The 138842-nt window shown below is 50.2% G+C and overlaps 5 protein-coding genes and 8 non-coding genes across 14 annotated transcripts in view; 7 read left to right on the top strand and 6 right to left on the bottom strand.

Moving 5' to 3' along the window:
• Positions 1-4284, bottom strand: part of ADHFE1 (alcohol dehydrogenase iron containing 1) — a 13948-nt gene extending 9664 nt beyond the window's left edge. Inside the window, exons 1-5 of the mRNA XM_054394722.1 lie at positions 4229-4284; positions 3684-3721; positions 1189-1232; positions 946-999; positions 118-272 (exon numbers count right to left, since the gene is read on the bottom strand). Of these exons, the coding sequence (XP_054250697.1) occupies positions 118-272; positions 946-999; positions 1189-1232; positions 3684-3721; positions 4229-4284 (347 nt within the window). The remainder of the gene's footprint in view (positions 1-117; positions 273-945; positions 1000-1188; positions 1233-3683; positions 3722-4228) is intronic.
• Positions 4285-5563: 1279 nt separating this feature from the next.
• Positions 5564-6643, bottom strand: RRS1 (ribosome biogenesis regulator 1 homolog). The gene has a single exon (XM_054394761.1). It carries the CDS (start codon positions 6641-6643, stop codon positions 5564-5566), a length of 1080 nt encoding a protein of 359 aa, XP_054250736.1.
• Positions 6644-64231: 57588 nt separating this feature from the next.
• Positions 64232-64744, top strand: CRH (corticotropin releasing hormone). The gene has a single exon (XM_054394759.1). The coding sequence runs from the start codon at positions 64232-64234 to the stop codon at positions 64742-64744; it is 513 nt and encodes a 170-aa protein (XP_054250734.1).
• A 1780-nt stretch (positions 64745-66524) lies between these two features.
• Positions 66525-93432, bottom strand: TRIM55 (tripartite motif containing 55). Of its 2 annotated transcripts, XM_054394673.1 has the most exons (10): positions 93244-93432; positions 91817-91989; positions 88820-88985; positions 87075-87170; positions 84327-84560; positions 82782-82804; positions 82565-82689; positions 81846-82066; positions 79132-79401; positions 66525-66997 (listed from the first exon to the last, which is right to left on the bottom strand). In XM_054394673.1, exons 1-10 carry the CDS (start codon positions 93430-93432, stop codon positions 66878-66880), a joined length of 1617 nt encoding a protein of 538 aa, XP_054250648.1. In that variant the 3' UTR covers positions 66525-66877. The 2 variants fall into 2 exon arrangements, with proteins under 2 accessions (XP_054250648.1, XP_054250649.1); XM_054394674.1 differs by lacking the exon at positions 79132-79401 and having other exon boundaries at positions 93244-93411.
• A 6341-nt stretch (positions 93433-99773) lies between these two features.
• TRNAY-GUA (transfer RNA tyrosine (anticodon GUA)) lies at positions 99774-99862 on the bottom strand. The gene is given in 2 exon segments: positions 99774-99809; positions 99826-99862. It is a non-coding gene; the product is annotated as a tRNA-Tyr (tRNA).
• Positions 99863-99985: 123 nt separating this feature from the next.
• Positions 99986-100058, top strand: TRNAR-ACG (transfer RNA arginine (anticodon ACG)). Its single transcript has one exon. It is a non-coding gene; the product is annotated as a tRNA-Arg (tRNA).
• Positions 100059-100701: 643 nt separating this feature from the next.
• Positions 100702-100774, bottom strand: TRNAR-ACG (transfer RNA arginine (anticodon ACG)). The gene has a single exon. It is a non-coding gene; the product is annotated as a tRNA-Arg (tRNA).
• Positions 100775-100903: 129 nt separating this feature from the next.
• TRNAY-GUA (transfer RNA tyrosine (anticodon GUA)) lies at positions 100904-100993 on the top strand. Its single transcript is given in 2 exon segments — positions 100904-100940; positions 100958-100993. It is a non-coding gene; the product is annotated as a tRNA-Tyr (tRNA).
• Positions 100994-103787: 2794 nt separating this feature from the next.
• On the bottom strand, positions 103788-120649 carry DNAJC5B (DnaJ heat shock protein family (Hsp40) member C5 beta). Its single transcript, XM_054394727.1, has 4 exons — positions 120543-120649; positions 113287-113500; positions 109504-109678; positions 103788-103882 (listed from the first exon to the last, which is right to left on the bottom strand). Exons 1-4 carry the CDS (start codon positions 120647-120649, stop codon positions 103788-103790), a joined length of 591 nt encoding a protein of 196 aa, XP_054250702.1.
• TRNAY-GUA (transfer RNA tyrosine (anticodon GUA)) lies at positions 115976-116063 on the top strand. The gene is given in 2 exon segments: positions 115976-116012; positions 116028-116063. It is a non-coding gene; the product is annotated as a tRNA-Tyr (tRNA).
• TRNAA-AGC (transfer RNA alanine (anticodon AGC)) lies at positions 116389-116461 on the top strand. Its single transcript has one exon. It is a non-coding gene; the product is annotated as a tRNA-Ala (tRNA).
• On the top strand, positions 117188-117275 carry TRNAY-GUA (transfer RNA tyrosine (anticodon GUA)). Its single transcript is given in 2 exon segments — positions 117188-117224; positions 117240-117275. It is a non-coding gene; the product is annotated as a tRNA-Tyr (tRNA).
• On the top strand, positions 117601-117673 carry TRNAA-AGC (transfer RNA alanine (anticodon AGC)). Its single transcript has one exon. It is a non-coding gene; the product is annotated as a tRNA-Ala (tRNA).
• Positions 120650-138842: the final 18193 nt, after the last annotated feature.

The raw sequence follows: 138842 nt of genomic DNA, 5'->3' as shown, positions 1-138842 counted from the left end.
AGGAGGAAAGCAGCACACCCAGAGAAACTAACTCTTGAGACGAGTGTAGAGGTGTTTAAGCAGCTTTGTGCCATGCTGCCAGGCACCTCTTGGAGAAGCCCCCTGCTGAAGCAGTACCTTTGGTCCGTCGGTTCCACCCGGACGTTGTCATACATCTGAAAGTTTATGCCATGCTTTGCCAGGGAATCCAACACTGCTTTTACAGGAGGGAGCTGGCAGAGGTTTTTATCTGTCATCAGGCAAACTCTTCTAGCACCGAGATTCTGCAGGTCCTACAATAGCAATGGAATTAAAGCCCATGAAAAGGCCAAAGGAAGATGGTGCCACTCGTTTGCACAGCATCTCAGTGGCCTGCCCAGGGCCACATCCAGTCTGATCTTGAATGTCTCCAGGGCCTCAACCACATCCCTGGCAAACCTCTTCCAGTATTTCATTGTGCAGAACTTCCTTCTGATGTCCAACCTGAATCTGCCCTGCACCAGTTTCAAACCATTTCCCCTCATCCTATCCCCACAGGCCCTTCTGAACAGTCCCTCCCCAGCCTTTCTGCAGGTCCCCTTCAGATCTTGAAATGCAGCTCTAGGGTCCCCTTGGAGCCTTCTCTTCTCCAGGCTGAACAGCCCAAACTCTCTCAGCCTGTCCCTATAGCAGAGGTTCTCCAGCCCTCTGATGATCTTTGCTACCTCCTCTGGACCCTCTCCATCCGGTCCATGACCTTCTTGTGTTAGGGGCCTCAGAGCTGGGCACAGCACTGCAGATGAGGTCTCCCCAGAGCAGAGCAGAGAAGCAGAATTAGCTCTCTCCATCTCTGGCCACACTGCTTTGGATGCAGCCCAGGCTGCCCTTGGCCTTCTGGGCTGCAAGAAGCAATCTGTTCTTTATCAACCAAGCAGGCTTTAGAAGATACCTTTTCACCCAGGATGGGCTCACGCTAGAGGAGCTTACCATGCCAATCTCTTTAGTAACTCCTTCTCCATAGCGGATGTTTGAGATGGCCATCTGCAAGAAAATCAAAGAAAAGCTGAAAAAAAGAATGTACTTTTCCTGGAAAAATGGAGCAAAGGCATCTAGACCCAAGCAGGCAAAGTGCAAGTGAAATATTTACTAAACTAAGTATCTGTTAAATGTCACATTTGGAAATACTCAGGATAGTACTTTAAAACAAATACAGTTTGTTATTAAACCTACCTCAAATGCATAGTCTGTACTGCCCGGGGTAGGCTGCTCAGGGACTGCAATGGAGATGAAAGAGCAAAATCAGGAAGCAGAAAGTGACTTCAGTCTGTGTCTCATTGCTAGAGCTGGCAGGTTCCTGTGCTTTGAAAATCAGCCATACATCTGCAGAGGCCACCTGGGCTCCTCTGGGTAACACTTATCCACTGCATTCCTTGGCGTTTCATAGAACACACTGCCTTGGAAGGGACCTCCAGAAGTCATCTTGGCCAAACCCCTGCAGTCAACAGGGGCATTCCCAACTAGAGCAGGTTGCTCAGAGCCTTGTCAAGCCTGACCTTGAATGTCTCTGTGCATGGGACCTCCACCATCTCCTTGGGGAATCTATTTCAGTGTTCCACCACCCTCATTGTGAAGAACTTCCTCTTAATGTCCCTTCTAAGTCTACCCTGCTCCAGTTTCAAACCACTGGCCCTTGTCCTGTCCCTCCACAGCTCTCCTGTAACCCCCTTCAGGCACTGGAAGACTGCTTTAAGGTCTCCCTGGAGCCTTCTCTTCTCCAGGCTGAGCAGCCCCAGCTCTCAGCCTGTCTGCACAGATCCCCAGTCCCCTGATAATTTTTGTGGCTCTCCTCTGGATCCTCTCCATCAGGTTCATGACCTTCTTGTGTTGAGGGCCCCTGGACACAGCAGAGCAGGAAAAGGAACATCTTTTGTGTGTGGGAGTGATTCTGACCAGTGGTTCTTTCACTCTGCCTAGCGCTGACCTTGCAGGTGAAACTGACTTGCTTGCTTCAATGTGGAGCAACTGCAACTCTTCTCTAACAACAGCTGGCTGTGTCACCGGCAGTTTTATTTAGTAGAAGAGAGAATATACCTACAAGGACAGTAGTCCAGTCACATCCTCTCTCTGCCATGTCATCTGGGCATGAATTGCCACCAAACTCTCCACTTCCTGCATATCCTGACTTTGTCACAAAGTGAAGCCAGCTCCACCAAGTGAAGCAGCCCATTCCTCTCCAAGCAAAAGCTCAGATGAGGCATTCTGCTCCTCCTGCTGGACTTGTGCCTTCTGTCTGCTCTATTAATTGAAAAGATGCAGTTTGGATTCAGACCCAATGAGGGAAGCAATGATAATGAGACCTGCAGACACTCTGGGGTGCAGTGAAGCAGTGACCCACAACAGCAACAGAGAGAGGTATTAAATCCTTTGTGCTCTCTCTATTCAACCCCGGGCCAGCTGTTATCAGTTCTTTCATCACCACCTCTTGCCAGGCTGGATGTGTTTGACCTCCCCTGGAGCCTGAGGCTGCTGTACTCTCAGTCATTAATTTGACAGGCTATGTCCAAGCCACTTACCCTCTTGCTTCCTGATGGTATAAGATGTACCCTGCTGTCATATTCTTCAGCCAAACTTCACTTTCAGGAAGAATTTTGAGTTCAGAAATTGCTGTTTCCTCAAACACTGCCAGGAAACACCACCAACATTTTTTTTGTTCCCCCTGCTAGTCACTGTTAAATCAATTCCCACTATTTCTGTGTCCACCTTTGGACACTGCAGTCATAACAAAGACAAAGAAGTTCTGGAGTGCATGCAGAGAAGGGCAACAAAGCTGGTGAGGGATTTGGAGAGCAGATCTTATGAGGAGAGGCTGAGGGAGCTGGGAATGCTTAGCCTTAAGGAGAGAAGGCTGAGAGAACTTACTGTCCTCTACAGCTACCTGAAAGGAGGCTGGAGTGAGGCCATTGTTGCCCTTTTCTCCCAAATGACAGGACAAGAAGAAATGCCCTCAAGCTGCACCAGAGGAGGGTCAGGTTGGACATTAGGAAAAAATTCTTTGCTGTAAGAGTGGTCAGGCACTGGCACAGGCTGCCCAGGGAGGTGGTGGAGTCCCCATCCCTATGGGTGTTTAAGGGACCCATGGATGTGGTGCTGAGGGATATGGTATGGTGGCAGTGGCTCAGCAGCAGTGATGGGATTCTGAGCTCTGGGCGAGTGGTTTGACTTGGTGATCCCAGAGGTCTCTTCCAACCTTGACAGCTCTGTCTATGATCTTCTAGGTGCCTTTAAAGTTTAACCATGGACCATGTGGGATGTATTAGAGGATGTACACCTGCAGACTGCCCAGCAGCACACAGCTGCTTTTTATCCATATTATTTCTCTCTTGGTTTTCTCTTCTCATGTAACAGATGCATTTTTTTCCCCTTGGAAAGCCATTGAGATGGCTCAGGTGATGGCAGCAGTAGTAGCAGCCATAGCAGATGTGGGATTATCTTGCCTCACAGCAAGGGGAGGGAGGGAGAGGATGCATTAGTTGTGATTTGTGTGGAAACTCAGAATCTTTTCAACAACCGTTATCACTGCACAGCTGCAAATCACCTCTCTGCTTACCTTGTCCTTTTGAATGGTTCCCCTTCCTGTTACCTGTACCTTCTGCCCAGGAGATGCCAAAACATGGCTCTCTGTGGTCTCTTACAGAGTCAATTTGGAGACACAAATTGAGTCTTACCTTGGGAATAAGTGTGGGAATGGCTTGGGCACCGACATCTAGTTAAAAGGGAGAGATGGAAAAAAAAAAAAAGCATGGTTAAAAGGAAAGGGGGAAAAAAAGAATAGTAAAAAAGAAGGGGCAAAAGGAAAGGAATGGTTGAAAGAAAAAAAAAAAAAAGTAATAGCTAAAAGGAAGGGGGAAAAAAGCAAAGGAATGGTTGAAAGGCAGAAAAGGGGTTAAAAGGAAAAACGAAGGCAGGAGACCGAAATGTCCTCGCCCTGGCGCCTCCCCTAAGTTCCATTCGTGGCCCCCAGTGGCCTGGCCCACCCGGGGCAGCGGTGGGCGAGCAGTCCAGTCGTGGGGACCAGGACGGCAAAGGGGTCCCGGTGCCCGGTCCGCGGGGTGCCGGTGACAGTGGCTCAGCGCGACTGGGGGGGACATCAAGAACCCCCATGACCCCCGATTTGGGTGGCCCCACCGGCCCCGGGGCTCCTGCAGGCGGGGAGCCCGGACCCTAGCACTGCTGCCCCCACCCTGGGTCGCTCCTGTCCCGTGACACTCACGATGCCAGCTGCAGCTGCCGCAGCAGGCGAGCCGCTCGCTCCCGTCCGGCCGCCATGCCCGCGACCTTCGGAATCACGGAATCGGTTTGGTTGGAAGAGAACTTTGAGCTCATCGAGTCCAACCCTTAACCCAGCACTGCCAGGGCACCACCAGACCATGTCCCTCAGCACGACATCTCCGGGGCTTTGAAACCCCTCCAGGCACAGGGATTCCACCACTGCCCTGTTCCAGGGCTTTGACAACCTTTTTGGGGAAGAAATTGTTCCTCATGTCTAACTTAAGCCTCCCCTGGTGCAACTTGAGGCTGTTTCCTCCTGTCCTGTCACTTATTTCTTGGGAGAAGAGACCAATCCCCACTTGGCTCCAACCTCCTTTCAGGGAGTTGTGGATAAAGAGTCTCCCCTCTTTCCCTTTTATTTTTTTTGAACACTGGACAATTTAATTGTCTTGACACTAGTGGAAGCTGTTTTCCTACCCATCAGAAAAAAAAAAAAGGAATTGCCCCAGGGAACAGCATCCTTCCTGAAACCAAGCCACAACTGGGGACAGCACACTGTATTTTTTTATTGCAAATGTACAGAAGGCACCAGAGAGTTCAAACAAGCAGAAGTCTCAGATAATTTCCAGTATCTGACCTCAAACTGCTGGATAAAGTGTGGAACTATTCCCATCAAATGCTAGGTTACTGTTAACGCAGGCAGAAACTGAGGTTTTCATCTCCTGTTCAACACAAACATTTTTTCTCTTGAATTCAATGGCTGGTTACCAGCTCCGACTTCTTTTTTTCATGAGCAGAAGTCTCTAGGAAATCTGTGCAGCTTCTGAAGCCCTGCAACGAATCTCAACAGTTAGTTTTCCTGTTTCTTTTGTAACTGAGCTCAAACACCACATTGCTGAGCCGCAGGAACTGACTTACGGAGCAAGAGCTCCACCGTCAGGCCCAGAGCAGAGAGCAGCAGCCATGGCCTTGGGCTGTAGCTGTGTCTGAGGAGCTTCTTCATCAAAACACAGCTCACACCTACCTGAGCAAGGGACAGCTGTGCTCAGGTGCAAATACTGCAGCCACAAAGCAATGTCACCTGTCTGTCCCTGCAACACTGGGGGGGAACAGGGGCTCCTGACCCCTCAATAACCCACCAGCTTCCCTGGGGCAATATATAGCCTCCTGGACTGCCAGCCAAGAGCTAAACGCAGAGCATTTAAGAAAGGCTGGAGCGTTTTTATTGACAAATAGGTGCAGGAATAGAGCACTGGGCGGGAGGCTGCAGTGCCAGTCCCTTCCCATGCCTCGGTGGGCATGCTCAGCCCCGCACTGCAGGTAGTCTCTCTGTCCCTCATGCCTTCTTTCTCTTGCCACCGCTGCTGCTGCCGGCCGCAGGCCGCTGCTGCTGCCGCCTGGCTCCACTCTTCTTGCCGCTGCGGCCAACCCTCTGCTGCCGGCGGCCGCGCTTGCCCTGCCGCGACTGCTTCTTGCCCTTGGCAGCGGCTGCCTCGGCCTCCTCCTGCCGCAGCTGCTTGTTGACGGCGCGGGTGATGTCCAGGACCGGCTTCTTGCTGCCCATGTCCCGCAGCAGCTCCAGCTGCCGGCTGCGCTCGGCTGCCAGGTTGCCCAGCAGGGGCTCGAAGCGACGTTTCTTGCCGCTGCTGCGGGACGGTGGCTCCGCCGACTCCTTGGGCAGCCGAGGCTGGAAGCGGCCGAGGGACGCGGTGGAAACGCGGGCGACGCGGGCAACGTGACCCAGCTCCTCCCGGCTCTGGTGGCCCGTAGGGTGGAGGGGGGCGGCGGGGACGACGGTCCCGGCCCGGTGGGCGCGGGCCAGGTTGCGCAGACGGTTGAGCTCGTTGCGTGCCACCCGCTCCCGCTTCTCCCGCCGCAGCCTGGCGAACTGGTCCTCCTCCGGGTCGGCTCCCTCTGGCACCTCCGCCAGCCAGGCGCGGGCCGGGTCGCCGCCAGCCCGCCGGTAGCCCCAGCGCCGCCGCCACTCCTTGGCCTGCTCGTCCCACACCAGCGAGGTCCGCTTGCGTTTGCGAATGCCCTTCAGCCGCGCGAACTGCTCCCAGCGCGTCGGTGGCCGCGGGCGCGGCGGCTTCTTCTCCCGCGGCAGGCGGAAAGTGGGTTCGGGCAGCTGCGCTACCAGGGGTCCCCCGGCCCCGCCGGCGCGCTCGGCCGGCAGCTCCCAGAGCTGGGCCACCAGCAGTTGCGTGTTGTCGCGGGCCAGCGCCCGTAGCAGCTCCTCCCGCCGCGGGCAGCCCCCGCGCAGCCCCGCCGTCGCGGGCGGGTTACGGTCCAGCGCCAGCAAGTTCCCCAGATCGAACTCCAGTTCCAGCTCCTTCTCTACCGTGACGCTCCGCCGCTTCTCCGCCTCCTGCTCCTCGGCGGCCGCCAGCACCTCCTCCACCCGCACGGCCGCCATGGTGGGAGGCGATGGGGGGGACAACGGGGAGGCACAGGACAGGCCGCACCGCCGCTCACACGTGGGGACAGCTCTCGTCGGCTGGCATAGGAAGTGCAGCGAAGCGCTCCCGGGTCACGGCACCGGAACTGCAGGGCCGCGCCCGGAACAACGGCACCGGCGGGCGCGGCGCAATGCATGCGGGGAGCGGGAGTCTCGCCTGCGCCGCTCCCGGCGGTGGCGATTCAACCGGGGGTGGCGGAAGTATCCTCGCTGCCACGGGCGTGTGGCAGGTGTCCCTCTCAGGCGGTCTCCTGACCTGATGGAACAGGCACGGATCCGACTGGGACCGAAATGGCCGGAGAGCGGCGTGGCCACGCTGGTAAAGCAACCCGAGAAGCTGGGCAGGCTCCTGGGTGAACAGAAAATGTGCTGCTAGCTACAGACTTGAACAGAAGAAGTTCCATGTAAACGTGAGGAGGACCTTCTTTAATTTAAGAGTGATGGAGCCCTGGAGCAGGCTGCCCTGAGAGGTGGTGGCGTTTCCATCTCTGGCGACGTTCAAAACCCACCTGGATGTGGTCCTGTGTGACCTTCTAGGGGTAGGGGGGGTTGGACTCGATGTCCAGAGGTCCCTTCAGTCCCCGACCATGCTGGGATTCTGTGCTGCCCTCTTTGTAAGAGTGTCACTGTCCACTGCTTTGGGCCATTGGAGGTCGTCACAGAACCCTTTCATTACCTATTTTGAAACGGAAAGTGAATTGCAAAACAAATAGAGATCAAATTTTGAGCTGCTTCAAATAAACCAGAAGCTTTAATAACGGCATGTGAAATAAACAAATCAAATGTTACAGTCCTGGTGGAACCCCACGTCCTAGGGTGATGGTGTGGCTGAGAAGGTGTAGCATGGCTCGGGATTTATTGTGGTTTGGGAGCACATCAATGAACTGTTGTTTAAGGAGGCTGAGGAGACACCTGCTGGCTCTCTGCAACTCCTGAGAGGAGGTTGGAGCCAGGTGGGGTCAGTCTTTTCTCCCAAGTGACAGGCCTTTGTCCAGTAGTGCCTTGCCTCTTTTGGACTGGGAAGCCCAGAACTGGACACAGTACTCCAGGTGTGGCCTCACTAGGGCAGAGTAGAGGGGCAGGAGAACCTTTCTCGACCTGCTGGTCACACTCTTCTTAATGCAGCCCAGGAGGCCATTTGCCTCCTTGGCCACAAGAGAACACTGCTGGCTCACGGGGAACTTCTTGTCACCAGGACTTGCAGGTCCTTCAGAGAGCTCCTAACCTGTGCTGGTCTGTGAAGGGGAAATGTAGATTCTCATATCTGAATGCCTGACATATCACAGCTTGTACTTTGCAAGTTTAATTGTGATAAAGTCCTGTTGCTGATATTCAAGTCGGGAGTTCTGAGCATGGCTTGTGTGCCCTGGAGCAGCAGAGCCCCAGTGCCTTAAACCCAGGCTGGATGGCGCCGGCACCTTGCCTGTTTGCCACCAGATGGCATCGCATCGGGCAGGGTTTGGTTCCCTGTCTTGAGCAGCTCCTCCCTTACCTGGAATTGCAGCTAAAGCTGACTCTAGCGTCAGATCTTTGAGGAGATGCAGCTGCATTACTTAGATTTAGGCATAACTGCATACTTTGGAAGTTCGGAGTGCACTGTTTTGGCAATCTGGTCAATAGCTTCACACTCAGCCCTCCTTCAGGCTCCTGTTTTACCTGCATGGAGCTGACACAGAGAGTCCTTTTGGTCTGTATTTGTACAAAGCCCAGAAGCCTCCGGGCACATATCTGGGGCTCAGAGAACATCACTGGCACCTCTGTTGCACTCCCAAAGCTGCTTTAAGCATGAGTGATCACTGTGCAGCACTGCAAGAGTGCATTCTAGGAAGTGATCTTGCTTTAATTGCTAAGGAGGGGAAGGAATAATCTCAGAAGGTCCAAATGACTTTCTGGCAACTGCTCTGTAGAACTGAGTGCCATTGCCCCTTGTCCTGTCACTGAACATCCCTGAGCAGAGCCTGGCTCTGTCCTCCCCACACTGCCCTGCACATCTTTATCAACAGGAATGAGGGCAGCCCTCAGACTCCTCTGCTCCCAGCTCCAAGCCCCAGCTCCCTCAGCCTCACAGAGAAATGTTCCAGTGTCTGCAGGAGCTCTGTGGCCCTGTGCTGGGCTCTTCAGGCAGTTCCCTGAGGTCCTTCTTGAGCTGAGGAGCCCAGATCTGGACGCAATATTCCAGATGTGGCCTCACCAGGGCAAAGCAGAGGGGGATCTTGGATTCTGAAAGTCCGAAAGATTAACAGCAAGCATCCTGCAGGATGTACCAGAGCTGTGTGCTGCACCGCTGGTTTTGTTTGCTGTTGGAAAAGAGTAAAGAATTATCCTGCTTCTCTTTGACAAGTCAAAGTCATAGTTTTTGTTCAGCTGGGCTGCAGGGTTCACTCTGTGTTTGCTTGGAGCTGCTCTGATGTACAGCTTCTGTGGCTCACTTAGATGTATTAACTCAGATTTGCTCTTCAAACTTTAGCCCATTACCTCTGGATGGCAGCAGATGTAGTTAGAAGATGATTCAACCAGTTGCTCAGCCTGCTCTGAGGATCATTATCCACAACACTTTTATCAGGAGAACCCAAAGTGCTGGTAATTTGGACAAATAGTAGAAAGTGCCCTTAAAACATCCACACTGTCTCCAAATCATCCCCTTCCAGCCTTGCTTGGTACACTTTGAAATCAAAATCTGATCTGTGTTGTAGCATTTCTTCCTGTAGAGAACTTTGTTCACTGAAGCTAAATGAAGTGGAACAATTTGGGCCAGATTCTGCTTCCCAATATTTTTTTTTTTTAACCCTGTAAAGTCATAGAATGGAAGGGACCTCAGAAATCATCTACTGCAGCCTCCTGCCATGGGCAGGGACACCTCTCAACTAGACTCAGCTGCTCAGTCACGGAATTGTTTTGGTTGGAGAAGAACTCTAAGATCATCAAGTCCAACCATCAACCATGGCTATCAATCCACGTCCCAAAGTGTCACATCCACACATTTCTTGAACACCTCCAAGGATGGGGACTCCACCACCTCCTTGGGCAGCCTGTTCCAATCCCTGACCACTCCTGCAGCAAAGAAATTGTTCCTAATCTCCAACCTGGCCTTGAATCACCCCCAGGGAGGAGGCATCCACAGCCTCTCTGGGCAGCCTGTTCCAGAGTCTCACCTCCCTCATACTGAAGAGCTTCTTCCTCAGCTCCACTCTAACCCTGCTCTCTCTCAGCTTCAAACCAATTCCCCTTGTCCTGTCTCTAGACACCCTCATGCAAAATCCCTCTGCAGCCTTCCTGTAGACTCCCTTCAGGCTGCTCTAAGGTCCCCCTGAAGCCTTCTCCTCTCCAGGCTGAACAACCCCAAGAAGCCAGAACGTAGATAGCTGGCAAGATAGGAGGCAGATCTGGATGACTGCAGGCGTTGTGGAAGGTGGTGGGTGGACCATAATCAGTTGGATCAGTTGCCTGGCTGTGACTGTGTGGTTTCACTGGGCTGATCTGGGGTAAACAAAGCCAAGCTGAGCTAATTTGAGGGCTTCCCAAGCGCCCGATGCCTATCTCCCTGTGCACCAGGGAATGGGGCTGGGAACAGACTGGGATGTGGTTTGCTTTTTTATCAGCTTTGCTGTGACCTGATTTTGATTTTAATTTCTTTTTTTTGAGAAAGTTTTCTTGTAGCATGGTCTTCACATCAGAAAAATCCCAGCAGTGGTGTGGATTGGGGTTGTGAGGTGTTTTGTTTTTTCAGGAGGATTGAAAGGGTGAGGACTTTGTGATGGGAAGAGCGGCGCTGTAGTAACGTGTTCCTTCTCCAAGGTCAGTCCTTCTTATCACCTGTCTAGGGGAGACCTACTTTTTTGGCATAAAATCCCTTCTACAAGTTGGAAAAAAAACCCCACTAAACACATTTCCTTCTTTTAGAATAAATCTGTCATGCACTGGGATTTGTTGTGATTTAAGTCTACGCTTTGCAACCAGAGCAACAAAAATGATTCCTCTGCTCTTGGGGTGGGTTTGTGGTTGGGAAAGTCACAGACACTTGGAGTGAGAGGAGACATGGAAGTCTTCATCCACTACACAAAGGATGTGCCACAGTCACAACTGGTTTTTCTTGACAGGGCACAAGACAAAACAAATGTCTTGTGGAGCAAGAGGTTCAAATGGAGGAAGGGGTTTAATGCTTTGAGGCTGAGGAGGGTAAATCTCTCTGCTGGAAATGATGATGCCAGCTCCTGTATTCTGAAATCATCCATTTTCTAGCAGTGGCCTTAGAAGAGGCTTCCTGGGACATGTTTTCAACAGTAAATCTTAGCCTCTGTGTGTGTAAAAATGCTGCCTGACTGTGAGGAGTGCAGGTAACAGCATTCATGTGTGCAAAAAGAGGTCTGGGTGTTGACTTTTGCTAGAGAAAGAAGGATGAGTCTTGGTCTCAAAGCAAGACAATGCACTTAGAACCAGGATTCTTCAGTGGCTTTCAACCCAAGGCTAGACATACACACACCACAACCACCTGAAATCTTCTCCCAGCCCTTGCTGGGTGGCATGGAGATGTGTGCTGAAGTGCTGCTTGCCAAAGGTGTCTTCAAAACCTTGGCACCTGACAGTCAGCAAGGAAAAAGGTCCTCAAATCCAGTTTGTAACCTTTTATCCTCTGTGTTTCCATTCATGAGCAAGGCTGCTCAGTTCAGGAAGAGGGACAGGGATATTATCCAGAGTGTCCAGTGGAGGATGTGATGATGATGAGGGGGACTGGAGCATCTGAGGAGGAAAGGCTGAGGGACTTGGGGCTGTTTAGCCTGGGGAAGAGCAGCCTGAGAGGGAATCTTACTAATGTTTGTAATTATCTGAAGGGTGGGTGTCAAGAAGAAGGGGCCAGGCTCTTGGCAGTGGTGTTCTGTGATGGCACAAGAGACAATGGCCACAAACTGGAACCCAGGAAGTTCCACCTCAACATGAGGAAAAAATTCCTTATGTGAGGGTGCTGGAGCCCTGGAGCAGGCTGCCCAGGGGGGTTGTGGAGTCTCCTTCTTTGGAGACTTTCAAGATCCATCTGGACGTGTTCCTGTGTGACCTGCCCTGGGTGATCCTGCTCTGGCAGGGGGGTTGGACTTGATCTCCTGAGGTCTTTTCCAACCCCTAATGTTCTGTGATTCCCTGAACCCTGCCTTTGGTGTGTTTTCAGACTCTGTGATGCCTGGACGCCAGCATGATGAAATGCACATCAGAGGTGGTGTGCTGAGGAGTGGGGAATGTACCTGCAGGTCCTGCCACGAAGCAACAAAAGCCTCTGTGTGTGCAACTCTGCCTCCCACAAGCTATTCTGATAATGTACCCTGTAGGTGTCCAAGTAAAAGATACTAAGTGCTGTGCTTCAGCTTTGGTGTTTCACTTCCATCAGTTGCAGTCACTTCAAGGGCTTGCTAACACATTTTCAGTTGATGGTTATCAATGAAAGGGAAAAAAAAAAGGTTTGTAGGATGGAGCCTACAAAGTGCCAGGAATATGGCACTTTGTAGGCTCCATCCAAGGTATTAGGGAGGGTTTCAACCACATGTAACCACAGGTGACTCACATAAGACAGGAGTCATCTGGAAACTTGTGTGAGCCTGTACCCAGGATGGATGTTGTGGTTCAGGGTAAATGAGGGGAATTTCTGCTAAATAGTTTTCATTTCGAGTGCCATCCAGCTGGAGGCTCTGATTCAATGTCATTACCCAGTGACAACAGGTTGGGTTAAAGCAGTTCTTGCACTGAGACAAGTCCTGGAGCCAGTGCACAGGTTTTAGACCATGCTCACAGGGCAGCTGAATCAGTGTGGCTGAGGGAGGTAGCTGCTGGGGTGGGGTGGGAGTAGAAGCTTGTGGCTGGGCATTCCAGAGGGAACAGCAGTCCCTCATCCCTTTGGAATTGGCCACAGCTTGACTCCAGCAGGAATGGCTTCCCATGGAGGAGCAATTGTGGTTCAAACCTCTTCCTGAGGAAGTGTATCTTGTGAAGGTGGCACAGCTGCTCCTGGAGCAGCAGAGATCTCCCACAGCTGCTCCAGGAGCAACCAGAGCTCCCAGCCTGCTGCACTGGGGGAAGCTGGCAGCAGTTAGAGGTTACCTTATGATGGCATACAATAAACTAAACCAGTTATGTAGGTTGCTCAGTCGTTCCCGCAAAGGCTTGGGGGGCATCTTGGGGGTGGGTTGGCTGGGAGCAGGAACAGCCTTGGCCATCACAAGGTCACCTCCCTGCAGCTGCTGAATTGGAGCCCTCAGAGCTCTTGGGTCACAGAGTTGCAGAATGGCAGGGGCTGGAAGTGACCTGCAGAGATCATCTAGTCCAAACCCTCTGCTTTTGCCCTAGATCACCTTCGAGGGGGTGAGATTCTCCAAGCTGTGCATCCTTACTCTATATGCTGAGTCCAGCACACAGCCAGTCCATACTGAGAGCAGCAAGCTGAGCACCTCAGTGACCTGAGAGAATCACCTGTAGGAGATGAGTAAGGCCTTGTGACCAGCATGAGTTTTCCTGATGTCACACTTGCATGTTGTGTCAGAAAAGTATCGAAGGTGTAGAGCAAGTGGGGAAGCAAACAGCAAACAGAGCAGGTGAAGCCTCATGAATCCTTCTCTCAGAGGTGAAAGATGCAGGGAGCTGGGGGAAGTGACTGCAGAGCTTCAGAAGTGTCTAGGGTGCTGCCCAGGAATGTCAGGGGGAGCAAGCCCACCAACAGCCAGCCCCAAAGCACTGGTGCTGCTCAGCAGCACTTTCCTGTGGAAACACAAAGCAGACCACAAAGTTCTCAACAAAGACATTTTGAAATGTCAAGAATGCTGCAATTGGCAACATCATGTCACTGGGAGAAAAGGACATCTTGACACCAGAGCAGATGGCAGGGGAGACAATTGAGTGTTATGGCATGGAGCTCTACACTGAAGTGAAGCCATGGCTTTGAACAGCTACCCCTCTAATTAGGGACTTAATTCATCTTCTAACATCACCAGGTGAAAGCAGGGTACCAGAAACTTGTCTGCCATGGATAGTTGGGACTGAGGATGAAAAATGTGCAGTGAAGTACTGGTTGCTTCTCCTTATCAATTCAGAACCAATACTGGAACTGTCTTTCAAGAAGACAACTTGAGCTGTCAGAGTTTTAAAAGAGTGCAGGAACAGAATCTTCTCTGCTCTAACTCTACAAAACCAACTAAAGGTGGAGCACTGCTGTTCATCTCTGGGTAAGATCTCCCACACTCTGGTGTCCCATTCTTACAGCCCACTGGGTTTCAGTGGATTTGCTCATGGTTCACTTTGGTGTAAATGAGATGGGAACTGGGATCCTGAAACAGGAGTGAACACTGGTTTGTGGCCTGACTCTCATTTTGGTGTGTGGCCTGCTTCTCATTTAGTCAGACACTGCTTTGCCTGTCTCAGAGTTGTGGAGCCAGTGTGAATGAAACCTGTGGAGCCAAGGAGGTGCAAGATAGATTTTGTATCAGAAAGCATCGAGTCTGAAAGTGGCTTTGCTCTTGAGGACCTGAGCAGAGATGAATTCATTTCATCTCACATGTGTACTGCTGCAGTGAGGCAGGAATTAACTGGAGGCAGTTGGAATTAGGAATTAGTGTGTCTGCTACTCAGAAGCTTAGTGTGGAAAGAAAGCAGATCCACCCAAGTCCTCCTTCTTTCCAGGTGTCTTCCCGTTATCTACCTTTGCTTTAGCAGGCACTTTGCAGAACGTGGTGAGTCTTTACAGGCTGCTGAACCCTCTCCAATCTCCTTACACTACCTGGAGTTTCATTTACACAACAATTCACTCGTGGTGAAGCATCACTGAGAAGCATTTGGCGATGGGGATCTCTAAACATTTAAAATTCAAGTGCTGGAGAGAGTCTGATCGCATTAGAGCAATCAGCCTTCTCCAGACAGGTGAACAAAAGCCTCTTAAACTCCTCATCAAAAGGCTCTCTGACCTCCATTATCAGGCTCCTAATGATTCATTGATCACAGTTCCACCGTTCAACAAAAACATCAGGAGCCTAAAGGTTTCCAGATATCCAACATGAGAGATTTTTCTTCCTGCCTCACAACTACACTTGACAGATGGCCTTTAGTCTTTCCTTCACATTAGTGAGGTGTTTAACCAAGATAATGCAGATACATTTCTCAAGTTCTCTGATGCTCATGCTCACAGAATCCTCCATTTGGTACTGCTTGGTAAACAGAGGAAAGAATTTTGCCTTGGTAAATGCCTTCATTATAAATAAGTGCCCTGCTTTCAGCTTTCCTCTTCCACTAAGATCAGGAGGTTTAAAAGCCTCTGAGTGGTTCTGTGAACGCAGGTAGTTAACCTGATGCTGTTTCACAGGGAGGGTGGTGGGTGTGTAGCTGTGCAAGAGGTTTACAGGAGGGATGTGTGGTCTGTTTACATCCACCCAGTGTGCTGACAGCTGCATTGCCCTTTCCAGAGGTCCCAGGCACTCCTCATTCACACCTTCAGGCTTGTGCAGCTCAAGGGCTGCACCGTGGCTTGCCTTCCCATCCTGAGCTCACCTGAAATTTCCTGGCTTGGGAACAGATAACAAGGGAGCTGTGACCTTGAGGACATCTGCAGCCAAGTGCTCACCCATGCTCCTGGGCAGATCTGCACAGCCTGCTGGCAGCACTGGAGCTGGCAGCTGAAGGTGACTCAAGTGTGCCTAGAAGAGCTGCAGTCACACCTCTGGATCATGGCAGTAGTCCTGTTCTCACTGCTTGTTCAGCCCTGGCAAGTGTCTCCTGCTGAAGCTGCAGGTCAGAGACCATGTGGAGGGCACAAAAGTGTTGAAAGAGCTACATCACCCCAGAGCTTGGTACCTCAGTGGTCCTCTCTGGACATCCCCACTGTTTTGTAGGGGAAGCCTGAAGTTACTCCACTGAGGTCAAGAAGTTTGAGAAATGTGGCTCTGTCTGTCTGAAGGCTGTTCTCTGCTGGGTGCAGGAGGCAAGGGAAGTTGTCCTGCTGGGATGAGCTGACACCCTGACCTGCACGCTGCAGGTGAGAACAGGGAGGGAGGGAAGAAGTAGGCAGACAGCATGGCAGAGCAGCTGGTAGAACCTGATGAGCTCAAGGTCACTTGGCTGTTAGCCCAAATACATCCAAAAATATAGAAAGCCAGCAACTGGCAGCCCAGGAAAGAAATAGCTGAGCTATGGCATTGTTCTGCAAAGCTGTGCAGATTCTGCCAGCACCCTTTGGAAGGCCACCATGAACGTGGCCACTGGTGCTGGCACTGCTGGTGGTCTAGCTCAGCTGTGTGAATTCAACTCAGAGCCATTTCACCTGAATGCCTGCCTGAAAACAGGCTCAGAAGTACATTCTTGAATGGTTCAGGAATTCCTGATAACTTCTCAACTTCTCCTGGGATGAAGAGGTGGATGATTGACAGCTTTGATCTAAGATGCCTGTTAGATCAGCAAGTACAAGGTCTGGACCGAAGCTTTTCCCAGGGCTGAGGCTCTTACAAGGTTCCATCAATTCTCAGACAGTTAAAGTTTTTCTTTCCCCCTCTATTAATAAACATAAATGTGTGGAAAATTACCCTAATCTTCTTCCAAAGAGGATGTGCCTCTAGAACCACTTCCAGTCCCTGGGACCTCAGAATTCTGCTCCCATATTTAGAGGCGATTAAAACAATCCTTGAGTTTCTGACCAGGATCCAAATATAGCCTCTTGCTTTCTTTCTGCCAGCCCCAAATGTACCTTTTTTATTTCATTCACTTTTGTTTAAATCCAACTTTGTTCCAAACTTCCCATTCTATAAATGTCTCTTTCACTATAATTATTTAAATAAGTGGGAAAGTGCCCAGTTTAGTGAACTCCATTGGTATGCGACTGCAGCCGCCTGCTGTTGTCATCCTGCTGGGGCCTCTGCTCTGCTCCTCTTCTGACTTCTCCCTGACTTCAGTAGGTTTGCAGCAGAGCTGAACCCCCCTGGGCAGGACAGATTGCTGTGGGCAGTTGTGAAGGGTATGTTGTGCTGTTTCTGCATGATTTATCCAAGTGGTGGAGGGCACAAAGAGGCCTTCCAGTACCTGAAGGGGCTACAAGAAGGCTGCAAGGGAACTGTTCCCAAAGGCCTGCAGGGACAGGACCAGGGGCAATGGTTTGAAATGAGAGCAGAGCAGATTGAGATTGGATGTGAGGAACAAGTTCTGCACCATGAGGCTGCTGGAACACTGCAACAGAGTCCATGGAGATATTCAAGGTGAGGCTGGACAAGGCTGTGAGCAATCTGCTCTAGTGGAGGATGTCCCTACTGACTGCAGGGGGTTGGACTGGATGAGCTTGAAAGGTCCCTTCCAAGCCAAGCAGTGTGTGATTCTGACAAGAACTGTCCTGACCTGTGTGAAGGGGAGGCCAGGTTGTGTCACTGTCCTCCTAGCCAGGTTCTGTTAAGTGAGGAAGGGTGACCAGCATCAAGGGGGTTGGCCAAAGCCCTTCACTTCTCCCCTGCAGACTTGAGCCTGCCCCACACTCCAAGCACAGCATGCTCTGCTCACAGCTGTGCTTGCTTCTCCTTAGAGAAGTCACCAGATGACTTGGAGATGAACTAGGAGTGAAACCCCAGAGAATTTCTTCCAAAACACAAATCAATATTCGGAGTAGTTTGGGTGTTTTGGTGGAGGGGGTAGTAACATTTGTTCAACTGTATTCCTTACACTCAGGCTATAAAAAGCAGCAAATTAAGGCTCAGCGTGAAGCCACATAACAGAAAATCAAAGAGTGACAGCAGAAATGTTTCAGTATCCACCCACCACTTGCACAAGGAATGAGGAATAGTCTTTGCCTGTTCCAGAGGGACTGTCTTGTCAGTCTGCTGGGACTTGGGTTACAACTTCTCCCTGATTTAAGTGGGTTTACAAGAGCTGACTGCAGCCTGTGCAGGGCAGATCACCCCAGGTAGTTGTTTGCTGTTTCCAGCCCTCACAGTGTGCTACTTTCAGGAGAGACTTCTGAGATGAACCTTGAAACTGAGATGCCAACCTCTTTAATTTTTATGACCTAGTCTTGTTCCCTTAGCTTAGGGATTGGACCTATCCAAAGGTCTTTGGAAGCAGTTCCATTCTTCACACATCCATCCTCCTGAAGTGTTTACTGCCAAAGCCATTTGGCTTCACTTCTTGTACCAAAACTGGAGAGCAATGTTCCTCTGCCCCAGTTACTGCCTCGTGCTGCTCTCTGCCTCTCAGGTAGGTTTCAAGTCAACATTAGAACTCTGTTCCAATTTGGAAATGGTCCCAGCAGTAGTTTTTATGTGCTTGGTGACAATCTTCCCTTGCTGCTCCTTAAGGGCCAACTTAATGGATGCTGAAGGACTCTGGAGGTCCCAGCAGCACGTTCTGCATCAGCTTAAGGTCTTGGCTGCTTTGCAGCTGCTGCAGCTGTAGCTTCCTTCTGTGACCTTCCAGCACAGGAGAAACTCATACCTTTGGAATCAAATAAATGAATAGCAACCTGAGCAACCTGCTCCAGTGGAGGATGTCCCTGCTCACTGCAGGGGGGGATGGGATAGGTGCTCTTTGAAGGTCCCTTCCAACCCCAACCATTCTGTGATTCTGTGAATAAGTGAAGCAGAGATTGTCCTCTGTAGGAGCAGCTGAGCTCACAGATGTTTTGTGGTGGTGCACCAGGCAGTGAGGATTTGAAGCTCGAGCAGTTATTGCTCTTCTGGAAACTCCCTGTGGTAGAGATTTGGTGCAGTCAGGAGCAACCTGAAGTGCTGCTTTGCTGGGGCAGTTGCCTGTTCCAGCAGGGCTGGTGTCTGCTGGTGGAACCCTGCAGTCTCTTGCCACACTCTGACTGGAAAAGCAGAGCCCAGTAGGAGCTCTTCCACATTATCATGCAAAAAAGTTAATGAAGTTCATAATTTGAATCCTCATTGTTGTAGTTTCTTTTTTTTTTTTTTTTGAGTGTGTCTACTTTATTTAGGTATATAAATACAGAGAGAGGTATATTCAGGCTATCCTGGTTTGAGAGCTCCTTCTGTCAGTGTGGGGCTTTGGAAGCAAAAGCTCTCTCTAGCAGATATTATTTTCAGCATATTCAAATAATTTAGCTATTTTTGCTTATTAATAATTTTGCATTGGATGATTTCCTCTTGTTTAGCTGGTGGGGGGAGGGATAGAAGGGGGGGGGGGAATCACCCTGGAACGTCTTTCTAGGAAAACAATTAAAAGTTGGTGAGTCAAATGCTCTGTTGCTGCACCAGGGGGACAAGTGGCAGAAGGAGAAACCTCTGATGGTAGCAGTCATTAACTGAAAAGCAACTCAAAGCCTCACAACAGATTAGCTCTTAGGTACATCTGGCTTGGTGATTGTATCTCTGCTGGGGTCTGGACCAAGAAACAAACCCTGCCTGGCCTCCTGTGATTGCTTCTGAAGCACTTTAGAACTGTGACACCCCCCTGGCTTTGCTGTTTTCATTGCTCCTGGCAGAAGGGTTGGGTAAATGCAAGGAGAGGGGATAGTAGAGCAGTTTGACAGCTCTAATGATGAATATTTAAGAGCTGCTTAAGTGTGCTCTCTTTTGTCACCCCCTTTCCTATCAATGACAGCATTGGAAGCACTTGTCTCATTTTTCAAATCAAAGCTTCCTCAAGCAAAATGCTGGGAGACTGAATAGCTTCTGTATTAATCACAGAGGGTGGGAAAAGATCCATCAAGTGCTTCAGAGGCTTTGAGAGTGCTCCAGCCTTGTAGAGCTTCCACTTCCCATTTCTCACCCTGTGAATGAGCTTTGTGATTCTCCCTCATCCAGCAAGGGTTTCAGATTTATCTTTCTTCAACACTCAAGTGATGTCTGAATGGTGATAAAAAGGCTAAATTCTAATTGGGGTTAGTCACAGATAGGAGGGAAGAGGAGGCAGATAGGTTTGGGAAGGAGGGGAGCTCCTGCTCTGCTTCCAGTGGGTCAAGTTTCATCAAAGCAGTTTTCCAGTTTAGATGGAATTCCAGCCTTGAAATGAGCTCTCCTGGTCTGAGCCAGAGCTGTGTTGGTGCCTGATATTTGTTCTGTCATTACTGAGATTTTCTGCACTTAAGGCTGACTTTGGCATGATGGTAAAGTGATCCCAATGAATCTGATCAGAGCTTTGTTCTTTGTGCTGAAGTCAAGAGCCTTCACATCAGCCACCACTAGCCAGCACTGGGATCTAAATGCTGCTCCAGCTGGAGCAGGGGAATATCTTCAGAGGTGTGCAGACCATACCTGGTGATAGCTAGGCTGGCCCTTCGCTTCCTGGCAGGCTTGAGGTGGCAGAGCACTGGGATACCTTCCCCAGCTTCCTGGAGGAGTCTGGGTTTGTCATTCCACCCTGTGAGTTTGCTTCCCAGATGTTACTGAAAGATGCCACGGTATGAAGAACATCTCATGGTATTTCCTGCTGTCACTAGAGGGGAATATAATTCCCTCTGCTCTCAGCCAGGCTAGGAATGCTAATGGTAGAGCAACGAGTCTGCAGACTGGAGATGTGTGGGATCCAAGAGAGTGATGTCTTTGTTAGGTGAGAGCAGAGGAAAACAAGACTTAGACAGAGGAGCAGAGAGGATGAGGAGGCTGAAAAGAAATGGGTTGTGAAAATGAAAAGCAGGCTCAAAACTCCTTCCTGTACCTTGACACAGCTGGCTAAAAGCATCCTTGAGCTCACAAGAGCCTCGTCCACAGCTCCCACTGCAGTGAGTAAGATCTGCATCCAGCCCCCTAAGGGTGAGCCTCTTACAAAGACACCCACAGCTGAAACTCTTGGGTTGTTGTTTTCATAAAGTGTTGTTTTCTACCCTATATTTAGGCTGCATTTTCATGCCTCTAAACTTAGCAATATTTTGGTCCAGCTACCAGCGAGAGGGAGCTACAGAAAAACAAGGCTGCAAACCTTTTAGAGAGAGCTCTGCTGTTAACTGTTTCTAACACTGAAGCCATTGATTATATTTCTAATTTTCCAGAACCCCCCTCACATTTTGCCCTCTGAACGATTGCTTTGCTTCTCTTCTGATGCACAGTCAGGTTTCATAGACCAACAATTTGTTTCTTGCTCTTTAAGGTCCAGAGGAGGCCACAGAGACGATCAGAGGGCTGCAGCACCTCCCCTGTGGGGACAGGCTATGAGAGTTGGGGCTGCTGGGGATGTGGTTGAGGCCCCATCCCTGGAGACATTCAAGATCAGACTTGATGTGGCCCTGGGCAGCCTGATCTAGTTGGAGGTGTCCCTGCTGACTGCAGGGGAGTTGTTCAGCCTGGACAAGAGAAGGCTCTGGTGGCCTTTGAGTATCGGAAGGGAGCTACCAAAAAGCTGGGGAGGGACTTTTTACAAGGGCTTGTAGTGATAGGACAAGGGACAAGGGCTTTGAGCTGGAAGTGGGGAGATTTAGACTGGAGGTTGGAAAGAAGTTCTTTAGACTGAGAATGGTGAGACACTGACAAAGGAAGCCAGGATGCAGGTAATGGAGGAAGCCAGGATGCAGGTAAGGAAGGAAGCCAGGATGCCCTTTGTTGGAAGGACAAATTATGTCCTGAAACTACCACCAGGACTGTGAGTTTCCCAGTGAGACTTCATAAAAAGGCAGGTTGCAGCCCAATCCTGACTTTGGCCTCAAAGAGAGGAGCCAGCCCTAAGTGGAGTGACAGAAGTGAGCAGAGAGCCTGTTGGGTGAACAGCAGTCAAAACAGTTAGCTTTTGTTAATTGGAATGATTAGCACCCAGGGCATATTAACTGTGCTGCTCAGCCTGGTGTAAATGAGCTCACCAAAGCACGTCCAGAGTTTAAAGTGGGTCAAAAATAAATTGAATCAGTGACCTTTTGCAGGAGTTTTCCCTGGGGCACAGCAGAATGTGTCATGTGCCCAAGTAATCTATTTTCTTTTCACAAGGTTCTCTCTTCTGCAGGGGGGGGTTCAGCGGACTCCAAACTTTGGTGGCTGAGTTCTGCTGGTCACAGCTTGCCAGGCACCCTTGAAGCACTTAGAGAACTGTACTGACATAACATAACTAATGTTCCAGCAGGCTCTGTGAGATGAGTGCAGGGACACAGGGTGGATGAGGTGGGAAGGGATCACTGGGGGCCATCTGGTTCAGTCTCAAATGGGGACACTTAGACCTGGTTGCCCAGGACTATGTCCTAGAATCATTTAGATTGGAAAAGACCTCTAAGATCATCTAATCCAACCCTAAGACTGCCAAGTCCATCAGCTGCCAGGGAAAGAGATGCTGAGTTCCTTCAGCTGGGCTGTCTGATGTCTCCAGGGAGACAAAGCCTTCTCCACTTCCTCCTTTGGTACCAGTCCCTTCCAAAGTAGGGGCTGGGCTCTGGCAGGGCTGGGGTGATGTGACCCTTCAAACTGACAGTGCCTGTGATTCCCAGACAGGAGCCTCTTCCTGAGTGCTCCTGTGGGAATAACTCACCATGGCTGTGTGCTGGAATGATGCCAGCTCCTAGATGACTTTCTTAACTCCAAGGATGGAGACTCCACCGCCTCCCTGGACAACCTGTGCCAGTGCTTGGCCACCTTCACAGTGAGAAGTTGTCTCCTGATGTTCAGAGGGAGCCTCCTGTGTTTCAGTTTGTGCTTGTTGCCCCTGGTCCTGGCACTGGACAGGTCTGGCTCCATCCTCTGACCCTCCACCTTTACATCTCTGTGCCAAAGGACTGCAGTGCTGCATTCATCACCTTCACAACCTCCCAAGCCTGGCTGTGGAGGGGGTGTGTGATGCAGGGAACAGGAAGAAATATCTCAATAGGCTTTTGATGAGTTGATGAGGCAAATGAATTATGTAATTTTTGCTCATTTTTCACTGGAATCCACAGATACTTGGGGCATGAGAACAAGAACAAAGAACTTTGATACCACAGCTCTCTGTGCCAGTTAATGTTTGTGCTTTCTATCAGGCAGCCATTTGATGAAATAAATAATTGCTGATTTCTCCCCTCTAAGCTGAGTGCTCCACACATCTGATTAGATGCTCTCATGTATTTCTTCTGTCTATGGATTCTCCTCTCTGCCTTTGGAGAGGACCCTGCAGAAAGGGTTTGTAGGGTTGAGGGCAGGTCGCTGAGCCCAGGTCTCCCACCTCTGACTGAGGGCTGTTTTGTCTAAACTCCTGTAGGTTAAAATGTAGAAATTGCTCCTCCTCATTGGTTTTGTCTGCTCCTTGAGGTACTGGGGAAGCTTTGGTGCTTCAGTGATTCAAGAGATGCAGACCAAACGGGGACCTTCCAATCTGCACATCCTCAGAGGGCACAGATGGGAGCCAAGGAACTAGAAGTTAATGCCAGGAGCTAGGACATTGCCAAGGCTGGGGAATGTCTGAGAAGACCCAGGTGAAGAATTTTACAGTGTAGGTGTGCATGCAGTGTAGCTGCCCTTGGGGATGGTGAGTCCTTGCCCTAGGGTTGTGAGCTGTAGTCTTCAATCAGCATCTGAGATTGATCTCTTCTCCCAAGGAACAAGCAGCAGGGTAAGAAGAAACAGCCTCAAGTTGCATTAGGGGAGGTTTAGGTTGGACATGAGGGACAATTTCTTCCCCAAAATAGTTGTCAAGCCCTGGAAGAAGCTGCCCAGGACAGGGGTGGAGTCCCTATCCCTGGAGGAGTTTCAAAGCTGTGTAGATGTGGTGCTGAGGGACAGGTTGTAGTGGTGCCCTGGCAGTGGTGGCTTAAGGGCTGGACTCAATCTTAAAGGTCTCTTCCAACCCAAATGATTCTTGCACAGCCACATCTCTGAAAGCAAAGGGTGGGACACAGCTCGTTCAGGTTCAGCTGGTTATTAGACAGCTCTCCTCTAATCAACCTGCTGGGCTCCTCCATGCAAAGAGAGGAAGGCACCTCCAAAGAGATTTGTCCAACTCACCTAAAACCAGCTCAGCTTCCTCTGGAGCTGCTCCTCTCTCACTGCTGCTGCCACTTAGGACACCTGGAGTGGGATTTAGCTGCAGGTTACAACTAGGTGTCTGCAGGTAGGGACTCCCTGTGGTGTGGTCTGCTGTGCCAGGGCTTGCAGATATGCTGTGGGACCTACAGCCCTTCCCCTCCAGGCTGCCAGCCTCAGCCCCAACTCACTCCTGCTGCTTCCTGACACTCAAGGTAGTGACTTAGCCCACCAAAAACTAAACAGCTAGTGTCCAGGCAGCTCTTTACATCCCCTGACCATACTGATCAGAGCTCCACTGGTGATGAGAGCTTAGATGCTTGTCTCCCATGGCAACATCTGCCACAGCTAAATGTAGGAGTCTCAGATGGAAGGGAAATTTCACTTTTGCCTCATGGTCAGGGCTCAGCTTGGTTTCTCCAGCACAGGTGTTCAGAGATGTCCCACCCCATGGCAGGGCTGGAGGAAGTCCTGCAGGAGCCATGGCATATTTGTTTTTCTGGAGCTGCACTGAAGGCTGGGACCACCAAAAGCCTGGGGTCAGAGTGGCTTAGCATGACCAGGTTTGGTTCTGGCCATGTCCTTCTATGGGCACAGGGGTGGGAGGGCATAGAATGGTCTGGGCTCCAAAGGGACCTCCAAAGGTCATCCAGTCCAACCCCCTCTGCAGGCAGCAGGGACATCCTCAACTACATCAGGTTGCCCAGAGCCCTGCCAAGCTTCACCTTGGATATCTCCAGGGGTGGGATCTCAACCACCCCCCTGGGTAACCTGTTCCAGTGTTCCACTACCTTCAGCTGTGCTGGCTCTGAGCTGTCTCACTGAGGGCCAGAGCCATGAGCTCAGGACCCTGCTGCTGTCCTGTGGCTCCTTGTAGCTCTACAGCTCATCTCCCAGCCTCCAGCTTGTGCCCCTTGCATCCTTGGAAACACTTGAGGAGCAGGTTCCAGCCTCCAAGATGCAGCTGCTGCTCCTTTTGAAGTCAGTCAGGATCAGAGCAAGTTCCTCAGGTTTGTTTCTCATGCAGTAAAGCTTCTGCAGATGCATCTGGCTGTTACTGCCATCCATGACAGGGTGACATAAGGGCACGGCAGGCTGCTGTGTCCTGTGTGTGCAAAGCAGTGCACAGCATCTGAATTCTGCTGCTGAGGTTTGGCTTGATATGCAAAAGGGGTGCAAAACACATCAGATGACTGCACAATGTCCTGCTGCACCTCCCTGCAGCCTCGGTGAGCCTCTGCAGCAGCTCTTTGGGTGAAGATGCTCCTAAAATAACTCCCTGGATCCTGCATCTTGGCCACAGCTGTACCAGGGGATGTGTAGGAGGTGTCAACAAAGCCACAGTTTGTGTAAATCTGAACACCTAATGAGTGCTGTGGGAACTTGGTTAATTGTTTGCCAGGATTTAACTGTTTTGGAATGCATTTCTCCCAGTTTGTGATGGTCTTTTGCTGTAGGCTTGTTCTCACAGCTCACAGCTGATAGGGTGAGGGGGCCCACAGGAAAGCTGGGAAGGGGCTTTTTGCAAGGGCTTGTAGTGATGGGATGAGAAGGAATGGATTGAAGCTTGAGGAGGGCAGATTCAGACTGGAGGTTAGGAAGAAGTCCTGACAGTGAGAGCGGAGAGACTCTGGAACAGGTTGCCCAGGAAGGCTGTGGATGTGTTCCCTGGAGGTGTTCAAGGCCCCGAGCAACCTGGATTTCCCTTCCCAAGTTTCCAAGTTTCCTGGTGGCTGGTATAGGCTAAAAGGTTGCTGGTGATGGTGTGCTGGGCAGTGCCAGGCAGCAGGTGTGTTCAGTCATTGCTATCCAGCTTTAATTGAGACTGAATTTTCCCCAAGGAACCCTAAATATGGTTTTGTCTGTTTGCTCTTCCTATTGCCTATGTTGAACTCATTTGCTTCCACACCTCTAGAGCAGAGGCAATCAGATCCATGCCACATCTCTTCAGTCACAGCAACCTGTCTCCAGCTCTCCATTACACTTCAAAGTGTAATTGCTCTGCCTAGGGTGGGAGGGTGTGAGAGGACTCTGTTGCTTGTTGGAGAGTCTCCACAATGAGGTTTTTTAGCCTTTTTATTTCTGGAGTTTCCAGTATTCTTCCTCTGCAGCTCAAGCACAGCCTTTGAGGCAGTGCTGGCAGCGTGGCCATTCATTGCTCTGACAGCTCCTGCACCTCCTGCTTCCTTCTCTGGATCCTCTCCGTGTGGATCCTTCTCTTCCTGTGCTAAAGACCTTCCTGCTTGTCTTGGAGTGTTGGGCTGGAATTTGATCAATAATAAAATCAGAGCCATTTGTGGCTCACCCAAGCTTTAACTCTTCAAACAACCAAGAACCTCTCCACCTCAAAACACTCCAACAAAGCCTGCCTGGTTTTCTCCTGCTCTTCAGCTGCTGTCTCTCTCCTGGCTTATGCTTAGAGCTGCAGCAAGACCAGGTGAAAAAATCAGCACTAGAGGGAATGCACAGAGAAACACAGCAATGGTCCAGGAATGGAAGCCACACTTGAGATGATTTTGTCCCATTGCTCATGTTGAGACCAGTACCTAAAATTAGAAATCCCATTAATGAAGATAAAGAAGTGGCACGTTCAGCACAACCAAATTAGAGGTGGAAGTGTTGGGCAAAGATGCTCACAATGAGGTTAATTGGCTGGCCTGCAGTGGTCTCACCAGGAGGGTCTTGTAGCAGAGTGTCACTCATTAATCATCTTTTCCTGTCACTTCACAATTAAATCATTTCTAGAGATCCTGTGCATTTCCTCTGCCCATTAACCAACTTGCAATTCCATGGAACTGCAGGAGGGAAGAGTCCTGAGCATTGCCAAGCCTGAACTGGATGATTTTTAAGGTCCCTTCCAACCCAAACCATTCTGTGAATTTATGGATTAGGAAAAACTTCTTTGCTGCAAGAGTGGTCAGAGATTGGAACAGGCTGCCCAGGGAAGTGGTGCAGTCACCATCCCTGGAGGTGTTCAGGAAATGTGTGGCCATGGTGGGGTTGGATTGATGATCTCAGAGGGCTTTTCCAACCCAAACAATTCCATGGTTCTGTGATCAATGACAGCTTGTTGCTGCTGAGTGGCTGCCCAGGCTTTGCTTGCAGCTACCAGCTTGGCATGAGAGCAGAGTGGGCAGTGAGGTGGTGGTGGGGCCAGAGGCAGTTTTTTTTTTTTTATTGGAAAGTTCAAATGTGTTTATAACAGCCCTAAAATTACATCCTGCTCATACTGATGGACCTAAGGCAGTTTGGAGTTCTGGGGTAAAGTCAGCAGCAAAACTTCTCTGGGTTTCAGCCATGAACCATTCATTGAATTAGGGTCTGGATGCTGCCAGACCTGCTGCTCTCCTCCCAGCTGTCTCTTCCCTTCCCACTTCCATCTCTGGTTGGCTCCATCTTCTCTTGCTGCAGCTTCATTGTCCCAGTTTGAGACTTGCTGTCTGTAGGTCTAACTTCACAGCACCTGCTTTTTATATCCGTCCTTGCACCCTCACTTCCCCACCTGCCCTGCTCCTGGGGTGGGATGAGCTGCACAGACCCCACACTGCTGCCTCGGGTGAGGTCCTCACTGCTTCTCAGAGAGCTTCCAGTGCCCTGTTGCTCCCCAGCTCTCTCATGAGCTGCATCAGAGATACACAGAGGTGAGGACCATGCACACAAACCTCCTTGCCCACTTGTTGGGAGGAGACCAAATGCCAACACCCCACTCTCATGAGGCAGCCTGGGTGCACTGAGCCTCCCCTTTCCCCCTCCAGCCCTGCTTGGCTTGGCAGAGACCCTGAACTAGCACAGCCAGGCTTAGGAGGCCACTTGTGACCGAAAGGAGCTGGGGAAAGATCATCCCTGACACCTCTGCATCGGCAGCGGTGACACACGGTTGGAAACTGCCGCCCGCCTGCCGCGGAGGAGCGAGAGAGCCATGAATTATGTATGAGTTCAATTAGGTGACATGGCTGAAGAGTGGTGAGGGCTGGGAAATAATTACTTATTGATTTGCCTTTTTCTTCCTCAAACTGCCTCACCGTTTGGGCGCCAGACAGCGACAGCAGCGGGGCTGGGGAGCCGCTGGCTGCCCCTCCTGCTTACAGCGGAGCTGGCACTGCAAATCAGGAGGCTCCAGCCCCAGACACCTCCAGATATTGGTGCTGGCACCACAGATGGAACCACTTTGTTTGCCCCAGCACAGGTGCTGGGACCCCATTATTTCCTGCAGGCATGTTGAGCAACAATCAATAACTCTGTCTCCTTGTGGCATTTGGAAATCTCTGGGGACTACTTATGCCACTCATTTGTTTCTCACCCTTCCTGTTAGATGCTGTTCAGAACGCCCCAGACCTTCACAAGGTGCCCACTTTTGGGGTGTTTTCTGTGCTTATTTTAAATGGGGACTCATTATTTGTGCATATTGGAATCATAGAACTGTCAAGGCTGGAAGAGACCTTTGAGATCATCAAGCCCAACCTAGAGCTCACAGCCCCACCACAGCTGCCACCAATCCACATCCCTCAGCACCACATCCACGTGTCCCTTAAACACCTCCAGGCATGGGGACTGCACCACCTCCCTGTGCAGCCTGGGCCAGTGCTTTGAGAACCCTTTCTGTGAAGATTTTTTTTCTCAGTATCCAACCTCAATAAAGCTAATAAAAATAAAACAAACCTAACAAAACAATCTTCCCAAGCTCAGAAAACAGGAGTGGTTCTTGTGCAAAGAAGGTGCCAGGACTTGAAGCTTGTTTTTAGGTCACTCAGAACTCTGCACAGCTCCACGAGCTACTGCCATTGCTTCATTGTTGTGGTTCCACCAGTAATGAGTGAGGGTGGTTACAGTTTGGATCAGTGCCTCTGTCGTGGGGTCATCAGATAAGAGACAATCTGAGACAGCAGATGATCTGAGAGTGGTGCCTGAGCCATGCTGGTGGTGGCAGAGATGTCACAACTCCTCTGTGCTGGGTTGTCACCACTGCTCTAGGCCATGGGGGCTCTCCACAACTCTTTAATTACTCTTCTGAAATGTAAAGGGAATTGCAAAAGGAATGCAGAGCAAGTGAGCTACTTCAGGTAAATCAGAAGCTGTTGGGGTTGGACTCGATGATCTTTGGAGGTCCCTTCCAGCCCCTAACATCCTGTGATAACATCACTGGGAACAAACAAATCAAAATACCTCCCAGCCCTGGTGGAAGAGCTCACCTCCTAGGCTGCTGATGTGACTAAGAACATCCAGCGTGGCTCAGGACTTCTCGTGTTGTGAAGCACAGCAGCCCTTGAATCAAACTGCAGGTTAGGACATGACATCTGTGGTGTCCTTCATCACCACAGCCTGCAGCCAGCAGCTGCCAGGTCCTCTCACAGTCATCTCCCAGCACAGGGGATGATGCAGATGTGGCTGTGCTGGGACTGGCCCATGGTGGATGAGAGCCGAGGTGACAGCACTGACGTCTCACCCCTGAACCAAAGCTGCAGGTTTGAAGGGACAGCTGAGAGCTTCTCTAGCTGGTGACTGCCATTCCAGTGGGGACCTGCAGGAAGGCTGGGCAGGGACTGTTAGGAGGGCCTGTGGGGATAGGATGAGGGGCAAGAGTTTGAAACTGCAGCAGGGCAGATTCAGGTTGGAAGTTCTGCACAGCGAGTAGTGAGACACTGGGACAGGTGCCCAGGCATGTGCTTGAGGCTCCATCCCTGCAGACATTCAAGATCAGACTTGGCATGTCCGTGGGCATCCTGCTCTAGTTGGAGATGTTCCTGCTGCCTGCAGGGGGGTTGGACAAGATGACCTCTGAGGGTCTCTTCCAACCCCATGCAATCTGTGAATCTGTTCCAGTACTCCTAGAAGCAGGCACCACAGGGCTGCTTTGTTTTGTCTCCTGGCCAGAGAAGTGTCCTGCTCATCTTCAGCAACTTGGTTGAGTGAAAGCCAGCAAGGTGGACCCTCCCCAGGGGCTTACAGCACCAGCAGTGCCATTTCTCTCGCTGCTGTCACTGTTGTGGTGCATGTGGTGAGTGACCTCCTTGTAGCCAGCACTGCCACACAGTCACCACTGACACCAACACCCTGTCCAGCCAGGCTCCAAGCACAGGATCCTCTGGAAAGGAAGCATTTGAAAACTGGTCTTGCCAGCTGTGTTCACTCCCAGCCTGCTTGCTGGAGGGCAGAGTGAGGAATAGAGCAAGCCTTGGAAGCTCTGTTCCACAGGAGCTGGGGGACTGGTGTGTAACCAGCACTGCTCTGCCACAGCACCACACTAGGTGCCATGAAGACAATTCCACCCCAGCCAGACCCACTACAACTTCATACCAGTGCTTGCTTGTGAAGCAATTGTACTGAGGTTCTGCTTCACCTCCAGCTCTCCCCCTGTCCTGTTGCAAGGCCAGGTCCCAGCTGGACCAGAGTCATAGGACTGTAGAATGCCAGGTTGGCAGGAACCTCAAAAATTGTCTGGCCCAACCTTCCTTGGCAAAAGCAGAAGCTGCAGCTGAGGTGGGTCTGGAGATGAGGTTTCTAGAAATCATGTTTGTTCCTGCCTTGCCTGGTGACTCCATAGCAGCTGTGGTCCTGCTGATGGTATCACTGTGAGACAACACCAGAGCATTTCTATTTGCTTAGCCAAAAAGAGAGGCAGAGCTGGGAAATCAGACACCAAACAGCCAAGAAGAGCACTATGGTTGAAAGCTGCAGCAGTGGAAGATGGGAAAGGACATGATTAGGTTGCCTGTAGGATCAGAGAATCATAGGTTCATAGAATGGGTTGGGTTGGAAGGGACCTTAAAGCTCATCCAGTTCCAACCCCCTGCCATGGGCAGGGACACCTCCTACCAGCACAGGTTGCTCAGGGTCTCATCCAGCCTGGCCTCGAACACCTCCAGGCAGGAGGCATCCACAGCCTCCCTGGGCAACTTGTTCCAGTGTCTCCCCAGCCTCACTGGCAAGAATTTCTTCCTCATCTCCAGTCTGAATCTGCCCTCTCCTCATGCAGAAGGTTATCACCCTGTCCCTTTTTGCCCTTCACTTCTACGTTCTCCACAGACAGCTTGAATTTAGGCATTTTCTTACATGTTCACCTGTGCAACATTAAGGTTCTCAGCAGCTCTCTTCAGCCCTGTGGGTGACCAGTAGATATTTGCAGGAGGTTCTGGCACTGGTTTTTTCTCTTCTTCTTTTTAGCAAAGCATATTTTCAGGACAAGGAACTGAAGAGCATGGTGTTAGGCAGGGTCAGGATGAGAAATGTCAAGGTTTTATCCAAAAGCATTCACAGTTTGTTCATTCAGCTCCAGCCAGTGGCTCTCCTCATGTGTTTTTTTCTTTCCTTTCCTGAGCTTCCTGGGCAAGTGCAAAGCTTAGCAGGAAATTAGGGGGGAAGTTTCCAGCAGCTGAGGGTTCTTCTGCTCAAGTGTTAGTTTGAAAATATTTCTGCTGAAGTGCTAACAGATTTTCCAGTGTCATTTCACAGGTGTGATGGCATTTCACGTGGGAGGTGAGCACACAGCACCACCAGCACTGCTCCTGCAGCCTGCCAGGGATGTTCATTTTGTCTGCTGGAACCGGGGGGGTTCATGGGCACCTCCTCAATAGCTCCATTGGCATCCTTCACAGAGCCATCCCCTGGGGCTCCTCTGTTTCAGTGCTGTCAGAGTGCTAAGAGGCGTTTTCTGCACATCAAACCAAAACTGATAAACAAGGCAAACTCCACATAAGGACACTTTCTACCACCACTTCCTACCAAGCAGTGCTTCCAGGTGCTGCTCTTAGCTGCCCACCAGCTGCCCAGTCCCCATCCATGGGTCTGGGCGCAGGAGCAGAGCCCATCAGCAGCCACAGCACTGTGAGGGCTCTGTGGAAAGGCAAATTTGTGGTGAGCTGCAGGAACAAGGCAAATGTAGCTGCTCATAAATATGTTTGGTCTGGAAGGGGAGTTCTGAGTGGCTGAGGGAAAAGTCAGAAGCAGCCTTCACCCAGGACCATCCAGCCAGGAGGAGGTTTGGCAGACTGCAGCAGGGGTTGGGTGACTTTTGGAGGAGAGCTTCCCCTGAGGTCCTTGCTTGGTTTTTGTTGCAGTGGCAAAAGCCAGTCCTTGCATCACTCTGCCCACTGCCTTTTTTTCCCCTCTGATGTTGGCACCGTGGCCTTTTTCTTCTTGGCAACCTTTTCTTATGCAGTTTAGCAGCTGGTAGTGGTGAGGTGTCAAAGGTCAGAGCAGAGAGATGAGTTTTGCCTACTTCTCTCCTCACTCCTGGTCTGTGTGGAAGCCCAGGGGGTCTGTAACTTCACCCACTGACTGGTGGTGCTTTTCCTGCACCAGTGTTCTGCTGGTTAGTTATAAATCACCACTAGTTTTATTAAGTTGATATTTGCAGGGCTTTACAGAGGTCTTCTGAGAAGCAGCTGAGGGAACTGCAGTTGTTCATCCTGGAGAAAAAGAGGCTCAGGGGAGACCTTTTCACTTCCCACAACTTCCTGAAAGGAGGAGGTTGGAGCCAGCTGGGGGTTGGTCTCTTCTCCCTAGTAACAAGTGTCAGGATAAGAGGAAATGGCCTCAAGTTGCACCAGGGGAGGTTTAGGTTGGATATGAGGGAAAATTTCTTTCCCAAAAGGATTGCCAAGCCCTGGCTCAGGCTGCCCAGGGCAGTGGTGGAGTCACCATCCCTGAAGAGGTTTCCAAGCTGTGTAGATGTGGTGCTGAGGGACATGGTCTGGTGGTGCTTTGGCAGTGCTGGGTTAAAGGTTGATGATCTGAAAGGTCTCTTCCAACCAGAATGATTCTGTGATTCTAATCTGTGGCTATAGCACATGAGAGGTCTCAGAGGCTTCTGCCCCAAGACCTAGAAGGGAGCACCATGAATGGTGAGGAATCCAAGAGACTTTGAGCTCAAGAGAGTCCTTCCTTCTGTTTGGTGGATTTTGGCTCCAGCTTGCTGAGAGGTGATGCTCTTTTGTCACACTTCTGAGCATTTCACTGCTTCCTGCCTGGAAGAAATGAGCTTAGCCCTGGTTGTTCTGCAGCCTGGGAAGTATTCTGAAGCCTCAGTTTCTTCTCTGGCAGCATCAGTTCTTGCTGGTCAGAAGCCTAATGATGTCACTGCTCCTACCCTCACACCTCAGCCATGCAGAAGGATGCAGAATCAGCCTTCTGGGTGGATTGCTCTTAGCTGAGGCTGGAGCTGGAGTGCTGGATTTCAACAGAGGCACAGCAATTCCACTTCTCTTTGATTAATTAATAAGCCACTTGCCTTCAAACGTTCATCCAAGGGAGCCCTGGAGCAACATTTGAATAAATCTGTGATTGTTTCTGTATCTCAGTTGCATAAACATTTGATGATTTCAACTCTTCTGGCAATTAGCATTAAATACACAAAACATCAGTGCCATTTTTTAAAGGAGCTGCTGTTGCCTGTCAGGGTTAAACCCTTTTGTTTTCTCTTTTTTAACCACACCTGATGGGTTTGCTGCCTTGTTTTTCAGCTTAGCTTTCTGTTTTGCTTTTCTTCTGTGTATATCCAGGAGCATCAAAAGAGGCAAGCCACAAACCATAACATTTTACTTACCTTGACTTAAACCAAAAGGGCATTATAAATATTTAGAGGGAGATCTCTTTGCCAAACACAAATGTCCTTTTTTAAAATTTATTTAAACACCCAAGTGGTGAAATGCTTCTAAATCAGTCTCAGCTGCCCCAAATCTGCTTTGCATTCCTTTGTTGTTGCTCTCTTTGCTTTCTGCAGGCTTTCCCTCCATGATTCAGTCTTTTTTTCTCCATGGTGGTCCCCAGTTAGTGTTCCACAGTGAGGTTCCCAGGAGGTGTGGGCATTCCAAGACTCAGCATCTTGGAGCTGACAGGCAGCAGCAGCCAAAGTCTGTGTACTCAGAGCAACAGGGGACTTGGGCTGAGCTCTGTAGGTGGTACTGGAGTGACAGTCTGTGAGGAGGGTGGTGGTGAAGAGCTGTTAGGTGTGATAAACGATCTGGGCAGACAGGGTTGCAAGAAGGTGCAGCTTGACATGACACACAGATGCCAGGAGGAGTCAAGATTCCTGGTGAGAAGTCACAATGAATGATCTTCAAAGCCATAAATGCAATTGCAGTTCCTAGATCCCAGAATCCCAACATGGTGGGGTTGGAAGGAGCCCCTGGAGATCATCCAGTCCAACCCCCTGCTTGCTCAGGAGCACAGTGGTCAGGGGAGGTTGGAAGCTCTCCACAGAAGGAGACTCCACAACCTCTCTGGGCAGCCTGCTCCAGGGCTCCAGCATCTTCACACCAAGGAAGTTTCTCCTCCAGTTCAGATGGAACCTGCTGGGTTCCAGTTTGTGCCCAGTGCCCTTTGTCCTGTCCCTGGACACTACTGACAAGAGTCTGGCCCCAGCCTCTTGTCCCCCAGCCTTTATCTCTTGCTGATTTTTGCTCAGGTCCCCTCTGGGGCTGCTCTTCTCCAGGCTCAACAGCCCCAGGGCTCTCAGCCTAAATGACAACCAAGGGCTCAGTACTGGCTTCCTTTACAAGCCCCAATCTCCTCTTCTGCAAGCCTTGGAAAGTCCTGGTGTCTGGGGCAGTTTGAATTCAATCAGTTCACATCTTTCACCCATGAGCAGCATCCAGCCCCTGTGAAGCTGCTGGGACATCTCCTGCCCTTTGCCTGTCCTTCCACTGCCCAGGGAGCAAACAAACCATCTCGACAAGCTCTGGATTGATTTCTTTTGTAAAGCTCTGTGTGCTGGGAGTCTGTAACTAAAACTCTGTTGTTAACTCTCAGGAGGTGTTTCTGAACATCATGATGATGTGTGAGGACTGTGGAACTGGACCTGAATAAAGAGTGAACTCAGGAGGGGGTCCTGAAGGATTTGTTGACTTCTGGACACAGAGCCACTGGCTGGACTGGCTCAGAATTTCTGTGGGTATGAGTGGGAACAAAGACTCCTTGGTATCTTAAAAGGCAGATTAGTGCTGAATGTGCCCAATGAGTCTGAGAAACTATGGGGTGGGAGAAAACCAGTAAGGACTTGCCCAGACTGCAGCTGATAGGTCAGCTTGTCACCCCCCCCAGCCCTAGATGGGCAAGGAAGGGCAAGCCAGGAGATCACTTGAAGAGGTTACAGATGTATTTAAAGGAAAGGTCACTGACTTGATTTATTTCTGGTGGGCACTGAGCACCTTCTCTTCCAGAAGGAGCTGCTGCAAAAGCCAGTGGGAGCCTTTCAGGTGCAGGTACAGCTGCACCACCCTGAAAAAGGTCAGAGCAAGCAGCAGCTCTGCTTCTCGAAGGGAGCCAAGACACCAAAAACTTTCTCTTAAGACTCATTCTGCAAATTGCTGCCTAGACTTTGAGCAGATTTGCTGTTTTCAGATGTCAAGAGAAGATTCTTCTTACAGGAGAATTCTCAGTCTTCCAGGTGTTTGAGGATATGTGGAGGCAGGAGCTGCCTGCTGATAAACCAACACTAGAAAGCACTTTAAAGGGAGCACATCACAGGATTACTGACCATGGGTTTATTTCTTTTCCACCAGTAAATGAATGTGAAACTTCTTCAAGTTTTTGTTGTATTTGAATGGAGCCAAATAAATGAATAGTTAAAAGTGCAGGGAGTCATAGGATCATGGAATGGTTTGGGTTGGAAGGGACCTCTAAAGGTCATCCAGTCCAACCCCCATGTCCAGCAGGGACATCCTCCCCTAGAGCAGGTTCTCAGAACCCTGTCCAGCCTCACCTTGAATATCTCCAGGGGTGGGGCCTCAGCTCCCTGCCTGGGCAACCTGTTCCAACATCCCACCAGCCTCATGGTGCAGAACTTGTTCCTCACATCCAATCTCAATCTGCTCTGCTCTCGTTTCAAACCATTGCTCCTCATCCTGTCCCTGCAGGCCTTTGGGAACAGTCCCTCTGCAGCCTTCTTCTAGCCCCTTTCAGGTGCTGGATGGCTGCTCTAAGGGTGTGCCAAGACCAACCTGCTCTAAGAGTGTGCCAAGACCAACCAAGTACTGGACTGGTGATTATAGATTGACTGGAAGCAGAGCAAAGCAATCTCATCTCCAGCTGCAGAAATCCATGCAGCTGTATGTGGCTCTTTGATCACCTGCTGCTTGTCTCAGTGGAGTTGATTTCATTAAAGCTGAGTTTCCTCTTTGTCACTTCATTCTTTTTCCTCTAGACTAAGACACTCTCTGAATGAATGATGCCCAGAGGTGCTATCAGAGTCCACCCAGAACTACTGTTCTGCTAGAAGACTTGTGCTGGTGAGAACTCATCCAGCTTGGAGAACTGTGGGTAACCAAAGCTTGGTCTGATGGAGAAGTGCAGATTATCTGGAGAGCTTGTTCTGAACCTGGAACAGAAGCAGGTCACACTTGGACGAGGTATCTTCAGGAAGGGCAACCTGCATCCAAGGACTTTACATCACTTAGTGGATGTTATGCCATTAGCTGCTGACCTCTTCACCCTGCCCAGGTCTTTGGCACCTTGTGTCACCACCTCAGGCTGTGCTGGGGGATTGGGTTAGGATGAAGCATTTTCCATTTCCTTGACACTTGGTGGGCACAGGTTCTGAAGGAACTTAGAGATACCCTGGGGAGATTCCTGCTGGACTCCAGAAGAAGACGTTTGCCTATGAGAACAGTTGGAGATTGGAATCATCTCCCAAGGGCAGCAGTGGAGTCCCACACGTTGGGCAGTTTGAAGACTCAGCTTGGCAGGGGGCTGAGCCAGCTCATTTCAGCTAAACCATCACCTGGAAAGGTTGGAGCAGAGGAGACTTGAGGTCCCTTCCAACCTGACATTCTGTGACTGTGATACTCTTATCCTGAAGTTCTGTAGAGGTTGGACATCTGCCTCCCATGGGGACTTGCTGGACGTCTCAGGCAGTTGTATGGGTGGAGGAAGCAGGGCTGAGAACTGCAGTAATAACTGAAGTGACTTCAAGTGAAGTAAATACTAAATATAAACTTCCAGTTTGACACAGACTCCACTGACAGCTCCATAATCTCAGCTCCTTTCATCATGCATGATTATAAGCACTCCTTGGCATGAGGCACCTATCTGTCACATTTATAGTTAGAAGCAGTGGAGGCAGCTGACATCTGACAGGGATGAGGCAGACCTGACAGGCACCCCCAGCTTGGCTTGCTGCTCCTCTCCCTTTCCTTCCTGTCTTTCAAGGGCTGAAAGACATCTCCTCCCTACAGCCCAGGCTCTGCCTGCCCTGCTCTCACTGCCACTGCAGAGAGATGTGCCTTGATGGGATGACTTCACCACCTCCCTGCTGTGCTGGTGGCAGCCAGCAGGATGTGAGGCTTTGTGATGGGCAGAGACCCCACCTCGGGCAGGGCAAGTGCACAGTCTCTTTACTCATGTTCAGGAACTTCTCTGACTGGGTCCCCTCTGAGCACAGTTGTGGTGGAACCTTCCTGACTGTGGGTTTGGAAATACAGCCTGCTGTGGCTGTGGGTATTTGGGAGCCCCAGAGTGTGATGATCCTTCCACAGGTTGCCAGATCTCTGCCATGAGGAACAAGCAGTCTAAGAGATTGTTTGCCCTATAGGAATCAGCCCTGCACAGAACAAGAGGAAGAACCAAACAGTGACTAAAGAAGTGTTTGAAACTCTGCCTCTTTTCTGTTCCTTGAAGAGAAGAGAGTTGGCCTGCCCCTTTCCTGGCAAAGCTCACCTCTTTCCTCACACTTGTTTACTGCTGGGAGCCATCACCTTGGTGGAGGTCATCGTCCATCCACACCCACTCTATGGTGATTCACTCCCTTCCCATCAGAAGAAAAGGATCAGCTCAGAAGGTGTTGGCATCCTGTTCCCTCGGCACAATTAATGGGATTATAAATGTTCCCAACTTTGCCCAGCTTGTGCATAAAACTCTCTGCAAAATAGCTTCAGCAAAGCAAGGAAATGCAGTCAGGGTCGGAAGGGACCTCTGGAGGTGATCCAGTCCAACTTTATCTAGTCCTGACCCTAAAGCAGGGCACCCACTGCAGCTTGCCCAGGAGCACAATGGCCACGGGGGGTTTGGAAGCTCTGCAGAGAAGGAGACTCCACAACCTCTCTGGGCAGCCTGCTCCAGCACCCTCACACCAAGGAAGTTTCTCCTCCTGCTCAGATGGAACCTCCTGGGTTGCAGTTTGTGCCCAGTGCCCCTTGTCCTGTCCCTGGGCACCACTGATGAGTCTGGCCCCATCCTGTTGCTTCCCACCCCTTATCTCTTGCTGAGCATTGCTGAGGTCCCCTCTGGGGCTGCTCTTCTCCAGGCTCTCAGCCCCAGGGCTCTCAGCCTTTGCTCCTCACAGAGATGCTCCAACCCCTTAGCATCTTTGTAACCCTCAACTGGATCTCTCCAGCAGTTCCCTCTCTCTTGAATAGGGGAACTCCAGATGTGGCCTAACCAGGTCAGAGTAGAAGGGAAGGAGAACCTCCCTTGACCTCTTCTTAATGTACCTCAGGAGACCTTTTGCCTTCAAGGCCACAGGGGCATGTTGCTGGCTCATGCTGAACTTGCCCACCAGCACTTCCAGGTCCTTCTCTGTGGAGCTGCTCTCCCAGCAGGTCAGCCTCCCAGACCTCTCCTGCTGCAGTGGATGAGTGAATGAACAGCTCAGAGGGGTCTTATTGCTGGGGTGTCCCTGCACTTCTGCTGAGGGCTGCTGGGAGAACAGCTGCTGCTGCCAGCAGGCAACCCAGCTCCTTCTCACTGCCTTACACCAGCATCACTCTGAAGTAGCACAATCAGTGAGATCAGCAGCAGGATAGGGCCCATCAGCATTTGGGATTGAAAAGAAGTCCATTGTCTGCAACTTTAGCAGAGGAACTTTATCTATCAGCAGCTGCTGTAGTCTACCTGCAGGTGATGGATGTTAGCTGAATAAGGATGATCGATGAGCTCATCAGTGTCAGCCTCAGAAGGAATGTGCCTTAGTTAATGACATCAGGTGACTAATAGATTCCTCTGGAAATGTCAGGGGGCCAGAGAAAGACACTCTGCTAAGTACTCACATTAGACCTGGTGAGAAAAATCACAGCAGCCTCCCTTACAAAGGACTTTTGTGCCTTATTTATAAGCCTTCTCCTGCCTCTACTACAAGCAAGTTCTGCTTCAAATTCCAGCAGTGTGAAGCTGAGAGTTGCTTTGTTTGTCTTCAGAGTTTGGCTCAAGCCTTCTAGAAACCACCAGATAAAAATCACTGTGCTGTGAGCACAGGCTGAGGGAGCTGGGGTTGTTAGCCTGGAGCAGAGAAGGCTCCAGGGGGGAAATTATTTCTGGCCCAGTACATAAGGGGGACTACAGGAAGGCTGCAGAGGGAGACAGGGCAAGGGGGAATGGTTTGAGGCTGAGGCAGAGCAGGGTTAGACTGGAGCTGAGGAAGTTGTCCTTCAGTAGGAGGGTGGTGAGACTATGCTGCCCAGGGAGGTTATGATGCTGCTGGGATGCTGGGACTGCACAGTAGAAGGTAATTTTATACTTTTTGGGGTACTTTTGCACACTAAATATCTTATGGAATGAAATCATAGAGTCACAGAATGCCAGGCTGGAAGGGACCCCCAAGGATCATCTGGTGCAACCTTCCAAAGAGAATCATGAACTGCAACCAGCAATTCAGATCCAAACAATGCATGGAGAAGAACTTGGCATTGTTAGAAGGATTTTATTTTTTTTCACATTTTTGGTGGCCAGGATGAAAAAATTAACTCTTTGGAGGGTGGATGTTGCAGAAGTGTCTCTTTCCATTTCCTGCCCCATGCATCATGCAGTGACTCATGGCATGGAGCTCTGTAGGTCACATCAGCCTCCTTTCCTCTCTCTAAGGAAAAGATGAGGTCAGAGAGCTGCCCAGTGTGATGTGTCAGAGCACATGAGAAGGTCATGGCTGAAAGGTGACAGAAACCCTTCTCAAATTCATTTCAAAGCTGAGGCCAAGCAGCAAAGTGCTAGAAAAAGCTGTCTGAAGGTGTTAATAGGTTGAACTCTGTTGTTGTTCTGTAGAACCTTCCATCCTTAAATGTCCTGATCTCTGGAGCCAACCCAAAAGGTTCTGTTCTGTCTGGTCTAACAGGATCTTTGTCTGGGGTTTGCTGTTTTTATTATTATTGTCCTTAAGAAATGAGTGAAATGGAATCTCTTTTAGTGACCTGCCTAGATTTAGGCTCAAAACCAATCTTGTGAGACACTGGGAGCCTTAGATTTCTGGGTTGGATTCCATTTCATGTGGCACTCCAGAGTTTTGCCTCTGTGATAGCATGAAAGGAAACGTAGCAGCTATGAATCTCCCTCCTAAGAGATGCTCAGAAGCCATCTTCTGGACAGACTTCTGGACAGTCCACCCCTCAAATCCATAGCTGTTGTCAGAGGGAAAGGATTATGTCTAACTTTTGTGCTTGCTAACATTTAGCAACTTCTTTGGAGTAATGAACTGTCCTTTCCTATTGAAACCTTCCCTGCTTGCTCCAAGTGCCAGGGCTTTTTTTTTTTTTTTTTTTTTTTCTTTCTGAAGTGTGAGACCAAAATTCATTTGATGTCTTTGCCTTAAATAAATAAACAAATCTTTAATTTCCTGACTCTTCTGTGAGAACAAGGGTGGTTAAAAAGGGCTGATTGCTCTTTTCTAGTGCTGCTCTTGGAGCTAGGCTCAGGGAGATGCAAGTCATCACTTCTCCTTCTCCTAAGCCCTTCTGAAATGTCACTCTTGACATATACTGTAGATACACTGCAAAGTCTGCCCAGATCCCAGAGCCAGGCTCACATCCAAACCCCTGGTCTGGCCAAATTGTTGCTTTTTCACTGCACACAATCCAGGCACGTGCCTTTGCTTCTATTCTGGTGCAGCAGTTTGGAGAGGGCTGGGTGTGAAGGAGTTCTAGCAACGTGTCCCAGAGTCCTCAATACCCCCTCAGTGGAGCCACTTGGGGGAACAGCTTAGGGGAGAAGCTGTCAGCCCACAGCCACCTCAGCCTGGCTCTGGTGTGCCCAGGCTGAACTCAGGCAGGCACAGGTTTCCCATGGGACATGTCTGGCTTCACTTAGCTCCCAGCTGCCTCCTGCTTGCTGAGGAGGAGCTGTGGTGACACGCAGCTTTGGGCCAGCTGAGCCAGAAAAGCTGCAGAAAGGGAAAGGCAGGCCCTGCAGAGTCATAGAGCAGCCAAGGCTGGGAATGAGAGTGGGGTGACCATGGGGAGCAGTCTGCTCTGCTGACTGGGCAGCACAGAGCCAGCATGGTGTGCTGGAGGAGAGCAGCTAGACATGTCCATACAGCACAAGCCTGGTGAGAAAGCAGCTGGGCCCATGCCCAGGGAGCAGCAGCCAGAGCTGTACCCCACGCTGGGGGGGAGGAAGGACCAGTGCAGGCACATCTGGGCAGGAGGCTGGGAGCTCTGGGGCTGCAGACTGAGTCACCAGCACGTTCCTGTCTGACCAGTCTGGCTCTCAGGAGCTTTTATACAGACAAGGAGGAGAGTCAGGAAAGGTTGAATCCCAAGACAAACACCTTCCCTCATCTTCAGGAGCACGTGGACCTCTGTCACCACCACTCCATCCCAAACCTTGGCTTTGCTTTGTTCCCTGCTCTCATCTGTATTCAGAAGAAAGTGGAAATTAGCTCCTTAAAATATTTATAAAGCATTTTGTGCAACCAGTCTAAGTTCTAAATTTAACTTTCCCCCTAAAGCCACAAAACATTCTTGGTAATAAATTCTCTCTCCCTAATTTTAATTTTTTTTAAATTTTTTTTTCCTATTTGGGGAGGAAAAGAAATTGTTTATTTTTAACAATTCAGTTCAGAGGAAAAAATTACAGCCTAGCCAATAGCAAGCAAATTAGCAATTCTCTCTATTATCCAAAGCAGCAGGTCTTCCATTAGCAAGGGCAGTTTGTGGCCCCTGGATTACAGGCTCAATCAGGCACTTCATTTTTCTTTAATTTCAGGGAATTAAGTAATTGCAAATCACTCAAAAGCTCCATGCTGGACATGCATTTACCTGCACTGAGTGGCTGTAGCAGCTTTAACACAACTCTCCTCCTCCTGATTTCCTTCCTGGAGCTGGGGTTGCTGATTTTGTCATTTATCCCGGATTAAGGACAGGTGGTGAAGGCTCTCTCCAGCAAAGCTGGAGCAGGCACCACCTTCACTGTGGCTCTGAGAGATGTGCTTAGGCAGGCTGACACTCAGCCAAAGGGATGGAGGCTGGCAAAGGGGAACTCTTCCCATCTGTGCCCTGTCTGCTTTGCTTTGTTAATCAGGCAGGTTCTACCTACCTGCAGCTGCTGGGGTAGTTAGCCAAGGTGGCTCAAATGAAGCTTAAATACCAGAGCTGGAGTTCATTCCCTCTCCTGAAGCTGAGCTTCATTATGCTGGAAAGCTCTGAGGAGTGCATAGCAGAGGATGCCCCTGGGCATGAAGTGAGGAGGAAACATCCATCTTCATGTTCTGTCCTCCTGAGACAGGCAGGTGAGACCTCACTGAGTTCTTTACCTCTGCTGGCCATGCCTAGGAAGTAGGAGGCTTTGTGTTTGGTTTCTTCTAGACCTCTTGCTGCATGCCAGCTTCCAACTTCACCATAGATTTGTGGAGCTGTTGATGTTGGAAGAGACCTTGGAGCTCACCAGTCCAACCACTACTGCAAAGGCAGTGGTAGCTACATAGAATCATAGAATCAAGAAGGCTGGAAGATCATCGAGTCCAACCTGTCACCCTACACCTCATGCCTATCTAAACCATGGCACCAAGTGCCACGTCCAATCCCCTCTTGAACACCTCCAGGGATGGTGACTCCACCACCTCCCTGGGCAGCACATTCCAATGGCCAACCACTCTCGCTATGAAGAACTTTCTCCTCACCTCCAGCCTAAACCTCCCCTGGCACAGCTTGAGACTGTGTCCTCTTGTTCTGTGCTGGTTGCCTGGGAGAAGAGACCAACCCCCTCCTGGCTACAACCTCCCTTCAAGTAGTTGTAGACAGCAATGAGGTCTCCCCTGAGCCTCCTCTTCTCCAGGCTAAACAGTCCCAGCTCCCTCAGCCTCTCCTCATAGGGCTTGTGCTCAAGGCCTCTCCCCAGCCTCGTTGCCCTTCTCTGGACATGCTCCAGCAATTCAACATCTTTCCTAAACTGAGGGGCCCAGAACTGGACACAGGACTCAAGGTGTGGCCTAACCAGTGCTGTGTACAGGGGTACAATGACCTCCCTGCTCCTGCTGGCCACACTATGCCCAATGCAGGCCAGGATGCCATTGGCTCTCTTGGCCACCTGGGCACACTGCTGGCTCCTGTTCAGCTGCTGTCAACCAGCACCCCCAGGTCCCTTTCTGCCTGGCTGCTCTCAGCCACTCTGACCCCAGCCTGTAGCTCTGCATGGGGTTGTTGTGGCCGAAGTGCAGCACCTGGCACTTGGATTTGTTGAATGCCATCCTGTTGGACTCTGCCCATCTGTCCAGCCTGGCAAGGTCCCTCTGCAGAGCCCTTCTACCTTCTAACAGATCAACACCTGCTCCCAGCTTGGTGTCATCTGCAAACTTACTGATGATGGACTCAGTCCCCTCATCCAGATCATCAATAAAGATATTGAACAGGATGGGGCCCAGCACTGATCCCTGGGGGACACCACTAGTGACAGGCTGCCAGCTGGATGTGGCACCATTCACCACCACTCTCTGGGCTCTGCCCTCCAGCCAGTTCCTAACCCAGTGCAGAGTGCTGCTGTCCAAGCCACAGGCTGACAGCTTGGCCAGGAGTTTGCTGTGGGGGACAGTGTCAAAGGCCTTGCTGAAGTCCAGGTAGACTACATCCACAGCCTTTCCTACGTCCACCAGGCTGTCACCTGATCATAGAAGGAGATCAGGTTGGTGAGGCAGGACCTGCCCTTCCTAAATCCATGTTGGCTGGGCCTGATTCCTTGGCCATCCTTCAGGTGCGCAGTGATTGCCCCCAAGACAATCTGCTCCATGATTTTCCCTGGCACTGAGGTCAGGCTGACAGGCCTGTAGTTCCCAGGTTCTTCTGTCCATCCCTTCTTGTGGATGGGTGTCACATTGGCCAGTTTCCAGTCTTCTGGGACCTCTCCAGTGAGCCAGGACTGGTGGAAAATGATGGACAGAGGCTTGGCCAGCTCATCTGCCAGCTCTTTCAGCACCCTACCATGTACACTTGCTCCTCAAGCTCTTGTTCTGGGTTAGTGCCATGAAGTGGAGTCCAATTCAGACCAGCTGATGCTGGGAAGCCTGGGGTCTGAGACAAGGAAAAGAGGAGCATGGATAGAGGGCACTGGAGCCCTTGGCCTCAACAGCTTCTGCAGCCTTAGAGGAATATGGAGCCCTGCAGAACTCAGAGCAGCTTTAAGACTGTCCCGAACTATGACATGGTCTAAATCAGCTCCTTGGAGGCAGAGGTGGACTGGAGGAGTTTGAAGCTGTGCTGGGGAGCTCTAGGGTATCTGAAGGTCTGTTTTATGGCATAGGTGGTGCAGGACCAGAGCTCTTCCTTGGAGATTCAAGCAGCAGTCGGCTGCACTGCTGGATTGCATCGTTCTGCCTTTGAAGATTAAAGGAATTGGAGGGCTGGGATTAAAGTATTCTTCTCCTGTGTGCAGGCACAGAGTCCACCTACTCAGAGAATTAGATGAGTCACTCAAAAATTCAGTGCACCAAGACATGATGCTTTTAACACAAAAGCTGACGGAACAATGGCAGTGAGTTTGGGAGTGATGTGAATGGGCACACTCTTGGTTCTCACCCCCTGGTGGAACACAGTCGTGGTGAGGAGGATGCCAGGTGAGAAAAAGCAAGTGTCTGCTAGAAAGCCTATGGTCAGAAGGGAGCTAGGAACTGTAGTTCCCCAGGCTGGCCCCTGCTGCTGGTCCTAATACCATCAGGTGCAGAGTAGGTACCACGATGGATGTTACCTGAGGCATCTTTAGACCATCTAGCCTCAACTCTTTGGTGTGTCACACACATGCAGGTCATTGCCACCTCTCAGCTGAGTTCAGCAAGGTGTGTGATGGAAGACCTTCTAGAAAGGCACTGAGTCCTCTCTTGGAAACCCTTGAGAACTGGGGAGCCTGGCCCCTGCCTGAGCAGCCTGTGACAGTGGGGGCCCTGTGTCATGATGGAAATGGTGACTCTGCTCTCACCTGCAGCTGGGGGGCCCAGATTTGTCTCCAGCACCCCACACCTTCTCATGCCTTCCCCTGCTGGATTAGGAAGCTCAGTGGGTCAGAGCAGTGGATCAGACGTCATTACAGCACCAGCAGTGTGGAGGATGCAGGAGAGGAGCTTTGCTGGAGCACCAAGGACTACTGCATCCCAGAATCCCAGCATTGTGGGGTTGGAGGGAACCTTTGGAGATCATCCAGTCCAACCCCTTGTTAAAGCAGGGCACCCACAGCAGCTAGCCCAGGAGCACAATGGCCAGGGAGGGTTGGAAACTCTGCAGAGAAGGAGACTCCACAACCTCTCTGGGCAGCCTGCTCCTCTACTTGGTAGAGGAGAGTCCTGCAGGGTGGTACTGCCTTGTGTCTTCCACAGGAGCTAAGCAGTGCCAGCTCTGAGCAGGGTGAGGAGACAAGGGTATAATGCATGGCTGATGCAGTCAGACTGCTGCTGGCTCTTGAAGGAGCTCAGTAAAGACCATCCTGGGGTCTGCATCCCCTCAGCAAAACATCTGACTCTGTTCAAACCCCTGTGCTCCAGATTTGGGACTTGTAAGCATCAGCAGCCTGTAATGCCTGTGGTGAGATGCAGATGTGTTGATTTGGAGGCTCTCCTACCCTCTGCTTGTTCCTCATCTGAAAGAGAAGCAATCCAGCTGTTCTGTGCTCCTTCATCCATGCTGCCTCCTCCTTGGGAGATGACACACATCACAGGTGATAGGATGTTTGCTTCCAGAGCTCAGGAGCAGACTTGTTAGTCATTGGAGAACTCAGCACAACTCAATTAAATTTCTTCCACTACCTAATTGACATTTAGTCAGCTAGGAAGCAAACAACCCCAGCAGAAAACAGTCCTTGCTTTCAGAGAAGATGTTATGGAACTTCAGAAGATCCCAACTGGCCAAATGTGAGGAAGAAATGAAGAAAATCTAATTAGACATTGCATGGCCTCTCCTCTGAAATTAAATGTAATGTATTTGTGGTTACAGCTTCCCTTGAGGGTCCTCCTACTCGTGTCAGGCCTCCAGAAGTGTTAGAACATCTGTGGTGCATGACACAGTGTCTCATCTGTGGCCACCAGCTCAGGGGTAGCTCTGCCAGCCAAAGAAGGCAGCCTGGCTGCTGAAGACCTGAGGCTCTGCACTGAGCACCTGCAATGACCTTGATCTCTGAAGGTGAGATGGACGTGCACCCAGTGCCATGGCAAGGAGGATGTGTTGGTGCTGGAATGTGTCAAAGAAGAGCAATGAAGCTGCTCCAGACCACAAGGGTTGTGAGCAGCAGCTGAGGGAACTGGGGGTGTTCAGCCTGGAGGAAAGGAGGCTGAGGGGAGGTCTTGCTCTCCTCAACTCCTTGGAAGGACATTGGAGCCAAGTTTGGGCTGGCCTTTTCTCCCAAGTGATAGGAGAAGAGGAAACTGCCTGGAGTTGTGCCAGGTGAGGTTACAAGGCTGGACATCAGGAACAGGTTCATCCCTCTCATCCTGTCACTACCAGCCCTTCTCAAAAGTCCCCTCCTGGCTTTCTTGTAGCCTCCTTCAGCTACTGGAAGGCTGCTCTGAGGTCTCTCCTTTTGACAGTTCCTTGAGGGTGTTTGTCTTAAGTGGCACAGAGGACCTTGGTCTAGCTGAAGTTTCTCTCTGGTAGTCTATGGACTGACCTTAAGTCTTTGGTAAGATCCCAGAGGTGAGTTGCAAAATGGTTACCAAGGAAATGTGTGCAGACTCCCTTGGCTGAATGCAGAAGGAGGGAGGAGGAAAAAAAAAAGCTTTCATCCAGCTTTCAGCACACCTACATCTCAGGTGGTGTCATTGCTCAAGACGGTCCAGGGAGTTTTATGCCTTTTATTTTTCAGAAGGGTTGGGTGGTTCTGGTTGAACAAGGTTGGAGAAGATTGCTCCAGGTGAAAAGACCTGGAGCAGTGCAGAGCCAGTGCAGAGCACTGGTCAGAGTGGTTGTGATTGCCTCTCCAACTGAGGAGATGTGTCCAAGGGGTTAGAAGCTGGGCTGGACATTCAGTGTTTCCTTAATGGTTTGGGTGATGGAGTAGAGAATATTCCTGTTGGACCTGCAGGTGACACCCTGGGGAGTGGCAGCATGAGTGGCAAAGGAGTTCAGTGTTCTCACAAACCTCTCTGTGCTAAAAGGCTGCAGCTCAATAAGCCAAATCCTGCCAGCAGGAAGCAAAATGCACAACCCCCAAATGAGACTCTTCAGTAGACACAGATCTTCTTGACCTGAGCCTATGAAACCTACATCAATCTCACCTTGTTTGGATGAGGAAGAAGCTACTGCCCCAGAGTGTAGGACAAGGAGAGCTTCACTCACTGCTCATAAAGCTTCACTTCAGACTTGTGCCACCACCCTGCAAGATAGGTGTAGAGTCTAGAGGAGAGTGGTGTGGGAGATTCCACCCCCCCCTGGCCATTGTGCTCCTGGGGTGTGGAGTGGGTGCTGTGGGTGCCCTGCTATGGCAGGGGGTTGGACTGGGTGATCCCCAGAGGTCCTTTCCAAGCCCTACCATTCATTCTGAGAGTGTGTGATAGGTGGTGGCTTCAGCTTCTCCCTGTGATTTTGATTCAACTCTTGTCACACAGAATCATTGAGTGGGAGGGGTTGGAAGGGACTTCTGGAGATCATTGAGTCCAACCCCCTGCCAGAGCAGGATCACCCACGGCAGGTCACACAGGAACACATCCAGACAGGTTTGGAACCTCTCCAGGGAAGGAGACTCCACAACCTCTCTGGGCAGCCTGCTCCAGGGCTCCAGCACACTCGGAGTAAAGAAGTTTCTCCTTATGTTGAAGTGGAATTTCCTAGGTTCCAGTTTGTATCCACTGCCCCTTGTCCTATCACAGGACACCACTGCCAAGAGCCTGGCTCCTTCTTCTTGACACTCTCCCTTCAGAGATGGATAACCACTGAGAAGGGTCCCTCTCAGTCTGCTCTTCTCCAGACTAAGCAGCCCCAGGGCTCTCAGCTTTACATGGAGTACTGATTTCACCAGAGCTGCTTCTGTCCACACCATGGGAAGGAGGTGGCCTGTGCCTGTGGGTGCAGAGGCTCCAGGTGTCCTGCAGCCAGTGTGTAGGGAGCAGCCTGCCCTTGCAGCAGGGCTGATTGCTTCAATACATGCAGGAACAGGGAAGCATTATGCATGTGCATTTCCCAATGGCTACTTCCAGCACTGAAGGGAGAAGAAACATTTGCATTCCTTAAAGAACTGATTGAGATTCTAAAAACAGATTGGAAACTTAATGGCAAGAAAGGCACAGCTTGAAAGTCTTTACTTTTTGGCATGAAAGCCTGGACCAGATTGACACAATCTGTGACGTAGTTTCTAATGAAGCATTTGTAATGAGACATTTAAAGCAGCTCAAGAGGCCTCTCTATCCTGTTGGGAAAGGAACACAAGGAGCACATATTTGAAATTCATTCAGCAGTGAATGCATAAGCTGAGCTTGACAGGAATTTAGAGTAGGATCCAATTGGAGATAGGTGCTTGGGGAAGAAGTTGCTTGTAGAAGAAAAGAGAAGTGAAGAACTGAAATAGTTGGAGGAAACTCTTGGGAATATTACCAAGAAGAGAGAGAGAGGTTCCTGCTTGTGGAACTGTTGAATCATGGAGTTGATTGCAAGGGGGAAGCTTTGTGCTGGAATTCCATGCAGAGGCAAATATAGGTGGGAAGGGTTGGGACCTCCTGGTTTCTGCTTCTCATTCAGCTCTTGTTTCCCCCAGAGAGGAAGGTGTCTCTGGAGCTCACCAACACCCTGTAACCACCCTGCTTAAAACCTCTGCTGCAGCTTGCCCAGGATCACAATGCCCAGGTGGGTTTGGAATCTCTCCAGAGAAGGAGACTCCACCACCTCTCTGGGCAGCCTGCTGTGGCTGGGGTGAGTGTGATCTAAACAAGATTTCCTTGCTGTTCTGATGTTTATTAATCAGGCAGCTCCAAAGCATCCCACCAGGACTGACCCTGAGCCACTAACATCTGCTAAAAGCAGAGTTTACCTTTTTTCTTTTTTTTTTTTTCTTTTTCCCCTGAAAACCACCTGTTTTACAGGATCATAGAGCTCCTCCTGAGATTGGAAGAGACCTTTGAGGTCATCAGGTCCAACAGCTTGCCCAGAGCTCACAACCCCATCAGGGCTGCTAAGCTGCTGCCACCAAACCAAGTTGCTCAGGACCACATCCAAGGGGCTTTTAAATCCCTCCAGGGATGGTGACTCTACCACCTCCCTGGGCAGCCTGTGCCAGTCTTTGAGAACCCTTTCTTGGAAGAATTTTTTCCTAATACCCTCCCTCCAGAAAGTCAGAGCAAAGTGACGGCTGTGCCCTACCGAGCTGCCCTTGCTTCTATAGCTCTCTAAAAATATTGGTGTTGCTTCCTTCCTTTGCCTTAATTAGTTAGGGATTAATTTTCTACCTAATTTGCTTGTGTAGCTCTTTGAATATGAAGTGGTTTGGAGTGCCAAATATTGCTGCTACTGCTGATTAGGTTATTAGGTAATAACCAGTTGCTGCAATAGGACTTCCCAGAGGGAGAACCAAGCGTGGCATCCTTCCATCCCCGTTCCCGGCGGTGGGCTGGCTGCGCGCTGCCAAGTGCCCGTGTGCTGCACACCTCCCCTGCCACCCCTGCCTGGAGCTGGGTGCATCTGTGCTGCACAGCCATGGGCAGGGGGCACTTCAACATCTCACCCTGAAATCAGCTTCTGGATGCAGTGGCTGCTGTGGCTCACAGTGACTTGAGCAGCAGGTGCCACCCTGCAGATGTCCCTTAGGTGCTGGAGCACAGCCAAAGAATGGCAAGGAAGGTGGTGAAGGGTCCAGAGCACGGGGCTTGTGAGGAGCAGCTGAGGGAGCTGGGCTTGTTCAGCCTGGAGAGAAGGAGGCTCAGAGGGACCTTCTGGCTCTCTACTACTCCTTGAGAGGAGGTTGGGGTGAGGTGGGCATTGACCTCTTGTCCCTGGTGACAACTGATGAGACAAGAGGCAATCACAGATCTTCTTTTAGCAAGAGATGAGGGTTAACCTTCTGGCTTTATTCTTAACTCCTGCTGCAGGGAGAGCCACAGTGAGTAGCAAAGGAGCTACAACAGCTTCTCTACAAGTAGGAGCTTCCAGGAAACTTTGAAGCAGGCAGATCTTCAGCCTGAGGATGTCATTGAAGTATCCTCCAGGCTAATGGACATCAAAATCAACAGGGCAAGAGGGAACAGCCTCAGGGAACAGCCTCTCCCCAGCCCTCCCTGGAGAGGCTTAAGTTGGAACATGAAGAACATTTCTTTGTGGAAAGAGTTGTCAAACCCTGGCCCAGGCTGCCCAGGGCAGTGGTGGAGTCCCCATCCCTGGAGGGGTTTCAAAGCTGTGTAGCTGTGGTATTGAGCTTGCTTTGGTGGTGAGCTGGCAGTGCTGGCTTAAGGGTTGGACTTGATGACCTTAAAAGTCTGTTCCAACCAAAATGATTCTGTGATTCTATAACCTGGAGAGGAGAAACCCAGAAAGACTAAAGCCTTGGTTCCTGTTGCTTGACTTTTGCCCCAGTTTCTGTGCCTGATCTTTCCTCTTGGCTGGCTGTGGGCCTTGAGAGGTGCTAATTGAAAACACCAGGCATGAGGAATTAGGTGGAAGTTGGGCTGAGTGACCCTGGGCACAAGCTGTCTCCTGTAACACGTGGACGTCAGAGCACAGGTTGACTACAGAAGCTGTCAGCTTCCTCTGCAGGCATGGGCTGAGCTCTACTGTGAACAGAAGGAAAATCTTGTCCTGGAGACACTTTTTGGATTGATTTCACTCTCAGGATCTAAGTCAGGAAGACACTTCAGCTCCAGCCTCCAAGACTAGTAGAAGGTATCCATGGCAGGGGGGTTGGAACTACATGGTAAATTTCTTCCCCCAAAGGGTTGTGAGGCACTGAAACAGTTTGCCCAGGGAAGTGGTGGAGCCACCATCCCTAGAGGGATTTAGGAGGCAGGGAAATGTTAAGGACATGGCTTAGTGGTGGACATGGCAGTGCTGGGTTAACAGTTGGGCTTCATGGTCTTAAAGGTCTTTTCCAACCTTATCAATTCTGTCTTTAGGACTATGCCTGCAGTGCCTTTCAGGCCTGAGCTGATGGCCTTCCACTGAATTGTGCCATGGAAGGAGCTGGCTTTGTGTTGTCAACTGGAATAAACCCAAGTGTTGATGTGAATTTGCTAACAACTGAAGGTAATTGGTTCTTTGGGAGGGAATGAGATGACAGCTTTTACTGTACTCCAGATATCAGCCCAATTACTGTAAATATCATCATGATGCAAAACATTAATTAGGAAGATCTGAGCTGCTTGAGATGTAGAGTCCCATCTGAATGATTAACTGCATGCAAAATATTGTGCCTGATTAGAGCCATTCTGCAGAGACAACCATCTGTGAGCTCTGAGAGCAACCTGGGAGGAGGGGAGGAGAGATCACAGCACTCAGGGGCTGGGTGGGATGACCTCCTGGGCCTTGGCTATCTCGTGAAGGGCCACAGAGCTTCCAGGACTGGAACCCTCTGTTCTGTGTACCCCATGTTCTTTACTGCAGGCATCTCCAGGAGGAGTAGTTCATGGGTAAGGAAGTCAGGCATGGAAACAGTACCTGAGATGGCAGTACCAGAGAAAGGACTCGGGCATGGAAGTCTCAGCCTAACTCTGGCTCTTATTCCTTGTACAAGGATGGAAGTGGAGGTCCACAAATTAAGGTGGGAAATAATAAGAGATGGAAAATTAAACTTCTCAGAAAAGACAATGGTGAGCACACAGTCATAGGAAGAACAGGAACTACAACATTGCCAGTGGGTGACCCCAAGTGCTCTTCCTGATGGTGGCAATCTTTGTAACACTGCATTAGGAAGCAGGGGTTGGTCTCCTCTCCCAAGGAACAGGTGATAGGACAAGAAGAAATGGCCTCAGGTTACATCAGGAGAGGCTTAGTTTGGACATGAGGAAAAAGTTCTTCACATAAAGGGTTGCCCAGACTGCCCAGGACAGTGGTGGAGTCCCCATCCCTGGAAGGGTTTCAAATCTGTGGAGATGTGGTGCTGGGGGCCGTGGTTGGGTGGTGACCTGGCAGCGCTGGGTTAAGGGTTGGACTTCATGATTTTGAAGGTCTCTTCCAACCAGATTGATTCTGTGATTCTCATCTCAGATGTTCATCTGAGGTCTGATTTTTCTCTATCCCCTCAGCCTGGTCAGCCACAAAGAGATTCTTCGATTGTTAATGAAAGAACCCACCTGGAAGTGCTGGGTCCAGGTGTTTCCCACAGGGCAAATCCACCAAGCCATGGGCAAACCCTAAGTGGTGAAGGACATTCTGCAGGAGTAACATCTGGATAAGTCCTTTAGGATGTAGCAGAAGGGCCTTAGGAAAGGAAAGGAGGACAGAACTCATCTCCAGTCTCATGGCTCATCTTTATTCCTGTGCTCTTTGGCAGAGAGGGGCCACATGAGCACAAAAAGCTGTATCTGCTGGTTTGTGTCTTAACTGAAATGTGTTGGTCTTCTCAGTTCATTAAAGCTACTGAAGAGCCATGCTGCTGCTTGTGAAACTTGGGCTGCTGGTGCCAGCTGGGCTATTTGAAGCACAAAGCAGTGCTGTGGGCTCAGGGTGCTATTGTTCCACGTTTGGACTCGAGTCCATAGCCACTGAAACACAAAAGCTTGTCAGAAGAGTGTTTTCTTTGTCCAGACCTTGGTGAAAGGCTCCAGTGACAAAGGATAATTGTTGGTAGTTTGGATTCCTTTTTCTGTGCCCTCTCTTTGTTTTGGTGGTGGTGCTGGCACCTTCCTTGCTGGTGGAGCTGCTCGCCACCAGCTCAGCCACCGCTCCAGCTGGAGCAGGGAGCCACGCTCCCATTTCTCTCATGCACCACGTGCTGTGGTATTTATGCAGCCTCCACCTTCTGTGCCAGCTTTAGGGGGAACAGATGATACCCAGAGCAGCACAAAATTAACTTGCTTTTAAAGAATTTTTGATCCAGCAGCACTTTGCACCAGGTGGCTGCAGCACTTTTGATCCAGTACTCAGAGCTTGGTGCCCAGAGCTTGCTCTGAGCGTGTCAGGAGCTTTTCTCTCTCAGCAGCTTTAGTCTTCCTAGCCTCTTTTTAGATGGATAGGCTTCCAAACCCAACATCCAATAAGCTTATGATGCTGGTCTGTGGCTTCATGGGTGACGTGTTGGGGGACAGAGAATAGCATCACCTATTGCCTGGCTCCCTAGAACACCCTAATTGCTTACCTCTATCCCCAAGCAGAAGGTGGCTGCTACAGTTGTTTGCTCCAAAGTGCTTCTAGTGCAGAGCAGTGCAACCTGATCCAAGTGATATAAGACTAGAATAACAAATTCTGTAACACCTCCCAGCATTTGGGTTTGCTACCTCAGTGATCTCTCTTTCTGTTCTTTTGATGAAATAAGCCCAGGTTTATTCACCAGCAGCTTAAAAAAAGTTCTCATTTCAAGTGCTCCATCAGCTAATTGTTGAGGAGCTCTTCAAGAAATTCCCTACCCATCAGCCAGGGTGGTGCAATCTATCAGCAACCCTTTCTTGGTGCTGAAGGAACAGTCTGTAGTGGGTTCTTTTCACAGGAGAAATGAGGTTGATGAAGGAGGCTTGATTGTTCAGATTATAATGGAGATGAACACAGGGGAAGAGGAAACAGCCTCAAGGGTGGTGCAGGTTCGCTGTTAGGAAAAATTTCTTCATAGAAAGAGTTCTCAGGGACAGGAACAGGCTGCCCAGGGAGGTGGTGGAGTCCCCATCCTTGGAGGGATTTAAAGGCTGTGGTGCTGAGGGATGTGTTTAGTGGCAGTGATGTTATTGTGAGCTCTAGGTGAGCTGTTGGACCTGGTGGTCTCGAAGGTCTTTTCTACCCTCAACAGTTCTGTGACTCTATGAAAGCACACTGGAAGCTGTCAGAGGAGAGTTCCTTTGGGGCCTTTTAAAACCAGTTGCTGGAGGGTGGTGCAGGTAACAAGTGCTCAGTACAGTTAGCTGACAGCAGAGTGGTGATTCAGTGCTCTTGTGGTCTCTGCTCAGTGCGGTTTGGGAAGGTCTATGAAGCAGATCTGCCACTGAGACCTTGCTGTGTTGGTCTTATCACAGTTGTACCTACTATTCCTTCCTAACACTGCTCAAATTGCTACTGGCAGCACCAAAATGTCCCTTTGGGGTGACTACAAACAGGGAGAAGTTCCCAGGGGACTGATTTTCCAGTTCAGGCAGACAGCAGCAGGGCAAGGAAAGCCTCAGCTGTGGCAGAAGCTGTCAGTGATGCTGTAGGGATCTCTGGTGCTGTTCTTGCTTTCTTACTCGAGGTTCTTAACCCAAGCCATAGTGAGATCCAGGGTCACTGAAAGAGTTTCTGGTAATTCATCCCCAGAGCAGGACATTTGTCACTGATGAAAGGCCTGGTGTCAGCTTTAAGCACGATTTGACTCACCCATGTCTGGTAGAGTGTGGCTCCAGTGCTCAGTTTAGGGCCAATGAGATGAGATTAGCTGAGGACTTACTTGCTTCTGAGGTAGTTCTCATTTTATCCATCAGGACTGCTGCTGGATGCTGCTGGATGCAGCTGGAGTGAACAGTTTGAAGAACTCTGGGAAGCAAGAAGGAAGAACTGAGGCAGATTGGTAGGGGTTGGAAGGGACCCCTGGAGATCATCTAGTCCCAGCTGCCAGAGCAGCTAGCCCCTAAACCTACAAACCAGGCTGGACTCTTCCTAAGAGCCCAGACTGCTAAGCTCTCTGGACATCAGAGGCTGGAACTGTTGGTGAGCTCAGGCATCTTTTACAGCTTTCCACCTGAAGCCCAGGTGGAGTGGATCTTTGCTGGGTACCAGATAGCTGAGTTCTAGCACCACCTCTTGGCTCCCACCAGCAGGTATGGGATGGTTCAGGCTAAACAGATGATTAAAGGGCAGTCAGGAGCCTTAGATAAAGATCATCCCATTCTTCCTCTCAGAGAGATGCTGGTTGCTCAGCTGGAGGCACAAAGCAACTCATCTACCAGCTCAGAAAGCACTGCTGGCATTTGTTGGTGTTTCCAGTGGAGGTCTGAGCTGTGGGTGATCATTGTTTCTATTGTGGAGGAGCCTTCCACATTCAATTGCATAATCAATTCCTTTTGCAGAGTAAGGGCAGCAGGGTGAGATGCAAATATGTATTTGCCAGGCAAAGAGGGATCTTGGGGGATTTACAGATGAGTTGTGTACCTGAAGGTCTCTTTTCCCCATCATGGTCACCTCAGGTGGCAGGATCTGTGATGGGGCTGGCTTCTTTTTGATGCAGCTGTCCCTGGCAAGGAGGGCTTCCCAATCAATCTTTGTCCAGACAGACTTGTGAAAGAAAAGTCTATATTATTCTATTAATATTCCTTGCTGTTGAACATGACACCTGTCACTGGATCACAGAGTCCCCAAGCCACAGACCACTTCTCAGCAGAGCCCAGGGGCACAGGGCTGAAGGCTCAGGCAAAGGAGTGACAGCTTCAGGACTTGTTTGTGAGGCATGGTGAGCACTGGGATCCTTGTCACTTCTCCAGCTCTCAGAAGGGTGGCACACTTGGAGATGCATCCAATTTAGGTCTAGAAGTGATGGTTCCTGAGGGAAAATGGACTCAGGATGAGTGCAGTCAGGAGATGCAGTCTGAAACTGGGTGGTGGTGTGATACTGGTGGCTGGTTGAAGTGTACAGTGTTCCTTCTTGCTGCTTTAATTTGAGGCTTGTTTTTAATAGAACTAGCAGGAGAATGCAGAAAGAATTGCACCTCCTGCAGCAGTGAGCCTGCAGGGTGCCTTCAGGAACACAGAGTTTCCTGCTGCTGTGATGGTGCAGGTCAGTCACCTCTAGCCATGCAGGAGCCACTTCCTTTTGCTGCTGCCCTTCTTCTCCAGTTCTCTTTATTGGCATCTCCTCTCCCTTCCTGCTTTGCAGCAGCCCACCAGCCTCCATCACACAGCTCTGCCAGGAGCTCTGCCAAGACAGACAGGAGAGCTTTGCAGTGCAATTGCAGGCAGTGTCAAACCCCGAGATTTCAGGATGCACAATTTCATCAGCTCTGGAGTCAAACCCAGCTCCTTTCCCCCCTCCGGATCATCAAGGGCAAGGAAGATGGTGAAGGGTCTGGAGAACAGGTCCTGTGAGGAGCAGGAGGGAGCAGCTGAGGGAGCTGGGGGTGTTTAGGCTGGAGAAGAGGAGACTGAGGGAGACCTCATTGATCTCTACACCTCACTGAATGGAGGTTGCAATGAGGTCGGAGTTGGTCTCTTCTCTCTAGTCTCAGGTGACAAAAGGAGAGGAAATGGCCTGAAATTGTGCCAGGGGAGGGTTAGGTTGGAGACTAGGAAAAATTTCTTTGCTGCAAGAGTGGTCAGGGATTGGAACAGGCTGCCCAGGGAGGCGGAGGAGTCCCCATCCTAGGAGGTGTTCCAGAAACCTTTGGCCATGGCACTTGGGGCCATGGTTTAGTGACCATGGGGGGCCTGGGTTGACGGTTGGACTGGATGATCTCAGAGGGTTTTTCCAACCCAAATAATTCTGTGATTCTATGAATAAAGGTGAGAAAAGCAGAGGACTGAGATGTGCTCCCCACATCACACCCTCCTCCTGCTAACAGAGGAACCTTCCTCACTCTCAAGCCTAGCAGTAATTCTGACTGAGCTCCAAATGCTTTCACATCACCCCTGTTACTAGAAGAGTTCCCATGTTTCTCTGAATCCTCCTGTCATGGTGGAGGCATTGCTGAGCCTCCTGCCTGGGGTGGCATCCCTTGGAGGTTCAGCTGAGCTGCCTGCCTGAGCCAAGGATTTGTAAAATCGTCCCTGAGCAGAAGATCCTCAGAGACAACCTGAGGGAGTTTATTATTCTTCACACTGCTGTCTTGCAGCAACACCCAAAGGTCAGTGGCACTCACTGTTAGCACCTTAAATGTGGCTGCTCTGAAATTACTTCTCTCCCTGCCCTCACTAAGGGAACTGAAAAAGCCTTGTAGGGATGTTCCCAGCCTTGGGATGCTCATATATGTGGCTGCCTCAAAAGAGATTTTACAGTCAAATAGTGCATAAATGGAACTTTATTTACTGGTTCCACTTCTGCTTTTTTTTTTTTTTTCAGGTTTAAAAAAAGCCTTGGCCCCTCTGGTGGCAGCTGTCTCTCCCACTTGAAAGCCTCCGAGGAGGAGCTGTGAATGTGTAGCTCCTAATGTCTTTGAGCCCACCCTGTGGCCCTTCTATAGTTGTTCACTCCTAAAATCTCATCCTTCCCCTGTCATTTGTTGAAAACTTCATCTGGAGGAGCCAGGTTACATCAGAGAAGGTTGCTGCTGAGCTCCTGGCATTTACCCAGATGGTTTTAGCCAAGCCTCAGTCTAGCTGTTGATCCAAGGGCATGGAGACCAGGGCAGAGTGAGAGAGCTGAGCTGCAGCTGCTCCAAACCCATGGGCTTGATCCTGCAAAGGAGAGCAAGCAGCCACCCACCCTCAGCCACCAGCCCTCAGCAAGACTCTTACAAGAGTCACACCCCTGCATTGCTGGAGCAGTATGGTGCAAGCTTGGGTAGTCCAAGCATCTCTGCACCCATTAGTGAGGCCACATCTGGAATACTGTGCCCAGTTCTGGGATCCCCAGTTCAAGAGAGACAGGGAACAGTGGAGGCTATAAAGATCCTGAGGGGCATGGAGTGTCTCTCCTCACAAAAATGAAGTCTCTTCATGCAGAAATCCAGTGCCCTCTGCCTTGGAGAAATGTTTGGTGATCCTGAACACCAGAGATGCTGAACCTCCATGTTCCCAGCTAATTTCATGCTGCCCTTTACTACAGTGTGCAGCAGCACTCAGGCTTCCTACTCACAGACTTGGATGCTGCTGTGCTAGACACGAGGCAGGAGTGGTACAGAGAAGAAAGTCCTTTCCCTAAGGAGCTGGCAGCCTTTGTTCATTACAATGATGATAATATATTATTATTTTTCCTCAAGAAACTGCTCATCTCCTTCATTTTCCCTTGCAATTAATCTCCTGGGGCTCCACTTTCAGCACCAGGCACTTTTTGGTAAGTGCAGCCTTGGATAAAACTCAGGGAGGCTGAATCCAGTTGGGGATTGGCCTCCTCTCCCTGGTGTCAGTTGACAAAAGGAGAGGAAATGGCCTGAAATTGTACCTGGGAAAGGTTAGGTTGGAGATGAGGAAAAACCGCTTTGCTGCAAGAGTGGTCAGGGATTGGCACAGGCTGCCCAGGGAGGTGGTGGAGTCCCCATCCTTGGAGGTGTTGAGGAAACCTGTGGCCATGGCACTTGGGGCCATGGTTTAGTGGCCATGGTGGTGTTGGGTGGATGTCTGGACTGGATGCTCTTGGAGAACTTTTCCAACCCAAACAATTCTATGATTTTTCCATCTTTTTAATGAACAACAAATGGTGCACCCAAGATGTTTGCTGCTTCAAAGATGCAGCCATCTGAATTTCTAATTGTTTAGCATTAGTCATAACTTAAGTAGGACAGAGCAGGTTCTATATATAGCCCAGTGCCCAACCATTCAAGAGAGGGGCTGTGCTTGTGCCTCCCCACATCTTCCCTCACTGGAAAGGAGTGAGGAGGCAAATTGCACCATCTCTAATCTCAAGCACTGCAGAATTGCACTGCCCCCATCCCCTTCTCCTCCAGACATGGAGGGTGTTTGAGGGTTGGGAGGCTGGTGCAGAAGATGACATTTTCAGCTCTTTATTATTTGTGGGTTGTCAGCCCTGATGGGAGAGTTGGGTGATGGTTTGAAGCCTGAAGGCTAAACTTTATTTGTTTTTCAGCAACAGCTGAGGTTGTAGCAGGATTCCAAGAGCAGGAGTTGCCCTTGGTACCACAAACATCCTCTGAGTTTGCACTGCTCACTTCCCCTCTCTGCTCAGTTTGTCATTTCTCAGTCTCATGTTGTGGATGCTCTTGCATGGGAACGTGGCAGGCCTCCTGTGTTACCCCTCACCCACTTGTGGCTGGGTGTACCCAGACACCAAGAGAACCACTGCTTGGTGCTCTCAGGGGCTGCCTGTTTGCTGGCTGTCCTTGTTGCTCCCCATGGCTGTGGATGGGCTCCTGCAGCATTATCATCAGAAGCGTGGAGGGCTCACACTTGTACCCATGCAGCCTTCTCCAGCCCTTAGTGGAGAGCAAGAATAGCAACTGACAAGTCTTGTGAGGTAAATATAAAGGTCAGCTGTTGCCTCCCTGGATGAAGGCTGTCAGGATGAGAGAGGCACAGCCCATGCAGCCTGCACACTTAGAATACTACCATCAGAATGATTTTGGTTTAAGATCATCAAGTCCAACCATTAACCCAACTCTGTGAGCTCTGTTTGTGTCTTGCAGCTTCCCTTCACTGCTCAGAAGGAGGGAGTGAGGCTGTGAGACCTCCAAAAATCTTTGCTGGGGATGTCCAAGGGGGTGTGTGCACGGTTCCTCTCCATGTGAGTAAACCCCCAGCCAGGCACACAGGGCTTTGGGCACAGGGAAGGTTCTTGCTGGGGCAGAAGGTTCATGCTTGAGATTCCTGAGCAGTGTGTGCTGGTCTCTGCTCAGCTGGGGCTCAGGCTCTGGGAGGAAAACCATCCCCACAAATCCACCCTTTGGTGAGCTGCTGGGAAGGGCTCTGTTCTCCCCAGACACGGTGGAACCAAGAGGATATTCTCAAGGAATTTTGCCTTCCTTTAGGACCCCAATCCCATTGAAGTGTGTCTTGTGGGCAGCCGTCTGGGATCAAGGGTATCAGCATTAAGTCATGGATGAAAATAGTCCTGTGGCCGAGCTGATGGACTTGGGAAATGCAAGATGCACTCCTGCCTCACACACAGATCCTGGAGGGACACTGGGTAAGTCTTCTCATCCTCTCATGGTGCTTTTCTCCACTGGAAAGACTGGAAAGCTAAGGTGCTTACTGTCTCTCACAGGACTACAGGGAAATCTGTCTGAAGTTCCAGGTGGAGCTGTGATCCAGCAGTAAGACATGGCACAGGACATCCCTGTCAGGTGAGCATGGCCTTCCCTTCCTGGGATGAGGCCACTGAAAAATTGAAAGAGAAATTAAAATCGACTGTGAGAACTTTGGGAGGCCTCTGGGGTCAGCTGGAGGGGCAGGCAGCTGAGCTCCTTATCAACCTTGTTCTTCACTTGCTCTTGTATCTCATTGAATTATTTGTATTGATTTTTATACTTCACTTGAATTGAAGCTCTCTATGATTAGTCTAGCAGCTTCAGTCTGCTGAGGAATAATAAGCAAATGTATTTTGTTCTCACAATGACTTAGTACCTCCAGACTTTCATATTGAACAACCTGAATGGTTTTGTTTTTTCTTTTGATTGCCCCAGAACATCTATGACCATCAGCTGCAGATCTCTTAGTGCCAGGAGTACCAAAGGTGAAATGGGAAGGTAATGAAGTGCCTGGTGGCTGGCAGCTCAGAGTGGGCAAGATGCTCTGAGGTCACCTGAAATGATCACAGATCTCACATTAGGGAGCTGACCACAGGGAGTGACTGATGGTGGTGGTCACATGAAGTGGCCGTGTGAGATGACATGGAAATGTTTGCTGGATGCAACCAGACCAGAAATTCCTGCCACCTTCTGACAAAAGCTGGAGTGGTAGTGAAACACCACTGTGGTGGAAAGCTGATCTGCATCTAGTGCATGTTTGCATGTGGACATCTTCAGAAATAGCTGAGGTAAGAGCCATGCCCTCAGTTTAACACTGTCCCCTCTGTGTGGCTGTTCTTGGAGCTGAGTGTTCTCTCTGCTGTGGTCAGCTGCTGAGAGGAGGATTCCTCTCACCTCACGTGAGCCATCTCAGCCTATTCCCTGGATTTTTAGGTACTTCTCCCCATGAGGGCAGCAGGCAAGCTTCCAGAAGGTGCTGCTCTGCACTGGGCTGTCTCACACTCTGCTCTCTGCTAGCTGCAGCAGAGCAGCTCTGATTGCCTTCGGGTAGGTGCCTGGGTTTGAGATCACTCAGGCTGTGGAGTAGGTGCACCCAGTCCAAGGAGCTGGGTCTTGCTAACGTGTCTCCAGACGATGTCATTTTGTGATTCACTGCCAAAGCTCCTGTTTGCCCCTGGTGTTTGCAGGGTGAGTCAAATGGGAGCATGGCTCTTGTGGAGGGGATGCTAATCTCTAACTGTATCCCTATACAGAAATCTCTAATCCAGTTGAACCCAAGCTCTGCCTGGTCTCTCTTTCACCCCTTCTTCTGTTCTCACCCCCTTCAGATTTCCCCCAGCTGAGATGTCACCTAGAAACTGGTGACTCTGGAGCAAGGACCTCTGTGTTCCTAGGCAGCCAGTTCTGCATTTGAAGTGCTGAAGGAAGTGCCTTTCTGGTTTGTGTGTCTGTGATGTTTTCTATTCCTCATTGTCAAGACACCCAAAGGTCTCTTCCAGTTTCCTGCAAGCCCTCTCACACCTAATTCAAGATTTCTGGGGAAAATGGGGTAATGTGATCAGGTTGGATCAGACAAAGCCTGTGTGAGATGTTGCAGACCCTGCTCAGAGCCAAGGGTTAGGAAAAAAGGGAGAAGCACCTGGCAGGTTGTAGAGCTCTTGTGAAAATTGCCACAGCTCTCCTAGCCCACTCCTGAGCTGTGTTTGCTGTCCCTGTAATTAAAAACTGTCTGCCTGAAGGGACCTGAATTAAATTGTAAATGGTGAAAAACATCAAATAAATGGAGCCAATTCTTGCTGGCATCAATATTGTGGGGAGCTGCAGCTCTCTGTCTTGCTCAGATCTCACCCACAACACTAAACCCATGTCTCTGGATTGGAATCCTGCCTTCTTTTTACATTACTGACCACAGCATTGAAAGAGCTGTCACAGAATGCCAGGTAGGAAGGGACCCCCAAGATCACCTGGTCGAATCTTTCTAGGTTTCATGTCTTTAAAAGGTGTATTAAGCTTAAAACCAGAGAGACTGTGGTCAAACCCACGTCAGAGTACCTGTGGAGGGCTGGAGCTTCCTAAGTGCCTCTCGTATTTTCCAACAACTGATTGAACTTAGCGCCTGGTTCTGTTGAACCTGGAGGTGCTCTCAGGGAGAGCTGTGCTGACATGCCACAAAAGCACACAAAGAGCTGCTGCTGCCAGCAGCCTCACAATGTATTCCCTTCTGTTTCCTTGTAATCAGGCATTTCAGCTCCTGAATGCCTGAGCTAGAGACAAACCTCTGCTATCACCACTTGGTTTTCTGTTCCTTTCTTTGTCATGCACAGGAGCTGCTGCTTTGGCACTTGACCAGCAGCATCCCAGGCTGCAGGTAGGTAGAACAACAATTAAAGTGAAGAGCATGCCGAAGGAGATGCTCCCAGCTGGGCTGCGGCCAACCCTCATCTATTAAGTTGTCTAAACTTAGTTGTTTTATTAAGGAAATGGATTTCAGGTTCAGCATTGATTTAGCACCAGTGGCACCTTCCATGGTCTGTGCCACTCCTCACTGTGGTGGAAACATGCAAGTGCATGACCCCAGGCCTTCCTTTCCCACCCCATCAGTCTTCCTTCTTCCCTTTGGGAAGACAGAGAGGCTCATGGAGAGTCTCTGGCACTCATCTATTGCCCAGCCCTAACCCTTGACAACAGTCTTGGCAGGATAACTCCAGGAGATTTTCTGTACAATTTTCCAGCTTACAGGGAAGGACACGATGAATGTTGCAAGTGTGACAGTGGAGAAGCAGGACTGAGAGGCAGGGGCAAGGTTGGTGAGATGCAGGACCTGAAGAGCACACATTAGATGTGGGATGGGCGTGGGGCAGAAGTTATTTCACCTTCTAGAAGAGGAGAGCTGATGGTAAGCAACCCAACTGGAGACACTGGTGGACTATGGTCTGGAGCAGGTGGGATGTAATGGAGAGAGGAGGGCACTTCAGAGAGAGGGTTGGGGCTTGGCTGAGGGGGACAGAGAGGAAAGCAGATGGCCACGGGGGTGAAGAGGTGAGGGAGGTCAGTGCTGTCAAGGAAGAAGAAGGGGAAGGAAAAAAGATGAGGGAGGAAAAGGGGGAAGGGGGAGGAAAGAGTAAAAAGAGAGGAAGGGGGGGGGGGGAGAGAAAAAAGGAGATAAAGAAAAAAAGGGGGAAAGGGAGAAAAAAAGGGGAAAGGGGAGGAACTGGAAAAAGAGGGGGAAAGAGGGAGAAAATATCGGGAAAAGAGCACTTTCTCCCTCAGGCAAAGAAGACAATGGAGGGAAGCAATGGCCAGGAGCAGGGAGTGGGAGCTTGGCAGCGACGAGTGGTGCCTAAGGAGGAAGAGGAGGAGGAGGAGCGGGCGGAGCGGTGCCCGGGCTGCGCTCCCTGTCCCGGCAGATGCTCTCGGGGCGGCGGCAGCAGCACCTCCGGTCCTCCCGAGTGCTCAGCGGGGGCTTTCCGTTCTCTATCCCGGTGACTTTCCGTCCCTTCTCCCGGTGGCAGTGGGGGGGTGTCCCGGGGCAGCCTGTGGAAGGTGTCAGCTTTGTCCTGGCATCGGGGATCGGCTGAGCGCTTTGCGGGAGAGAGGGAGAGAGAAACGCTGCCCCAGCCACCAGCTCCGCGCAAAATCCGCGCCCCGTGGAGCCTCTCCGGAGGAACCCCGAGGGTTTGGGGAGGGGATGAAGGCACCTCCCGGGCTGGTGGAGTGGAAAGTTTTCCCGGAGTGACCTCTGCTAGTACGCACCCGCCAGGAAATCTCATTCAAGTATTTTGGTCAATGGGGTGTAAGGGAAGGGGGGGAGCACCCTGGTCCCCAGCCCCCGGCCCGGCTGACGTCACTGCAGAGGCGATAAATATCTGTTGATATAATTGGCCGTGAGATTTGGGGTTGCGATAGCGAAACTCGGCCCATCGCTTCTCCGACGGGGCCCCCATGATTTATTCAGCAGCGGCTCGGGGCACGCAAGCGGGGCTGGCAGGAGCGTCAGCAACTTCTGCGTGATTCCAGGAGAGGGTCGAAGCTATAAAAATCCCGCAACTCGGCTCTCGTTAGGACCAAATCTCATCCCAAGTTCACCAGGAACCGGCTCCGAGGGAGAACGAGAGGAAAAGGATCCACCGAGCCCCACCGCCTGCCCCGTCCCGTCCTGCTGCCACCGCCCCGGGTAGGTGCGGGACCGCGCCCGGGATCTGGGATGCGGGGGGATGCTCGACACCGGCAGCCCGCGGGAGGCGGGGAAGGCTCCAGGGGAACCGAGCGCTCGTACCAGGCAGCTTTTGGAAGGTGGGAACAGGCACCGCACGCATCCCCGGGAGGGTAAAGAGATGCGGGTCCACGCGCGGACTCTCCCCTCAGCCCCGTTCCCGGGAGTCGCTACCGGTACAGCCCTGAGGGAGACGTTCCGCAGGGGGCGGCTGCCTCGACGGCGGGGGTCAGTGGAGCCGGGATGCGGAGGATGTGCGGAGGGGCGCGGAGTGGCGTTTCAGCACCGGGACAGCGGCGGCAGGGGTCCCCCCTCTCTGCATCCCTGTCCCCTCCGCCGCTGCTCGGCTGTGTAAACCCCCGTCCCCCTTCTTCTTTTCTCCCCGTCTTCCTCCGAAGGTTTGGGCCCCGACCATGAAGATCCCGCTGCTGGTCTCCACGGGAATCCTGCTGGTCGCCCTCCTGCCCTGCCAGGAGTGCAGAGCCCTCAGCAAGAGCCCGGGAGCTGCCCACGAGGCTCTGCCCCAGCCAGATTTCTTCCAGAAGCAGCAGCAGCAGCAGCAAACTCTGCCCGTCCTGCTCCGTATGGGAGAAGAGTATTTCCTGCGCTTGGGCAGCCTCAACAAGAGACCCGTTGGCTCTTTCTCCACCTCTTCCATCAGCACCAGCCACCTACAACCCGAAGCCTCTGCCAGCAACTTTTTCCGGGGGGCGGTTCCGGAGCTGCCCGAGCGCTCGCTGGGGACCCCTGAGGAGGGCGAAGCCGAGGGTGAGGCTGTGGAGAGGGAGAAGCGATCCGAGGAACCCCCTATCTCTCTGGATCTGACTTTCCACCTCCTGCGAGAAGTCTTGGAGATGGCCCGAGCCGAGCAGTTGGCGCAGCAAGCTCACAGCAACAGGAAACTGATGGAGATAATCGGGAAATGAGCCGGCCCCTCCCCGCCTTGCCAAAGAGATTCCGCAGTTAGCACAAAAATACCGACACCGTCCGACCTACATCGTGCTGCTCTGAGCTCATCTCTTTATTTTTATAGAGCTTTAAACCTAGAAGGGTGCACTCCGACCAGCCTCTCTCCCTCGACTAGCATGCACAAGCGTGTACCAAGTGCAGGACCACCATAGTCTCCTCCCTAATCCCCCCTCTACCTTTATTTATTTCTCCCTTTCCCCATCCTTCTCGTGCCATTGCTGCCTGGGGTCGTGTGAGCAGGGGAAGCAGTGGTGCCCAGAAGACAGATAACTTTTCTACCGGGGGCAGGGAGGTGGGAGTGGGAACTCTCTGTAAGCTACTTTAAATCCACTTCTTTTGGGTTTTCTTCTTCTTCTTTTTATTTTCCACGATTTTATTTTTTCTCCCCTTTCCCCCCTGTAACCCTTTTCACAATAAAACATCTTTTCAGCGCTCGGTCGATTGGGTTGTGTAAGAGAATGTTTAATATTTATATTTTTAATAAAAGCTGCAAAGTAACCATGGCTTGAGAAAGTTTCTTGCCTAGACCCCTTCTGAGGGCTCCTCCACCTCTGTCAATGCTTACTGAGGCAGGGAATGGGGGCGGCCACCCATGACTGTGGCCATCCAGAGCCCCAGGGAGCCTTAAATCACCACCCTGGGGATGTTTCCCCCCTCCCAGCCCAGGGGAGTGCTCCTGGGGATGGGAACAGAGGGTTGAGGATGAGTTGGTCAACCCCAGCTCTCTTGATTCCCACCTCAGCAGCACCCCAAGGGAGGTCCCCAGCTCCCGCAGCTGCAGTTAGGGCTGGGCAGCTCCCTCCTGCCAGAGCACAGTGACAAGGAAAATCTCTTCTGTGTTTTCTTTCTATCACTGCTCATCCTCCCCACACCCCAAAAAGTGTAGCTTCCATCCCAAAAGGGCAGGTTCCTCCCTGTACCCCAAAGTGTTCCACCCTGCTTTGGTTCCTCCTGTCCCATGCCCAAGCCACGTCCCTCCCAGGGACACTGGGGATGTGGCAATCCATGTGGAGAAACTTCCCAGGAAGAACTGGGTGTGTGGGGGGAAATCCTCCAGGGAAGAGAAGAAATCTCTCAGGCCACAGCAAATCCCAGGGAAAAGCTGCTCCAGCAGCCCCAGCTGATGTGCTCACAGTGGAGCCTCAAGGCTTGGCATGGAACTTACCTCTGCAGCCCTCCAAAACCTCTCTCGGAGCATTTTTCCAGGGGAACCAAGTCCACATGAGGGTGGATGTAACTCAGCCCTGTGGGGAAGAGTGGCCAGGACTGGGGCTGACCCTTTACAGTCTCTTAACCAGGTGCTCCAGGCTCACCAGTCCTGCTGAGGCCCAGTGCAGCCCTATAGCTTCCTGCCAAAAGGGCTTGGAGCTCTTAGACGGATCCATGTTTAGCTCTAGTACAGAGCTTGATGCCTGGTCCCCTCCACACCAGCGCTCCCAGTAACCTGAGATCTCTCTTGGACACCACTGGGTGCTGCGAGCCTGTCCCCAGTGACAGAGCCTATAGACCTTCAGTGTGACTTAGCTGCTTTTCAGACACAAAGCTGATTTCAGCAGCTGGGGAGGCACCAGGACCCTGGGGACAAGTGACTTCAGGGAGGTGCTGAGACACAACCCCAGCTTTGGGGGGCAAAGGGCATGATGGTGTCACTGATGCCACCAGCAGGGACAAGAGGGCACTGAGGAGAAACTCTCTCGTGGCAAAGGATGCTCCCAGTGAGTATGACAGCAGCACTTTAACTACCAACACAGGTGAAGCAGTTACACCTACACGGGGACGTGCCCCAAAAGTGAGAAACAAACACCAGCAGTGCTCAGCCCACAGCTGTAGTGATGCTATTTTTCCCCTTGGAAACAAGAAATTGCTGACAAACACTGACTACAATACAGCCCTTTGCCCCATGCTCCCAGCCCTCTCAGGACTGGCATCTCACAGGGCTGGGTAGGATGTGGAGGTCAGCTGAGTTCCTGGGAACGAAACCTGCTCAGATGTCCCTTTCCAGGCCAGTTCCTTTGCTGAGTGCAGCCAGGCTGCCTGCACTCACAGAACCCCTGAGGAGAAGCACACCAGAAGGCAGCCAGAGTGAGTCATCATTCATTCAGTGAGTTCAACCAGGAGAAGGAGAAGACATGACGAGCCGGCTCGTCACCTCTCTCGTTGTTCACAGGACTTTCCTCCACTTGGCCTTGGGGGCAGGGCTCAGAACCAGTCTGCAAAGGAAGGAAAGGTTGGAGGAAAACAACCAAACAAATGGAAGAGAAAAAGGCAAATTGCATTCAAATCCTTAAGACTTCCCAAACCAGAGTGAGTAAAGGCAGGGAGCAGGACAATTTGGGGAGGCAGCCAGATTTCCAACAGCAGGGAAGCCAGAGTGAGGTTTGCCACGGACACGAGCAGAGGAAAGCATGTGTCACAGCTGAGCAAAGGGCTGGGTCCTGCTCTGGACCTCAGGAATGTTGTTTTATCACTCTGGAGGTGAGAGCTGCCTGTTTAGAAGAGCTCCTGAGCCAGCTTGGCTTGTGGAGCTGGGCCTCCAGATTGATGTGGACTGGAGCCAGAAGTCATTGTCAGTGCAGTGCCACTCAAAGTGATACTTGTTCTGCTGTCATGAAATCTGCCTTGCATGGGGCTTGTTCTGGGCTTTGGTTGGCTTGGTTTGGGCTTTATTTGGTTGGGTTTGGGTTTTCTTGTGGATTTTTTGGGGTTTTGTTTGGGGGTTGATTTGGGCTTTTCTTTTTCTTTGGTGGTGCTTTTTGGTTGGTTGTTTTTTTATTTTTCCCCAATTAAATCATAGAGTGGTAGGGGTTGGAAGTGACCTCTGGAGATCAGAGTCCAACCCTGTTTGGTTTTTGTGGTATTATTTTGTTTTGGTTTGGTTTCGGTGTTTGTTGGTTTTTTTTGGAGGGGGAGGGAGGGTTGTGTGTTGGTTTTGGTTGTTGTTGTTTTTCTTTAAAGAATTCTTTTGCTTCATTTCCATTTCACTCAGCCCCAATCCAGGAAGTAAATAACACAGACAATAAAAGCTTCTGCTTACATCCCAGGCCAGATTCTGCTTTTTGTTTTTGCAGAGGTATCCCTACACTAAGAGTAAAAAAAAAAAGGGACTCTGGCCATGATGTGCTGCAGCTGCTCAGCACAGGAACTATTATTATTGCAAAGATTAGCTGAATATCAAAGAGGCCACTACAATATGCAGAAATGTTTTGCTAGTTGCAGTGTTTTCAGATCCCTGTGGCAGAGAACGAAGCCTGACTTTGTGATGGTATCACACACCCTGTTCAAGTGTATCAGAGTGAGTGATTTGATGTCTTCACCACCAATTTAACTTGCAATAGAGAGGATATTTTATTCTCCCTCTGCATTGCTAGATATGCACATAAATTATTCTACACTTTTAAAATTAAGAGCTCCAGACTGCCAGTCTTCTCTGGGCAGGGTTTCATCTCACTTTGGGAACCTCAGGATGATCTCAGGAGGATTATTTGATGTGAAGACTCTGCTCATTAGAGGGGAAGTGTCAGAGTGCTGTCCTCTGAATTCTAACAGGTCTTAATTGTTTACAACCTCAGCCTAAAATGGGAAGCTCCCAAAGCAGTGATGCTAAGAGACACGGCCAGGACCAAACACTGAAGCAGGGATGCTTGTGAGGAACTGGAACATGGGGATGGATGATTTGCCTAAGCATTTTTGTGAGTGCTTGGTGTTAGAATGTGCCACAGGAATTAGTAAGGATTAATGAGATGTTCAGTGTAAAGCTACTGGGCTTCATTCCAGCTACTGCCTCGTGAAGTGTCGTGACACCAACAAGCAAGACAGCACAGAGGGAGGAGAAAAGTAGCTCCCTAGTTCTTTATTTATCTCTGCCTAGGGGTCACAGCTCCCTTTTTCAGACCCAGGTGCTCTAAACTGGAATAGCCCTACTCCTTCTAGTTAAATGCTCACCATCTATTTCAGTGTTTGAAATGTGGACTAACCTCTGAACCACAGAACCGTTTTGGTTGGAAAAGCCCTCGAAGGCCATCGAGTCCAAGCACTGACCTAACAGCACCCTGGCCATCAAACCATGCCAAACCAAGCCACTCACTGCAAAACACAGGGCTCCGGAAGGGTTTGTATGGGATGCTGAGGAAGAATATGGCTTTTTCTTGCTAGCTTTATCATGTATTTAATGAGAGCAGGAGCATGGTGAACAATCTGGGAGGAACAGCTGCCTGCTTGAATACCAAAGGCCATTTTCAGCCCTGCTGCTGACAAGAGTCACCTCCTAGAGTTAGGCAGAAGTATTGCTAAGAATTGAGCCCATGGGGCCAGATCTCCAGCAGAAAGAGCAGGCAGCTGCTTGAGTCCTGATCATGGAAGATGTGGCGCTCAGTCTGGGAACCTGCTGGATGCAGACCCTGCAACCTGCTTCTAAAAGTCAGGTAGCAGCAGTAAATCCATGGCGAGACTTTCTGAGCTGCAAGGCTCCCTGCTCACTTGGTCTGGGTAGCTGGAGGGGTGGGGGTGGCTCATTAGTCCTCTGGGATGTTGAAAAGTTTGCCTTTTTTATTTTTGGAAGGACAGCTGGAGTGCCTGGACTAGCCCAGAGTCATTTTGAAATGGGTTGTGCAATCCTGTGCAGGCACAGGACAGCCCTCCTCACTCTCACCCTGGGCTAGCAAGAGGTTTAAAAGAGAATTTCCTGTGGTTTGATCCTTTTTCACTAAAAACCACCTTGTCATTTCTCTTCCTGTGTAAGATGAGCTTCCTTTAGCACTTCCCCTTGCTCTTCCAACCAGCCCCTCTCCACAAGCTAAGCTTTGAAGCAAAGAGCTCTCTATGGCCTTGAAGTTGAGCAGCTTGTCTCATAGGGTTTGGACCCAACATGTTAGGAGACAAAAACCACAAGGTAATGACTTTGACTGGCAAGGTGACCACACTGCCTTGTGAACCAACCCTGCTGGAACCTCGTTTCAAACAAAACAACCTTTGTCTGCCTCACCGCCAAGGCTTTATTTCACAAGGAGTTCACTCCTCCATATGCTGCTGTGATGACATCTTCCCCTGTCAGCAAAACAAGGCTGGAGCTCCAGCACCTTCCCACTGGGTTTGGCTGGGTGAAGCCTCTGCTGCCTGCACCTTGCTGGACTCAGCAGGCAGCCAGGCTGCAGTACCTCCATAGACCTTTCCAAGAGTGATCGTTTGCCATCACACCCAGGCAGGAGTGGAGCAAGCACAAACCTGACACTGGGGCCATTCCCTGGCTTTTGGGCTTCTGTTTTCACACCTAAAGTGTCTTCAGTAAAGACATTTCAGTATTTGTGCTCTGAGTCAGGCACTGACTGAGGGATAGTATCCTCCAGCCAGGCAGAAGGTGCAGGAGCAACTCTGCCCACGTTATTAAGTCCATTCTCCCCTTCCAAGGGCAGGCCACACTGTCAGAAGTAGACAGTGAGCTGGGACAAGGATCTCAGCTGTGGACTCTGGCAGAAAACAACTGTTTTTTTGAACCAGAAGGTGGTTCTCAATGGTAGAAAGGAGAGAAAGGTCTCCTTGGTGTCAATGGGATTTGGGTGTCCACCCCCTCTGTAGGTCACAGGATCCTAGAATCATAGGGGCTGGAAGGCACTTCTGGAGATCATTAAGTTCAACCCCTCTGCTATTGCAGGTATGTCATGGAATCAGAAAGGTTGGGAAAGGCCTCCAAGATCAACCATCAACCCAACACCACCATGGCCACAAAACCATGTCCTGAAGTGCCATGTCCACACCTTCTCTGAACACCCCCAGGGATGGTGACTCCACCCCCCGCCCCGGGCAGCCTGTTCCAAAGCCTTATAGTAAAGAAATTTTTCCTAATATCCAACCTAAACCTCCCCTGGTGCAGCTTGAGGCCATTTCCTCCTCTCCTATCATTCCAGATCCTTTGCAGTCTCATCCTGGATCACCTCACTCTCCCTGCTCCTGCAGCCGAAGGCTGCTGCCAGGGAGAAGGTTTGTGCTGAGCACAGCACAGCCCTTGCCACACTTCTCTCAGATGCTTCAGACTCAACACTCCATTGTGTCTGTCCAGCAGGATGAGGTAACTGCTGTCAAGCTTCTACCTGAGCTTTATCTTAGTCTTGGAGATCTCATGGGTAGGGCTTGTTTTTCACACTACCTGGAATAACAAGTTCCAACCCCTTGATTTGGGTCCTTAACAGTGACAAGGAGGAACTGAAGGGTTGACCTCAGATAACATTAATCCCATTAAGCTGATGCTGAGAGAGTGCTGAATACTTACACCTTGATTTATATTTCCCCTGTGGTGCCAAGTGACATCAGAAGATGCTTTCAATAAGCCCCAGGAATTTTCAGCAGGCCAGCTCATGAAGTGAGGAGGGAAGCACACCCTGCATGACTGATGGCTGGATTTGGTTTCCCCATCAGCAAAGTCCAGGCTGGAGTTTCCACACCAATTCTTTGGAAGTGCTGATGGCTGGGTTTGGTTTCCCCATCAGCAAAGCCCAGGCTGGAGTTTCCACACCAATTCTTTAGGGATGCTGAGCAACCCCAACTCCCACTGGGCATCTGTTCAGCCCTCCTCAGCAGCTGTTTGTTCAGGCCTCCTCTTGGCTGTGTGCTAGGAATGGGAATGTCACTGGAATGACACCAACTCTCTGGTGGTTTGGAGAGGTGAAGGAAGGTATTTTTAAACCTGGACCACTTGAACAATTTGATTCCAACAGAGCCCAACAAACAGCTGCCTCAGCACGAATGCGAGTGGTGGCATCTGGGCAGGAATAAGAAGCAGGGCTGCTTGGCAAGGAACTCCTGAATCACCTTTGCTGCCAGAGAAAAAAAATGGACCTGCACCCTCAGAGGCAGCACTAGAGCTGCCCAGTGCCTTCACTGCCTCCTCCTCACCCCACAGGAGAGCAAGAGTGAGAATCTGAGAGAAAATGTGTGGTTTGGAGAGAGCAGCAGTGAAAAGGCAAACTTCTTGCCTCTGCAGTTTCTGTAGTGTCCTGCTGGGAGCCAGCCCAGCCCTGGTCCTGCTCACTGCTGTCCCTCCCCAGCTCAGCCTCTGCTCACTGAGACACTTTCTGAAGTTCAGGGCAGCTTTGCTCAGCCAGGAGCTGCTGCTAGCAGGTAGAAGCTGATGGGGACAGCTCCTGCCAAGGCCTGGGCTGCACAAAGCCTCTGCCTGAGACTTGCTCCTCTGCACACCAAGGGCACAGCCACAGCTTGTGCCACACCTTGGGGGGCAGCAAGGCAGAGGTGGCAGCTGTGGGGAGGAGCAAGTGCCCACCAGGGCTTGCAGCCCATGGAGGGCATCTTCAGGAGAGACCTGAGGGATCCCCAGGGTCAAGCCTCTTCTGCCCTGGCTGGTGTCCCAGGAGGACTCTGTCCCTTCTGCCTTCCGTCCTGATCCCTGTGTTCCAGAATCCAGCTCCTGAATCCAGCTCCTATCTGCTGCTGAGTCCAGTCTGGGACTTGCCCAGTGCCTGCCCCCAGCAGCAGTGGTGCCAGTGGTGCCCTCACTGCCATCAGGGGCTGGGTTCCACATGGGTTTGTGTCTCTGTGTCTCTATCCCATGGCATTGTTCTTCTTTCCATCCCAGCTGGGTTGGTTTCTTTCCCACTCCATCAGCCTCTCTCCCTTTTCCCCTTTCTCCTCCATTTGGGAAGGCAGAGAGGTTCACGGAGAGCCTCTGGCACTCCTCTGCTGGCCAGACCAGCCCTGGCCCTTGACACACAGCCTCAGAAAATGGCAAGAAATTCAAGTTAACTCCCACATTTTAGCTGGCCTGTTTAATGATGACAAGCAGAGGCAGGACTGAGGGCTGCTGGCTGGTCCTGAAGCCCTCCCAGAATCTGGAGGCTGTGTTTGTCTGCTTCAAATGTCAAGAGCTGCACTGCTGGCACTCAAGGCTCGCAGGTATGGAAACCAAGGGAGCACAACAGCTTATTTTTCAATTGTTTAAATTTCAGCTCAAGCCTTTTTGTTTTGATATTTTCAGGCTGTCTAGCTTCCACCTGGCAGCTGTCACATCAACCACAACAATATTGTTTCAAACTAAGAGACTGCTTATTTTGCATGGAGCTCTTAGTTTTCCTTTCTATTATTATCATTATCATAATAACTATTATCATTACCAGGAAACAACAGAATATTCCCTCAGATAACTGCTGCCCTTGCCTGCCACAGAAATTCCTGGTAGCAGCCAATATGCATGGACAAGCCCCACCAGTCACAGCACCAGAGATGTCACCCTCTTAACAGTGGCCAGTAATGAATTTCCCAGGTCCAAGGGCAGGAGATGCCTCTCTGCCCTGGATTTTCATTAAATTGCAATTAACTTGAGGTGGCTGATGTCTAATGCAATGCCTCTTCCATAACAACCTGAGGGAGCCCAAATACTTTCCAGAGCAAAACTCCCCGGCTGCCTTGGTTGGGATCCACACATCTCCCATGGGGTATGGAGGTGCAGCCACTTGAACCAGTGGTGGACACTGGTGGGATGGTGTTAGAGAGCCTCTAACTGTTCCTTTGAGCAAAAGAAAGACAATTCTCTCCTTTATGCCACCTATCTCTGCCATGACTCAAACAAAGCAGCCCAAAATAACACACTGGTGTAGCATTCCACCCATTCCTGCACCTCACTGGCATCCCTCTTCCTTGAGCTGCAGACTGGCATAAACCTCAGGCCTGCAGCTCTCCAGGGAGGTGAAGGAAACCCAAGAGCAGAGTCCTACAAACAAGTGAATGTCAAGGCTGCAGGATTGGAACAGTCTCCCCTGGATCTATCCACTCATCCTATCTTTCTCCCAGAGGGAAGTTTTTGAGATGTCCCTCTCCTTTTTTCCTGTTTCTTCTTGACAGAACATGCAGCCCCCCCGCTCCCTTCATCTCCATTCAAACCCCAGGTAGGTGGGTACCAAAGCTTGCACCCCCAGCCCTTCTCCTGCTCACAGGTCAGGAAAACCTGGAGGGGTCATGCCACAACATCCAAACACAAGGGCTCATGCCCAGCTCACTACTGACCACCAGTGGCATTGCCACTATTGATCCATCTCCAGTGGGCACAGGACAAGCACTGCTCTCCCAGGACCTGTGGCTGCACCAAACACTTGAACTGCCTCAAGGCAGCAGGGTGACAACTAACCAAACATCTCCACACAGATGACTCAAATCTACCAGAATGTGATGGAAAGCAGCAAGAGTTCCCCCAGGATTAAGAAATCTCTTCTGATTACCCTCTATTTTCTTTCCCAAACGCTGTAACAATGAGCAGGATGAGGGATGCTTGGAGGAGGAGTGGAGGCAGGATTCAGTGTTTCAAAGAGTTTGTCACAGAATGCCAGGGGCTGGGTGAGCCTGGCTTGGGATGCAATCAAACCAGAGAAATCATTTTGTCCACTTTGTCACTGTGGAGCTCCTTTTTGCTACCAAGTGGACTGAAATAAATGAAATGTGCATAAATCAGAGGGTATCTGTGACTCACCAGACAAATCACAGAGCAGACTATTGGAGGTAAGACTTCAGGTGAAGGATTTGCCACTCATATTAATTATGAGGAAGTGATGTCTGAAAAGCAGGACTTAATGCATCGCCCTCATGACTCCTCACTGCTGCCTCTGAATCACTCCATGCTCAAAAGCAGGGCAGAAGGAGGTGTTAAAAGAGGAATAATCCAGACTTTCCTGATTTTTCTCTGCAGGTACTTGAAAAACTGAGGTGGGGGAAAAAATAATTACTAAATCTCCCCTGAAGCACAAAGTCAAGACGCAAAGTGGAAATTCACAGGCAGAACTGGCCACCAACTGAGCATCAGCCTGAGAGGCCTCAGACCTGGCCATCAAAACTGAGTCCCCAGCTCACTGTGGTGGGTTGAAACCCAAAACTACCACACTCACTAAGGCAAATTGCAGAGGAGCAAAGGCAGAAGGGTTTGGAGCACTAAGCCATAGAGTTGGTTGGGTTGGAAAAGACCTTCAAGCTGATGTGGTCTGAGTCTCTTTCATCTGGTGCTTGCCCTGTGTTGCAGCTACAGGTGAAATGCTCTGGGTTTTGCCAAGTTTAAGAGATGTTGAGGAAGAAGCTTCAAAGGGAGTTTAACTTGGGCTTACACACTGTCTGCTTCATGGGTCTCCCCCAAAAGGCTCCACTCCACAGACCACAGATGACCTATTTTTCACTCAGGCAAACCCTTTTCAACAGCACAGAAGTGAACCCACCCAGCTCTCTGCCTAAGAAAAGACACAGTGCAAGGACATCAAGACCTAGATGGTAAATATCAGGTTGGCTTTTGCTCTCCACATTCCCAGATCCTTCATGCACTAAACACAGATGGTGCAGGGAGCAGAGAGCATTGGAGCTTCCCAAGCTGAGCTTTGCTCCTGATGTTGACAAACTTCTTAGAATCATGGAATCATTTGGGCTGGAGAGACCTTTAAAATCATCAGGTCCAACTGTTCACCCACTGCTGCCAGGGCACCACCAGCCCATGTCCCTCAGCACCACATCTCCATGGCTTTGAAACCCCTCCAGGGGTGGAGACTCCACCACTGCCCTGGGCAGCCTGGGCCAGGGTTTGATAACTCTGAGCTGGTGGGAAGCGTCCCTGCCCATGGCAGAGGGCTTGAACTGGATGATCTTTAAGCTCCCTTCCAACCCACACCATTCTATGAATCTAGGAATAAATTGTTCCAAATTTGCAACCCCTTGTCCTGCTCTGGGGGCAAACTGACTGGCCAAAGGGGAGGGACAACCCTGCTTGGCATCATTCCCTCTAGATCCAGCCCTGCAGGGCTGCCTTCTCTTGAGCAAGCAGCTGGCTTGGCTTCCTGACCTGAGCAGACTGGCAAAGACCAAGTTTCCAGCTGGGAGAAGAGCAAGGACATTATTATTTGCCATGCTGCTGGGATCACTCCAGAGCAGGATGTGCTAAAATGTGGCACCACACCTTTTATAGAGCTGTGGAAAGCCAGGGGGCCAGGGGCCACCAGCAGAGAGTCACCTCTCTGGGGCTTGTTTTGGTTCTAAATGCCCTCCTTTTGTGCATGTTGTCTGCACACTGACATGACAACCAACCAGCCCCAGCCCAGCCAAGTTCTGACCTCCCTGACCTGTGGTTTCAAGCTGTCTCATGGAGAGATGTTTGAAGGCTCACCAGCAGAAATGGAAGGCAGCAGCAGCAGCAGGGCAGAGAGAGCTACAGTGCCTGAATACAGAGAGCACTGTCCCCATGGTAGTTCTGGCAGGTGGCAGAAGGTTGCCAGCAAGTAATAGAAAATTTTAAACCTAATGAAAAGAAGATTAACAGAGGCCACTCCGTGAGGATTTCTCCTCCCAAACAGCTCAGCCCTGATTATGCTTCATGCCCTCATGGAATCAAAGCATTGTACCTACCGTCAGCAAAGGGAAATTAGATCAGAAGTCTGTTTGTGGATGATTAACTGGCAGCTCCTTGCAGGCCAAATGCAGGAGCTTGAGCCCTGCAAAGCCACAGGCAGGCATCTCTGGTGGGAATGAGAGCAAGACCAGAGAAGGCCCAGGGCTTAGGTGGAATGAACTGCATAACAAGAGGCCCAGGTGGACAGATCATGGAATTGTAGAATCAATCATGGAACCCTAGCATCATGGAATTATGGAACCCTAGAATCATGGAATCATTAAGGATGGAAAAGACCTCTAAGATCATTGAGCCTAACCTTCAACGCATCACCTCCATGACCACTGCACCATGTCCCACATTTACTTATTTTTGCAAGGGATGGTAACTCCACCACCTCCCTGGGCAGCCTGTTCCAATCCCTGACCACTGTTGCAGCAAAGACATTTTTCCTAATCTCCAACCTAAACCTCCCCTGGTGCCACTTTCCTCTTGTCCTATCACTTGTTACTTGGGAGAAGAGACCATCCCATGAGGACCTCCAGAGACCAGGACTCAGACTCATCCCCCCTGAGAAGCACTGGTGGTTTGCTCATGGTGGGAATCCCACACACAGGATTATTCAGTGGATTTTTCTTCCTGATCTTTACCCCTCTAATGCCAACCATTGCTCTCTAGATGTTCCTCCCACATTTGATGGGCTGAACAAGCTTGGGGCTCTTCACACCCCCTGTCAACCCAGAGGTGCTCCAGCCTGCTGCACAGCAACTGAAATACCAGCCCATGTATCTGAGGGACTAAAGGTCTGTTTTCATTCTGGACCAGGGAGATGGAATGTTGAACCATGCAGGAGTAAGCTGAAGGTGCAAAGAAGGAATGCTTTAGGCAGCCTGTGTTGTGAACTAGCATGATGGCTTTGGATGGGAAGAAAGGGAACAAAAATCCTTTCAAACCATGTAGGAACATCAGCAGAGACATTCGTTCAACTGTTAGTGAATGGAAAAACAAAATATTTCCTACCCATGAAAGTACAAATCATGTATTGGGTCAGATTCCAAAGACGATGGAGTATGATAAGAAATGCCAAAAATGATAAGCAGAATGCTAACAACTCCTGTGAGGAAAGAAGAAGAGTGCTTCACCAGTCTGCTCCTGCCAGGAAGGTTCCCACAGCACTTTTCCAGGATATCCTTTAATTGGAGGAAGGGAGGAAAACCAGTGGTGTGAGGAACATCCCAGAGAGGGGAGTGGGAATATCACATGCAGGAAACCTCCAAAGTTGAGGGTCACATCCTCAGAGATGCTCATTGCCACAGACAGAGGCCATTTCCCTGTGACATTGACACATTTCAGCTCAGATCTGCACATCTGGCCATGGCATCACCCATCCTAGCTTGGTCACTCTGCTTGTCCTGCTCTTCAGCACCTTTCTGCTTCCCAAGCTTTCCTATCCCTTCCTTTGCCTACAGCCCAGGGACAACTCCATTCTCAGCTGCATTCCCTGCTCCTGCATCCCTCCATCACAGAACCACATAAAATCACAGAACAGTTTGGGTTGCAAGAGCCCTCTAAGATCATTGAGCCCAACCATCAACCCACCACCACCATGGCCATCAAACCATGGCCACAGGTTTCTTGAACACTTCCAGGGATGGAGACTCCACCACTTCCTTGGGTAGCCTGTTCCAATCTCTGACCACTCTTGCAGCAAAGAAATTGTTCCTGATACCCAACCTAACCCTCCCCTGGTGCAGCTTGAGGCCATTTCCTCTTGTCCTGTCATTAGTTACTTGGGAGAAGAGGTCAACACTGGCTTCACTTCAGCCTCCTCTCCAGGAGTTGTAGAGAGCAATGAGGTCTCTCCTCAGCCTCCTCTTCTCCAGACTAAACAGCCCCAGGTCCCTCAGCTGCTTCTCCTAAGACCTGTTCCCTTGAACATGTGCTACACTTCTCCATCCAAACTGCCAGTGTCACTCAGGAATCAGGAAAATATTGAGCCTCCAAATTCACACCCCAGCAGGGACTGACATTTTCCCAGTATTTTATAACCCCCTGACACTCTTTTGGCCACATCTGACCTTAATTTTACTCCTTTACTTGCTGCTGCTGAATTAGGAGCCAGGGAAGCAGACCACAGTCAGGCAAGCTCCCAGGGAATTCACCCAGGAAGGACTTTACCAGTCTTGGTGTCACAGCAAAGCAGTTCCAGCCCCCTGAACATGTTTTGTGGTCCTATTTTCACACACAGGCAGAAAAAGGAATGCTCAGACTGAGGTTATACCAACTCCAACACTCTGGTTTTAAAGAAAACATCCTCTCATGCCCAACACATCAGCCTCTCTCCTCCCATCACACTGCTGGCAGCCTGACACACGACTGGAGCAGATAATCTTCATGCTCTCCTTCAATTGAGTGCCAAGAATCCAGATCTCCCTGCAGCAGCTGACCCCAGGAAATCACACTGCTTGCTGAGAGGCAAACACAAACACACACACCAGAAGGCCCTGGGTACCAGCACAGCTCCATGTTCCCATGGGAAAGACACAAAGCACCTCCAGGTACAGCCACAGAGCCGCAGAAGGCAAAGCCAAGCCCTGGCTGCTCAGCCAGCGCTGGAGGATGGCAGGTGGTGACCAGAGGGGATGAGAACCACCTGGATGGAGCATGGGAGTCTGCCTGCTGCTAATACATGCAAACAGCTGATACACAGGGGCAGCCTCTCCAGCAGCTCCTCAGCATGGGCAGCTTGCATCCCAGCCAAGCACAAGCACCCATGGGCCATGCTCCTCTGCAGCTGGCAGCCAGCCTGGCACCTACTGCCACCACCCATAGAGGCAGAGCATTTGCTGCAGGACAGCTGCTGCAGCTCCCAGACCTCTGACTTCTGACCGTTCTTCGCCTCCAGCATGCAGAGGGAAATGCAGCCACACTTTCCCTGGCAATCACCATGCCTGCCTGGCCCTGCAGGGTGGCATTGGTGGCACTGACCTTGGAGGTGGCGGCGGTGGCCTTACTCTCCTTCCCGCTGCCTGCTGCGCTCTCCTCGCTGGCTGCTGCAGATTCTGCCTTCTTGGCACTGGTGTCCAGAGGAGCAGGAGGCCCTACCGTGCCCAGCCCACTCGCTGGGGTGGAGCTGGGGCTGCTGGGCTGCCGAGGCTGAGCTTTGTACCAGCTAGGGTAAAACAGGGGATCATGGGGCTCTGCTGGGGTGTCAGGCTCTGGGGGCCGTTGAGAACCACTCGGTGTCCCAGCCTCATCCTTCAGCAGCACAGACAAAGAGAAGAACAAGCAGAGTGCTCCAGGTTACCTTCCTGCCGCAGCCAGGCTGCTCCCCATGCCCTGCGGGGACAGCTCACCGCGAGGGACAGACTGCTCCTGCTCACAGGCTGCTTTGGGTCAGAAGGGACCTTCAGAGGTCACCCAGTCCAACCTCCCTGCAGTGAGCAGGGACATCTGCAACTAGCAGCAGGCTGCTCATGCATGGTCTGCAAGAATTATGAGCAGTGGAGATTAGGAAGAAACTCTTTACAGTGAAGGTGGTGAGACCCTGGAACAGGTGCCCTGGGAGGTTGTGGCTGTCCCCTCCCTGGAGGTGTTCAAGGCCAGGTTGGATGAGGCCTTGAGCAACCTGGACTGGTGAAGGTGTCCCTGGCCATGGCAGGGGGTGGGAACTAGGTGGTCTTCAAGGTCCCTTCCAACCCAAACCATTCTATATATCTGTGAATGAAAATGAGAAGCAAAAGCAGCTATCCTTTGAATAACACAGACATGGGGAGGAAAATGTTACCCCCAAAATATAATAGGGGGTAGAATTAGCTGGGAAGGGGATGCTGACTGAGAAAGGAGTGAGGACCTGGTTCCTTAATGCAGATAAACACCCAATTCAGTCCTAAAACCGCCAGAAATTCAGCATAAGAGCCTTGTGAAGCAGCACCAACCATGAACAAGGACTGTAGGTACCTTTGGATGGCTCTGTTGGGTTTTGGGTTCAGAACAAAACATTTGTCACTGAGTCTGCTTGAAGTGAGCAGGTAAGAGAAGAGGAATACAAAGACGCTGGAGGAGAACATTTGCCCACCAGCCTTGTGACCAGTGTTATAAGCCAAGCAGAGCTGCTCTGGAGGGAGGGGAGCAGCCAGATGAGCTTTACCTCCCTACCAGCATCAGACTCCTGGAGGTCACCCACATGGTACCTGCTCTGACCACAGCATTTCTGCTTTGTCTTTCTCACACCAGAAGGCAAAAGCTGAAACACACCACAACACCCAAGGACACGCCTGACCCCACACCTGACATCTCCTCATGGCACCTTCTAAGGTACCTTTCCCATTTTAGCCTCAGAAGTGAAGGACTTTGATGTTAGTAGGCAGAATGGCTGTAGCAAGGATGTCTGGTTCTGGCTTGCATAAAACTCTACATCAGACAGGCCACAGAGGTTTAGTTAAGTCACTGCAAATCCTCAGAAAGCAAACCTTGGTTAAATCAATGAAGCCTAGTTTGAAAGCAGCTTCATACAATTGGTGCAAGCTCATCTATGGTTTTATGAATCACAGAACCACTTTGGTTGGAAGAGAGCTCCAAGACCACCAAGTCCAACCCTTGACCCAGCACTGCCAGGTCACCACCACCCCATGTCCCTCAGTACCACATCTCCATGCCTTTGAAACCCCTCCAGGGATGGAGATTCCACCAATGCCCTGGGCAGCCTGGGTCAGGCCTTCATGACCCTTTGGGGAAGAAATTGTTCCTCATGTCCAACTTAAACCTCCCCTGGTATAACTTGAGGCCATTTCCTCTTGTCCTATCCCTGGTTCCTTGGGAGAGTAACAAGCAAGATCAAAGCAAGAATACATCTCTAGTATTTATTTCCCCTTGCTTTATGCAGGGAGCTCACTGCAATCAAAGATCCAACTCTTTCTATGCTCTCTTGCTTTCACAGTGGCCTCCTCAGACATCTTCAGAGCAGCTTCACTGGCTATGCTGCACAAGAGGAAGATCTGCTGAGTTAATTGTCAGGCCAGCTAAAGTAGCACATGAAGTATACATTTTTTTATGTAGGTCTTTTAGAATATGCAGCAATTATGGTCTCATTCTAATCACATTCCTTAAGGAAAAGTTCTGGCCTAAATACATCCCCCCTGGATCTGTTTGCTGCAGTTCCCTCTCCTGTTTGTTCTCTGACATCCCTGCATGCACCTAGATGAGACCACACCAGCAAACATCATTCAAAAAAACAAAATCAAAACCCAAAGCAACCCCAGATTAAAAGTATGATCTAAAAATTGGTGGTGGAAAGCACACTAAATCCTGAGGGAATGCCAAAATCTCCAGGGATAAATATTTTATCAGCCATTTTGTTTAGAGCAGTTAGTTCAAGTTAAGTCTCAGCAAGCAGAACATCCCTTCTAATGTGCTTAGCTCCCAAACTGAACCTCTCTTATTTCTCTCTTATGCATCCCATCTAGAGCTCAATTTACCTAACAGCAGCATCCTCTGCCTCTCAAGTGAGGAATCCATGGCCTGAGAGGAGAAGGCAGAGCTGTGTGGATGTGTGCATCTAAGGGCAACAAACCACTCTGCTCCCTGGTGCATCACCTCCTCAGCCATGCTCCTGATGCCCTCAGCCTGCACAGGGCTCTTTGCTTGCTGCTCCAGGGCACACTCAGCAGAGCTGGCAGGACACAGACCCCAGTGCCACTCACCTGACCAGCTGGGGCAGTGGGCACTGGCACTGGAGCTGCTTCAGCCTGGGGCTCTCCCACCGTACTCTGAGGTTCAGGGTCCTGCTGAGGTGGCTGTGATGCTCTCTCAGCCTCTGCTTCCTCCACTTCTTCCTCCTCCTCTTCTCCTGATGGCTCTGTGCAGACTTCATCCAAAGCTTCATTATCCACTGTCTCCTCTTCTTCCTCTTCTGCCTCCTCCCCTGAGAAGATAATCACAGAAGGACAGGTTTGAGCACCCCATGAAGATGACAGAATCCCAAACTGGTTTGGGTTGGAAAGGATTTTCAAAGCTCATCCAGTCCAGACCCCTGCAGCCAGCAGGGACATCTGCAACCAGAGCAGGTGGCCTGGGACAGTTCCAGGGATGGGACATCTCCCACCCGTCTGGGCAACCTGGGCCAGGGTGTGACCACCCTCAGTGTGAAAAATGTCCTCCTTGTCTCCAGCCTGACCATGGGTTTAGAAGGGTGCTGGGGTCACTTTTAAGGTAAGCTTAATGGTGTCACCACGTTAGGTGACTTTGTGGCCTGGAGAGATTTTTGCCTTTTTTTTTCCCCCTTATAATGGATCCAACCTGGTCTGTTTACACCTTGGGATGGAGAGAAACACCTGCTTCAAGCCTTCCTGCTCAGCATCATCACAGACACCACTCAGAGCTGCAATTCAGGAAAGCAGCTGAGGGGAAATAAAGCAAATACCTCTATCAAAATCAATTTCTCGGATTATCTTCTCTTCTCTGCTGAGGTTCACTGTGAACTGGTTCATATTTTCATACCCATCCTCTATCTTCTCCATCTGAAATCCTTTGGAGGCTTCAGTAACCCTGAACCAGAGAGATTGGTCACGGTGTTTGCAGGGCAGTGTGTGGTTTGTGACTCATTCGAGAGCTCAAGGGTCTGGAGGTTGGATACTCACTTTTGCAGCAGCGTTTTGGAGTTCTGTGGGAACAAAAAGGGAAGAATTTACTTCTGAAATGGTTGCATTTGTTCAGAGAGCTCATGCCTGGAGATTTAACTCTTCCACTGGCTGCTTCTAAACCCACCAGGAGGGATCTCCTGAGTGCCAGCCATCAGAGCTAGCACTGAGACCAAATCAGGAGGGGTAATTAGTGCACAGCTGAGGGAAGCTTTCAGTTCCCTGCAGCCTTCTAGATAAACATCTGGAGAAGATGAGAAACACCAACAAGTGCTACCAAAACGGAAATGAAACTGGGGGTTCCATCCTTTTGGGTGTGTGTGCTGAAAAGCAATTCTCCCACTGCCATCTTCAGGCACAGGAACTCTGCCTTTGACCACCCATAAGGGCCTGATGCTTCTACAGCCCTAAGATTCTATTTGTCTAGGGTGAATGTTGAGTTCTTTAAAGGCAATTTGAGGAGAATAAGTGGCTTTGGTTGCAGGGGGTTTGTGGGGTTTTTTTGGCTGGGTGTTTGGTTTGGGGTTTTTGCCTCTTGTTTGTTTGGGGAGGTTTTGTTCATTTTGCTTTGGGTTTTTTGTTTGTTTGGGTGGGGTTTTTGTTTTGGCTGGGTTGGCTTTTGTGTTGTTTGGGGGTTTTTGTTTGGACTTTTGGTTTGGTTTGGGTTTTTTGTTTGGTTGGTTTGGTTTTCTTTCTTTGTTTGTTTTTTTAGAACACCCTTCCACATTTTACAATAGATGAGCTGCAAACCTGAAGGACAGAAATTGTACATCAATGACTTTAGTGGACAGGCTGTTGCCTAATCACCTCTTCTAAGATTGTAGTAAGAAAACAGAAGGAAAAAAAAACCCCATTAAAATAATGAACAAAAATCTTTAAATAATAATACTTTTTTTAAAGTGACTTTGAACATCAATATTTATTTCTTGGGAAGCACAGAATCACAGGATGTTAGGGGTTGGAAGGGACCTCTGGAGATCATCAAGTCCAACCCCTCTACCAAGGCAGGTTCACTCAGGGCAGGTCACACAGGAACACATCCAGGTGGGCTTTGAATGTCTCCAGAGATGGAGTCTCCACCACATCCATGAGCAGCCTGTTCTAGTGCTCCACTACTCTTAAGTGAAAGAAATTCCTCTTCCTGTTTAGTTGGAACTTGTTAAGTTCAGGTTTATCCCCTGGGCTGTCACTGGGACATAGGCAAATAAACCTCATCATTCACAGAGGTCCATCTACTCTTCTCCCTAGTGCTGGGCGGTGGAATGAGGGGAGGGGGCCTGGGGTGATGCCAGGGGAGGTTTGGGGTGGATATTGGGAATGTTTTTTCTCCTGCAAGAGTGGTCGGGGATTGGAACAGGCTGCCCAGGGAGGTGGTGGAGTCCCCATGCCTGGAGGTGTTCAATAAACCTGTGGCCATGGCACCTGGGGACATGGCTTAGTGGCCATGGTAGGGTTGGTTGGATGGTCTCAGAGGGTTTCTCCAGCCCACACAATTCTATGACAAACCAACCATTCTTTTTCTCTCTCCATTTACAGCCTCCATACCTGCAAGAACACAGCCATTTCTGGCTCTTCCATGAACTGGATTCCTGACTCAACCAGCTTGGAGACAGCCTCCAGGTGATCCCCATACTTCTTCATCAGGGAGCGGACGTGTTCCAGTTTCTCCTCCTGGGTTCTGGTGATGATTTGTGTCATCTCATTTTTCCTCTCTTCCAGCACGGAGTAGAGATAATCAAATTTTTCACACAGCTGCTCTTTCTGTCGTCTGCAGCATTCCTGTGAAGCATTTGCTTTATGTTAAAGATGTTAGGTTCTTAAAAGAGTTTTTATTTTTGCAGTCACTTGGAAGCCTTCTCATCGAAGGAATCCCTCTTGCTGAACAGCACAAAGGATTCCAAATGACCCCAGAGGCTTTGCTCCTTTTCAAAGTCCAAGCTGTTGGAGCAAAAGTTTTTAAACTCTTCTCAAGCTCTGGACTTTTGAGTCACTGCAACCCCACCCCCCAACAGGTCATTGTGTAACTTGTCAGCCTGCTCAGACCCTGTGGAAGGCATTCAGGATGTCATCTGTGGCACATCAAGGTCTGCAGAAGGAGAAATCCCACCATGGAATTGTTTGGGATGGAAAGGACCTTCCAGGCCATCTTAGCAGCTGGGTTCATTTGCACAAGCAGAATGGAGCAATCACCTCAGGCCAGCTCTGGAGAAGGTTCTTTTGCTACCAGAGCACCTGGAATTATCTTGGCTGGACTTAATTTTCACATACACCCTCCTAGCCTCTCTCCTGACAGTAGGTGTCCATCACATTCCATTGCCTGTGCACTGGAGGAGGCAGAGGTGCCCCAAAGGAAAGAGTGTTTGAAGAAAGCACCCAGGCAGGAGGAATCAGGCTCTAACCTTGCCTTCAGGCACTGCCACATAATTTTGGGGGACACTTTTATTGTCCTTCCAGCCAGCCAGCATCAGATATTTCCCTGAGTGAGGAGCAGGGTTTGCTGGCTGCTTCACCAAAGTCTAACAAGAACAAACTGCACTTGCAAGGGGGGGTTTATGAGGAGCAAGTCAGGGACAGGTGAGCTACAGTGTCTGAGGGCTACCAAACAGAAGTCCTTAAGTTAAATCAAGGACTTGAGTCCTTGAGTCATCTGTGTGCCCCAGGGCAGAACCTTGTTGTGGTTCTAAGCCTTGTTTCCATGTGTGGATGTTTCTCAGCTCCAGCTTGTGGCTTTTCAGCCCCAAGACCAAACTGCTCTCCAGCCAGCCAGAGCTCTGCTGTGCTAGGAGATGCCTTTGGCTTGAAAGGCAACAAGGAAGAGCCAAGGCAAGCTCTGAGCTCAAATCTGCTGCAATCTCTGACTTTCAAGGTGCAGAGCCTGTTAAAACATCTGAGGGCTGCACTCTTTGTGCTCTGAGTTGCAAGGTTGGACTGTGAGCAGAGTGGAGGACTCAGGCAGGTGGCTCCAGGAGCCAGGGTGTTTATGGAGGTATTTTTAGCAGTGTGTGTTCTGCACACTCTAGGCGAGGTGTTTGAAGTTCTGTTTCTGGTTCAGCTACTTCAGCTTAAATGAGTAAAAGCTTTTGCTGTTGTATCATTCAGATTTCTGCAGCTGACCTACTTGAAAGGCTTGGGGCTGCCTGCAGAGTCCTGATAGCAGCCAGTTGCCTCCTGGAGATGTGAAGGCTTCCTGACTACAAAGTCCTGCCTGCCACAAGCAGGCTCCCTTTTCCACCCGGGCTCCTGGGTTTGTGTTCTGTGCACCAAACTTGGGTATTTTCTGCTCTCCCTTGCTCTGAGGAAAGAGGTGCCTGGGGCAGCTGTGCATACAGCTTGTGGAATCCATTTTTCTCCCCAGTTAGAATCTGTGCATCTTGGAGTCACTTCTTTTCCTCTGCTGCTTCTCTTTTGTGCTCCAGTTCCGAAGGGTCAATATCCTTCTAATCAGGTTGAGAGGGATGTGACTCCTTCACTGGATGCTTCATCAACCTCTGACCACAAAATCAGTTCATATGAGCTCCCCTCAGCCTGTTGCTCTGTGAGGCTCAAATTGGTCAGAGCTGATATTTGTATTGGCTTTGCTGGTGCAAACCCCTCGCCAGAAATGAGAACCACTTCTGCTGTTGTGTGACACAAAACAAATTCCAGATCTGGCAGAGTTAGGCCTTCACCAGAAAATCCAGCAAGGACCTAAACTCTTCCCTCCCAAAAGCAGCAAAACAAGAACCCTTGAAAGACAGCATGTGTGTATGAAAAGTGGAAGCACATTAGAGTCATAGAATCGTTAGAAGGAGAGTCGTAGAATCATTCAAAGGATATTAACATAAAATATGTTAAAACCCTGCTTCTGCAGAAGGCAAAGCAACCAAACACAGCTCACCTACATACAAACACTGTGGCTACCCAGTGGCTCTGCTCACAGGACCAGTCAGGCTCTAGTCCAGCATTGGTCTTTCAAAGCTCTAGAAGCCAATCTTAGATGATAAATGAGCTGGAGTTGATGGAATGTCATTGGATCTGTTTTTCACTTGATGCCCTATGCCACCAAGAATGCTGAGCAAGAGCTGGGCTAGCCTTAGAAATGTCCTTAACCACATGGCCAGCAACAGAGGCAGGGTGCTGAGCAGGATATGTCCTTTGGCTGAAGAAGCAGAGCTGCTAGGGTACAAAGCCACAGGCAGTGAAACACTGTGGGGATGCAGCTGGGTAAAGCTGAGGTCTGACACAACCATTACCAGCAGTTTAAGAGATGAGACTCCCCAGTGGCATGACTGCACCTGAAGAGGTGGCACCTACCTCAACTGTCTTGCAGGTCTCCTCCAGCTGTGTGACAATCCCTTGCACTCTGTCGTTGCTCCCCACCAGCACTGCGATGCCATCGCTCAGCTCCGACTAGGCAGGAAGGGAGAGCAAGCAGGGGGCTGTTAGACACCATCCCACTGCAGGGTGGCACATCTCACAGTGGGGAGCAGGAGATGAAGGAGCCACAGCAGGGAAGCAGTTCTTCTTCCCACCAGAGCCCAGGAAAACAGAGCTTCACCTGCCCACAAGTTACCTGCTGGTGCTTTGGCATTTCTGCCAGCAGTACTAGAGGGCACCTGTCAGGACAGGACAGGGGAGGGATGGTTTGAACTCAGAGAGGGAGATTCAGACTGGAGAGAAGGGAGAAAGATTTGACACTGAGGGTGGTGAGACCCTGGCCCAGGATGTCCAGAGAGGTGGGAGCTGCCCCATCTCTGGAACCATTCCAGGTCAGGTTGTCTGGGCTCTGAGCACTCTGCTGTAGTTCTCAGAATCACAGGAAACCACTGCTTGCCAATCTCGATGCAAAGGGAGTGATCAGAGGCATGGATTCAGTCCAAGAAACTTCTCCCTCCTCTGCTGATTGAAGAGGCTGCTGGTAACTGCTTCCCTTAAGCCACTTCTCATTTGTAGTTTCCACACAGCAGCATCCCTGTGACAAAGTTGGAGGCAGAGATTGCAAACGTGGCCTGTCTGATCACTTGCCCCACTGGGGCCCTCCAGAAAAAATGAGCTGTTTATCTCAGGAGGATAACCCAGTGAGTCAGGCTTTAAATTAATACTGTATTAAAAATAAACAAGTCTTTTCCTGGTGACAGCAAGGGCAGAGGATGTTAGGTACATCCTGTGCTGCCAGCTATCGAATATTCCTGCTCTCACTTGCAGAAGGAGGATTTGCACTTAACTTTTCTTGAAAATGGGGTGCTTAAAGTAAAAGTGCCTGGCAGGTAACTGTTTGATTTGCAATGCTCTGCTCTCTTCCCAGTTCACCTGCTGGAAAGCCCACTTGGATTTTATCTGTTCCAAAAGCAATGAAGAAAAGAGATCAGGAACCTCAAAAGGCTGATCACAGGATCACAGATTGCATGGGGTTGGAAGGGATCCTCCAAGGGCATCTTGTCCAACCTCCCTGCAGGCAGCAGGGACATCTCCAACTAGAGCAGGATGCTCAGGGCCACATCAAGTCTGAGCTTGAATGTCTCCAGGGATGGAACCTCAACCACATCCCTGAGCAACCTGTTCCAATCTCTCCCCACCCTCACTGTGCAGAACTTCCTCCTGATGTTCAATCTAACTCTGTCCTGATCCACTGCCCCTTGTCCTATCCCCACAGTCCCTTCTGAACAGTCCCTCCCCAGCCTGCCTGTAGGTCCCCTGCAGATATTGAAATGCAGCACCAAGGTCTCATCATGTGCTGATCCACAGCTCCACATCAAACTGCTGCCTAGAATGTTTCCTCACTAACCAAGACTGGGACACTGCAACACCTTCTGTGATCTCTCAGCAATTTATTTTCCTGGGTTTCTAAACAGTCCCTACAGATTTCTGTGAGCCTTGCACTCACACACAGGAATGGCAAAGGCACTCCCAGGCCCCTTTGGAAGTTCAGGGGAACACTTTCCCATGGATGGTTCTGAAATATCCATGAGATGTAAAACCATTTGCATCCATGAGATATTAAACAACAAAAAAATTATATCCATGAGATGTATATATATAAAAAAACCCCAAAAATCTACCTTCTGCTGCTGGTAAACATTTGTGAGAGGAGCAACCTGGCAGTCCTTGTGGGCACCAAAGACCTTGCACAAGGAGCAGGTGGGCATCTCACAGTTCAGGCAGTAGATATTGATCCTCTCATCTTCGTGCTCCTCACACATCAGCTGGTCACACTTCCTTTCAGGTCTGCCAAAGCAAACAGGAGGAGAACAAACTTGGTGCTTGTGAGCCTCTGAAGAGAGGACAGAAGAGACAGGGCACAGACAGGGCACAAATAGGGTACAAATGGCACAGACATGGCACAGGGCACACATGTGGCTTCCCCTCACTCTCCTAAGTTCACATGAAAGGCAGCTGGGAGCTGGCATCATTCTGGCACGTGCTGAAATTGCAGCCACAGCAGGACTTGAGGGACTCCTGCCTGGAAGTCATGGCTGCTGCCACTGTGAAGGGCTGTCCTGGGAGGAACAAGGAGGCACAGGTCGGTTCTACCCTTCTTCCTATGTAGCTCTACCAGAGCCCAGCCCTCAATTTGGAAGAGACTGGCATGAAGGGAAGAAGTGGAGAAGATTTGATTTGCCTTGAGACATCAGCCACCCCACCAGCAGCTGGGGAAGGGTCTGGAGAACAGGTCCTGTGAGGAGCAGCTGAGGGAGCTGGGGGTGTTTAGCCTGGAGAAGAGGAGGCTGAGAGGAGACCTCATTGCTCTGTACAGCATCCTGAGAGGAGGCTGCAGTGAGGTGGGGGTTGGGATCTTGTCCCTCGTATCAGGTGATAAAAGGAGAGGAAATGACCTGGAATTGTGCCAAGGGAGGGTTAGGTTGGAGATGAGAAAAAATTTCTTTGCTGTAGCAGTGGTGAGGGATTGGCACAGGCTGCCCAGGGAGGTGGTGGAGTCCCCGTCCCTGGAGGTGTTCAAGAAACCTGTGGCCATGGCACTTGGGGCCATGGTTTGGTGGCCATGGTGGGGTTGGGTTGGTGGTTGGACTGGATGCTCTTAGAGGGCTTTCCATGATGCTATGATCCCAGCTGAAGGACCTCAGCATCTCTTTCCATGGCTGCTGGTGGAGTTGGCAGTGTCAGGTGTAGGGTTGGACTAGACCATCTTAAAGGCCTTTTCCAGCCTGAATGATTCCATGATTCCATACCCTTATGGTTTCAGTGGGACAGCAGGGGGTAAAGGCATGGCAGGCCTTGCTCACACTCTCAGGGGAGCCTGAGGAACGTTAGGTGGAGGCAGATAAGCAGCTGAGGCCCACAGGGTGTCACATAGCTTAGATAATGCTGCTAGGCACTGCACTGCACCCTGCAGACAGCCTCCATTCCTAAGGACACAGATGAAGGTTAACCAAGCACTTCACTGCCTAAACAAAGGAGCCTCTGGGGCAAAAATCAAAGCAGATATCTGTTGAGATTTGCAGGGTTGCTCTCCCTTTTTATTCATCATGTGCTTGAATTGTGTGGAACTGAAGAAATAAATCCCTGCTAAATCAGTTTAAGTTAATTTTGTTGCCATTGCCCATCCAGTGCTTGGGACAAGGAGCTGCAGTTCTGTGCTTTTTAAGTTAAAGACCACTGTGAGCTGAAAAAAAAACCCAAAAAAACCCAAAAAACCCCAAGCCAAACCAAGACGGACACAAAGCCAGACGTGTCCAGCTGGTCTGGTCAAAAGCAAAGTCCATCACTGATTTGCTTTGCTGATTCATTTCCTCCTAGATTTTCCTGACTAAAATAAAATGTGGGTATCAGTGACACCTCAGGGTGGCTGACCGTCCCTTGGCACCCAGCTCAAAGGGCAGCAGAAAGGATAATTTTAAGCCAACTTCGTGCTCTCCTGAGGCTTTGGAGGTCCAAGCTGTGCCTGAAGGGTTTCAAATAGCCAGGAAGAGCCAAAGCCATCCTTGGGACATTCTCTTTGCTGTCCTCCTCGGCTGGGGGGAGGAGGGAGGTGCCCTGAGCCATGCCAGAGCTCTGATGGTTGTGTGCACCTGCTCTAGTGATGCCTCCTCACTGTCCTTGCAAAGCTCAGCTCCTGGTTGGGGTGGGATGGGGACACTGTCAGGAGCACACCAGGGTGCTGCCTTCCTTCAGGGGGACCAAACACTTCACCATACAAAATACCATGGGCTGTGCTGGTGACACCAGGCAGCTTCACTGCTTGCTCAGTGCCCTGGCACCAGGCTTAACATCCCTTCTTCCAAGTTCCCCACAGTGCTACCAAGCATCCCACCCATCCCAGGGAAAGAGAGATGGGGATGTAACATTTTCCCATGCCTGGATCCATTCCACATCCAAAGCAGGCAGGTAAAATTCAGGACTAATTCAGGACTAATCTTCCTTTTGAGGCTCAAATCACAGAATGGCTCAGGTTGGAAGGGACCTTAGAGATCTTCTCCAACCTTCCTGCCATGGGCAGGGACATCTCCCTCTAGACTGGGTTGCTTCAGGCCTCATCCAGCCTGGCTCATTCCTCTGCTCTTGTGCACAGCCACACAGCACTCCTAAGCCAGGGCTGCTCTTGTGGCAGAGCTCCTCTGAAGGGCTGCACCTACACAGAGAGGCCAACAGAGAGCTCCCAGGATGCTGAAGGGACTGGAGCATGTGCCCTATGAGGACAGGCTGAGAGCCCTGAGGCTTTTTAATCTGGAGAAGAGAAGACTGAGAGGGGATTTAATAGATATTTATAAATATCTGAGGGCTGGGGGTCAAGAGGGAGGGGACAGGCTGTGCTCAGCTGCACCCTGGGATAGGACAAGGGGTAATGGATATAAACTACAGGAGGTTTCACCTCAACATGAGGAGGAGCTTCTTCACTGGGAGACCCACAGAGCACTGGAACAGGCTGGCCAGGGAGGTTGTGGAGTCTCCTCCTCTGGAGACTTTCAAGCCCCATCTGGATGTGCTCCTGTGTGACCTGTGCTGGATTCTATGGTCCTGCTCTGGCAGGGGGGCTGGACTGGATGATTTTCAAAGGTCCCTTCCAACCCCTAATATCCTCTGATCCTGTGACAGGTTACCTTGTGGACTCCTGCTTGTAGATGTCAATGATGTTCTCCACCAGCAGGTTCCTCTGCAGCCCGTAGACGCCGTGCCGGTCAAGGACCACTTCATGCCTGCAGGAGGGACAGCGAAAGCGGCCTCCCGATGCCATGGTGGTGCCACCCCTGGTTGGCAGGTAGGGGTTGGAGGCCTGCTCTTGCCAAAGAGCACAAGGAGAGGTGAGCAAGGCCATGCAGAAACCATGAAACCCTCTTTCAAAAGCAGCCAGGCAAAACCACACTCGCAGGAAGCTGCCCAAGGAGGGGGAGGGTGCAGGGGTGGCTCCAACAAAGCATCCCCAGGGAAGCACCTGGCAGCTGCAGGGTGAGGGGCTGGGGCCTCAGCTCACACATGTGGCCATGTCCCCACAGCTAACAGGTGACACTTTAAGCTGCTGTGAGCTCAGCCTTGGCCCCCAGGGACACTCAGCTCCTGCATTAGATCACTCCTCCTCTGCTGTCTTACTGACAAAAGCAATCCCAGAATTCCAGCATGGTGGGGGTGGGAAGGGACCTCTGGAGATCATCCAGTCCAAGCACTCTGTTGAAGCAGAGGCACCCACAGCAGCTTGCCCAGGACCACAATGGCCAGGTGGGGTTGGAAGCTCTCCACAGAAGGAGACTCCACAGCCTCTCTGGGCAGCCTGCTCCAGGCCTCCAGCACCCTCACACCAAGGAAGTTTCTCCTCCTGTTCAGGTGGAACCTCCTGGGTTCCAGTTTGTGCCCAGTGCCCCTTGTCCTGTCTCTGGGCACCACTGACAAGAGTCTGGCCCCATCCTGTTGCTCCCCACCCTTTATCTCTTGCTGAGCATTGCTGAAATCCCCTTTGGGGCTGCTCTTCTCCAGGCTCTCAGGCTTTGCTCCTCAAAGAGCTGTTCCAGGCCATTCAGCATCTCTGTAGCCTCCACTGGACTCTCTCCAGCAGTTCCCTGCCTCTCTTGATCTGGGGAGCCCAGAGCTGGACCCAGATATAGTCTCACTAGGGCAGAGTAGAAGGACCTTCCCTGACCTGCTGGCCACTCATCTTAATGCACCCCAGGACACCTTTTGCCCTGTTGGTCACAAGGACACACTGCTGCCTCGTGCTGAACTTGTCCACCAGCACTCCCAGGTCATCGAATCATAGAATTGTTAGGGTTGGAAGGGACCTCAAGGATCATCCAGTTCCAGCCCCCCTGCCATGGGCAGGGACACCTCACACTAGGTCAGGTCCTTCTCCTCCTGGAGCTGCTTGCCAGGAGGTCAATCCCTCACCTGTACTGGCACAGGGGTTGTTCCTCCCCAGCAGTAGGACCCTCCTCTTGCCCTCGCTGAACAATCCACCCAAACCTGTTCCAAACCTCTTCTCCCTCCCTGCCAGGCAGAGCTGCCTGGGCAGCAGAAGTCCCTGTGGGGTGGAACCTACCTGGAAAATGTCGCTGGCACACTTGCGACAGAGGTTGTGCTGGCAGGGCAGGATGACCACAGGCTTGGTGAACATCTCCAGGCAGATGGGGCAGATCAGCTGCTTCTCCAGGTTATCCATGGTCTGCTGCTCTTTGGAGAGGGACTTGTAGCTCAGGGAGGTGCTCATCCCTAGCTTTTCCTGGGGCATATGCTCAGGAGCACGGCCTCCTGGAGGGGCTTCCAGGTCAGTTCCCCTTGCAGTAAGCCCAGGGCTGTGGCACTGTCTGGGTGGCTCTGGCCAGAGGACATAGTTTAAAGCAGAGCCCGAGGGAGCTGAGGCTGTTTTTAGCAGCCTGGCGTCAGGAGCTGCCATCCTGCCATGCCCATATAAGTGTGTGAGAGGAGGACAGGCTGGGACAGGTGATGGCTGCTGGGGCACAGGGGGGGTGGCCAGCGGGGCCCTGGCTCTCCTCACTCACACATGGTGGCCTTCAGCCCTCGGGGCAGGAGGGCAAGCGATACGCAGGCGCAGGCTGCTGCCTCCTTATCTCAGCAGGGTGCTGGAGAGCCCGGGGCTGTCCCAGCCTGCCTGGCCACATGCTGCAGCCCGGGGAATGCTCTCCTTGGAGCAGGCAGCCGTGAGAAGCAGGATCCCATTCTGTCCCTGTGTGCCTGCAGGCTCCAGGGGCTTGCTTGCTGAGGAGTGACACACACTGCTGGAGAGGAGAGCAGGAGTGAGGGCTGTGCTGCATGGAGCTCAGACTCTCCGTGGGGTTAACATCCACCACCTGCAAAACCACTTCAAAGTTACCTCCTGTACCTGTGCTGGAAGTTTCTTCTGATATGATCTGGTTTTAGGAGGCTTCACTTGAACTTAAGGAGAAACTTCTTCACTTTAAGGGTGCTGGAGCCCTGGAGCAGCCTGCCCAGAGAGGTTGTGGAGCCTCCTTCTCTGGAAACTTTCAAAACCCACCTGGGTGCTGCACTATGCAACCTGATCTAAGCAGTGGGGTTGGACTCAATGGTCTCCAACCCCTACTACTGATTCCATGATTCCATTCTATGACTCTGTGACTATTCAAGACATTAACTCTGCAGCAGCTTAAACACAGCCAGCCCACCATAAGCTGAATCTCCTGATGAGGAAGAGTCAGGAGAAATACAGGAGGCAAGGCTTTCACTCGTGCTGCTAGAGAGCTGGTGCTCACTCTAGGTGCTCTCTCTCCTGCTTGGACTCAGATCTATCTCACTGGGAGCACTGCAGCATTCATAGCTGTTTATTAGACACTGAGAGCCCTCTCGGCTTGCCATTTGGTCCCAGAGTTATTTTTACAATGACAATTTCCCAGACAATTTGTGACATGTGCTGCCTGCTCTCCAGCAGAGCCATCTGTGCTCCTGCCTGCCAGTAGCTCAGCACACAACTGCATGAGCCCTGGGCACCTCAGCCCCCAGCCCAGGCCACGGCCTCTCCATGCACTGTACCAAAGCACTGCTCTGCTGTACATGCACTCAGGGTGTTGGCTTCTCCCTTCCTGGGGAACTGCACAACTCCCTCTGCTGTGTCTCACCTTTATTCTGCCTCACGACTGCAGGGGGCTTGCCTCTGAGCCGCTGCAGAGCGAGTCCCCTGCCTGCCACACCGTGGAATTCCATCACACCCATTAGTGACTGCCTGAATTGCAAAGCCTTGCAGACACTTTAAAGCACTTGGGTGAAATCCTGCAGCTGGAATTTCCCCCACAGACAGACACTTTCTCAGTACTCATATCAAAACAAACAGAGGTTTTCCCCAAGTCATCCAGCCAAGGGAATTTTCACAGCTTCACAGATGGCATGGGGTTGGAAGGGACCCTCAAAGGGCATTTTGTCCAACCCCCTGCAGCCAGCAGGGACACATTCCAGCTAGATCAGGCTGCCCAGGGCCACATCAAGTCTGGTCTTGAATGTCTCCAGGGATGGAGCCTCAACCACGTCCCTGTGCTGGTTTAGTTAAACCCATCTGAGATCCCAGCTTTGCTTGGCCTGCCTACTGCAGATCAGCCCAGAGCTGAGCAGAGGAAGCTGCTCCAGCAGCTGAGCTGTGGACAGCTGGGGCTTTGGCAGGGGAGCCTGCAGCAAAGGAGATATTTCTCTTCTTCCCCTCCCTGGCCGGTCAGGGGTGACTTTTGTGTCTGGAGGAATTTGAATGCCTCATTCCAGCCCTCCTAACTCTGAGTCAGCTGCTCCTTAGCAGCTCCAGCTGCTTTAATAAGGGGCTCTGGATTGGATGAGGAAAGGCATCCAAGGCAGGCACTTCCACCTCACTGAGAGACAGAGATATTCTTGGATGAAGCACACTGAGGGGCTGGAGCAGGTCCAGAGGAGGGCCACAAAGCTGGTGAAGGGCCTACAGAACAGGGCTGGTGAGGAGCACCTTCCCTGCCACCCCCTGCATTCTCTACAGTCTCAGAAGCAGTGAGGTGCTGGTGCTAGGGAGCAACAAACACGAGATCAGTGCTTCAGCATCTCCCTGAGGTTCCCAAGCCCTCATTCCCTCCACAGATGACTGCTAGAAAGAGATCTGCATTCCATGGGCAAGGAGCAGAAGTATGTCCAGAGCTCTACACAGAGGAAGTGCTGCACATGGGGAAGAAATAGCACCACACCTACCTAAAAATAGGTCCTCTCCAGGCTGAGGGACAGCTCTGCAGATAACAGGCTTGGGCTTGCTTTTCCACACCTCCAAATATGCCCTACAGTGAGAGTGAGCACCTCAGTGTCCTTCTTGGAGTGAGGGGCCCCAAACTGGACCCAGGATTATGAGGTATGGCCTCACCTGAGATGCAGCTCTGACCCTTTCCCCTCTACCTTTCACTCAGAGCATCCCAAGGGACTCAAACCATCACTCTGTGTCTCCCTGGCCAGCAGAGAGGGAGGAAGGGTGACACCTCCTCATGTTCCTGCATTTTATGGAGTAACACAGGGGTCTGGTGAGGGCTCAGCAGCAGAGGAGCCAGGGCAGCACACGGGTGGCACAGTCAAGAGCTTCCCAAGCACACCACAACTTAAGGAAAAGGTGGCAGCAGAGTTTTACCAGCAGGAATTTTGCCTGGGGGCAGGTTTGATTTCTTAGCAGGCTGCAGTACTTGTCTCTTAACCCCAGTTAAGAGCCCATCTCTGTCATCAGGAGAGCAGAGTGATGTCCAACAGAGCAGGGACCTATGTCTCACTGCACAAGCCCAGCTCAGGCTTCCCAGCTGGTGTCACCTCATCACTTTGCAGAGGTACAGTCCCCTCCCAGTGTCAGGTTTCTCCCAGCTTTGGTCTGCCCAACATAAGCCACTCCTGATGCTATTTCAGAATGTCCCCTCCATAGCTCAGCTGGCAGAGCAGAGGAGCACAGGTGGCTTTTTTTTCCCTTCAGGACAATGCTGAGGTCTGTGGTGCAAAGAAGAGATTTGGCTTAAGGTTATACTCATGACTTTACACCACATCAGAGACCTGCTGAGACTCCAGCCCAGCTCCCCAGGCTGGTCTGGATTATGTTTTCATCCATCCCCATCTTGAGGCTGATTCTTCCTGGATAGAATTCAGTGCTGGAAGGTAAAAGGTTGAACATGATGGTGTTACAGCTAAACAAAAAGTCTGTGGGGGCAGGAGGGTTTTCACCCAGTGAGGCATTACCTGAACTGGTCAAGTTCCTGCTTTGCACAGGACTGTGACCAAGGTGGCACCTCTGTCCTCTTTAGTCAGGCTCCTCTGCTTTCCTTTCCTGTGCTCTCTGTCCTGTAGATGCTCTTCAGGCATGCAGCAAAATCAGCATGACAATCCCTTTCTGAGTGCCAGTGCCTCTTTTCTTCCCAGAGCCAGTTTGCCTTCTGGCCAGCTTCCAGCCCAGTTCTGCCCCCAGCTCCCTCAGGAGAGCTTCCCATGGGCATGAAGAACCATGCCTGAGAGAGCTGCAGGTGTTGGCAAGGGCAACAACAGCTGGAAACACCTTCAAGCAGGGCAGGAGTTGAATGAGCACACTTTAAGCTACGATATGGGATGTCATCTGCTGTGAGGACAGCTGAGAGAGTTGGGATTGTTCAGCACGGAGAAGGGAGGGCTCTGGGGTGACAAATGATTCTTCATGCTCAGCACAACTCATCAACCTCCTCCTCTGCCTTGCAGCACCACAGCAACCTGCTTTCCATCCTTCCTCTCCTTTATCCTCTTCCATGAAGGGACTGGACTCACCCTCTCCTGAAAAGACAAGTCCCAGTCAACCAAAGAGCATCTCTGCTCGAGCAGGCAGAAACCCCCCCCTTTGCTCCTCACCCCAGCTCTAGCTTGAAGCAAGACATCTCCTCCAGACCAAGGCTGACCAGGCACACACACTGCTGCATACCCACCTGTAGCAGGCAGGGCAAAGAAGAAGAATTAAAAGAAGAAACAGCAAAAGAAAATGGTGCCACAAGTATTGAGCCAGAACATTCCCCATGCCAGCCCTGTGGCTCAGCAGTTCAGCCAAGGCATTGTTAGGTGCCCAGGTAATGCTGAAGGCATGAAATCATTTTGATTTCTGCCAAGAGGAAAGGCCAGCCTGGCTCCTGCAGAGGGAAGGAACAGGAGAGTTCCATACTCAAGTGGTGGAACTGCCTGGAAGGGAAGAACTTGAGGTTTTAGGAGGAAAGGAGACACAGGAGGGGTTTTGTTTCCCATGAGGAGACACTTCTTGGTCAGCAGCCTCCCAGGGGTGAGGTGTGGAGGAAGATAAGCTCCCTGCTCCTCAAGGTGTCAGGAGAGCCTGGGGCACAATGCCTGGCTGGGAGGGAATGGCCCTGCTGATCTCATCTTCAAAGCCAGCAACTGGAGCCTGCTTTGTGCTCCTTTCTCCACCCACCTCTTCTGGAAGTTTATCTCACTTGGCAGCTGTGAGAAAATGTTTTTATTTGCTTTTTGTCTTAACCTGCCTTGAATTAAGGATGATTTCAGTGTAATTGGATACTAATGACTCCGTCCTCGCCAAAGGATGTGGTAAATCTCCACGCAGAGCTTGGGGCATCTCACAAGCACTCCAGGTTGCCAGATTGTTCACCACAAGCACTACTTCCTTCAGCTGCTTGAACATCCTGGACAGGGAATAGCTAGGAGGGGAGAAGTGTCTTCTGGAGATGTGCCACCCCCCCCCCAGTTTTCCCATTTCCAGCTCTTATTTCTGTTCACTCCCTCCACAAGCTCTGGCTCCAGCTTCCTCCAGGCATGAGTGTGGTTCAGTCTCTTCTCCCAAGGAACAAGCAAGAGGACAGGAGGAAACAACCTCAAGCTGGTACCACAGGAGGTTTAGACTGGACACGAGGAACAATTTCTTCTCCAACAGGGTTGTCAAGCCCAGGCCCAGGCTGCCCAGGGCAGTGGTGGAGTCCCCATCCCTGAAGAGATTTAAGGCCATGGAGATTTGGTGCTGAAGAACATGGCTTAGTGGTGACCTGGGAGTGCTTGCTAATGCTGGACTTGATGATCTCAAAGGTCTCTTCCAAACAAAATAATTCTGATTGCATGATCAGGGAGAACATCCCTGGGATCTCTGAGGGAGTACATGGAAGCCCTCCATCCTGCCTGGCCAGGCATGTGGTGGATAATCTCCCTGGCTGCCAGCTGGAGGAATGGGTGCAAGTCCAAACTGCCCAGCTAGAAAAAGGCTCTGCCTACAGCCCTGCAGACTCCCTTCTGCAATTATTTTCTTCCTACTGGTATGTGCCCACCAGCCATTTGGCCACGCTCACCCCTTTCATTCATTTTGTGGTTTGTCAAGAGGAATTTGAGGGGAAAACCCCAAAACCCTTCTGCAAAAGAGAAGCCATTTGCAAGTCTCTGCTTATGAAGGAGCTGCTCCTCTTTGTGCCTACCTCTCTGCACTAGCCTGGGGCAACCAGGAGGAATTTGGCCTCCTCTTCACTGCCCACCTTACAAGCACTTACAAAAAATAAAGAGAAGAAGGAAAATGAAGAGGATGGAAAAAAACGCAGATGACAAGTGTGGAGGCAGAGGATGGCCCCACCTCTCCCACGCTGGAAACCTTCTCCACTTCTCACACCTTGCTCGCACTCCATGTCCTGTGCTTTGCTGTCTCAGGATCTCATTCCTCCGTTGGGTTGCAGTCAGAGAAGTGTCTGAGTGGCTCTGGCCAGCAAGATAGGACAATCTGTCTCCACCTCCGCCTCACCAGTGCTGAGTTCAGGGGCTCAGTCCCTTCCCTAGAGTCCAGCTGGCCACAACATTGCTGATATAAGGCTGCAGATGGCCTTCTTGGCCACCTGGAGATGAGAAACAGAAGGAAGTAAGGGCTTGTAGGTGAGTGACTACTAATCATTTGCTCCTAACTGAAGCACCGAGAGAGCTCCACTAGCCAGCTGTGCCGTGGTGAACAACAGATAGTGCCTTTAGACGAGCTTGACCTAAAAGAGAGGCCAGAAGGGAGGTGCAGCAGGGAAGCAGCGGCCAGGGAAGCACCACCAACGCCTCGTCCATCGCGGAGAAGCCGAAAAACCTCAAATTGCACCAAGAGAGCAAAAGTTGTATGTCTCCTTCGAGCCGGAATCGAACCAGCGACCTAAGGATGTCGGCGACAGAACCTCTACAGTCCTCCGCTCTACCAGCTGAGCTATCGAAGGGACGTGGCCAACGCCGCCCAGCGGCCGCCCAAGGCGTGGCGCCCTGCCCCTATCTACGCGGCAGGCGCGTCCCACGCGAGGGCCGCGGTGAGCGGGCGGTGGCCCCAGAGAGCACCGCGTGCTGGGCCAGTGGCGCAATGGATAACGCGTCTGACTACGGATCAGAAGATTGTAGGTTCGACTCCTGCCTGGCTCGGGTTGTTTTTTTGTCACCTCTCGGCACACGCCGAGGGGATTTTTTGTGTGTCTGACGTCATTGTTTCGCTTTATTCATACGCCCGCATCAGATTATTGTGCCTCCGGCAAACACCTGGCCTGGAATGGTTCCTCTCTTGGTAACGTGGACTAGGCTCTCACCACTTTCACAGTGCAGAATTTCTTCCTTCTCTCCAGTCTCCATTTCCCCTCTTTCAGCTCAGCCTGCTCAGAGAGGTTGTGGAGTCTCCTCTGCAGAGAGTCCCACCGCCCCTGGCCATTGTGCTCCTGGGCAAGCTGCTGCGGGTGCCCTGCTTTAGGAGGAGCTTGGACTGGATGAGTTCCAGACAACAATTCTATGCTTTTTCTGCTTGCTCACACTCAGGTCACACAGGAACCGGGAGTCAACTCTGGGTGTCAGGTACACACATATTTGTTTTTAAAGTTAAAAAAAAAAAAAAAAAGTTATTTTGCAGAAGGGTAAGTCCCAGGCCTGTGAAACCAGCCACGCAAGCTTGAGAGGGTTTGGTGTCCATCTCAGAACACCTTCTGGGGCAGGAAGGGGACCAGGCCACTTGATTCTCCTCTTCCTGCGTCACCGACACTTCAGCCTGGTGTGAGGAACCGAGGAGCAAAAGCACATGCGAGCCAGGCAGGAGTCGAACCTACAATCTTCTGATCCGTAGTCAGACGCGTTATCCATTGCGCCACTGGCCCCGCACAGTAGCCTGTTTTCCGCGCTCCGCTGTGTACCCCTAGCCGAGAGCCCCGCGCGTGTGCCGTGCGCATGTGCCGTGCGCAGAGCATTGTGCTCTTGAGAGGCGGCGGCGGAGGCGCTCACAGGTCCCTTCGATAGCTCAGCTGGTAGAGCGGAGGACTGTAGATGCGCCCCCTGCGGTAATCCTTAGGTCGCTGGTTCGATTCCGGCTCGAAGGAGACGCGAATTTTTTTTTTTTTTCGATTTCGCAAAGTGCTTCTCGCTAACCCACCCAATCCGACCACCCTGCTAAAGTTTGCCCAGGATCACACTGCCCAGCTGGATTTGGAATCTCTCCAGAGAAGCCTAGAAGCAGCCTGCTCCTGGGTTCCAGCACCCTCACACCAAAGGATTATGCAAAGAATTTGCAGCGTGTGGCTATAGCCTTAGGCACATCTGCTGCCACCCACGACCCAGTTCCTCTTTGGGGAAACCCTGAATTGCCACTTGTTAGGGTGTAAAGCTGTGATTTTGGAGAGCTGTCTGGGTAGCTTCTCTAGCTGTGACTGGAAGGAGGTTGTTTAAATAGAGTGGAGAAGCAAAAGGAGAGCTGCAGTTGGTACAAGCTTTATTAGCCAGAGCAGCTGACAGCAAAGGTGGGCTTCAACACAGAATGCTTTACATATACATAAATACAGTGAAACAGAACAAAAAAGTGAGGATCTGCACATTTTGAGAAGGTTCATGGGCATGCAGCTGGACTTGGCACAGGGACTGACCCTGCGAGCACAGAGCTACACTCACCTGAGGAACTCCTGAAACACCAACACGTGAGTAAAGTCATGCTGGAGAGCCAGGTCTGAAATCCTTCTCCATCCTTTTGCCAAGTCCTCAGAACAGCTGATCCTGACAGTGGTGAGGGAAGCAAATGCCCTGGTACTCTGAAAACTGATTTTTCCTCTTTGGAATGAAACTGTGGGTTGAGACACTCAGATTTTTAAGCCATGAGTCCTGGAGCAGGCTCAGAGGCTTGGGCACTGGGCTGCTGTGGGGTTTTTGGCTACCTGGCAGCTAAGGGCTCTGCTGTGCAGCAGCTTGCCCCCTCTGCATCACGCTGCAAGATGGAGCTATAAATCTTTGCCAGGAAGCAGCTCTCATTTAGAAAGGGGAAATGAGCCCCACACTACCTGTGCTACATTTCAGCCCCACGGAGGTGATTTCCTTGATTTCAGCAAACTTTGGCCCATGAAGTGGGGAACATCAGAGGTGTTGCATATGACAAAATTCCCTGCTTGCCTTTGCTAACCTGGGATTTACTTTTCCCTCCCTGGCTTTAGGCCTGGCTCTGGAGCTGTTGAAATCCAGGGTGCAGCTCTCAGTGCCCTCCACAAGGAGCAGTTTCACACGGGAAAGGACTCCGTGGATAACCTTTAGCTTTACACCAGACTTTCCTCCAACACCTTTCCCAACTCTCTGCTGGGAACAGTCACCACACAGCCCTTGCCCACTGTCACAGGCAGCTTCTTTCCCAGACAAGGAAGCTTGGGAAATCACTTGGCCTGTGGATCAATTCCCTGCTATGTGCTCTCCCTGCTCCTTCCCTGGGTGATAACATCTCCCACCAGAGCAACCACCCTGCAAAGGGCAGCAGTGAAGAAAGCCAAGCGATGCCTGCATGCCACTGTGCCCCAGCATGTACCCAGTGCCTGAGCTTTCCTGGGCATGTCTGGATTTACAGACGCACCAGTGGCCTCCAGGATCACCTTCAACACACAGCTGAGGATGAAGAGGAGAGGAGCAAGTGCCTGTGCACAGCCCCAGAGGTGCCAGAACTTTCCCTCTCCTCTGGAGCAGAAAACCAGGACTGTTTCTGAGGGCAAGCCAGCCTCAGGTGGCCTCACAACAAACATATAGCCTGAACTGGAATGAATGGGCAAGGGTCTTACCATCCTCACAGTGCAGAATTTCCTCCTCTCTAGTCTGAGTCTCCCTCTTTTGGTTTAAACCATCACCCTTTGTGCTGTGCCAACAGGCCCTGCTAAAGCCTGTCCTTGCTGCTCCCACAGCCCTGCTGCCAGCACTGGTGTGATGGCTCCCAGCCCAGTGCCAGTGGGGCAGCAGGACCAGCATGGTGGGATCAGTGAGCTGGCAGAAAGCTGTTGGCTGGGAACCAACTTCCAGCATATTGCAGCTGCAGCCAGAGAAGCTGGAGCTGCCCAGCACAGGCAGCAGGTCCATCCAGGCAGGATCAGAGGAGCTTTGCCATGGGGCTGTCACTGGCTATGGGGAGAGGAGAGAGGCTGTGGCGCAGCCCAAGACCAGCTTGCCCACCATCTCCTGGCTTTGCAGCTTGTGCAGGGGAAGACACAGAGCCTATGTGTGCTGGTGGTGCTGCATGAGGCTCCTGGATGTGGAGGGACTTGTTTTGTCACCCCCAATGGAACCATCCCCAGGCACTTTGTCCTGGCTCAGGTTTGTAATTTCTAGCAAGCCTCTGAGTAAGCTGCTTTCCAAAGAGGGTTTCCTCTCTGGGAAGGACAGCTCCATCTGCCTTGTCACCAACATCCTCCCTGAGGTTTGCTAAAGAGCATTTCCAGCAAGGTTTCACACGCCCCAAAACTGCTGCGTGCGTGAGCATTCCCAGGGCAGGGAGGGAGGGAGCCAGAGTGTCCAGGAAGGGTCTCAAGACTGGGTCTGAGAGGTGAAACCACAGCAAAGGGCAGGGAGGAGAGCAACTGTCCCAAAGGGAGTACAAGCAGGGGGAGAGAGCACGCTGAGCCTGGCAATCTGAAGCCATGGCAGAGCTGCATACTGGTCTGGAGAGCTCTGGACTGGCCACAGGTATCTCCTTGCAGCGCTCAGGTAAGTACCTATTGGAAACAGCCTAGAGGGAGATGCTGCCTTGATAGGAAATGACTCTCAGGTTACTCTTGATTAGTTTGAAGAGAACTACAAAGACAGCAGCAGGGCGGATCGGGTGCTTTGTGGCTGTGCTGCCCAGTGGGAAGCTGTGGCAGGTCCTGTCTGGCCTCTCTAGGAGCCTGTGTGGTAGCTGCGGTGGTCGTCCCCGATCAGCTGCGTCTTCTCGGTCACGTTGGTTGGCTGAAGCACGATAGGAGCTTCTCCATCTACATTGGGGAGGACAAAAATAGGCCTCAGGAATCCTTTGCTTGCCACCAAAGTCACATTTCTTGTTAGCACCACAACATTTCATCATGTCCTAAATCTACAAATGCTCTTACTTCTTGTCATGGAATCAAAGAATGGTTTGAGTTGGAAGGGACCTTGAAGCTCATTCAGTTCCAACCCCCTGCCATGGACAGGGACACCTCCACCCTGCCCAGGTTGCTCAAGGCCTCATCCAGCCTGGTCTTGAACACCTCCAGAGAGGGGACATCCACAGCCTCCCTGGGCAACCTGTTCCAGTGTCTCACCACCCTCACTGGAAAAAATTTCTTCCTAATCTCCAGTCTCAATCTCCCCTCTTGCAGCTCAAAGCCATTGCTTCTCCTCCTATCACTACAAAGTTCTTTTATCACTGTAGAGAGCCTTTCTGCTTTGAGTTTTATCATTCCTTGCAGTCCTGGATTTGGTTTCTCAATAAACTTGTAAAAAATGGGTCTGCTGTGGAGTGCAGGAAAGCAAAGTCCTCACAGAGCTCCCTGCTGCCTGTTGTGTTCCCTCTGACAATGAACAAGGTTTGGCTGCCCTTCTCCTGGGCCTCTTTCCAACTTACCATTTTTCTGGCGGGGGGGAGGATGGGACTGAAGTCTCAGAGAATGACTTTTAAAGGTTCAGCTGCCTCAGGGAGGTGTTTTCAGCTGAAAATTTGGGACTGTCTCTACCTCGATGCTGCCACAGCCATAATGGGATGCTAATGATGACTTCATTTGACAAATAACCCAATGTTCAGAAAAAAAACTCATTTGACATTTCCTCCTGTTTACATGACAGGTGATGGGATGAATCATGGGCAGAAGATGTAAGGTACAGGAGTCACTTAACCCAGAGCAGGAATCTAAGCACACACCATACGGCTGCCCCTCGGTGGGGCTAGGACAATGTTGGCTCTGTCAAGGTGAAAGGCAAAAATGATTCGATGCCAAGCAGCATCCCTGTATGGGCAATTCCCTATTTAGACACAAGGTCACAGGCAGGCAGGTTTCATAACTTCTCCAAGGATCTGAGTAATGAATGCTGAGAGCTGAGCTCAGCTCACTCTGGCACTCCTGGTGCAGGTTGGAGGAGCTGTGTGTTCCTGGCTGTCGGAGCAGCACTCCCTCCCACCCGCTCCTGCCTCCAAGTTGTTCATTTTGGGAGGTGTTCAGATGGTTGATGAAGGGCAGAAACTTGCAGCTCGTTTTTCATTTCACCTCCAATATCAAACATACATCACTTTATCATTGGGTACTCTTTTTCCTGAGTTCCAAGCCATTGGTGAATATCAGAGAATCCCAGAATAGCTCAGGTTGGAAGGGATCTCAGAGATCACCTCCTCCAACCTCTTGTCCTGGGCAGGGACACCTCTCAGCTAGACTCAGCTGCTTAAGGCCACATCCAACCTGGCCTTCAACACCCCCAGGGAGGAGGCAGCCACAGCCTCCCTGGGCAGCCTGTTCCAGAGTCTCACCACCCTCCTACTGAAGAACCTCTCCCTCAGCTCCAATCTAAGCCTTCTTTGCCTCAGCTTCAACCCATTCCCCCTTGGCCTGTTGCTAAGCCATTCTATGAAATGTGAGACATGGAAATCATCTCCCAAGGGCAGCAGTGGATTCCCCTCCACTGGGCAGTTTTCAGACTCAGCTTGCCAGGATGCTGGTCCAGCTCCTTTCAGCTACACCACCCCCTGGAAAGGTTGGAGCAGATGACCCTTGGGGTCCCTTCCAGCCTGGCATGCTGGGATTTTGCTGTCAGGCCCAGATGTTCTACAAGAGAATCAGCCCCCCGCAAAGCTGGTGTGTGCTTCCAGCTGATCTCAGGTGGTTCTGAGGTGACACCAGCATGCATTTTGCTTCTGTGGTTTCTGCTGGTTTTGCTGAGAGCAGCGCCCCAAGGGTTTAACCAACTGGACCAATGCAGCCTGCTCATGGAGAGAGAGCTGCAGCAGAATTCACAGCTGAATCTATTCTCTATAGATAGCTCCTGCTCACTCTTCGCCTACATGGGTATCATATGGAGTGTGGAGGAGACAATGAAGTGCTAAACACTTCTTGCTTCTCAGTTGGGAATGGATTTTGTTATTCAAATTAATTTTTTTCTTTTTTCTTTCCCAGATTTCATTTTCTGTAAAATGAAAGTTGGTCTAGAAACGTTTTGCTTTGTTCTTACGATGACAACCACCAAACAGGAGAGGACAACGAACCTGCCTGGGTGCATCCTTACAGCCTGAAGCACCAAAGCAATCCAAATTCCAACAGCACCTCCTCTGGGACCACAAAAGTCCTGGAACTGATGGAGCCCTGGAGCAGGCTGCTCAGAGAGGTTGTGGAGTCTGCTTCTCTGCAGAGATTCCAAACCCCCCTGGCCATTGTGATTCTGGGCAGGCTGCTGTGAGTGCTCTGCTTTGGCAGGGAGGTTGGACTAGATGAGCTCCAGAGGTTCCTTTCAAGCCCCATGGAAGTCTGTGCTGTGAAATAAATCTTTAAGGGAGATGTTCAACTGACTGAGCACTAGAACTAGTCAAATATGTTTCAATAAAACTTTCTTCAGGACTGAAGCCTTTGCCATGGAATCTCAGAATCATTTTGGTTGGAAGAGACCTCCAAGATCATCAAGTTCAACCCTTACCCCAGCACTGCCAGGTGACTACCAACCCATGTCCCTCAGCACCACATCTCCACAGGTTGGAAACCCCTCCAGGGATGGAGACTCCACCACTGCCCTGGGCAGCCCGGGCCAAGACTTGACAACCCTTTTGGAGAAGAAATTGTTCCTTGTGTCCAACCTAAACCTTTCCTGGTGCAACTTGAGGCCATTTCCTCTCGCCCTGCTGCTTTTTCCTTGGGAAAGTAACAAGCAAGGTCAAACCTTTTGGGGAAGAAAACATGATTGTGGTGATTCCTGTGACACCTCACTTTTTACATTTCAGGGAGTGGAGCTCTGAATTTTTAGACTCACATTTCTTTTTTTTTTTCTTTTTCACTAATAATTATATTTGACAGTAGATTAATCTGAAGAATGAAATCAACTGTGCAACACCTTCACAGCATCCCAGCATGGTGGGGGTTGGAAGAGACCCCTGGAGATCATCCAGTCCAACCTCAAACCTTAATTTTGTAAAGGAGAAATGTGAGTTTTCACTGAGGAGAAATGTGAGTGACTCTGGGAATGATTCCTGCTGTGCCAATCCAAAGATGAAGTCTCAGTCTCAGCTCCCAGCAGACACCCTGTGCCTCTTTGTGCAGCACAAGCAGCTCCAAGATGCTCTCAGAGGTTCTTAAGATCAGGGGATGTTTCATTGATGTTGTCATCCTCAGAAAGGCAACCACTGCCTACAAAATATTTGGCTGCATTCAAGTATGGCCTCAGCTTGAGAAGCTACATCTTGACCTTAGCAGAAAAAAGTTCTGGTGAGCAACAGCAGAGGTCCTGAAGAGAGCAGGAAGCAAATTAATTCATTGCCAGCTAGAATGCTCAGGCTGTGGGCGGAGGGCATGTGAAGAATTTGGATCCTAATAGGATTTCCTCTTCCAAATGAAATCTGCTGCAGAAACGATTATAGTTTGCTTCTGAACTACCTGCAGGAACATCTCTATTCTCTCCATGCAGGAGGACATGAATATTTAATTTCTGTTTGTAAATGGCTGGTGGAAAAGCCCAGCTTGTGCCATTCTGAATTAGCTGCATCTTTGTGGCCTTAAATTTGGGGAGGAGGAGAAGGGGGGAAGTGTAGTTTGAGCTGGTTAGCACTGATTTTTCTAAAGGCAGTGTCTGTTTTCCTTTCATCTGCAGAAAGAGACACAAATGTTACCCTCTGGCAGGAAGTTTTCTCTTTGCTTGCTCTATTTTCCCCATCTGATTTCAAAATACAGAGATTTCTACTGGGGCAAGCTGGTTTTGATTGGTAGGGAAAGGCAGCAAGACTGAAGAGAAGGGTAGGAACTGTCCAAATATCCAGTTGTACTCAGGCCCTACCTATAGTTTTGTTTTCAAACCACTTAAACCACACAATTCCACTTCCTGTTGGTTTTGCAAACTGATCACCCAGTCCAACCATCAACCTAACACCACCATGATCATCAAACCATGGTTCCAAGTGCCATGGCCACAGGTTTCTTGAACATCTCAAGAGATGGGGACTCCACCACCTCCCTGAGCAGCCTGTTCCAATCCCTGACCGCTCTTGCAGCCATGAAATTCTTCCTCACCTCCAACCTAACCCTCCCCTGGCACAATTTCAGGCCATTGCCTCTCCTTCTATCATCTGATCCTAGGAAGAAGAGACCAACCCCACCTCACTGCAAGCTCCTTTCAGGGACTTGTAGAGAGCAATAAGGTTTCCCCTCACCCCCTTTTTTTCCAGACTAAACAGCCACAGCTCCCTCAGCTGCTCCTCACAGGACCTGTTCTCCAGACCCTTCACCAGCTCTGTTGCCCTTCTCTTCCAGACCTAGTTTAGATTTGCATTTTCAGGTGTCTCACACCATGGAGTGCACCACATTGATTTCAGAGAGTGCTTAGGAAGTTTTCACTCCTAGCCTCTGTGCCTTTGCAGAGACTGCTCCAGTGCCATCAGTTTCCAAGCTGACTGTGTTTACCTTGCTAGATCTCTAGGCAAAAGCCATTTAAAAACACCACCACAAGCTGACATATCAGTTCTATAAATAGCATCTGGTTCAGCTACTACAAATCTTTTTTTACATATTTATGGAAGGGTAAATTTGTGTGAAAAGCTGGGGGGGGGGAAGAATTTTTTTCTTCCTGCTAGGAGAACATGACTTCTGCAATCTGGCAGAGCTAATTTCAGCATAATAAACCTAAGGACATCATAACAGCCTGAGAGCTTCCCTAACAATGGGAGAGAAAAAGTGAGCTGACTGCTGAGGTCCTTCCTCACACAGAAAGCATCCTCCTGGTCATACTTTAGATAGATTTGCTACTCAAAAGGGTCTTCTCCTGATAGCTTGGCCTCAGTGCTGGAGCAAGGGGCATTGCTTCTCTCAGCCTGTCCTGCAAGTATCCAAATGCTGTGCCAGGGGAGTTTAGGTTGGACATGAGGAACAGTATCTTCATGGAAAGGTTGTCAAGGTCTGGAGCAGGCAGCCCAGGACAGTGATGGAGTTCCCATCTCTGGAGATGTGGTGCTGAGGGACATGGTTTGGTGGTGACTTGGCAGTGCTGGGTGAAGGGTTGGACCTGATGATCTGAAAGGTCTCTTCCAACCCAACCAGTTCTGTGATTCTGAGCACCAGTCCAGGCAGAGCCTGGTGTGTAAGCACAGGGTCTAGGGTATGAAACAGGGGCATGAGGGCCAGGCAGTGAACACCTTCTCTTCACTGGAGCCCTGAGACTTCTGATGCTGAAGAGTCTCCTAAGAGATACAGGAGATATTTAATTGTTAGTGCCCTGAGTTTAGCTTTAGTAACACACACCTTGGTAGTTATCAGGGCATGGTGTCAGCTAGAGGGAACTGGCTTGTCTCCACTTAGGCCTGGAAGCAGCCTCAGCATCCTGAGCAGAACATCTGCCCTTCAGGCTGGAGAGATTGTACTGAACAGCTTTGCCACCCAGTCTCCCCTAGAATACACACCTCTTTCCATGTCATTCTTAATCTGCTCCTCCAAGTCTTCTGGAGACATACAGAACTCCTGCTCTTCCCCTTGGGGTGCTTTGGGTTTGCACTTTCCACAGCAGCAGTTGAAGCAGCAGCAGAAGCAGCAGCAGAGGTAGCAGCCAGTCAGTAGCCCACAGACTGCAAACAGACCCTGGGTTAAACACAGCAGGAGGAAAGCCCTGTGAGCAATGACCTAGATCCTCAAAGGAACGCAGGTTCCCAAGTCCTTGGCCCTCAGAGGAGTCCAGCTGCTGGCCAAGTGCCTTAACAAGGGCCACATCTTCCAAAGTCCTCACCCATGAGCTCCTGCTTGCCACTCAGGACCAGGTCCACAAAGAAGACACCGACCAACAGGCCCCCACATGCTCAACTTTGGAAAGTCTGTCTTCAGCTGATGGCCCTCAGAAAAAGTTTCCAGGAGGTATGCACAACCCCACCCACCCTACCATGACTCATTTCCATCTCCAAAATGACTCACTTGCCCAAGCTCCTTCCTGCAAACACTTATTTACTGGCAGGCTCTTGTCAATAACACAGCTGAGAGAAAAAGAAGCAAAGCCCCACATGCATCCCACATAACTTCAGGCACTGAACAAAGGCATCCAAATCAGGACTGTAGCCCCCATGGGCTCCCATCCTAGTCAATGAGAAGTTGAAAGCCCTTCCAGAGGGTGATTCAGTCCCTCTGTCTGTCCCCATTGGCTTGTGCAGGACCACACAGGTGACATCTCCTAAATTAGACTCCTTGGGCTGTGGTTGCTTGATCTGGGGACTCAGATGTCCAAGAAGTTTCCCTCTGCTCCCTCCTGTCCCTGTGACACAAAGCATGGAGGCTTCAACAGAGCCACAACAACCACTGCCTGGGGCAGTTCGTTGATGTGATCAATAAACTCTTCATGGTAGAGGGGGAACTGCTTTTTGCTAAGGTGAACAAGAAGTCTTTGCCTGTCAGTGGAGAAGCAGCTGAAGTCCCCAGCACTCATGGCAGCTGCCTCCTAAGAAGTCTGGTGCTCTGGAAAATAAAAAAAGTCATTTTCACTTTGCATTTCTCCTTTCCTTTGAGTTTTCTGACTTCTAGTGACACACCTCTGGCCACTGAGTGTGCTAGGGAAGGGCATTTACCTGGCATGGCTGTAGCAGAAAGGAAGATGAGAAGCAAAAGCTGGGCTCCCTACAGAACAGAGGACATTAGGGCTCCAGAGGTCATCTGCAGCTGATGCCTCAGCCCCAGAGAGCGTTGTGATGGCCAAGAGAGCAACCTGACAGCCCCAGCAGGAGTTAAAATGAGATGAGAAACAGTGAGCTCAGCCAGCAGAAAATCCAAACCACTTGGTAGCTTGTTCATGCTTTGGAGGTGGCAGGAATTTGGGTGGGGGGAGGGATGGCAAGACCATCTGTGAGGATCCTCACAGCAGTCTGTGTGTGTATTTTGAGGGGTGTTGTACAGAACTCTGACAAACAAAGCAGCAGTGCTTACTTTTGCTGGGACAGTCACTGGATCTCATCACACCTCCAGGACAGCTCCCTTGAGACCATCCACACATCCCTCCTTTCGCTGTCAGGGACTTGCTGGCTTCTCTCTGTGCTCTCCCCTGCTCTTAGTCAAAGCCATGGTGTGGTTATTTCTGCTCCTGAATTTCTAACCACAGAGGATTTAACACTTCATAAAATCCCTACTAAAGACCAGTAAGCAGAAGAGGAAATAAAAGCTAAAAAAGCAGGAAACAGTGAAGAAAACCTTGTTTAGTGTTAGTGGAGTCAACACTGCTGCTCTCTCCACTCTAAGTCAATGGCCCTGGCACCTGAACCAAAGAGGCCAAAGGAGGGGGTGGACAGCAAACAGAAGAGAGAATGATCCAGCAGGAGAAGACAGCAGCTGTGGTGGGGAGTCCAGGCTGCTCCTGAAGGTGCAGCTGTGCTTTGGCAAGTGTCACTTCAACACCATTAACTTCAGTCTCTGTTCTGCATTTGAGCAGCTTCTGTCTCCTCCTGATTCAGCAGACAAATTGTGGCTTCTCAGACCCATAGAGGGCCCAAGTGACCTCCCAGTTTGACAGGGGACTGCAGGGCAGTGAGGCAATGACCTGATCTGCGCTGCCACAGGAATCCTTGTTGCATGGGAGGTGGTCCCCTCCCTGGAGGTGTGCCAGGCCAGGTTGGATGAGGCAACCTGGGCTAGTGAGAGGTGTCCCTGCCCATGGTGGGCTGCTGCAACTGGATCATCTTTAAGTCCCTTCCAACCCAACCCATTCTAGGATTCTATGATTTTCTGACTCTGGTTCTCAGCTCAGAGCTGTCCTAGTAAGCTTGCTGCACACCATACAGATCCTTTTCCTCTCTATTTCAGCATCCCTTGATCTTCTCTGGCTGGGATTAGATGGAGGGCCCTGCAGCTCTGTCAGTTTGTTGCCTTTTGGTAACCTTTTGACACTTGCAGGAGCTCTGGGATTTGACATGCAAATATAGGAGGACACCCTGAGATGAGAGCACAACCCTTTCATGACTAGAACAGCCCATGCTGGCTTTTCCCTTGAGCAATATGCCAGGTCCTGAGGTTTCATTCTCTTCACTTCCTGCTCTCTTCCTCCACTCCACCCTTCTCACCCTTTTCTTCCACTTCCTTTCCCTGCCCCCCTTGGCAGGCCCCAGCCAGGACACCATAATCCCAGAGTTATGGATTGTTGCTGCTCACTTACGTTGTGTGCTATACATAGCAGAGAGAAGGGCTAAATCCGTGCTGTAATGACTTATTAACTGCTTGTCACACCAGTGGGACTGCTTGTTTTTGGACAGTGACTCATTTGTGTTTAGTCATTACCCAAAAGAAAGTCAAAATTAACCTGGAGCACTGGATTCAGATCTAATCAGTGTCAGAAGGTGTTACAAAACTGTGCGCTTCTGTGCAACTGTTCACCCAGGCACAAAGCAAACATTCTATTTTAGCACCACCCTGCCCTCCTCTTCCAGCCTGCACTGTCCCTTTCCCAGATGATGTTGGGCTTTCATTAAGCTGTTAGGAGCTGTTTGGCTTCAGATGCTTCTGTTTGTTAAGCCTGCAGAGAGCTCACATTTTCTAGGGAGCTTCTTTGTGTATCTTAAATGCCTCATTGCTTTATAACATTTGATTTCACAGAACACAAGAATCCCAGCATGGTGGAGTTGGAAGGGATCTCTGGAGATCACCCAGTCCAACCCCCCTGCTCCAGCAGCATCTTGCCCAGGATCACAAGGCCCAGGGGGGTTTGGAAGCTCTCCACAGAAGGAGACTCCACAACCTCTCTGGGCAGCCTGCTCCAGGGCTCCAGCACCCTCACACCAAAGAAGTTTCTCCTCCTGTTCAGGTGGAACCTCCTGGCTTCCAGTTTGTGCCCAGTGCCCCTTGTGCTGTCCCTGGGCACCACTGACAAGAGTCTGGCCCCAGCCTCTTGCCCCCCAGTCTTCATCTCTTGCTGAGCATTGCTTAGCTCCCCTCTAGGGCTGCTCTTTTCCAGGCTCTCAGCCCCGGGGCTTTCAGCCTTTGCTCCTCACAGAGCTGCTCCAAGCCCCTCAGCATCTTTGCAGCCTCCACTGGAGTCTCTCCAGTAGTTCCCTGTCTCTCTTGACCTGGGGAGCCCAGAATTGGACCCAGTACTCAAGATGTGGCCTCACTGAGCAGAAGGGGAGGAAAACCTCTCTCACCCTGCTGGTCACACTCCTTTTATGCACCCCAGGAGACCTCTGGCCACCTTGGCAAGTTTCCAGGAGAACCCAGCAGCTTACCTTTGCCCACCAGCTCGACAGCATGAAGTAGGTGTTAACATTTTCCTCCCCAAACTGCTCTGCCACGTAGAGACCTAAGGATCCATACTTGTCATAGATGTTTCTCTTGGCTGTGTCAGTCAGGGTTGCATGAGCATTGTTGATCTCTTTAAACTTCTCTGCAGCCTCTGGATTGTCTGGATTCTTGTCAGGATGGTATTTCAGAGCCAGTTTTCTTCAACATGAAACAAAACCCAACAACAAACCCAGAAGGAAAATAAGTCATCTGTATGTGTGCATCTCTAGAGACACTCACAAACATCCCAGAGTGCTTCAGTGGAGAGAAAATCATTCCAAACTGTTTGTCCAGCTCTGATCTGCTCAGTGGAAGAAAGTGACACAAAGTAGCTGAACATGGAAGTTTTGGTAAAAGGATGCAGTGATAAAGAAGTACACAAAGGAGATGCAATAGAGAGGAAGCATCTTTGGGAAGCACAAGGTGGGGAAGCATCCTGTCCCAGGCTGCCCAGAGAGGTGGGAGATGTCCCATCCCTGGAACCATTGCAGGTCAGGTTGCTTGGGGCTCTGAGCAACCTGCTCTGGTTGCAGATATCCCTGCTTGACTGCAGGGGGATTGGGCTGGATGAGCTTTGAAGGTCCCTTCCAACCCAAACCAGTCTGTGATTCTCTGCTCATTCCCCACTGGAAGCTGATTGTCAGCTGGCTTGGGCTGTTTGTGCTGGTGGGAAACCTTTGCTAGGACAGGGCTCGGTGCTGCTTTTTTCCTCTGCTTTGGCATCCGAGGACCAGCACAGTTTGAAAGGAGCAGCACGGAACTGCTGTCTCATGGGCAGCTCTGAGGAAGAGCAGTGGAGAGAAGGAAGAGTTTGCTTCCGACCATCCTGAAGCACTGTCAGTATGAGCTCTCAGGTCCTGCACAGGCACACACTCAAATGTCTCTCCCGCAAATCCCCACTCCCTCCGGGGAAGCGGCCGGAAGAGTTTTCCAGGACACTTGTTTAATGACTGGTGGTGACCTCTAGTGGCATCAGAACCGAGGCAGCAGAGGCTTGAATCCTGCAGCAGACGGTGATGAGGTCTCCCCTCAGCCTCTTCTTCTAATGGCTAAACAGCCCCAGTCCCCTCAGCTGCTCCTCACAAGCCTTGTGGTGAAGGCTGCTGAAGATCTCCTCAAGCATGGCCTTAAGGAGGGGGGGCACCTTCATTCATATATAAGGTATTGGGCATGTGGGACCTTAAAGAGAAATTTTCAGTCTTATTTCACATGTGGTGCCTTAAACATGAGGGAAGATGAAAGAGGAGCACTGGAAGAACAAGCTAAGTCTTGCATGACTGATGACATCATGTGCAGCCAAGGATTTAAGGAACTTTTGCAAGCTATCCCTTTTCTGAGCTGAAAACAAACCCCAGCAATTAGAACTGAAAACAGAAAAGGAGAGGGATTGCTTTCCAAACCCATGTGTGGTTGCAGCCATCAAACAGTCCAACTCCAGCCTTTCCTCCTTTCTTCCACAGATCAGAAGAGGAGGCTCAGGGGAGACCTCATTGCTGTCTACAACTACCTGAAGGGAGGTTGTAGCCAGGAGGGGGTTGGTCTCTTCTCCCAGGCAACCAGCACCAGAACAAGAGGACACAGTCTCAAGCTGTGCCAGGGGAAGTTTAGGCTCGAGGTGAGGAGAAAGTTCTTCATGGAGAGAGTTGTTAGCTGTTGGAATGTGCTGCCCAGGGAGGTGGTGGAGTCACCATCCCTGGAGATGTTCAAGAGGGGATTGGACGTGGCACTTGGAGACATGGTTTAGTAGTCACGAGTTCTTGGGTGACAGGTTGGACTTTGATGATCCTTGAGGTCTTTGCCAACCTTATTGATTCTGTGATTCTGATCTTCTGACCTCTCCATGTCCCAAATAATCTCATTAAAAAAAAAAAAAATAATAAAATCGAATTTTTAAAAGAAAAACAAAGAAAAAGAAAAGGAAGCCAAAAAAAATGGAGAGTAAAATGAACACAGGAGTTTGCTGGCTGGTTCCCAAAACAAACACAAGGATTGAGAGTGGATCTTAGGAAGAAGTTCTTCAGGACAAGGGTAGTGAGACTTCAGAATAGTCACCATCCCAGGAGGTGTTGAAGGCCAGGCTGGATGAGGCCTTGAACAATCAAGAGTAGCAACCTGTGGCAGAGGGCTGGAACTAGATGATGTCTAAGGTCCCTTCCAACCCAACCCATTCTATGATTCTATGATTTATGTCCATTCAGACTTTTCTTCTGGTGAATGGTCTTCTCCTTTACCACCATGAGATCACTCAGCCCTGCAGGCTTTCACAGCAGCAGGCAATGCGAGCTGTGACAGCACTAAAGCCACAGCCATCCCACCAGGTGGAACCGCTGAACGTGAAGTCAGAGAGGCACAGTCAGCACCTCTGACAGTGGGAGGCTTAGGTTGACAGATGCCATCAGGCCAGGCTGTGCTGCAGAGATCAACAGGTACCTCGAGGTGTTAGGAGGAACATACTGGAGGCAGGAAAGTTTGTTACATAGGGTGAGATACAGCCATGCTATGGAGCATGGCACTTTGGCACTCCTTCAATAGCTCAGCTGGCAGAGCTTGCCCAGGCTCTGCTTGAATGGAGCCATCAGAGCAGGCTGTGTGTGAGTGTGTGCTGGGTGAGGCCCTGGGCAGGGCCCCATGGCTCCTTCGATAGCTCAGCTGGCAGAGCGGAGGACTGTAGGCTCCCTGCACGGCCATCCTTAGGTCGCTGGTTCAACTCCGGCTCGAAGGAATGCCCTTTTGGCTCTGCCCAGGCCCTGGGCACCTCTGCCTTTTGGCCCTGCTCGGGTGGCTCCTCTCCATGGGCTTGAGGCTTGAGCTCTTGCCTGAGCTGGCGACGATGACCATCCAAGGCAGATGTCAGTGAAGCCCAGGCAGGGCATTGGTGGTCCTGAGCACTCCGATGGTCAGGGGTCACTCGCCTCAAGAGAGGGAAGGGTTGAGTTGATGACAGAGTGTGAGTGAAGGCAGTTGGACGTCAAAGTTTTGTGTGCAGGGATGGTGGGTGAGGGGTGGGTGCCTGGGAGGGGAGAGGCCCTGAGGCAGAGGCCATGGGTGGGGAATTAGCTCAAGTGGTAGAGCGCTCGCTTAGCATGCGAGAGGCAGCGGGATCGATGCCCGCATTCTCCAACGCTTTTCATTCCCTTGCCTGCCATTCAGGCCCTTTGCTGGGAAAGGTGTCCTGTGGAGGCCATGGGAGCTTGCAGTGCACCTGGTCTGCAGGGTAGCTGACAGACTCCAAGGCTGCACCAGGAGCAGAATGGGCACTTTCACACAGGACATTATTTTGCCCCTCTTGGCTTGACAGCTGTCCATGTCATCCCCAGTCCTGTATCCAGTGTTGAGGTCCCCATAAAGGAAAGACAGCAATGAAGTGGAGAAACTTCAGTGTGTGGTCACCAGAAAGCAGCAACCAGGAAAGAAGACATTCTGCTGTGTGAAAGGGCTGAGGACGGTGGGCATGTGCAGTCTGGAGAAAGAGAAGATCAGCAGACTCACCATGACCTTCCAAGGGTGGGAGGAGGCCACAGAGCAGAGGAAGTACTGTGCTTTTGTCTGGTGCTTGAGCAGAGGGCAGGGGACAGCACAGAGAAACTGAATCAAAAGAAGCTGCAGGAGGAGATGGCTGAGGTGTTTTTGTCCCTGCAGAGAGCCCACCTGTAGAAGACAGCACCCAAGGAGGTGGTGGAGTTGTTCTGTTTGTGGTTCTTCACAACCTGAGGGACTAAAAGGTTGCTGAAGGCGGTGTGGATGTCGCAGCTGAGGCTGTTTGAAGTGGGATGGTTGAATGGAGCCATCAGAGCAGGCTGTGTGTGAGTGTGTGCTGGGTGAGGCCCTGGGCAGGGCCCCATGGCTCCTTCGATAGCTCAGCTGGCAGAGCGGAGGACTGTAGGCTCCCTGCACGGCCATCCTTAGGTCGCTGGTTCAACTCCGGCTCGAAGGAATGCCCTTTTGGCTCTGCCCAGGCCCTGGGCACCTCTGCCTTTTGGCCCTGCTCGGGTGGCTCCTCTCCATGGGCTTGAGGCTTGAGCTCTTGCCTGAGCTGGCGACGATGACCATCCAAGGCAGATGTCAGTGAAGCCCAGGCAGGGCATTGGTGGTCCTGAGCACTCCGATGGTCAGGGGTCACTCGCCTCAAGAGAGGGAAGGGTTGAGTTGATGACAGAGTGTGAGTGAAGGCAGTTGGACGTCAAAGTTTTGTGTGCAGGGATGGTGGGTGAGGGGTGGGTGCCTGGGAGGGGAGAGGCCCTGAGGCAGAGGCCATGGGTGGGGAATTAGCTCAAGTGGTAGAGCGCTCGCTTAGCATGCGAGAGGCAGCGGGATCGATGCCCGCATTCTCCAACGCTTTTCATTCCTGCCATCCAGGCCCTGTTTTGGGTCCAAGTGTGATGCCTGTGGTGTTCCCAGGGGACAGCACCCAGAGCTGTTTCAGGTGTGGCACAGGCCATTGGCACAGGCACAGGGAAGCCATTATCCCTCTTTTTTTGGCAGTCATTTAATGAATTTCTGAGTCCTGCCCCCTTTTGGTACCATAGTTCTAAACCACTCCTGTGTGCTCTCTCCCAGAGGTGTCTAGGCACTAATTCTTTTGTAAATCATTCACCAAACCTCACCTTTCCAATCTTCTGATGAAAACAAAAGAAATATGGTGTCTCTCCTCACATTTCTTCCTTCTCAGAGTGGAAAGCAGAAGGCAAAGCGCAGTTTACTATGTGCAAAAAAGTTTCTCACATTTCATTTTTTTTTTGTAGGGTATTGAAATTCTGCTGATGAGAAGAAGCCTGCTAGCTTTCCTTCTTCATAAATCAAATTGTGCCAAACTCTCAATAAAAGCCCAGAGAGCTACCTCTGTCATGTTTATTAACTAGGAAATTTTGCCCTGGGCTGTGGTAGTGTGATTAATACTGACTTAATTAATAATGGCAGGAACCTCAGAATCAGGTAGTGCTGGTTTGATACCTTTGTGTTAAAGAATACCACTTCTGCAGCAGATTTTTGGATTAGCATAAATTAGGAGATAATTAAAGCAAATCTAAGAGACTGACTCATCATTTTATCTTGCAAACATTTACAGCTCCTCCATTAAAAGTGAATCCCTCTGACATTTCCACTTTAGGCAGAAGCAGCCTCTTTTTGGGGGCTGTAATTACTAATAAAGATGGATCAAGCACCACTGTCACTTTTACCATAGATCACTCTGGAAATCATCCCCCTTCGTGTGCAGCATTAAAGTTAATTGCATTCTGCATTCTTCCATGACAACTCTCTCCTTTGGGGGTTAAAGGAAGGCCTCCTTGCCAGAGAATTAAATGGAAAAGCAACAGGGATAACATGAGGTTTGATAGAGCAGATCTGCAGCCAGGCTGTATTACAGGGACACAGAAGGTGCAAGTTGTAAGAGAATTTGATACTGTAGTGAGTTTATCCCCCAGTAGTAGAGTTATGCAAGACAAGAGAACTATGAGATATCATGGTTTGCCTTGCACTGTGTGAAGAGTTTGGACTTCCCTTCTCCTGCCTCCCCTGAACACATGCCTTGACGAACAGACAGTGGGAGAAGTGGAGCTTGTTGAAAAGCAGAGGACAGGACCCCAGCACAATTCAAGCCAAACAATGGCAGGAGTGGATCTATTTCAGCTCCAAGGTGAACACAAGCTGTGTTGAAATCTGACTGCTAATACAGTGTGTGACCAGCACCACCCAGAATCATGCTGTAATAAACTTTTTACTATATTTATTAAACCTGCAAGTACATGTTTGGCCTTCCCTTGTCAAGAACATCTATTTCACTGATGACATTTAAAGTTCTTTCTTTTTCATAATCAGCAGAACAGATTTGTGAGTGAAATGACCCATAAAACCTTGTACTCTTGATCCTAGGTCTGGTTACAATTCAACAATAAAATCCTTTCTCCTGTTTTGATAACTTGTGTTTGGGAAAAACTTCTCTTCTTTTTCAGTAGAGAACCTGCCACTTCCTGGGTCAGAATGTTTCAGTGCCTGGTTACCTCACTGTTAAAACCATGGGCCTCTTCAGCTCAAACCGGTTGTGGTGATACCTGCCTTCAGAATCCTAGGATCCCAGCATGGTGAGGTTGGAAGGGATCTCTGGAGATCACCCAGTCCAACCCCTCTGCTAAAGCAGGGCACCCCCAGCAGCTTGACCAGCATCACAATGGCCAGGTGGGGTAGGAAGCTCTCCACAGAAGGAGACTCCACAACCTCTCTGGGCAGCCTGCTCCAGGGCTCCAGCACCCTCACACCAAGGAAGTTTCTCCTCCTGTTCAGACGGAACCTCCTGGGTTCCAGTTTGTGCCCAGTGCCCCTTGTGCTGTCCCTGGGTACCACTGAAAAGAGTCTGGCCCCAGCCTCTTGCCCCCCAGCCTTCATCTCTTGCTGAGCATTGCTCAGATCCCCTCTGGGGCTGCTCTTCTCCAGGCTCTCAGCCCCAGGGCTCTCAGCCTTTGCTCCTCACAGAGATGCTGCAGACCATTCTGTATCTTTGTAGCCTCCACTGGAGTCTCTCCAGTAGTCCCCTGTCTCTCTTGAATAGGGAAGCCCAGAAGTGGGCATCATTAGGACAGACAGAAGAGAGGGAGAACCTCCATCATAAGTGCAGAATGTTCTCATACCCAGCATTCGTGGACTCGCTGATCTTAAAGGTTTCTTCCACTAAAACAATTTACTATGATTCTGTGGGAGATATTCCACCCCATAATCAAACAATCTATAGGTCATCTTCTTCATGCCAAGATAAACTGATTGAACTCCTGATGCCTCTTGCTGTAGTTCTTGCATTGTTATTATGGCTGGACTTGATGATTTTAAAGGCCTTTTCCAATTGAAATTATTTGGTGGTTTCATGACTTTAGCACTTTTCTGCTTTGGCATTTCCAACACACCTCAGGAGAAGATGTTAGCATGACAAGTGGCTGCAGTATTCAGTCTTCCCTTCTCATGGCTAACCTGTGTTATTTTATCCTAACACTTTGGCCTCTCATTCAGCAAGAGTAAAACCTTTTAGAGGGAACACACAGACTGGTTGTGGGGGTTAAATAAAACGATTCACATTGCATCACCTCAGATTCTTTTCAGGCTCATGGTGCAAAAAGAATAATTACAACAATGAATGTCTACAGTGCAGGCATTTCAGAAGGTTTGGCAGACACACTAATGCTTTTAGGCATGTGGCAAAGCAGATTTTACCTACCTGTAGGACTTCTTAATCTCATCATATGTTGCTCCTTTCTCTACAGCCAGGATTTCATACAAGGCTTGCCCTGATGTGGACAAAGCACGTTGCCTTTGTTCAGCCATCTCAGCAGTGCATCACCAAAGCTGCCAAGGTAGAACAGGGTTTAGAACAGCAGGGACTGAAGTGTGCATGGAGAGTATTTCTTGTTCATTTTAATGAGGGAGTAAAAGGTTAAAAAGATATGAAAGTGAAACTTCCTGTACCCCTTTAAATTCTTCTCTATCCCTTAAGGTATTTTACAGTTGTTTGAGAAAATGGAAAAGCAAAAGCCAAAGAACTGAAGCTCTTGTGTCACCTTCAGCATTCAGTGTGTTAGTGGCTAAGGGAGCTGGGGTTGTTCTGCCTGGAGAAAAGGAGCCTGAGGGGAAACCTTCTGGCTCTCTACAACTCCCTGAAAGGAGGACAGGGTTGGTCTCTTCTCTCTAGTAAAAACTGACAGGACAAGAGGAAACAGCTTCAAGTTGTCCCTGGGGAGGTTTAGGTTGGATATTAGAAGAAATTTCTTAATCTCCATCCCTGGAGGCATTTCAAAGGCACAGAGATGTGGTACTGAGGGTCATGGTTTACCTCCATGCCTGGTAGTTAGATAATGGCTGAACTCCATGATCTTAAAGGTCTTTTCCAACTGAAACATCTCTATGATTCTATGACTCTTTGATTTAGTCCACTTCAGGCTTGTTGGTCATTCCTTCTTTCATCACAGAAGCAAAGCAGACCAAGTGACTCTCCACTGAGCAGCTCTGCTACCCCCTTGCAGTTCACAGGTGATGACGTGAAGAAACTCCTGCAAACCACTATTTAAACCAGCAGCAGAGATGCCTATCACTCCTAAGAGAACCTGCAGCTCTTTGATGGGAGACTTGCCACAACAAAACTCTCACCACAACCTCTTTATTTCTTTGTGTGTTGCAGCCTTCTCCAAATGTTGAGACACGATCACAGGAAGAGCCTGAAGCTGAGCTGTAACCACAGCCATAAGAAACATTTCTGAGGAGCTGCTCTGTTAGATGAGACTCCACACGCTGCTCTTTCACCCTTCTCACTGCTGAGCTGGAAACACTATCTCAGATCCAGGCATATATTATTTACCAGGTCACATTTTGGGTCAGAACCTGCCAGGTAACACTTCTAAGCTCTTTTGTACCAGAAAACAAACCAAACACCATGAAGCATGTGAAGAAATAGAATGCACTGAGCAAGTCTGGGACATAGTATCTGAAAGACCTAAACTGATTCATATTTACCTTGCTTTATTTTTCTAACACACAATTTAGGGTCTTGTGATCTTGCTGAACAAAACATTCCCTTTTACTTTTGAGTAAGCACCAAGTAAACTGACTGACCTTCTGTTTTCAAATGAGCAATGAAGAATAAAATCGTATCTGAGCACCTTGATAGCACCTGCAGTGGCTGCAATGATATTTGCATAATGCATATTGAACATCATGCTGGGATCTATCCTGATCACACTGGGATGATGCAAGGCACAGCAAGCCTCTTGATGCACAAGATAATGGTGGGCAACCTCCAATACACCAGATAATGTTGGGCAACCATGTGAAGTCACAGGCACACAGTGTTGGTCAGGTGGGAATAGGTTCCCCAGGAAGGTGGTGGAGTCACCATCCCCAGAGGTATTCAAGAAATGTGTGGCCATGGCACCCAGGGACACAGTTTGATGGCCACGGTGATGTTAGGTTGGTGGCTGGACTGGATGATCTTGGAGGTCTTTTCCACCTCAAACAATTCTATGACTCTATGATCATTTCAAACTTCTGTTAACTAATGCTAGTTAGCCACATGGCAACGCTGAAGCATCAAGCAAACTGAAAGGGATGGTGGATTTTATTCTGCAGAACTAAAAAGTCCTGTAATTTGCTCTCTCTCATAAAATCATTTTAATAACATAGTCAGCTGTGGGAATTTAAACTCATCAGCCTATCCAGCCTACTAGTGGTTAATCACCTTGGTGGTCTAGCTACTCAGAATTATGTCTTCCTTATTTAATGCACTCCAATAAAATACTAAAAGCACAGTGAGATGATACTTTTCTAGCAAAAACTATACTCTGTTTATTAAGGAAGATGTAATAGTTACAAATTTTAGTGCTAGAGACATTCCTAATGACAGAAATTCCACTAGAATCCTGGGTTTTAAGCTCTGTATTTTTGTTCCAGGAGAACAGAGTCAGGAAAATATTGTTTCCTTCCTTGAGTGACAGTAAAATACACCAAAAGGCAATCCAAATTCTGCCAACAACTCCACAACTCCTGAGAGGATGGCCTCCAGTGAAGCTGCTTCTGCACAGCTTTTCAGCTCTCCAGGATGAACTATTTAATTCAGAGGGTTCATAATTTGCCCCCCTTTTTTTTCCTGTACAACCCATGACTCATTTGGATTTGTGTTGAAAAGCAAGGCCAAATGATTCCAATAACATACCTGCTTCATGTGATGGAGCACAGCCCGGCACGTGTAGACTCACAACATTATCAGCTCAATATCTTGATGTCTTTATGCCAGTAGGGTCCCAAAGGAAAGCAGCCAGAGCTGCCAGAGGCCCTGTTCCACAGAAAGCTGCTGCTGCTGCTTTTCATCCTTCACAATCAAGGGCAAACAGGTCAGTGGAGTCTGATTACTCCTTTTGTTTGTTTGTCCAGTATCCAATTGGTTATCTCTCAGGAAGATCTATGAAAGAAGGAATAAAACATTCATAAGCCTAAAAGCTAATATGTGACACCAAAAAAAGATGGGACAACTCTAGTCTGTTGGTTGTTCTTCTCTGCTTTACTCTTGATATGATCTAGAGTTTTCTTCCCCCCCCCCCCCCCCCCCCAAACGTTTATTAAATATGTTTATGGACACAACTGTCTTGCTCCAGAGTTCACTCCTTGAGACCAGCCATGGCTTAGGCTTATTCTCTTCCAGAACAGGATTAGCTGAGGAAGTTCCTTCAGGACTCCTCCTGACCCTTTAGCCCTTTTAAGTCATGCAAACACACAAACAGAAAAACTCCAAAAGCAGCTTGAACATCAGCTTCTACTGCTAGACTCTCCTCAGGACCAAAAAGAGCTTCCCCATATGCCACTGCCACTTCCATTGATTCTCTTTCACTCTGCTGTCTCTTGCCCTCTGCACCAGACAAATGGACAACCTCCTCCTACCAGTTGGAAGGTCATGCCAAAGACCTCTGATCCTTACTTTCTCCAAGCTGGACAAGCCCAGTGTTTTCAGACCCTCCTCAGGGAGAAATCCCTCTGTTCCCTGAGCTTTTTGGTAGTCCTGCACTGAGCTTGCTCCATTTCATCGATGCCTTTCCTGTGTGGTGGAGCTCAAAGCTGGACACAGTACTGGGGATGACCTTTGACAATTGACAAGCATTGAGAAGATCCCCTCTCAGTCTGCTCTTCTCCAGGCTAAACAGCCCCAGGCCTCTCAGCATCTCCTTGTCAGAGACATCAGTCCCCTCAGCATCTTTACAGCCCCTTCCTCATCTTCAGTGTTGTATGAACACAATGAAGCAGACCATTCAATGAGCTTGCTTGGTCTCGATCTTTGACGTTTATTCTTGCAAAACCAAACCAAACCCTTTTGGATGGTAAGAAGAAACTAACTGGGGGGGGGGGGGGGTTGGGGGGGGGGTGGGAAGGGGAGGAGGTGGGAGGAATATAAAAGAAAGAAAATAAAATCATTTTGAGGTGACTCAGATCCTCTGTGAGGGGAAACCTGCCTGATGTGCAGTCCTGACACACAGCCAGCCCTGCAGTTCTGTGGGCACATAGCTCCCTCTCGTGTGGTGAGGAAACACTGCTCTGGGTCCTGTGCTGCTTCTCCTACAAGCACTTTTGTGTTGTTTGAAGGAAACTATCCCAGTCTCTGCAAACCCAGCTGCTGGGTTTTTTTCCCATTGGGGATTCATACGAATGAATCCTGAAAAGACTCCAACATGCATGACCTGTCTCAGTCTCCCACCAGAGCAGCTCTATCATCTGGAGGAATAAACCCTTCCATTCGATACCTGGTCACTCAGTTTTCACGTTGTCACACCTCATGGTGCACCACACCACCACCACTGTGGCAGGCAGCACAAAACCTAAAGGCTGCCCTGGTCCTGAAGGACCTTAGGCCCCTAAAGCCTTACTGCCACTTCCCATCTTGTGTACATGCTTCACACATTTCCAACCAGACAAATCAGAACATGTCTGGAAATGCAAAGCTGCCTATGAGCCTATAAAAAATTTGAAACATGGCCCAGAGAGAGCAGGAGGTCTGGGGTTGTTGCTTCAGAAACCTCCAGAGCTAAGGGTTGAAGAACTCTGAGTCACTCCAGTCCTTCCTTTTCCTGGCTCACAGCAAGTTCAGGAACTAAAAGCCTGGAGCTGAAAGGCACACATGCATGAAAGGACTGGCATCATTGCTCAACAGGGTTGTCAATTTTCAGCTTCCAAGGCAAGGAAAGGCAATTTTTGAAGGACAATTGCTATGAGACAAATTGTTTGCTTAATGTGTTGAATCTGGCAGTGTTAACCCCGACATCATCAAAGCATGGAGGAGATATGAGGGGTTGGACCTTCTTGGAGAACCTGCAGCTTCTGACTCCTTCCTCCAAGGAAAGAAAATATCTCTGATTTTCCTGAGAGGAATCTGGGAACTGAAAAAAAATATCTTGCTGATGCGTAAAGCGTTTAGGCTAAGGGAGGTGATCCTGCCCCTCTACCCAGCACTGGTGAGGCCATACCTGGAGTGCTGGGTCCAGATCAGGCCCCTCCCAGTTCAAGAGAGATGTGGACATACTGGAGAGACTCCAGCAAAGGGCCACAAGGATGATAAAGAGACTGGAGCATCTCCCTTATGAGGAAAAGCTGAGAGAGCTGGGACTGTCCAGCCTGGAGAAGAGAAGGCTCCAGGAATCTCACTGACCTGAAGGGGGTTGCAAAGAGGACAGAGCCAGGTTCTACCCAGCGGTGCCCAGTGACAAGAGCAGAGGAAATGGGCATAAACTGAAACACAGGAGGTTCCTCTAGACATCAGGAAAAACTTTTTCACTGTGAAGGTGACTGAGCACTGGCACAGGTTGCTCAGGGAGGTTGTGGAGTTGCCATCCTTGGAGATCTTCAAAAGCTGCCTGACATGGTCCTGGGCAACTGGCTCTGGGTGGCCCTGATTCCTTTCCCCAACCCTTCCCTAGAAAATTACAGCTCTCACTAATTCCTGTGCCTTGTGCTGCCCAAAGGCTGGTAGGAACATTCACAAGGATGTTGGAATCAAAGGCAAAAGACTGAACAAGTGGAAAAGGATGCTTCTGCCAAGATGTGGCTCTGGGGCTCTGGGTCAGGCACAGGGACTGAGGTTTGTTAAGAGGCAGTGAGTACTTCTGGGGCAGCTACATCCCAAAATGTTCCTCCTGGCATTTCTTTTTGCCACTACTGCTTCCCATGCTCCTGGATGTCTAGTGCCCTGTCTGTTAAATACCACACAATCTCCTAAAGAAGAGAGAATTGGTTTAAGGTCCTTTCCTCATAGCCTTTTGAGATCTCAAACCCAACAATACTAGAGCAAGAACTCACATCGCCTGTTAGAGAAGAATTACTGCCACTATGGCTTCCAAAAGTAATAACAGAATTGATTTAAATAATCTGATTGCATTGCATCCCTTTTAAAAGACATGTAAGTGCATGGGAAGGAAGGTTATCCCATCTGGGAACCCATCTGCAACTCCATCTCTACAAGATGTGGAGCATTCATAAGAGAACATCCAGAGATTGGGATTCTCTGAACAGATTGTGACCTTTGGTTGCTGTTCACATAGAATCCCTCCAGAAAAACAGATGTTGAGGGTTTAAATGTCCTTCAGCAGCTGCAGTGTTGGGGAAAAGTAGCAAACTCAAAAGTCTGGACCTCAAAGGAGCAGTCAGTCCCACATCCAAATTGCTCCTGCCTTTATGTGGTCAGTGTGACACAGAGGAGCAATCCAGATGGTAAACACCTGCCTTTTTCCAGTCAACCCAGTCCACAGGCTTCGTGGACTACCTAAGTCACTTGATAGAAACTTTTTTTTTTCCCCTCAGAAATTAAATTAGAGGCTTAAAAAATCTGTTTTAAGTAATAAAACTGAACTGTTTCAACAAGGTACTCAGTGGAACACTGGCAATTCTGTTTTCAGCTGTGGTTTACAAGAAAGCTTCATCCATCCTCCCCAGCCCAAAGTGAGTCATGGAGGCAGCCAGGAGGAAGACATAAATCCCAGAGTCCCAGCAAGGTGGGATTGCAAGGGACCTCTGGAAATATCCAGTCCAACCACCCTGCTAAAGCAGGGCACCCACAGCGGCTTGCCCAGGAGCACAATGGCTTTGGGAGCTCTCCAGAGAAGGAGACTCCACAACTTCTCTGGGCAGCCTGCTCCAGGCCTCCAGCACCCTCACACCAAACTTTCACAGGTTAATGTTGTTCCAGAAGGATGACTGCTACAGGACCAGAGGGAATGGATCGAAGCTTGAGGAGAGGAGATTGGGAAGAAATTATTTAGACTGAGGGTGGTGAGACACTGGAACAGGTTGCCCAGGAAGGTTGTGGGTGCCCCCTTCTTGGAGGTGTTCAAGGCCAGGTTGGATGAGATCTTGTGCAACCTGGGCTAGTGGGAGGTGTCCCTGCCCATGGCAGGGGTTTGAACTGGATGCTTTTTAAGGTCCCTTGCAACTCAAACCATTCTGTCAATCTCTGAACAGGCAGGGGGTGCCCACACAGCTCTTAGCCTGTGTGGTTCCAGCCCCGTGTGCTGCTCTGAAGCCCAGATAAAAGCAGCCAGGCGGCATCAAAGCCTCACAAAGCGCTCTGCTAATTTGACAAAGAACCTCATCGTGTGCCCACACCTGTTGCAGATCAAATTTGTACTGCTGGGTGATGTGGCATGGCCGAGAGCCAGCGGTGATGATTGCGGAACCACAGCGCCCGGCTCCGGCTCCTCCCGCCGAGGAATTGGCCGTGTGGGAGACGCTGGATGCGGAGCGTGGCCCATCGCTGGGGAAACTGCCTGAGCAGGCTGCCCACAACATGCCCTGATCTGCACCACGCAGATGGAGCCAAACCACCTTTCTTCTGCCCTGGGAGGGAGGCTGCTGGCTTAGCCTTTGACTGAGAGGGGAGGGAAGGAAAAAAAAGAAAAGGAAATGACATGTCTGAGGTTTTTCTTTCAGGCAAGTCTCTTATAAAAATAAAGGAGTGTACAAATGTCTTTGTTTCCCTGCCAACTTTTATAAGAACTAATTAAGACAGAGGAGAGCTTCATTTTCCTGTTTATTTCACACAGAGAACAGCTAATGAATTTAACCTATTGATGATTCTGCAGCTGCCTGCTTTAATTTGCTTATGATTGAGAAACAAAAAAGTTTAGTGGAACGGCAACGAGGTGCCAAAGCCACAGAGCGGTCACGGGTGTGGGATCCAGCTGTGGGATCCAGGTGCAACTGGGCAGCTGGGATAACAACTCCTGAGCAAGGGATCCTGGCCTGGATCAGCAATAGTGTGGCCAGCAGGTGCGGGGAAGTGATTGTGCCCCTGTTCTTGGCACTGGTGAGGACCTCATTGTGGCTTTTCAGTTCTTAAAGAGGCCAATCAGAAAGCTGGGGACAGACTTTTGAGCAGGGCCTGGTGTGACAGGACAAGGGGTGATGGTTTGAAACTGAAAGAGGGAGATTCAGACTGGAGAGAAGGAAAAAATGTTTGACACTGAGGGTGCCGAGACCCTGTCTCAGGATGCCCAGAGAGGTGGTAGAAGCCTCATCCCCAGACCCACTGCAGGTCAGGTTGGTTGGGGCTCTGAGCAAGCTGCTCTAGTTGGAGATGGCCCTGCTTAGTGCAGAAGGGGTGCAGTAGATGACTTGAAAGCTCCCTTCCCACCCAAATCAGTCTGGGATTCTGTGATCCTGAATTGCTCTGCTGTCTGGGAGCACAGCTGCATACTGCAGGTTGCTTCCCATACCTCGCAATCAAGCAGTCATTTGCAAAGCAAATGGTATTGATCTGCACTGCATTGGTATTGCCTCTGCCTTTAACAAATTATAAAGCCAATTCTCCCATGAGCTGGGAATTGATTGTTTCAGCTACGGATGCAAGGATGTGCAGTTTTCCCACAGATGATCCAGGATCAGCACTAATACAACCAATTTTCTCCCAAATTAAGCTGTTTAAGCCTCTTGGCTCTCAACCTTTGCACTCTGCAGTATCAGGATCTTGTGCTGGAAGCTCTACACTCTTTTTGTCTTTGTAGACAAACTAGAGGCACTGCAAAAATTTTTTTTTTCTATTTCTGTGGTGTAATCACGACTTGAGTGTACAAATAAAACCTCCTGCATGCCACTGAGCAGATGTCATGGTTTTCCCCGTTTTTAGCTGTTCTATAAAATCCACTGTCTCGCTGGGTTGGTGCAATTTCCAAAGGAGTGCATTTATCAGAGAATCAGAGAATTGTTTGGGTTGGAAAAATCCTGTAAGATCATCCAGTCCAAGCATCAACCCACCACCACTATGACCATCAAACCATGTCCCTAAGTGCCATGGCCACATGTTTCTTGAAGCCCTCCAGGGATGGGGACTCCACCACCTCCCTGGGCAGCCTGTGCCAATTCCTGACCACTCTTGCAGCAAAGAAATTTTTCCTAATCTCCAACCTAACCCTCCCCTGGCACAATTTCAGGCTATTTCCTCTCCTTCTATGACCTATGATCTAAGACTACGAAGAAGAGGCCAACCCCCACCTCACTGCAGCCTCCTTTGAGGGAGTTGTAGAGCAACGAGGTCTTCCCTCAGCCTTCTCTACAGATTTTAAACATTTTAGAATGAAATTGCTTAGCAAATAATTATAATACTCAGGGCCCAAGGTGAGATTAAAGATTCGAGCAGTTGCTTATTTTCTTATGCTTCTGCTGGCAAAAAGTAGTCTGCAAACTTCTAGCTGTGTAATTTAATCTAGAGAAGTGCTGACATGGTATTGATCTATGTAGATTGAATTGATGCTCTGACATATGGCCAGAAGCTCTTCTCCACAATCCCCACTCAGCAAAGCATGTAAGAACCTGCAGGAAATCAAGTATAGACTTTGTGCCACTGATATTTTGGGCTAAGGAGTCCATATTTTTGGTGCAAATTCTGCCATGCCTGTTTTGTGTCATAAACATGTGACAGGTACATTCCATATTCCATAGCCATGTTCTGTATCCCATATCTGTGCTACTTACACCACATATCTGTTACATAGGAGCTAGCAGTGTGCTCAGACCAACAGCATCCTGGCTTGGGTCAGGGATAGTATGACAAGCAGGGAAGTGATTGTCCCCTTCTATTTGGCACTAGTGAGGCCACACCTCAAACCCTGGGTGCAGTTTTGGGCCACCCATTACTAGGACATTGAGGAGCTGGAGGAGGTCCAGAGAAGGGCAACAAAGCTGGGGAAGGGTCTGGAGAACAGAACTGGTGAGGAGCAGCTGAGGGACCTGGGGTTGTTTAGTCTGGAGAAAAGGAGGCTGAGGATTCCCTCGCTGCTCTCTACAACTCCCTTGAAGGGGATTGAGAGGAAATGGCTTCAAGCTGCAGCAGGGCAGGTTTAGGTCGGACATTAGAAGAAACTTCTTCCCTGAAAGGGTTCTCAACTACTGGCACAGGCTACCCAGGGAGGTGGTTGAATCCCCATCCCTGGAGGTGTCAGAAAGAGGTAGAGATGTGGTGCTGCTGGGCATGGTTTAGCGTCGGACTTGTAGTTAGATAATGGTTGGACTTGATAATCTTCAAGCTCTCTTCCAACCAAAATGTTTCTCTGCTTCTACATTTCACTGTCACACACATATTCCAAAGAACACCTCCCTGGGAGGTTTTCAAAGCAGATTGTCTAAGATGAGCTGCTTTTTGGATGATGTGGCACCTGATTTAATCCTGACTGACACCATGTAGGTGAGCTTTCATTGTACAGACAACGTGGGCTGACTCCAAAAGGGACACTCCCCTACATACCTACACCTTGTCCCAGCTGTGCTGTTTGGCTGGTCCCAGGGCTTTTGTTCTGGGGGGGCATAAGGTTCATTTTCTACCACTTTAACTCCCTAAACTCTCTTGGCTTAACCTAGAGCTGAGCATTGATGCTGGTGGGAGCAAGCAGCCGGAAGGAGTGAGATGAAGGGGCACAGCCCCTCTGCACAGCAGGATCTAGCTCAGCACAGATGTATTTTAAACTCACAGAGGTATTTTAACCCCACAGATCGATTTTAACCCCACAGATCTGTTCTAACCCCACAGATGTATTTTAAATTCATGGATGTATTTTAACCCCACAGATGTATTTTCACCCCACATTTCCAGTGCCCTCCTCACCATTAAGAGGCTCAGCCTCTGTGTTTTAGTGCATTACCCACCCCTCCAGCTTATAAATGGGAGACTCACCAGGAATTAAATGCAAAGCTGCTTTTAAGGAATTGATCAAAAAATGTTCTTCTGGCTTTCATCTGAACATAAAGTCAGTTTATCAGAGCTAATCCTTCTAGTATGCACTTGTCTTGCAAGAATCATTTTCTTTCATTGGGTCAAGTCAAAGGAATTCAGGAATTTCTGTAAACTAACCCTCCATCACTGTGGTGCCTTTTTGTTGACATATTGGCAGCATTCCTCCCAGTTTTAATTGGATGCAGCAGACAGGATTCCAGCCACCTTCTTGCTGTTGTTAAAAACAAAAAAGTCTAGCAAAGAGTAAACCTCAGCAGAGGCAATTTCTTGAAAGGAATGAAAGTTCCTGGCTGCCTTTGCTGAGGTAGTTACTGGGGAGACTGGCAGAATGAGAGAGGTTTCTCCAGGCTTTCCAGGAGATGTCAGGCTAATGCTAACCCTGACACAAGCTTCCTTCACAAAGAGGATGCTAGAGGGTGGAAAAACATGAGTGCTGCAAACATTTCATCCTCTCACTCCTATCAACATGAGTTGTGGCAAACAATCCTCTCACTCCTTATTTATCTAAATGGGATGACCTAAGAATCATAAAGTCATAGAAAGGTTGGAAGGAACCTTTAAAAGTCATCTAGTTGAACTCCCCTCCCCTCCCCATCCCCATCTAGCCCAATCTTCTACTGTGCTAGGCCTTGATGGAAGAGCAGTCCCACCATTAGCTAAAAAAATGAGATGCCTGGTTAATGTCTGATGCAAGCTCAAAGGCTTGCTTCAGGCTGAGAGAGCTGGGGCTCCAGCTCCAGGCTGGAGACTGGAAGGCTCCAGGGGGACCTGAGAGCAGCCTTCCAGTACCTGAAGGAGCTGGGGAGGGACTTCTCACAAGGGCTTGTAGTGATAGGATGAGATACAGTGGATTGAAGCTTGAGGAAGGTAGATTCAGCCTGGATATTAGGAAGACATTTTTTACAGTGATGGTGGTGAGACACTGGAACAGGTTGCCCAGGGAGATTGTGGATGTTCCCTCCCTGGAGGTATTCAAGGCCAGGGTGGGACCTAATACAACCTGCTGTAGTGGAAGGTGTCCCTGCCCATGGCTGGGTGGTTGGAACTGGATAATCCTCAATGTCCCTTCTAACCTAAACCAGCCTATGATTTTCTGATTCTACAAAATGTAGTGGAGAAACTGAAGCATATTGGAGTGCCTTTTGAAGAGGAAGAAAAAAGAACTGTGTGGAATATAGGGAGTCATTTCATTTGCATACTAATTAGCATGCATTTTAACTACTGATGTGATCCTCTGGGTGCAATTGTTAATTCTAACCATAGTTAATATTTATTTCAACTTAACTCTTTTTGTGAGGGAATAATTGCACAAAATGGCACCTCAACAAAAATAAAACTGCATAGGAAAAAAGCCAAAGTGCAGGAGGGAAGGAAGTCTAAGAGAGAGGTTGAGAGGGTCCTGGAGTCATCCAAACTATCAGATATTGCAAATGCTGCAAGTTACTCTGGTTCCCATTTCTGATTGGCTTCATCCACCAATGGGAGACTGTTGTTAAGGTGCCCATTTTGTTGCTAGAAATTCTCCAGTGCTTTTAGCATACAGAAAAAAAGCAACTATTCTACATTTTCAGACAAACAAGCTTCTGCAAGGCAGCACACTCACCTTTAATGTAACCGGAGATACATTAAAAGCTTCTTTGTCTGGAGAGTTCTATTCTAGTCTTAATAAGAAATGTCTCATTTTTGAGCTTTAAACAACAAACTGCTGTCCTTTAGTTGCTGGGGTCCTTTAGGTCCTGGCTCATCTCATTTCACTTACACCATCACTTAGAAAGGTTGGATCAGATGATCCTTGAGGTCCCTTCCAACCTCGGGCTCTGTGATTCTGTGATTTAGTTGCTGACACAGAATCACAGAATGCTACAGGTTGGAAGAGGGCTTGAATGATCATCACGTCCAACCCCCTGCCAAAGCAGGATCACCCAGGACAGGTCACACAGGAATGCATCCAGGTAGGTTTTGAGTGTCTCAAGTGAAGGAGACTCCACACTTCTCTGGGCAGCCTGTTCCAGGGCTCTGCCAACCCAGTGAGACTAAGAAGACAGTGTTGCTTCAGCCTGGTTGGTAAGCAGGAACTCTAGCTCATTATTTCACCTCTAACAAGATTTGACAGTCTCTGAGTATTTCAAGACACCTTTACCATATGTCAACAGGCCAGTCAAGAATCAGATGGGACACCAAGAATCTGTCGAACCTAAATACAACTCCCAAATCCAAATCTAATCCTCAGCTCCTGTCTATTTAATTCTTTTAAAAATGTAAGTCCAAATTGCTTTTAAAAGCCCTTGTCAAGACCATGCTGAAAATTCCATCTTCATGTAAAGAAATGTAGAAGGGATGTGCAGTTTTAAGGAGGTATTGGTGTAAGATAGAAAACACAAAATAAAATTACAAACTCAAACAAAAGAGGGGATTCTACCCCTTTACTCTGTCCTGCTGAGACCCCACCTCCAATACTGCATCCAGGTTTGGTGTCCCCAGCATAAGAAGGACACAGAGCTGCTAGAGAGAGCCCAGAGGAGGCCACAAAGATGGTGCAAGGGCTGGAGCACCTTTGCTGTGAGGACAAGATGAGGAAGCTGGAGTTGTTCAGCCTGGGGAAGACTCCAGGGGTACTTACAGCTGCCTTTCAATAGCTGAAAGGATCCGACAGGAAGGCTTCAGAGGGACTTTTGATGAGGGTGTCTAGAGACAAGACAAGAGGGAATGGTTTGAAGCTGAGGGAGAGCAGGGTTAGACTGGAGCTGAGGAAGAAGTTCTTCAGTATGAGTGTGGTGGCACTCTGGAACAGGCTGCCCAGGGAGGCTGTGGCTGCCTCCTGCCTGGGAGTGTTCAAGACTGGATGAGGCCTTGAACAGCTGAGCCCATTTGAGAGGTGCCCCTGTCCATGACAGGGAGGTTGGAGCAGCTGATTTCTAAGGTCCCTTCCAACATAGACCATTCTAGCATTCTATGATTTTCTAAAGACAGAAGGGCTAATTGATGCTCTCCAGCTTATCATGGAGGCTACCAGGTAGTGTAAGCTGAGAAGTGATTCAGCTGGTGACCATGCAACGTGTTCATTCCGTCTGCTCATAGGGGTCCAAACCCCCTTCCATTCCTGAGACAAAAAGCTGTGAATTTTCAGCTTCTAAAAACACCATTAAACTTGAGAGCTGCACCTCTGAAACTGCACCTGGGGTTCTCATATCCTCCCACTCTGATATTAAAAATATTCAGCGCATCAGCTGTTATTATGCATGTAAAAATGACACAAAGAGATGCTTTCTGCACAGGCTCATGCTGACACCAACGCCCTTAGTCATTTTAGCACTACTGGAACACGAGGATTTTTTTTTTTTCCTAGAAAACTCTAAATCCCTGAGAAAACCAGAACTTTAGTGGCTGAGACCATTTAGGTTTTGTGTACTCCAGCAAGTTTTCTAGAAATGCATTTAAGGAAGAATAACAGTGTGAAAAAAATTCGAACCTCACCACTTCCTGCTGTTATTCTCAATAATCTCTTCAGTGCAGGCACAAAAAGATGTCTTCGAGCTGGTGTGAAACCTTCCACAGTCTGCAGCTGTGTTCAGACCTGAGTTTTGTTATCCTGTTTCCACTCACTCCTTGTTTCTGGAGGCTTTAAGTTGTCAGTAAAAGTCCAGCCTGCAATGAAGCATAGAGAGGCATTCTCAGGGCTGGAAGCAAAGCAAGGCTGGAGTCCTCTGGGATCATTGTTTAACTTGTCTGCTCCAGCTTGCTGGGGTTTGGCACAGAATTGGTATGTGCCCATTAGCCAAGGTTAGTTTAGTGAAATTGAATATTGAGGATATTCTAAATCTTTTTCAATATAATATTCAAAACAGCAGGAATGGAAGGAGAACCAAAGAAGCAGTCTGCCCAAGCAAGTCAAACCCGACTTCATCTGCCTCTGCAGCAGAGAGACAAAGCCTGGAGCTCATGGGAATATGGTCCATATGACACAGCTTGTCCCTGCTGACAGTCCTTCTACATGGTCCACCCTGACACCACCATAAACAAAACCATGAATCCCACTCCATCTAGTTGGACCAAAGTACCAGTTTTAGGAGAAAGGCTGTGCTGTGGTCCTTCTTTGCAGTGAAGAGAAAGGTAACTTCAAAGAGTAATTCCAGTGGCCTGCTGTCTTTCCCTTGATTATTGACTATGAAACTAGCCCCAGGCAACTGCTCTCTTAGGTTGAGCCTCTCAAGTTAGGAAAGAGAAACCTGAGCCATGGAGTAGACAAAGCTACAACAACATGGATGCAAAAACGATTTGGAATCATTCTCAGAGGCAGGATGGACCAAATACCATCATTCCAGATTTCGGACTGATTCATGCACTGAATTTTCACTGCTGGCTGATTAAATTTACCATGAGCGTAGCAGAACACTGCAGCAGGTCGCCCAGAGAGGTAGCTGAGGCTCCATCCCTGGAGATATTCAAGGTGAGGCTGGACAAGGCTCTGAGCAACCTGCTCTAGTGGAGGATGTCCCTGCTGACTGCAAGGGGGTTGGACTGGATGACTGTTGGAGGTCTCTTCTAACTCAAACCATTCTATGATTCTCTGACACACCAAATGGGGACAGCATCAACTGTTGCTGTCCAACTGGACCTCAAGTGGAAATCCTATGGAAATACATGGCATTGACTCAGCCAATAACTCTGGATAGAACAAAAGGATGTATCCAAGTATGTGACAAAGAAATGCCACATGTCAACAGCAATGTCTTACAAAGCAGTTACTGAGGACATCACAAATGACACCTTTCTCCTTTCTATAGAAATAACCCTGCCTTTACACCATGCAGTTTCCTCAGGTAAGAAGAAAAGCTAAAATCTCTTCTACCTGAGTGTAGAACATTAATTTGTTAGTAATAGGAAAGGAGCAAATTTAATTCTGAAAGGTGAACTAGGGAGGGAAATTCTGAGTCCAGTGAAGCTGGTGGAGTTCTATCAGCAACTTAAATGCAGAGTTGAATTAGTGTCAGAAGGCCAAGTATGAGTAAATTAGAAAAGAATGTGGAAAAAACCCTGACATACCTTAATTATGAAGACAAAAGAAAGGCTGAGATGTTATTTTACTCTGAATTAATAATGTGCTCATTATCTTTGGAGTTGTTGCATGTGTTCATTATAAAATCATCCTGTGAATGCTTCAGACAGTTTTATACCAAGGAATGGGAGAAAAACAGCTGAAGAAAGCTCTGAAGGCAAGGCAGTTGATACAGTGTCCTCTCTCACGTGTCCTTGTGGCTATTCCTGAGACAATGGGGGACTGCAGATCTGCAAAAGAGCAAAGTGTATCTGTTAGCTTTTGGAGCAAAATGGCCAGCAGTCCACAAACAGAAAACTTCTTCTACAACTACTGTTCAGTGATAAAAATCCTCCATGCAAATCACCTATTTGTTCCAAATCCTAGAATGGTTTGGGTTGGAAAGGACCTCCAAAGGCCATCTAGTCCAATCCCTGTGCAGTCAGGGGGGTTGCTCAGAGCCTTATTGAGCCTGACCTTGAAGATCTCCAGGGATGTGGCCTCAGCTCTCTCCCTGGGCAACCTGCTGTAGCGTTCCAGCATTGTCACATGCAGAATTTGTTCCTAACATCCAATCTAAATCTGTTCTGCTCTCATTTCAAACCATTGCCCCTTGTCCTGTCCCTGCAGGCCTTTGCAAACAGTCCCTCTCCAGCCTTCTTGTAGTCCCCTCCATGTACTGGAAGGCTGCTCTAAGGTCTCCTCCAAGGTCTCCATGGAGCCTTCTCTTCTCCAGACTGAACAATCCCAGATCTCAGCCTGTCCTCATAGCAGAGGTGGTCCAACCTCCTGATCATTTTCGTGGCCCTCTTCTGGAAATGCTCCATCAGATCTATGTCCTTCCTGTGTTAAGGGCTCCAGTGCTGGACACAAAAGCTGTTTTACTGCCTATAAATAACCATTATCACATGAAATTGAAACCTTTCTGCCATAAGCTAGGACTTAGAAGAACAATGCATTATGCAAAATGAAATCATATGAATCACTTTGCAAACTCTGATTTTTAAGTAGGTACAGGCACTTCAGAAGTTATTCAAAGAACAGAAATGTTCCCTTACCTATCAGGCTATATTTAGTGTTGGTAGTTTTTTTTTGGTTTTTTTTTTTTTTTTTTTTTTTTTAATGGGGAAATAGAAGAGATGAAAGGATGGAACAAAAAGCAGCTTAAGGGAGAGACAAAGGGAGGCTTAGTCCTAAAAAACAGTTTAGTTCTAAGCATCCCAGCTAATGCAATGTACACAGCTATGGAACAGATCACCTCACAAATTATTCTATTTCTTCCTTAAATCCAGTTCCTGCAATTGTGTGGTTTGCCAGAAATCTTCAATTTTTTCACCTTAACAAAAATTACATGGTTTTACCTCTTCATCTTGTAAAAAAACCTCTCCCCTCCACACTCTAAAAAAATTGAACAGTGAGGATTCAAATGCAAATACGAACTCCTCCATGCACACCTTTCAGAGAGAACGCACTTAAAACAAAAGTGACTTTCCAGGTTTGGTTTTTTAGCAGGTCCACAAGTGGGGCAGCCAAAGCCAGGCCATAACTGCTGCCCTTTCCCCTGCCCAAGCAGCTAGAGAAGCTGGACCCTGCCTTGGGGAGACCCCCAGCCCCTTCAGTGAGGCTCCCCCAGTCTGCAGGGCACGTCCCATGGGAGAGCAAAAGGGCTGAGGGAAAATGGGGGCACTGAGTGATGCTGCTCCACAGGTGTCTTACTGCCCAGGGCTCCAGCCCTAACCTCAGGCCTTGCTGGAGCAGCACTGGTCAGGAAAGGAGGGAGAGAGATGAGAAGTGAGAGGAAAGGGAATGGGACTGGGAAAGTGAACAGGAAAGGGGAGGAAAGGGGAAAAGCAAAGCAGGAAGGAATCGTAGAATGGAGTCACAGGATTCTAGAGGTTGAAAAAGACCTTCACGGTCGTCGAGTCCAACTGTCAACCCAGGACTGCCAGGTGGGATGGGAAAGGCCCCGGTAGTGGGGCGTGGCGGGGCGTGGCGTGGTGGGGCGTGGCGTGGGGTGCCGCACTCCGCCCGCCAGCCTCGCCCCCGGCTCCACTCGCGGCCTCTGCGCCCGCGGCCGCCCCGAGGGCGCGAACAGCAGGGCGCATGCGCGAGGGCCGCCGGCGCCGCCGAGCCACCCTGCCGCGCGCGGGCGGACGGGGAGAGTGGGTCGTGACGTGATGACGCGCTGCGTGTCGCCAGGCGCGCGACCCACGTACAGTCCGTCGGGCTCGTGCTCTCCTCCTGGGCCAGTGTGCTCAGGGCTGTTCCCAGTGGGGACGGGCGGGGCGAAGGCTTCCTCCCTCCTCCTCCTGTCCTCCCCTCACTCCTCCTCCTCTCCGTCCTCCTACTTCTCCTCTCCTCCCTTCTCCTCCTCCCCCTCCCCGGGTCCCCTCTCCTAGGGCCCGGCCCCTTCCCCCTCGGCGGAGCGGGGCTGTGCCGCAGCAGCGCCTCCTCCTCCTCCTCCGCCTCCTACTTCTCCTTCCCCTCCTTCTCCTCCTCCTCCTCCTCCTCCTTCTCCCGGCCGTGCCGGACAATAGGGGCGAGCGCAGCGTGTGTCTCACCCAAAGCGGCCCCCCCAGGCCGGCCTCGCCTCCATGCGCGGCGCCGGGCAGCGGGGCTGACAGCGGCTCCCGCCGGCAACAGCGAGGCTGAGGAAGCGGCGGCAGCCCCGAGCTCCGGGCCGGGACTCGCCGCCTCGGGCGCTGACAGAGGCGTCCCGCTTCTCCGCCTCCCCC

The sequence above is a fragment of the Indicator indicator genome, chromosome 31, assembly GCF_027791375.1.
Source record: "Indicator indicator isolate 239-I01 chromosome 31, UM_Iind_1.1, whole genome shotgun sequence".
Taxonomy (NCBI): Eukaryota; Metazoa; Chordata; class Aves; order Piciformes; family Indicatoridae; genus Indicator; species Indicator indicator.
This window is presented reverse-complemented; position numbering and strand designations above follow the sequence as displayed.

Coding starts and splice junctions, on each gene's coding strand:
- TRIM55 (XM_054394673.1), bottom strand. CDS start 93,432: ATGCCCCAGGAAAAGCTAGGGATGAGCACCTCCCTGAGCTACAAGTCC. Junction 88,986..91,816: donor TACAAGCAGGAGTCCACAAG/GTAACCTGTCAC, acceptor TTGCTTTGGCAG/ACCTGAAAGGAAGTGTGACC. Junction 82,805..84,326: donor AAATGGCTGTGTTCTTGCAG/GTATGGAGGCTG, acceptor TTGTTCCCACAG/AACTCCAAAACGCTGCTGCA.
- DNAJC5B (XM_054394727.1), bottom strand. CDS start 120,649: ATGGCTGAACAAAGGCAACGTGCTTTGTCCACATCAGGGCAAGCCTTG. Junction 113,501..120,542: donor GAGATTAAGAAGTCCTACAG/GTAGGTAAAATC, acceptor TTCATGTTGAAG/AAAACTGGCTCTGAAATACC. Junction 103,883..109,503: donor TAAGAATGACATGGAAAGAG/GTGTGTATTCTA, acceptor TCCCCAATGTAG/ATGGAGAAGCTCCTATCGTG.
- RRS1 (XM_054394761.1), bottom strand. CDS start 6,643: ATGGCGGCCGTGCGGGTGGAGGAGGTGCTGGCGGCCGCCGAGGAGCAG.
- CRH (XM_054394759.1), top strand. CDS start 64,232: ATGAAGATCCCGCTGCTGGTCTCCACGGGAATCCTGCTGGTCGCCCTC.